The sequence below is a fragment of the Pelecanus crispus genome, chromosome 14 (genome assembly GCF_030463565.1).
Source record: "Pelecanus crispus isolate bPelCri1 chromosome 14, bPelCri1.pri, whole genome shotgun sequence".
In the NCBI taxonomy this organism is placed as follows: Eukaryota; Metazoa; Chordata; class Aves; order Pelecaniformes; family Pelecanidae; genus Pelecanus; species Pelecanus crispus.
Genome location: NC_134656.1, coordinates 8468491 through 8612669, shown reverse-complemented (window position 1 = coordinate 8612669; position 144179 = coordinate 8468491). Strand labels below are relative to the sequence as shown.

The window sequence follows — 144179 nt, the reverse complement described above, 5'->3', positions numbered from 1 at the left end:
CGCTGCGGGGGGGAGCTAGGGCACCGCGGGACCCCCGGGGCGGGGCGGGGCCGGCACGGCGCTGCCGGGAGCATGGGCCGCCCCCGCCGCCGGGCACAGCTCCCCGAGGGCCTCCGGGGTCCCCCGCCGCCGCGCTGCGGGCACTGGCCCAGCGGCCGCGGCCTCGCTCCGCAGAGCCGCCCCGGGGCCCAGCGCCCGGCCCGGCGCTCCCGGCCGCCCCTCACGGCCTGAGCGGGCCGCGGCGCTCACCCAGATTCCCGGGTTACCCCCCCAGCCAGGTTCCCGGGCTCCGCTCCCGCCTGTTTCTTGCGCTACTCAGGTTTCGGGGCCTACCCAGGCCCCGGCTCAACTCGGCTTCCGCCGCGCGGGCCCCGGAGCGCGCATACCCCGCTGGCGCGCAGCGGCACTTACACTGCACGGGGCCGGGGAAGGCCGGCGCCGCCCCCCCGCCGCCGCCGCCGCCGCCGGGGTTCATGGCGGCAGCGAGTCCCGCACGCCGCCTCCGCCACCTGCAAGGGGCTTATTACCGGCGGGGAACCGCTCCCCCCGCGCCTCTCGGCCGCCGGGCGGGGGCGGATATGGAGGAGCCGAGCATGCTCAGTGGCAGCGGCGAGGCTGCGGCTGCCCTCGCCTCCCGCCGGGCCGAGGGCTCCCGCCGCCGCCCCCCGCTTCGCCTTAGCACGGCCGAAGCCGCCCCTCGTCTGCCGCCCGCACCGGCCTCAGGGGCAGGCCCCACGCAGGAACATCCCTGAGAAGCCAAACCGCCGCTCTTAAACCCTGGGGCCGCCGACGCGGGGCCTGTGCGCTGGGCGGGAGGCGGAGGGCCCCGCGGATGGAGCCGCGGATGGAGCCGCGGCCGCGCTGCGGCGCTCAGGGCTCACGCGTGCTTGGGCCCTCGGGCCCCCACGGGCCTTGGCCCTGGCTTGGAGGTTCGTGCGCCCGGCAGTGCGCGCGGGGCTTGGCGACGAGGCCAGCGAACCCCCGGTGACGGGGTTAAGTCGGGGTAGCAGAAGCAGTGAAAACGAGCCTTGAGTTTTGGCCTGTTCTTCGGGGTCCTGTTGCTGGTCTTGATGCGCAGTGTTCATGGCTAGCACAGCGCTAATAACTGCTGGGAGCCGAACTGGCTGCTGGGCCTAATTGTCAGAGAACCACTCTGATGTCCCAGCTCTTTCTATCAATCTTAAGGACTTATCGCAGGCCGTTTGTCCTCCACAAGCCCTCAACCTTTCTTCAGTCATGCTTACCCCAGATCTTGAAAATCATTTCATTTGTAGTGCCAAATAGGAATCTGATACCACTGAAGTTGCTGGAAAGCCTCTCCGTTACCTGAGTGGGTTTCTGGATGTAGGCCTCAGCGGGCATTATAGGCAGTGTTCCTCCAGAGTTGGAGAAAACCCTTTCCTATAAGATGACACCCCTTTTTGGGGGGGGTGACGTGTTTTGTGCCAAGTGTGTTCAGTGCTTTGCAGCAACAAGCTGGCTCAGCAGTTTTGGAGTGCCAGCTCACCAATAGTTACGTTGCTTTGCCCTATATTAAAAATGCAGCTCTTCAGGAAATACCCACAGCATTATACGTACAGTGAGTAGAAAATGGAAATTTGGAAGTCAGATGGCCTTTACTTTGGGTAGATGCTTTTTGCTACTTGAATTTCACCAAGCTGTAAGACACAAAAAGCTCCATTTGCATGTGATCAGTAAAGACTCGGTGCTTGGCAGCTGAAGTCTCTGACAGGCACATTCCATCTATGCACGCTTTGCATCCGATTCAGGCTCCTGCTACCTTCAGACTTGTGTTAGGCACCGGAATTTCTTCTGTGCTCAGGGAGCGCACAGTACGGGGGGGACACTTACCTGGTGATACAGGGGTAAAGCGGCTGCAGAGTGAGCAGAATGGACTAACGTGGGTAACTGAAGATCATAGAATGTGGACGAACGCGAGTGGGAAAACAAACTATTAATTCTGCTTTCTCTTTGTGCGTTCAATTTTGTTGCTGAATGGTTTTATAGCTGTGTAGTTGTAACTGGATTCATTAATAAATGCAGCATAGTTTGTATATGCACTAAACATACCCAGAATTTCAAATGCCAATTGGTATTACAGTTGACGTTTTATTTTCCTGGGAAAGGGGTGTCCGCTTGACATTCCCATTGACCCATTTTGCCGAAACAATATAGCACAGACATGGGATTGTTAGGGGGCCAAGATAAGACACAAAAGGTGAGAATCCTAGTTCCGGCCTTTGAAACCTGCTAACTGTGTTTGATAGCTGGCTGCAAGGATCAAATTTACCTTGCTTCAAGACCTCAGGTATATTTAATCCAATTTTAGATTAAACATTTGATTAACACATTAAAATGCTAACAAAGAAGGAAACCAGATAAACTCCACACAATGTATATTGAATGTGGAACATTACTAGGAGTTTCAAAATTTATTCAGAATTCCCTCTCCCCCAAAATAAAAAAAATTAAGGAATTTACATTGATTCTCGAAACACAGATGGTTTTATGTTAGCATGGCTACACAGCCAGTACCTGTAAAGCATAGCACAGAAATAGGAATACAGTTAGTGCTGATGAGACTGTTTTGGGAATATATCCAAAAGAAATTAAATCTCAGAGTAAGAGTAATCAACTTGAATCTATTTTTCCACAGTATAGATAGAGCTGTAGGACTGAAGGCTGACTTTGAACTCATTTTGCTGTTTTTTCCAGAACACTATGACCCATTTCCAAAGCTGACAGAGCGTCTGCCTGTCTGTCTATCTACCAATTACAGTTGCAGTCACAGGTGTACTTTGGAGTACAGCATAACTTATTTTCACCGATTTCTCCCTCAGTTTAATGCCTTTTCATTAGAATACAAGCCTGCTTGACTTGATTAGAAAAGAATAGGCATTGTGTTTTGTTAAAAGTGAATTTTCACTTATCCAAGGACCTGTAATGACAGTTAGGCAGGCTGTGTGTTCCCTTTTGACTGCCAGAACAAATACAGCAGGGAAAGAGCATTGCAGCCGTAGTCACGGATGTGCTTGCTCTTTCAGACTGGGTGTCAGGGTAACAGTATTTAATTGATACAAGGATGGTCTGAGGTTGCACTACTGAGTCAGATATGAATGGCTTCGTGTCTGGTGCGTTACCAGCTCTTTTAGATACATCTGCTACATTATTCAGTTGGACATTATTAACGAGATGTATTAAATTAACTTACGGGAAAAGATTCAGAGCTAACTGTACTGCTGCAACTGGCATCTGAAAGAGGAATTCCCTCCACCCCTTCCATCATTCCTTCCAGCTTGCAAAAAGCGCTTGGTCAGTAGCAAACCAAACTGCTTAGTTCCCTGTGCTGGCAAGTGTTGAAGGCAATTGGAAGGAAAGTGCTTGGTCTTGGACGGCTCTTGCGTTGTTCTTCCCATCTCTGGTATTTCCCAGCATGCTGCAAGTACAGCTCGGCTGGGAATTTTCAGGCTTTTTTCACTGGGGGAAGAGGAGGTGGGGCCAGATGAATACTTTTCATAGCGACATATGAATTTTGATAATGTCCTTGCTGGGAAGAGTTTTTCAGGTGAAAAGAAGAACCTGCAGCTTGCAATGCAGGCACCTGTGGTTCAAGTCCTTGGCCTTTTCTATTTTAACGGAATATTAACTGTCAGATCACTCACTCTCTGGGTTTTGTTTTGCTGTTGTTTTACATATATGGTTAGAAGAAGAAGAAAAAACAGTCAATAGGCACTGACTTCAACATAATGCAGGGCTTGGAATATTTTAAAAAATGCCTCATGTCTATGGGATAACAGCCTCCTTCAGATCCACTGCTATTTACAACAACTCCTGACATATGGCACTTCCAAATATAATAATGTAAGGACCTGTCTTTAAAAACATTGGACTTACAGTCATGTCGCCTCTCTGCAGAAGACCTTGGTAGTGAAATGTTGTCAGAAGCACACGAGTATGTGCATAACGTGGCTTGCAGAGGTGCTGGTTATCCAGTGCACATTTACAGTGAAAGCTTTTTGAGGCTGGCACTGCTGGCTGCTTTGTGTTTCAACGGTACTTAGCCTGATACAGGCTTGATTCTGGCTTTGGTGTGAACATTGGAACATTGAAAACATCATTATTATCTTATTAATAACTAATAGCACTTACAGTTCAGGACTTCACTGAATGATGTTCTGACAGAGTTTTCGTTTTACTGGACAAGGATTGATGTCTGAGAGTATAACACCGTACCGAGCACTTGAGTCATCGAGCAGAGCTCTGCTGAGATCACACTTGACACTATTTCCAGACTTTAAGGCATAAATCAGTATGCATGTGTAATCTTCGTCACCCTTAACCTGCCTGAAATGAAAATACTGCAGTGCTTCAGGCTCCCTACAAGTGCAGTGCAAGCAAACAAGGCCCAGGAAAGACAAATGTCAATCATGAGAGAGAAAGAAAAAAGTCAGACAGAGGCATAAAGAAGTCAGGCCTCATCAGAGCCTCGGAGACAGGCGTTCCCAGGCGCTGTGTTGGACAGCTGTGGCCTCTGTGCTTTCCTGGAGACAGACATTTATGTACGACAAGAAATGTGCAGGCTTTTACCTTCATACAGAGCTTCCATCCACCCCCCGCCCTCTGAGATCACACAGGGGCGACATATCCTACCTTGCAAGCTCAGAGAAAAAAAAAAAAACAACCTAAATCTGTTGAAGTAGCGGGAAGAGTGTTATCAGCCGAGCTAGACAGAACAAACCCCGACATAGAGAAAGCCCTTTAGAATATTATACCATTTATTGTTTTGTTTGCCTTTCACAATGGGTGGAGGAGGATAGGTTTAAAAGAGAGGAAAAAAAAAAAAAAAGGGTAGAAACCAGAGGTATAAATGTATAAATAAACAGAACATACCAATAAGATGTGAAAAAACCCCAACAGTATCACAAGAAAAGAATATAAACTTGGTTATAAGCTTAGGTTCATTGAAGAGGGAAAGCTTATCTCTTGAAGGCCATGGTGCGAAAACATCACAAGTGAGATTGAAATGTGGCCTAGGGGACAGGCAAAAAAGAAATGTAAATTATAATTAAAAATTTCAGACGTTGAAGATGGAGACAAATGAATGGTGGTTTTAGAGAAAAAAACCAGCCAATTAAAATAACTTGAAGATTCAAAACCCAATCTTTAGCATTTCGTAATTATATTGATGGATAATGACATACACAGCAACATAAATGCACTGAGCTCAAATTAATTATGTTAAAATAATAGGTAATCTGTCTCCGTGCTGATAACATATAATTATGATGATGTTTTTCAAATGTTTCAAAATAATGTCATTTCAATTCATAATGCAAGGTAGGGATTTTGCTGGTTAATGTATTTGCTATTTATACAATATTTTCAATGTCATTGCTTTCCTCTACGATAAATAAAGTCTAAATAATCAGTTAGTACCTTAAAATATTTCTTACTGCTGTGAACTGTAAAATAACTCAATATGAAAATATTATTCACTGAAATAGCACATTGACAACTGTGATTAAACCTCAAATGAATACTGTAACAAAATAGAAATGTATTTTTATGGTGAGATGTCTAATTATTCATTGTCAGAAAGCAGACCTAAATCCACACAGGGGAAATTTTCAGGGTTTTATGGGGTTAACTGTGCAACTATGCTTCACTGTCTTTCACACAATGGAAAATACACAGTTATGATTAGAAAAGTTAGCTATATTGTTTCAAGATTGAATTAAGCTTCCCAGGGAATTTCTGATTATCTGCAGTTGCTTCTCAGCATAAATTGTCCGCTACCCGACGGCCGGCAGCCTCGGTTGGCGCGGTCTCCGTGCTCGGCTGCTGTGCACGCGGATGGCGGTGCGGCGGTGCGCGGGAACGAGTGACCAGCTGCATCGGTGGATGCGTACCTGAGCTCTCCATTCTTGTTACGGCCGTAGCTGGGTGCACAGGCAGGCTGCAGTGGCTTGGGGCTTTGTGCATGAAAATGCTGTTCCGATATCAGGCTCTGGTTATCCTTAAGAGAATGTTTTATGCCCCTTTTTCTCCTGAGAGTTGTGCGGACATCAGATTTTTGCTGAATCGGAGTATCCCTAAACTATTCTAAAATTGTTGGATTTTTTTTAAGCTCTGCAGTCTTTTTTTGTTGTTGTTTTTTAATCTGTTATCTGCAATTCACTTTTTTCTTCGCAAACCGTTTCTCTGCCTTACCTTCCCATCCTTCCTGCTCATCTTATCTCTTTGCATTTCTGTTTCAACTCTTCTTTTTTTTTCTAAATGCAAATTGGCTGCTATCATAATCTGAACAAACTTTTAAAACAAACTTACATTATTATGATGATGAATGTGTCACACCTGAAAATAAACTAGTTAATTTGTGGAATATATTTCAGCACATTTTGTATAAATATAAAAGTACAGTAAAACTCCACTGGGATAAACATGATAACAAATAAATGGTGGATCTGAGATTGTACAGCTCCAGTCTAATATTTAGTCATTTTTATTATTATATTTGGGTTAAAAATGGAAAGCAACACCAGCAGAGGGACTCCCTTGATACTCAGTGGAGTTTTGCCTGCTCCCTAGCAGGGCATAGAGGTAATTTTATTCTAGAAGCTTTTGAATGCTTTACAAGTAATAGAAACCAAGTGGGAAAAGCATATTCCATATTTTAGTTCTGACATTCTCATAGAAAAGAATATATAAAAAAAATTAAAGATTCAAAATACTTGCCTGTGATTCAGTACCTAAAGACTTTCTGGTGTTTTTCAGAATTCCCTTGAGACCTATAAATGCTTCTGAGCTAGAAGTACCCATTGTAGCTATAGTCACTTACGCCACTTTATCAAACTAACGAGCCATTGAGTGATGCTATTCCCAGGTTCAACTCTACCGGGGAGGGAAAGTAGAAAACAAAACTGAAATTTAGACAGAATGGAATTCCTAAGAGCCAGGACAACTAGAATTTATTAATTCATACACTCCAAAGCTTACCAAAAATAATCTTCTTCCTTCAGTTTTTCTCTATAAATCTTACCATCTTTCATGAAGTCTGTGCATATAGAAAGGACTGCAGAATTTCAGTACAAGCAATGCCTATCAATTTGCCACAAAACCACCTTTATCGGGTTTCCTCTTCACACAACCATGGTTTGTGCGAAGGTCCATAAAAGAGGAATGTTTTACTATCAGATGACAGTAAGAAGGACTTCTGCTTATATCTTAGTTTTTGGAGATCAAACCTCTCCAACTTTTGAATTAAAAGATTTCTTCAGCTGGATTAGCTGATGATAGATAAAAATAAAGAGAAAATTCCTTTTGTATAGTGTAATTATACATAATGTATTAAGTACCATGTCCTGGGCATTGGAGCTACAGCTCCTGATGACGGCAAGTTTTTCTTACAAGAAAAGTCCTATTCTGAGTTTAGTGGGATTATTCAAGTGAGCAAGAGTTGCGTTTCTTTTATGCTACTGTAGATTACATTTGATATCGTTAGAATGATAAACAAAGTATATGAGACACTTTCTTTGCGTGCAAATGTCAATTAACTTGCCCATTGCACAGAGAAGTATGACTCCAAATCTTCTTTGTCAGAAATAGCGTGCAAAGAACTCTGCATTTGAACTGTATAAACATACTGCTATTTTACAAAGCATCAGAGGATGTTCCAGCTAGAAAATTCTATCTACTGATCTCTAATTATCAAGGTATTTAGCTTGGTCAGTCCTGATGTAAAATAATAATAATAAAAAAAGTGTTTTGTTTTTGCACCACAACTTAATGTTGCTATTCTTGAAGTCTGTACTACCCACTGCACAAAAAATAATTAAATTATAATCCTTCTGAAAGAAAGCTTCAGCTTTGTGTTCATGTCACAAGATATTGGTACTTTATTTTTTCAGGCATTGAAAAGATCATGAAAAGGATAACAAACGTGAGGGGGTAACATCTTAAGATCCATTAGAATAACATCTGCATGCAAAAATCACAGCTAGGGAAATACTGTCTGAACTTCAACTGCTGCTCATTTTCATTTTACAATTAAATCTTTATCATGGTAATATTCCCCGTGGTCATATGTGTTTGCTTTCCAGGAATCCTGTAACAAATTCATTCATCTATTATCAGGCTTCATGAGTTCCAGAGAGTGTGGCAGCATATTCATTGAAAGCAAATTTTAAATTTGCATTGGAAACTTGAACTTGAGAATTAAATTTATTCCGTCAAGAATCAGAAACATGAGAGCATCTTCCTGAAGAAGGCAGAATATCAAACACATAAAACATATTTGCTCATAAAGAACTACAGAATAAAATGTAGCTCCACAAACTATTTTCTGAACATGTATAGTGGGGGGGGAAATCTTTTTATGATAAGCTCAGAAATAGAAAAAAAATGAAGTATCTATTGGATACAAAAAATTACTAACCCAGATCTGTTGAGTGACCCGCCTGAAACGTCTGACAGTAACGATAAAACTGTGATGAAAATGAACCTTTCCTAACTAGGATCTGCTTTTGAAGCAAATTGGCTCTCTGTTTCTGTTTTACTTTTCATGATTTAATATAAAACATACAGAAAAATAAAAGTAGAGCAATATATTCTAGGTTTTTCTTGGAAAATGGAATGTGAAACATTATCTACAGCATCTTACCTTCTCTCCCTTTCTCTTTTAGGACCAGCATAGCTCTTATGACTTGCTGCAAAATCTGTGTTTTCGAAAAAGCTTTTTGCATGGGTATTAGTGTCCAGAAGAGGGTGCTATTTGGTTGTATTTGTAATTTTCTTCTGTTTATACGGAACGACTGATACAATTGAGCATACTTTGAAATCTCCTTCCACACGTTATTTTATTTTAAGCTCATTAGTGTGAAATTCCATTTTAAATAGCATAGCCTAGCTCTGAAAACTTCAATGCCAGCATAAATTCTTGCTCAGCTATATTAAGCAGAACACCTAACAAGTTTAAATTCCAAAGGTCCTTTGTGCCTTTTGACTAGTTGCTGCCTGTATCTTATGATATAAAGGTAACTTCAGGTAGTAGAGTTGCTGTTCCCTGGGGTTTTCATAAAATTCGCATGAAAATGAGATGCGCATCTTGCAAGGGTATTTCTGTGAATGCTCACAAAGAAAAAAAATCTCTGAAAAACAAGCAAAGAAATAAAACCACCTTGCACACCAGACTTAGCAATTTTTCAATTTAAAATAACTTGGCTCTCATTATCTCATTAACAGTCTCCCCCTCCTTGGAGATGAATATGTTTACCTGCATTTTGCATGTCAGGGGAAACTGAGGCAAAGGGGACTTAGCAGTGGGAGCAAGGCTAGAGGCAAATGTCCTTCAGATCCAGCAGCCTGGAGAAGCTGTTGCCATGTTCAGGTCCTTGTCACTGCTCCCCACGCAGGGCATTCCCACCTTCACCACCTTACAGCAGGGCAGTCGTCGTCAATGCTCCCTGCTCTGTTTCGGTTAACACATTTGTGCAAATCGTCTTTGCTCACTCGGCTGATTTTGGGTGGAAGGGGTTGGGAAACACCCAGCCAGCTCCGCTGTGGGGCTCGGAGGCTGCGGCGAGGCCGTGCTGGCTGCTCCATGGTACTCTTTCTACTCACATGGCTGGTTCGAAGTGCACTGTGCTTACCCCCTCCCAGCAGCAGCTCTGATTTATAAGGCAGGACTGTCGGGCGCACCAGCTTATGCTGTCCTGTAGTAATTACTTAATAATGGGTCCTGCAGGAGATGAGAGTCCACCCTGGGCTTCCAGTACACACTTCCAGCCCCATTTTAATTGCTGGGGAAGGAGATAACTTACCTCCTTCAGGATCATGCCTGCTCATCCAGCTCATTCTCTACATACTCAAATGGGCATTCGATTCCAGGCAGGGTTTATCGGGTGCGATGGCTCAGCATAAAGCATAACGTACTTACGTCAGCCTCTGCCCAGGCTTGACTTTTACCCCAAATCATTCTTTTGACTCTACTGCTAAGAGAGTTGGAGAACTGCAGTGACCACTTCAAACTACGAGGCTGAACATCCTGAAAGAGCGGTGGCAGCTGAGTCAGAGCCGCAGGTGAAGCCGTCAGGCAGGGAGGAGCAGCACATGGGGTAGTCCTGAGGCTTAGGGACAGGGAGTGTTACCATCTATTTATGGAGGTTTGAGAGTTTGTATTGCCAAATCTTTCAGTCACAATGAAATTCAAAGGAACTTGATAGCTACAACTATTTGTTACCTAAAGCCCCTACTTTTTAAACATCTTCAAAGTTTGACTGTGGTTAGTAACAGTAAACAACTACTGTCCACCCTATAAAAAGTATTGTTTTCCTTGGCAAGTCTGGGGAGCAAGCTTAAATTTGTAATTGTTACTGAATTACGTTCAGCAAATTCTGTGAGCTACTTATTTATTGGTATCTAGCAGTGATTCATAAGCCACTCACACATATATTTAAGCATAAAAGAGTTGGTTGCCTTTTGCTTTCTGAGGGGGAAAAAAAAAGCTGCAAAATTTTCTAGCTGACATTCTTTGAAAATCAGCAAAAGTTCATGTGGAACATTTCAGAGAGAAGCGATCAAAATTTTCTAATATTTATGGGATGAACCAGCTTTGTGTGGGGTTCACATTAGTACTGTCTCCTGTTTATGTTCAACAAAACCTGAACTTGTACATGTTGTGGTGCCTTTGCTTCTCAGTTTATGCTGCAGCTGTTCTGTGCAGTAGGTAAAATGGAAGGTTTTAATTAAAACTGACATTGCTGCACCTTGTGCTGCTGGTGACAGTCCTGTTGAAAAGTATCGTGAGAAGTGTGGAAGCCCACTGTACAAGTCTGCCCTCCTGTTTGCATCCCAGCATTAATGCGCTTCTCAATCTGGCAAGTGAAAATGTCTCTTGACATTTTTTTTTTTTTTGATGGAAAATGACTTTTCTGACAAAAATCACTGTGCAAAGCATGCAAACAAATACTTTTTCATTGCTTATTTTGGCCAAAGACTAAAGGAAAAAAAGGTCATTCAGTGCTTTTGAAACTATCAGTAAACAAGGACATTCTCTAGCAGTTCCCAGTGAAATGTTTCCAGCTTTTCAAGGAAAAATAAAACAGGTTCACAGATTTAACTTTTCCGATTAAAAATCAATTTTTCACAGAAAACCATTCTGATTAGTTTTAATGAGAGGTAAGCAATCATAAATGACATCCTGTGCCTACAAATTATGCATTTGGGTTCAGAGCTGCCCTGCAGCCTCCATTTAACACCAGAAGGAGCTGGTTCACAGTCTTGTTCTGTACCACTTTGACATTTCAAGGATTCGCAGGAGCCACTTTACTGCAGGGCAATGCCCATTAACCCTGCCTAGCAGGGCACGTGAATTCTCAATTACATGATGTCGTGTGCCCTCTACCCATCCGCTTTTCCATTTAAAGCTTCACTTCTCTGTTATAAAGGAATTAAAAAATTTACAGGAAACCATTGCACGGTGTAACTGCGCACAGTCACCGCAGTGATTTTCTATCCTGTTATTGCGTCCGCAGCATTTGAGGCTTTGCTGTGCAAAAGGGAATCTGGGGAGGGACCCAGCAATCTTTAGCTGTAATACTGCCGCATATGGACTTCATTAGCCTATAATTTCCTAATGTATGTCAGAGATGAAGTTTAAATGATCCTAAATTGTGGGGAAGAAGGCATAGCTTAAAACTACATTTTCTCCCCAACTCATTTTGTGCACTCAGCCAATAAAAAAAAAATTTATTCCTGATTGCATTATTTCTAATTGTAAATATAATTATGAATGCATAAACTAAACCACTGAGGCATGCATTTAATTTTGAAACCTGAAGTCATATTTCTACCAACATATTATAGTGAAAAGTCAAATAGCAAAGGGTTTCCTACTGTTAAGAAATTGCTAAACTTCTGTATCTTCTGTTGTTCTGATAAAAATATTTTTTGTTTACTGCTGCTTAAAAGTGTACTCGAAAATTGACTGAATTCAGAGAAGAAAAACACAGCAACAATGATTTAATAAACATAAATTATTTGAAAATATTATGGGGAAGTCTGTAGTGATTGACTTTCTTTAGTGTCCCGTATTTGCCAAGAAGAGGGGGGATACTGGATGCAATGGCATGTGGACAAAGTCTAGCTGAAGGCAGGACACCAGACTGTGGCCTGAGCCAGTAGCAACATTTGTACATTTTTATACGTTCTTATGCTCTTCGTTGTACAGGCAGAAACAGAAAGACAATCCTAACCTGGAGGAGTTTACAGCCCCTGTAAGATCAAAATTCAGTGAACTGGCAGAGAAGAAAATGAATGAGATGACTAAAGAGAGATTTCACATTTGCTTTCACAATTCTGTTTTTTTTTTTTTTAAATTGAACATTCAACTGCCAAAAGTTCTCCAAATCCACTATTCTCCGCCCCCCCCCCCCCGCCCAAATCCCACCAGTTTGGAAACAGTGTTGTAATCCGGAAGGCACGTAAGGGAGCATGGAAATTCCTCAGACACTTGATCAATCCTTAACCTAAAGACATTGTTTAGTCTGCAGCTGCCACACCATGCTGTGGTGGTGGGAGCGCTGGAATGATATACATGATTCTTGCGTATTGTTCAGAGATCCCTCTGAATCTCTGGGATAAATAGCACAAGAGAAACCTCAGGGCGTTTTTTCATGTTGAATGGGAAGCCAAACAAAGCAGCTGCTCTTCGTAGATCAAGTGCATAACTGGTGAAAAGAGAAAAAAATATGAGGGCTGACCATCACCTATTATCACTTCATTACATGTTATTTATGTTACATGAGCATTTGGTGGCATTGAGCAGGATCCATGGCTTCACTGTACAAGGTGCTGAACAAATACAAGAGACAGTCTGTCTCCTAAAAACCTTGCAAAATAACTGTAAGATGGCAAACAACTAAGACCATATGGACATGTAAAGCAATAGTGGGAAGCAGGAATCGGCACAGCAGTTCAGCATGACATGAGTTTTGATCTGCTTGAGAGTTGAATGGATTCAGGCTACAGTTGATAAGCTTATCTTGAAGTAAGACAGAAGTTCAGCTGCTGAAATTCCTACCATTTCACTGTCATTATACAGCTGAAAGTGAAGAACTGTCAAATTACATGAATAATATCTATCCATATTTAATACAGTGAACTGTTGACAATTGCCTCTCATCCTTCCCTTCAGTGCGTGAGCCCCACGAAGCAGTTAGGAATGATCAGACTGAATATAGGCAAATCTGTGGCCACATAACCATGCTCCAGATAAGAAACTCGCTGTGTCTAAAATGGAGAAAAAGAGGAGATAGCAGCAAACACAAAAAACTAGAGAGATAATTCTTCCATTCTTCCTGGACCACAGCAAGGAAAAGTGTTGGAGATTGTGCTGACACTACTGGCGTTACAAATACTACGAGGCTAAGGATAATGCAGACTAGACTTTTTTTTCCCCTCCCCATTTAGAAACAATCACATTATATCTTCTTATAAGATATGAGAAAGATTGTTATCTCGCATAATGAAAACCAAATGACAGGCAGATAAACTTAGTAGCTGTTTATAAAGTCTTGTACGGTATTCTCAATGGTATACAGATAAGGAAATCACATAATTGAAATGGCTACAAACGGCATTAAAAAGGCATATAAGAAGAAAATAAGGAGATCAAATGCAGAAGGCAGACAAATTCTGGATTACTGATGGAGGTGTTCCTGTTAGGATTTCTCATGGGAGCTGAGCACCTCCTCCTCTAGGCACGTGTTGTCTGCACTCACAGCCCCACTGCCCTCCTTCAGTGACCCCCCATCGTCCTCACCCTTCTCGGAAGACTCGAGGCTTGACTACGTGGCTCCTGGAACAACCCCCAGCTTTGCTTTTTATTTTAAACTCTTTGCCCTTTAATGTCTTCAAGGGTATCTTTGCTTGAGCATCTTCAGAAAGAGTAAATGGAGTAAACGGAAGGCACTAGCTGCTGCTTACTGTTCTCTTCAGAAATTTGAAAAATTCACCTCCGTTCCTATCTAAATAAGCAGAAATGCATTTTCTTAACTTTCTCAAGTACAGAAATACCCGGGCAACATTTTTTAACTGTAGGTAGAACAACAGCATAAGAGTTTCTGCTTTGAGGCAGATTTAAACTGAAAATGCGTTGTTAATGTGAGATTGGATAGAGTTCTCAGACCTCACAGGCAAACACAAACCTAAGTCAGAGGACCTATGTTGTGTACGCCGGAGCAACAACTCAAAGGAGCTAGCATTCAGGTCAAAGTGGAAGTCCTTACACTGCAATAATCTTCTCTAATTAGAGAAGAAAAAAAGAATTCAGCTGGACAAATGAGCTAAAATCAGAAGAATCTTGAACAAACATCTCAAGCATTAATGATTTATGTAGAAAGAACAAGAAAATCATCAAAATAATTGAGCAATTGCAGACAAATACCACAATGCCTTGTATTGCCAAAAACTCATCATTGGAAATGTATACGTCTGATTTCCAGGTTTATTAATGAAACAAAAAGGCATCTACAATAGATAAATAATACATCATATGGAATTCACACAGTCTATTTATAATAGAGATCAGTGACACCTATCAACTCATATTAAATCACATCATGCATATTTTGCCTAGTCTGCACTTTGTCAATCTCTGCTTCCTATTTCATTGCTGTAGTGGCTACATTTAACAAAAAAGTAACGCACAGACCAGTTGAAAGAAGCCATTTCAAAAATGCCTGAAAGAACGTTTAAAAGAGCAGCAAAGATCAGCCATATTTATATGCTTTAATGGTAATAGTGCTGTATCACCTTTTACTTTTTACAGACATTTAACGAATGAGTTCTGATGTTACAGCTGTACAGCAGGTATTTACCTCACAGACTGGCAAATCACAATTAAGGTCATACAATGAATCAAGGTCACAGAGTGAGTCAGTGGCAGGTTTGGGCCTAGAACTGGGGTATCCAACCTTCTGAGCTGTAAAACTGAATTATCTTCCATCCCTGACCTGTGTCCTGGTGAAAAACATGGGGTGAAGTGGGTTCTTTGAAAAGAAGTTTATTTTTGAGTTCTTGCAAACATCACCATTAAAACATTCTTCAAAAACAGCATAAATAAGTTATTTTGCAGAAGAATTATTTACCATAAGAAGAGATGGAAATTTATAAATCAGTTCAGAGATCTGTAGGGAAAAAGTTATTAGTTACATCATCAGAAATGGGGTCTAAGGAAGCTGAAAAACCTGCATTTTGCATGCAGCTTTTAAAATATAATTAGTGATCTAACATAAATAGACGTCACTGGCTGTAGTAATGTCTGTGGCAAATAAATAACAGTCGAACACAATAAAACTCCCTGTAATGTACTCCGTTGTAATATTGATGGCAGCATATGGCAAACATCTGACAGCTGTTAAACAGATGTGGCAATTAGCAAACCTTATGGTCATGCTGTTAAGATTATTATGCAACACGTTCTCCAGTAAAATTAGATGACTTCCTACTTTCTGTAGCTTTACACATGTGGAGTGCTAGTCTAATGTCCCATTTAGGCAATATTGTTAGCTAATGTCTCCTAACCCATATTTTTTTAGTTGATGCCTCATAGAAGATTTAGACAAATCCAGAATTTAAACAAGAACAATATCAATTCAGCTGTGTAGCAGATACTTCAATTATAATAGCTAATGGACAAATTGAGAGATAAAAAGACTTTTCTATCATGTTGAAATTCAATGAACAGTTTTCAATTAGGCTCTGAGTATAAAAGGGAAAAAAGAAAGATACTTTTCCTTGATGTTAACATTGCGGGAAAAGATGAGAGTAACTTCGCTTTTTCATTATACAGAAGAGGTGCATATAATGATGCATATTTAAATTATAAATCAGGTCACTATCTGCCAAATGAAAGCAATATCAATTAGAGCTAAGGTGGATCAGGCTTTAAAACTCCTTATATTTAATGACAAAAGTATGACTGTTACCCTCACCCAGCCAACAAAGGGATAATTTAAGGCAGCAAGAAATCAAAGAGTGATGTCACAAAAATAAGCCCTCACAGCTTTTTGGATAGTATTATTATAATTAATAGACTTCCAATGACTTTTTTCTGCAGGTTATGGGCTTTCACAAAAGCATTTATTGCAGGCATAAAATATAAAACTCTAAAGAGTGGGTTTGACTAAGGTTGACTTGAGGGTCCTTAGCCTTTCTACTACAGTAATTCCTGTACAATAATAGTTTCATTTATAGGCTCAATTTATAACGTTGAATTTATGCCAGTTCATCTGATATCAATCATGATAATAGCATGATCTATTGTATGTCACTTGTGCTAATGCAAATTAAATATCATTACATTACAAAAAAGCCCGATGTTAAAATAACATTAAGTATGTAACTTTAACCAAAAAAATTAAGGATGAATTAGCAATTTGGGGTGAGCATATATACAGATAATAAATGTAACCCCATGCATATCTTATATATAAAATTATATATATGCTGAAAAAGGAAAAGCTAAGCAAAATATAAAATTGATTAAGGCTCGAGTAGCAAGATTAACACTGATTTTTCCCCCTCATTGTAGTTAAGGTCGAGTAGCAAGCAGTTTATTATCTTTCTTTTTAACCACTGTGGTTTTCAGCCTCTGTCTTTGACACATGAGTATTAAGAATCAGGTTTTAAAAAAACTTCAGATCTGCAAATATAGTCCTTTGAATACCCCCATGTCTTTATAAATTACATACTTACACACTTATCATTGTATATATGCATTTGGGGATAAAACTATCCAATTCACATGTCAATTGAAACTATTTATAAGTACAGCTAGATAATATAGTTCTGAGATGCACCCAAAGATTTTTTTGAAAATTGTAAAAAAATTGTTTTCTTCTTTTTGTTATTTTTGAGTGTCACTAAAGTCTGTCTGTGTTCATTCTTACTTGCAAAAGTAGCAGGACACCCTATCTATAAGTAAGATACTTTTCTATGCATAATTGCAGGAAATTTTCCCCATAAAATTTGAGAATATCTGAAATATTTGTGAAACCCTTCATGCTAAAAATTTTCTGCAGTATTAGGCAGAATAAGTGTTTATCAGCCGTGTCTCTGAGTGTTAGACATAATTTATACAGTTTAAAACACCTAGAGTGGATTGTTTGCATTTTCTTCTTGAAATGAGGAATGAGATCACTTTGCTTGAAAACGTTGTTTGCGAATTCTCCCGGCCTTGGAGGTTCTGCAGATCCTATTACATTTCTTGGTTATAGATTACATATGGGGATTTTTTTTTTAAAAGATACTTACAATGATAAAATACTGCCCATCCTATTATAGCAGGATCTGTGGTACTCTGTACTGGGGTTCCAGTAAAGCTCCTGCAGACGTTATTTTTATTACTCTGCGACGGTTGTACATACCTCCCTTTTATTATAATGACTGACCATTTTGCAATCATTAGTATGCCCACCTGTTTATTGACAGTTATTAAAACATCAAGAAATGCTACTGCTTTCCTTTACTGATAGGGAAATGAAGCACAGAGGGGCCCGAGTCACACAGAAGGCAACTGTGGAAAAGAAGAGCGACCACGAACCTCCCAAATCCCCACCGAACACAGCATTCCTCTCTTCTTTCTGGGAACCTTCATGGAAAAAAAAGCAAATCATTTTTCAAGTCATGGCTGCTCCAGTTAAGCTGAGATTGGCCCATGTTTTAGTGTGATACCTTTCTCTCCTTCCTGATACCTGGAAGGAAAGAAACGTGAAACAAAGTCCTTGCAATATGCTCTGCGGCACTTTATATTTGGGTTTGGCGTCTCTGGGCAATACTTTTCCTATTGACCAAGTTTTGCATAATTAACTGCACTCCTTATAGGTGTGTAGAAGAAACTCAGAAGATCAAACCTAGCGAGAGGCTTTGCACATCTTCTGTTACGCAACAGACTGCTCTCCAAAGGCATATTCATTATTTCACATTTTTCCTCCTTCAAATGGTGGCATTACTTGTTTCAGAAGCAGAACTGACACTCTTCACCCTTCATCGCTACAGATGTTAGAGGTATTCTTTAATGTTGGAAGCAAACACCAACCTCCTAATGGAGATCTTGGCAGCTAAGTGAAAGGAAAATAGATTGTTTTAAAATATATTTATAGGTCTTTTAACATATACATGCTCTGACAGTGATTTGCGAGTTTAAAAAGTCTGTTATTAAATTTGTTTTAAAATCTCTATGCAGTCTCACATGCTTCTGTTGTTACCTACTTTACATATTAAAATGCCGGGCTTTCAATTGCATTTGAACATACTTCAGCCTACTTTCATGTACATTTTGAAAATTTTATCCAAAGTTAAAATAAACTCAGTGCTTGTGCTGAATTTAATTCTTTGCCACAAGTTGAAGCCAAGTGTTTAACAGCTTTCAAAAAGGTCTTAGATGTTCATTTACATTTATATATGAGTAATTTTAAGTCTGTATGTCCATGACATAACAATTCTTCAGATGATAAGGCAACCGGTAAACGATAACACACATGTACTCTTGCACTTGGTCTGTACATCTGCTTAACTTCAAAGAAGCGAGCGAATCCCTGCTCACATCATGGAAGTTCAAACATGCGGAAATACCTTCCAGGTTAGGAATACACTTATGAAGAAACCTTTATTCCAGCTTCTGCCCGATGCAAGAAGCTTCATATTAGATAGTGATGGAATAAACCAGTTGCAAGATTTTTCTTGTGGTTTTCCCTCTAACATCAGGTACTGGCTGGTGTCAGGCACACGAAACTTGAACCACGCATCTGGTTCCAGATAGGAATTCTGCTGTGGTAACATACCGAAATGATACCTTAGAAAATGCAGAGCTTCTGAGGTAGCTTCACTTTCCAGAGGAGGCTGACACACCGAATCAAACCCTTCTGAATAAATCCTGTATTTTCCATGAATTATTCAATCTGCAAATAATTTATTAGGTGAATTTAACCCCCTTTTTCTGTTCATAGATTGCCCCTGAGCATTTTTTATTTTTCTTTTTGAAATTATTAACTGGGCATTTTTTGTGAACAATTTTTAGGACCAGATTCCCCACAATGCTAAACTGTTCAAATCTGCCTGCTGCTGCAGGTGAGGGGCCTCTGTACTGTTGTATAGGTGTGACAGGTCTGGGGTTTTGCCTGTTACTCGTACACCTCAAGAAAGCGTGAGGAGACATGGCAGAGCTTCATCATACCTAATTCTCTACCATGGAGGACCCTCTAATAACTCTAAACTTGCAAGATGATCCAGCAGCAGGGGCAGACATGAACCTGACTACTGTGACCCAGTAGATGGCTGGTTGAGTGCCTTCTCTTCACTGGAGGGGAGCACTGGGAATCCTGCCCTGAGTCTGCAAATCGATGCAAACAGCTCACTGAGGGTATTTGACTTGAAATATAAGCAGTAGGCATCCTTTGCAATAACCTCCTTGAAATGCTGCATTGCTGTAAATAAAAATGAGGGCTTATGGTATTGAAAATGCCACGAAACATGGCAATAGCCATCTGACAGTGCTCATTTTCTTATTTGACAAGAGGATCAGCAACACATCTTTAAGTATCTATAGAAAACTCAGAGGTAGCAGCAAATGAGTAACTGTCCAGAACTCTTAGGGAGGTCATAGATATGTATTTCCTCACGTTTCACATTTGGTTGGTAGAAGCAGCAAATGCACTCACAACTAATTCCATTCATTGGGAAATAAGAACAGAAAGACGATAGAATGGAAAAGAGCAGCATCAAAAGTGCCAGCACCAGGAAGAGATAAAACCAAATCAGTATTCAAATTACATGCATGTCTCAATTTTGCTTTGTATTTGTGTCACTATTTTGAAAAGCCCAAATTATGCTCATAAAAACTTAAGCTATCCATACATATGTATGAAAGTATTCAGCTTCAGCAGGGTTGATACAGACAAATCTGGTAGTAGGTTTCTTTTCAGGTTGTGAGAAGCAAATAATAATCAAGTGTAGTTGAGTTGTGTGAGATATTGGAGTCCTGGAACCACCTCCTTTGTCTTGTTCTTCTCCAAGAGACATGGAAGAGTATGAATGTATTTCGCTGTCCCATCCAGGGGCTCATTCCAGTTTTCAGTGAAGGTGGTGGCAAATTGTCATTGAATTCAATGCATGGGACTGAAGTCTTCGTTAATATCCCGCTACAATAATTCATGCTTGCCCACAGTGCATAACATATGTACCTCAGGAATTCGAAGATTGAATTGTTCATGTAGGATGGCTTTTAAGGATGAGAAATTGCGCACATGCTGCATTGTAACATTATAATGGATATTTTGTAAGGTATGACATAAACCCCATCTCACATTATCTAGTATGTCTGGGGTCTACGGAGTGCCTCTGGGTGCAGATTTCTCAGAGCCATGGCTTCCAGTTGTCATCTCATTTAGGATGGCTCACACTATCCTCCCATCTTCAGACTAGGACCTGAGTTGCGTTAACAGGGATTTAACAGATCTGAGTAGATCTGGCATGTTTAATGAGTGTAATTCTCTTTAAGGCTATCAAATTAGTAACCAGGGATTCAACACTGTCATACTTGCTTAGTTAAAAGGTATTTTAGAGAAATTACCTCTTAAAAACATTCTTCATATATGTATATATATGTTCATCTTACCTGATACATAATAGTCTTCCAAATAGAGATGCTTCTCACAGACCGGTTGAAGAGCCTCCTTCCATGCCAGAGTACAGGGACAGTCCACCCCTTGTTCTCCTCAGAAGCCTTTCTAACATTTCAGTGTTCTCTTCTCTAGATCTTCAATGTACAAAATAGTTGTATCACGTCATCTCTGAAGTATGTTATTCACTTCTATTTACCCCAGGCTTTTGTCAGCAGAGTGCATATCTAGAGAACACTATTTTATTATATGCTCATTTTTCAAATAGTTCTCATTTACGTATGATCATTGTGATTGTACTAGAGAGTCTTAAAATCCAGATCTACAATGACTTTCCCTTAGTGCGCAGGTAAAAATCTGTGCTCATAAATTGGTTACAAATCAGCTCTCGTAGCTTAATTTCATATCAGCACTACATCCCTCACAAAGACTAGTTAGAATTTCTTGGTATTTACTTTATCTTTATTATGTCTAGGACTTGAATCTTTTGCCTGATACAACTTCTGCTCAGTGAGTAACATTTTTATATATTTTTGTTTTATTTTAGTGTGTTAGTATGCAGGACATTGAGTGACAGATCAAGATCTCACCGAGCTGTACAAACACAGATCATACAGACAGTGCCTGCCCCAGAGAGCAGTATTTTAGAAAGGATTTTATAAAAATAGAATTAAAGTTTACCAAAAGGCCCAAAAAGGCAGCCCATTTATACACCTGCAGCAATTACATTTTGGCAGCGTACTCCTGAGATGTACGTACATTTGCAGAACTTCCTCGCTGTGGTGGAGAATGTGGATAATAAGGGACACATCTGCATTGTCTCCTCAAAACTGCTCACCTTTGAATATAAAGTGTGAGGATAATAAGACAATAATAATATTTAGCAATTCTGTGGCTCTTTACAACTTCCAAGGACTCTAAAACATTCACTGATTAGTCCTCGCAGCACCCCAGTGAGAAAGGCAAGTTACGTCTACCATGTACATCTTCCTGGCAAGGTGAGATTGTCCCCTGCAGTGTATCATCCAGCACTTTCTCCACAGTGGAATAGGTCTCACCTTGAAGAATGATGTGGGTTTTTTTTCTTTTTTATTAGGATATTCACCTTAAACTTCTCATTCCATAAAAATGGGAAAAGGTTATTCACATGGAAACATATTACAGGCAGCCTAAAATATAGGCTGAAATGTGCCTGTTTAAAGTATTTATGTCGATAAGAAAAAATGATGGGAGCATATGCTACAGAAAATAAAAAGTAAGAAACAAGTGCAGATTAAGATGACTAGAAATAATAATGTCAGTGATACCCATGTCACAAAAAACTAGAAGACTGATGATCTGTGTGACTGAGAGGAAGCAAGTGGGCGGTGAGAGCAGAAAAGGGCTGTCAACCATGAAGATGATGTTACAAGGACCCACGCTTTAGATTTTCAAAGCTGAGTAAAGAAGTAAGTTGCACAGTTCCAAATGAAATTAGTAGAATTTGCATGTATCTCAAGTCAAAATTGCATATGGGGAGAGATTTCACCTAAAGCGTAGTATGACATAGAGTATTCACAATGGACAGCATCAAGTAGAGATGACAGATGCTAAAGGCAACTGGTGAGCAAATATCCAAAGTAAGATGTCTTTGCTGTTTACTTTTCCCATTCAGACTGACCAAATGAATTCATAGAATCATAAAATCAGCTAATAGTTGAGGGTGTGAGTCTAGCCCCCTTAATCTGCTTTAAGAGAAACAAAAAAAAAGGAGATACTGGAGATGACTGACTCTCCCAGCTTGTCCATCTGCACTTCAACTCTGTTCTTAGAACATTGCCATTTTTAAAAAAGATTCAGTGATGTGGCTGATAGTAAACATGGATAAGTGGAGTTCATCTGCTTCTAATTTGAACCCTAGTGTGTCACATATTGTAAATGTTGAACAGATGATTATATGATTATACCTATGATTTTATTTGTCACTGCATCAGGTCTCCTCGGTCTCCTCTTCCTGCAAACACCTTAAGGGTCTTCTCCATGCCGTCTCTCATATGAAAGGCAAAGGATTCACAGCTTCTCACTCTTCTTTCTCTTTCCTTCAGAACATCCATTTCTATTGAAACTACTAAGAGAAGTTGCCCAGTGTTTGAAAGCCAGGGCAACGGTCAGTTTGAGAGCTTTCAATCTAGTTTATACAATTCAAGGAAAATTAGCAGAAATTTATAAAACCAGTAACAAGTTGATTAAATGAATACATTTGACTGCTTTCCCTAACTTTTATAACTGAATTGTCTTAGACTGCAGCCCCCAGTTTTGATTAGGGACTTATAATATAAATATTCAATAATAACAACCACAATAAAAATGTGTAACGTAGCTCCACCCCTTCCTTCAGGAAAATTTTATTTCACTGAATGATTGCAAAGTAGCCCCAATTTTAAGCACCTCTGCTTCAATCTTCAGTATATTTCTTAGGAAGATTAGAATATTCTCCCCCGTTCTGTGATGAATTAACTGTGTTTGGTCGTATTTTTTGAGGGGGGCAGGGGGAATTACCATATCACTGTATGCACAAGAGATCAAGTGTATGATTAAAAATATTTATAATACTGATGTGGAAAAGAATGATATGTTAAACAGATAAGCATATAATAATGCATGTCTTACCCATAAAATTTAATTTATCCCTTGGGCAGGGCATAAACTTTGCTCAAGAACAACATGTTTTCCATCTATAGATTGCAGAGCTAAACTGCTTAATTTTACAGCAAATTGATCACTGCTGTAATATTTCAGGAGCAAAATGATCCTCAACAGTCAGTTCAGTTTCAAAAGCCAAAATTTATAGTTCCGCTTCTGATTTAGTGATAAGGTTTTTTAACATATTGGGCATTTCATCACTTTCTATCGGGCGTCAGCGTTGAACCAACAAAGAAATATTTTTTGAAATCAACAACAACAACAACAATAAAAAAAGGAACATAAATAATATACATCCAACTGACAGAAGAGTTTAATATTCCCTTCAGACTGGTAGGAAATTACTCAGATTCCTGTCCTTGTAAACATGTGTCCTGGCCTGTACAGGAGATGTGCAGCACTGCCGCATGGGTGGAATCACGCAGACTCCAGAGCCCAACTGCCTTCCTGAGTGCTAGGGAAACTATTTCATTTCTTTTCCCAAGTGGCTAAACTTCATTTTACCCAATGCAAATAAAATTTAGTAGATCTAAAGTTATTTGACACTTTTGATATGTTTAAAATAAATGTAGAGAGATTTAATGATGTGAAAGTTCATGACTCAGTAAAGATTGCTCCCTAGCTGGGGTCTTAGGATAGACACCTATAAAATCAAATTATTATAATCACAGGAGTCATGAGAAAAAAGTAGGCCCTGCTGAGCTCTATTCACTGAGTTTTTGCATTCATTATACTCCTTCTAGTTATGAAACAAAGGGACGAGGTAGGCTGAAATCTCAAAAGGTTTTATCAAGTAATTCTTTGCAGCAGCGTTTTGTGATTACTACAGTGAATTTTTAGAAATCCGATTCGTATGCCAAGAGAAGAGGAAAAAGACAGGGCTTTCTTGTCACCTCAGTGCGGTAGTAAATGCACATTTTTGAACAATAAAACCCCAAAATTATGGACACTGGAAAAATAAAAGTAAATGCATGGATTATATTTGTTACGTTTATCAGAGAGCATTATTCAGCTACCTCTGGAGTAAGTTACTGAGAGAAATACCTAACTTAAAGACATCGTGCATTACGCAAAGGTCAAATTTTAAAAGGCTAACTCCCACTGACTTATGTTGTGTGTGATTTAGGAGAGAAATAGCTTTAAAAATCTTCCTTAAACATACATATATCCCCCATCCATTTTGATACCTAATCAGCAGTACTGTGTGGTTGTATTTGTTGAGTGGCACATATTTACACACAAGAGAACATGTATATGGCTGTTTTATAATCAAGAAGATTATTTCCCAAAGCTGCTATTGCCTTTATGTATATATTTGCACACTGACCTGGGACACACTGAATGGAGACACAGTAATTAGGTCATTTGCTTGGGCCTGATATTTCTTTGGAGGCTTAAAGGGTAAAATGTCTCTGTGCACAGTGCAGAGTGTGATGGTATATTTTTCATGTTTGTGCAATAATAAGAACAAGAGAAAGGAAAGGATCAAATGCCAACATTTTTTGTGAGGAAAACAATAATTATGGGTGCATATTTCACCTGCAATTATTTACAACTGGAGTTTAGATCAGGGAGATGTCTAAATCCTTGATGGAAGCTCACAGTCAGCAATGCAGACGCTTTGTCTGGCCACAGTCTGTTTGGCTCAATGGGATTATGCTGGGGAAGAAGATGCCAAGCACTCTGGCTCCCTTTAAAAACTGAGGCAGAAGATTTCAGCTACAGGCTGAACTGATTTAAATGCTCATTTCTCCTTCAGTCAGTACATCCATTAGTTGGCTGAGCATGTAAACCCTCCCCACATTTCTGCTAATAAGCACTTACACAGATAATTTAGAAACATGGGTCCATATCTTCAACTTGTGCAGTTTTACTGAGAATAGTGGATAAAAGGTGATTTATGTTAGCCAATGTTTCAAAAGCATTTTCTGAGGCTCAAAATTCAGCTTTGGAAATACATGCAAGATTTCTAATGGAAGAATGCACTAGAGGTTGTCAGTCGTCTTTTAATTACAGAGTTAAGTATAGGAAATCCTTTACCAATCAGTTGCAATTAAACAAGAACTGTCTGTGGACAATTTAGTGGATTTGTTTTACTTCGCATCATCTTTCTCATGTGGTTTTCACATAAAATCCCTTCTCCAGGTTTTAAGTTTTGCAATTGTGCTCAAAGACCCGATCAGCTCTCCTGGAACTAGGTGCTATAGAAATCCATAGCAAGACACAGCTCCAGCATGAGTAAAACCTGGGCTGCGTTCAAATGAACTCTGTGTCCACATGCTCTGAGTTGTCCATTTACAAGTCGCCTCACAAAAAAACATGAACACATTGGTGGTCATAAATCACGTACTGTAATTATGCTTGCCAATGGATGTCCAGCAAAATATTTTAATGAATGTTTGCACTCGTAATGACTGTGTCTGCACCCAAATCTCAAGGTGAAAATCAGGTGAAATTGCTGTGTATTGAGCCCAAAATTTGAAATACAAAATACATACGAAGTCCAGACTCCTATGAAAATGGGTTCACATTTGCTTAGTAGGTTCATGAACCTTAAGCAAACATTTCAGTGAACCAGATCACAGTTTTGAAAGTGCCATCTCAAACTTCATTTCCTATCGGAGACATTTTCTGTCTGTGTTGTAACGCAGTACAGGGTTAGCTCCTCTTCACCTTTTCCCTCTTTCATGCTTTTGCGCATTTCTTGGGTTCTTCCGTTCCCTCCCGCTGTATTTCAGACTGCGTGCTCTCCTTGCATGAAATGCTCTCTGTATCTCAGTTATTATTCCCTCTAAACTTTCTTTGTTACTTTCTCCGTCTCCTATTATTTCTCCTGTGTCATCAAAAACTGACTCCGTACAGTCTGCCAATTAGCCTTTGTCTGTCAGCACATTCATCAGCATCCTGAGGAGTGATGGGGAATGGCAGCGCATGGAAGTGCTATTTGATATGCGGCTGTGTGTCCTTGCACATAGATATACCATTACTGATAAAGTGGCAGGATGTGGCTTAGATTTCCTAGAGACAAAACTTTTGGTAAGAAGCAGATACAATTAGTAACAATTGAAATAGAATGAATTAAAAGAGAAGCTGTTTCAAAATGAACAGCTAAGTGCACAGAACTTTCCTGCATTTAAAAGAGACTGTTATGAATATGGACCTCCTATGTATGCAAAGTAAAAAAGCCTGACATAGATATTTCCAGGAAACAAAGAGTATTAATGGTGTAATCTGATATTACATACCTGCAAGTGAGTAATGCAAATAAAGCTGCTTCTGTACTTGTTACAGGGAAAATAATATGACTTTGGTATAAAACACGCATTGCATTCTTTTGTGGAAATATATAAGTATGCATTATTCAAAATTCAAATATTAATGATCACATAAATATTCTATGATCTTGGCTATTACTTTCAGAACAAACATTTTAATTTTAAGATGTCATATTTGTAAAAGCTGTATTTTGAGTAAGAAAGAGAGAAAGAGAGAGACAGACCCTTTTAAAGGTGTCTCAGTATCTTGCCATGGTATCTTTGCTTAGCAAATACATGGCACGTTTAAATTTCTTTTAGCTCTACAGTATTCACCTGCTTAAACATTTACAATGCTACTACTGAAAAAAAGTATAGGAAGAAATAAAAAGTGTGTGTTTGGATGAACTGTGGATGTCTGAAAGTGCATGCCAGTAGGTAGAATTAGATTTATGAGGCTGGGTTTATGTGTGTAAGCTTTAGAGCAAACTTCAAGGGTATGTATGACCAGAGCAGTGGGATTATAGGAGTAGCCTATAAAACTATATCCTCCTACCACTCTGTCTTTGCTAAGGGACATTTCCAAATTCATCAGAAAGGAAAGCAAAATAATAAATTACGAAATATTAAGCACAAATGAGACTTTTGACTTGTCTAGACAGTCTGGATCAGATTTTAAAAGGAAAGGTATAAGAAAATTTTATTCATGCCAAAAGTCAGCTTTTGTATATGCAAATGGATAGTTATTACAAATGTTGCAAGTGGATTTCCAGATATTATTTCAAAATCAGCCTGCCAGATCTGAATGAGCTAGATTTTCCAAGTACTCAACACACGCCCTTGCAGCCAGATTCCCAGCAGAGCTCAGCAATGGTGTCACAGTGGGGTGGGATCTATGAAGCACTTTGAAAAAGCTGGCTCTTACTTATTTAATTAAGTAGAAACAAAGTGCTTATGGAAATCTCAAGTTCATTGTAATAAGCATATAGAAACTGTCCCTAAGGTGTTTTGAAAATTTGCACATAAGTCTTACATCTATTAATATTTGTTGATCCTGATCAGTTCCCAAGGCTACCCAAGGAATGAGAGTGCCTTGCAGATTTTCATGGTGGGACCTTGAACCATTTGAAGGTCTGGAGCACCTGGTGAGGATGACTCCGTTGCTTTCGTGTGAAGCACATAAAGTCCTAACTGCACAAACTGGCATGGCAGAGAGAAAGACCAGCCTAGTATGTCTCCTGGAAGGTCTTTAATCATTCTCATTGTTCTTGGCTTCTGCTGCCGGAGCGTGTCGGGGGAATACAGGCTGCAGCTTCCTCACAAGCACAGGGGAGCGGGGGCACGCTCCCTGCCAGCGACCCAGTAGCTGCTGTGTGTTTCATCCTTGAGGTCCTGTGCCTGGTCCTGAGGAGCCAGTCAAAGTCCTGGGCATCGAGCTTGCATGGGCACCCCCCAGCCTTTTGAGCTCTCTCGATTGTGTGTAACACAGCACAAAGATCGTTAGCATGGAAGACACCAACACGTTGTCTTCTGCCCACTGTTTCATTTACTTGGTTGTAAAAATACAATCCGCAGTCTCACTTTATATTTAGAAATCGTTACGCTTCAAAAGCTTGTTTTATTATGGCTTTCTTGATCAGCATTCATTTGTTTGTACCCTTAGCATCACCACTTCCTCGTGGTAGGATACAGCGTGCTTTAAAAGCATTCTCTGGGAGGAAGAAGCCATTTCAAGCAGCTTAGTTGAGGCTCTGATTTTCAAAAGAGTTGGGATTTGGTTGGATGTATAAAAGAATATCTAATTAGTGCACATATCTGTCACAGTGATAAACAGGGATAGTTACAATCATTTGTATGCGCAGAAGCAAGAAGTCACTTCTAATACTGTTAAAAATATTGAAAAGTCGATCTCAGGAAGGTTTCCACAGGGGCCAGGGGGACTATTTAAGAAACAAGATGCCTGGAGTATTGGAATAAGATTTTATGGCAGCCTATGCATATAGATACCACTCACACTTTCGTGACCACAGCAGTTACAACAGGCTGAGTATAAACGGGGTGTTTGGCACACAGGTCTACCTTTGGCAGCACAGAGCTGGAACAAGCCCAGGAGCTGTGGGAGGCTCCTGCAGGTTCCCTGTGGGCTCCGTGTCTTCTCTTCACGTTCCTCCTGCCTCGCTCTTTTTGGGTAAAATGCAATCCCCTGCAAAATGGGGATAGACCCTGAGCTCCACAGGCCCCAAAACTATGTTTGCTTTGCCTTGGGTGAGCATCCAGGCTGCACCCAGGTAATGAATGACTATGACCGACGAAAATGGTGAACCTTTCAGTTCTTGCCTGATGTCATGGAGAAATAATTTTCCTCACTTCAGCATGCTTCTCTTTGCCACGTTGGTGTTAATTTTGAGGTTTTCACTTACTTGCTTATCGTTCTGTGCCTTCCTGTTTGTCCATGCAGAGAATGTGTGCCACATTTTATGTCAGTGGGCAAGTTTCTGTTTTTTCAGCTTGCTTTACATCGTTTACAAATTCTTGGCAGAAATCCATATCAGCCAGTGACTGGTTAGCAGAATTAAGAAATGCTTCTTGTATTTGCTCTACAGAGAAGTGCTGGTTAGTGTCCTCTATAAAATGAGCGACCAGCATACTGATAGCAGGAGCTTTTTATTGCTTAACACTGCCTGGGTAAAACCAGACTTCAAGCTTGCAGGAATAATTCTTCAGCCAGTGGGGCTGACTTCTTGTTCACGCTGTTAGCATCTGAAACTGCTGCTGACCAAATGGTGCTCAACAGGGTCACACCTCAAGGATGCAATTCATTTTCCTTATAATTACTGTTCTGTTCTCAGAGCCCAGACAGTCTCTTTAAAGACAGTTTATCCGCAGGTTCAATAAAACCACTCAAAACCACTGAAGAAACTTTGCACGACCACAGACAGGATGGGGGGAACTACAGCTCTCCTAGTGGGTCGCTTCCTATTAGCAGCTCTTTGGTGGACACAGCATTTAACACCAAATCTACTTGGCAGAGAAGGATGGTGAGAGAAGTACAGCGGTCACCAGATACTTTAACTGATTTACAAGCCTGAAGTTTGTATTAGGATTGCTGTAATTTGCTTTAGGTGCACAAACTGGCAGCTTGGTCTGCTCAACACTAGTCAGGGAAATTGAAAGTTCAAGAACATTTCTGACAGTATTTCAGCCCCAAATGACAGAAGCTTGCAGGGAGTGGCTGCTGCTGGGAGCTTTCACTCACATCCAAATCAGAAGCAAGAAATAAAGTCCTTCCACTTGTGAATCCCTCTCAAAATCAAAATCCTTCAGGGTGGGTTTTGGTCTGGTCACTTGAACCTGACTCACATATAAATTCAAAAGTATTTGAGACTGAATATCAGGTTTTGACCCTTCCAGTGTCTCCTCTAATTCTGACACTGCTGGCTTCTTCCAGACCTGATTTATGTGATACCTCGGTTTTCTCTGCAGCATGCGGCGTACAATTCTGGCTTACATTTTACCTTTGCATTTTCATCTCCTGTAATTCCTTCTGATACCTTTCACCACATGGTCTTCAGATAGGATTTGTATTTGCTCTTGGGCTGTTTCTACTGTCCTACATATGTCAGTAACTTTTGCAGAGTCAGACTATCTTCCCTGAAGAATTTTCTATTGTCATCACTTCTGAGCCCCACTACAGTTGCTGCCCCTGTTAATTCCCTTAAAAAGATACTCAGTTATGTGTCACCAGCAGGTCTGTATTGTACTGGCTATCCTCCATGAGCTGCTTATAGCTTCCTTTGGCACACAATGTGAAACATATTTTCTGGACATAAAAATCACGAGACTTCTTGGGTGATAGATCACATACATAAATACAGATATTAAAATCTTAATTTTTTATTATCTGGTTATTTGTGTACTTCTGTGGAGATACTCTGTTAAATATTGTAAACACCAAGCATTTGATATAATAGCTGCTATTTTCCTTACTCCTCAAAATAAGCACATGCATTGCATTCTTTATACATTTCTGCGTACCTGCTTTTTCAGCCTAGAATTGTAACACAGCACATTATAGAAGCGAGATTTTCATAGACACAAATGGGAATTAAGTGTCCAATTCAATTGACTTTTAATTGCAGTTGAACAACTACAAAACCTTTGAAGAACTCTGCTAGACTGAACCTCTTAATTTAGCCTGAACCTGTTTGTTGATGAAAATCCCAGTGCCTCGGCAGCAGTAGGGAAACATTTCCTTTTGCTCCAGTAGCCACATTATCATTCACAAAATGTCCAAGGAGTTTGGTCGTAGTAAAGTTCATATCTGGCTGAGAAGTAAACCTATTAGAATTTTTTACCTTATGGTCAAATAATATAGAAATGTTATTACAGTAAGCAGGAAAATCAAACACTTCTGTCTGTTTTAGCAAATAAGTTGTTGTATGTTTCATTCAAACATCATCTCCTATTACTAAAAATCCACCTGTTTTGTACTGGAAATAGACAATTTCTTACCTAAAGTCGGGATATTTTGAGTAAAAAAAATATTTTAAAGTTATTTCTTCAAATGATAGTTGCACACATTATACATACCTTAATAAAATCCAGTTGCTGATAATAAAATAATTATAGAAAGTTTTGTAACTTTTTCCAATTCTTTTTGATCTGTAATCTTCTTGATACATGTATAAAACTTTAATACATTAGAAAGGCGAACATCGAAACCAAAACTGTTACTGGTGAGGAGTCAAAAAAGGGAAGTATATTTTTCATGTTCTGATGATGAAAAGATGACCAGTGTTTTAGAGATTCTGGCTTAAGTCACAGAAGAGTTCCTAAAACAAGGATAAGGCAGAAACACATTTTTTCAACATTATCTCTCATTGTTCTCTCAAATCCTTCACATGTCACAGCATTATTTTAAGACAGCTTCGTGTTTACTTTCATTTCTATTAATGTGGTACCTGAAGTAGCGGTGCAGTGGTTGGTTATCAGGTGCTGTGTTCGGTTCCTGGAAAAAAGGCAGTCCTCCTTGGGTTGATAATATGTCTGGCATCTGCACATGTACATCAAATGCATATTTTACTTTCTTCCTTTGTATTCCACATATACTGCAGCAGATAAGACTAGACAGATGCACTTTCATTGACAAAGACTCACAGAATGCTTTGGGGTGGAAAGGATATTTGGTGATGGTATCTTGCATAGTTTGTCCCCTCTGCACCATGGCAGGATTGATTGCTTTATCACTAAATGATCCCTGATGGATGAGTATTGGGTCTAGGCATCAGTTAAAAGTGAGGATGATAATTCAGTTTTACTGATGCCACTGAAAGGGGAAGTTAATCTATTAAATTGTTTAGAAGTTTTACAATTTCCCATAAAGTGTTTAAAGCAGAGCTTCTCAACCTTTGTCACTGCATGACCTACTCTTTCTTCTTATCCTCCTTTTTATCCATGCATATAGCATGGAATTAACCTGGTGGCCTGCAATATAGCATTGAGGGAAGCAAGGTGATTTTTCCCCCTGTTAAGGACATAAAGGACCTCATATACAGATCAAAAGGAATGGGGAGATTTGTTATAAGAGTTACAAATTATCGGGGCTAGTAATCTGAGGTGGTTTGCGTCACATCTAATGTCTGGGCTTGGAAAGCACCTCTACCTATGGGATCATGGTCTTGGATCCTTGCCTGGATCAGGGTGTGCTCCCAGGTTTGCTCTCATCTGCCTGAGGTTCTTGCAAGAAGCCTTGTGCATGCCTGCACAGGCTTTAACACCCCTTGGGATGACAGTCCAGCCTGGCACGTGCAGGGGCACAGGGTACCATCCGCACCGGAGGCTGACTCCTCTGCACCTGGAAACATCTGTCCAAGTACTTTACAGCACTGACTGGCTGGCACGTGGGGTGACAGAGTCACACCAGCCCAGTCCAGTTGTCTTGTGACAGGGAGGAACAGAGTGAGAACTGGGCCTTTTGGAGACACAGTTTCTTCCCCAGGATGATGTTTCTCTGTGCCTCCTCGAAGGCAATGCTTGTGCGAAGCCACCCCAGCCCCAGAGTGATGAGGCACAGGGACAGATGCAAATGAGAGAAGATTAGAATAAAAGAAATTAATATTTGACACATACAAGTGTATGCACATAAATATAAATACATTTATATCTAAAATCAAATAGTTTTTCCCCAGAGTGAGTGAGCTGTGTTTGCTGCTTGGGTTGTGCCGTCACTTGTGAAGATGATTGTAGAGCCCCTCAAATTACAGTACAGCCTTTTACTCACGCTGGTGCCACCCATTTTCCCACTGTGCCTAATGTTGATTAGGAAGGTCTCTGAAAGCTCAGCAGAGGAAAAAGCTAGAGGACAGAATTATAATAATGGAGAAAGACAAAGATATGGAAGAATGGGAATGAATATTATCATTACATTTGGAAGATTTCTTGAGTTTTGAGGAGATTTCTGGTCAAAAGCAAAATAAACCTCAGAACCAACGGTAGGTAAGACACTCACCAGCAATGGAGATGCGAGTTCAAATGCCTCCATGTTGTTGGTTGCTTGTTCAAATTCATCCACTGTAGATTCTTCTTCCACAGAGAAAATAGAGAGAGAGAAAAATTAACTAGAAATCAGAATATTTGGAGTATTTTTTCCAGCACAGAAAGTATCAGACCTTTGCATTCTTTGTACCTGTTTTGGTTACATTGCGGTGAGAGGCAAGCACTGTCCATTCACTCATTCCGTCTCTCCTTTGTAAAGCTCACTGCGCTCTCTGGACTTTGCGAGAAGAAAGGAATAACTGTCAAACAGCCACTTTCTCAGGTTCAAAAAACAAAAAGATTTGTTTCTGATGTTGCCAGGTCAAGCGGAAATCTGGCACTGTTATTCCCCTCTCAGCAGGCTAAGAGGTGTGCTAATGGATCCAGGAGACCACAGTGCTAAGTTCGTTGCAAATAACACTCTGTCCATGAGCACGCACCGGTCAGATAGGTGGGAGGTAGGCATACTCCCTCATCACATTTATTTCAACAGCAGCCAGCAACTGTTACAATTCCCCTTTCCATCCTTGCACTGGCCAACACGCAGGTGAATAATTGTGAATAATTTGAAAAAAATCAGTGTTTGGGAATGTATTTCTGCCGTTTCCAGTGATGAAGACACAGAGGTATTGTGTCCTCCTCCTCCCCCAGACATGGACTTCCTTCTTAAGTGGAACCAGATAGCACCGGTCCATTCCTATGGGTACCACTAAAACTCATGCCTGTGCAGGTAAGTGTTGCCCTGGAGAATATCTTCCTAAACCTGAGCTTACTAAATTAATACAAGCAGGACACTCTTTTGGAAAGGCACTTTTGCTTTCTGAATTAGCATTTATTTGATCTCTTTATCAATACTTACCTGCAGATCATCAATGCACTGGGGAAAATGTGTGTGGGATCTTCAGAAACCGTTTTTAAGCAGCGATAACAAAATCAGAATGATGGTCACTATTCAGGGAGCAAACCTTCACTTCAGAGTAAACATACTGGAAAAATAAATATCTAAACTAAAATTGTCTGTTAGCTCAAAGCCTCAGTTCATTCTTTGCAGACGTCCAGATTACTGAATGGAAAAGAGGAGAAAGAATCAATAGAAATGACAATAAATAAATGTATGGAATAAGATATGGTTCAGATAAAGTAAAACTCTGACTGCAACTTTGCCTCAAGCTGAGCAGAACCTTTTTCAAGTTTCAGAAAAGTTTGAATGATTTTTTCTAGAAGTGAATAAAATTTCTGCTGTTTCTTTACTCCCTGATTCAAGTGGAGATGTTAAGCAATATGGTGAGTAAAATGTTGCAAGTAACAGAGAACACAAAAGGACATCAAAGGGTCAGGGAATGAGGGAAGAGTATGCGATTCACAAGATCTGTGTTCAGTTTGAAGCACTTTTCCTGAGCTGCTTAGAGACTGGGCAGAATAATTCATTACTGAAACCTTGATTTCCTTTTCAGCCCCTATTTATTTAGAATGTAAGAGAATCTGGCTGTAGAGACGGGTGCACTGAATCCCTTACTACTATTGTAACAAAACAACAATAATAATAATTGCTATTTTTTTGTCTCTCTATCACAATTCTAACTTTGCACTCTCAGGCTTAGAGGGTTATTTTCTTCTATATGTACAGTTCTACAATTATTCAGTAGACTTGCAGACTACGTGCCCAACCCATTCCTACATGCTCTGATACGTGCACACACTCAAATCAGATAAACAGTTATAAAATTCTGACTCAGCACACATTCAGATTTAGGAGTTTTAACTCAATCTGAACCCATAAACCTTTTGAATTTCCCCCTAGAATCAAAGGAAATGAAATGCTGACGCTATTCAGTATCTGTAGTTTTTGGCTGACAGACAGCTGCAAGGCACGGCGCTTGGTACTCGCACACTGAACACATTTTCATTCCCAAGCAAGCCAGCCCTTCAGTTCGGTGGCTTCATCGACTGTTACACAGAATCATAGAATCATCTTCCCCTCTGTGCTGATGGTGCTCTTGGACTGCGCTTGCTACCTCTATCCTGCTGTCGCGGTCTGAAAAACTGAATATACAATACCAAATTTTCATTTTTGCTCAGGCTATGAACATTTCTCTTGCAGGGAATACAAGGCACTCTGGGTCAACGCGTCTGCTGGCATCCTCGCAGGAGTCCCTGGGGAGCTCAGGTGTGTGCTCATGGCACACATGCCATTAGAGGGCAGTCAACACTGCTTCCAGTAGCCTCTCATATCATCTGTTTCCCTACCATGTTTAATAGGCTTTGTCTGGTTCAAGGCAAACCCCATTAGGCATGAAAAGGCAGAGCTATGTAAAGGAACTTGCACTGACAGCCTGTTAAATGAATAAGATTCTGCAGGATAGTGGGATTCAGCTGTTTTGGAAAAAAAAAACAACATACACACAGAGACACACATTTCACATTTTTTCTCTTTTTTGTCAGTATAAAAATAGGATCTCAGTTTGCTGAATGTATTCTTAGCTGCACTGTGCTATCATTCATTGCTAACATCGCAATTGCTGTTTTCTCTGTGTTGGCCCAACCACATGAAATAATACTCCCATGGCACTGTAAAACACATACTTTTTGCCATGTCTTCTGATACTTTGATTTCACAGAATTACACAAATACATCTTGTCCAAAAATACTCTTGGAGTTGCAGCCGTTAATCATGCAAGTGGTCAGTTATACCCCTAAGAGCTCACTTGCACATGCAGGAGGACTTCAGCCTCTTCCAGAGGTCTCGCTCAAGTCCTGTGCAGCCTTGCAGCTCAAGTCAAGGCCTTTGCACTCAGTCACAGGTAGTTTCACCCACGATCATCAGGCTTGCATGCTTAATATGAGATAGAAGTGTGAGAATGACAAAGTAAAAGCGTCTAGTTACAGATGTGTAGTCTAAATAATTTAAGCATCACATGCTAGTGATGTGAATGTAAGTGTGTTTGAGTCTGGCCACAACTCCAAATGATGGTGAGAGGCTTGAGAAAAAGGGTCCTTAAAGGATGCATTTCTGTTTCTACAGATCTTGTCACTGACACTGTACGCAGCTGGTGTAGTTAAGATTAGGACTGCAATTATTTTTTGCTGACTCTGTCAGTTTGAGCTTTTCTAGCAGAATTTCTCTAGAGGGCAGTAAGGATTCAAAGCTGCCTCAGTATAAATATATATATATTTTGTAGAAATGACAGATCATCTTTGCACAGCAGTAAAGGTTACAAGAGTGGGTGCACATGTTGCAGTGTAGGGTAGAACAGCTAAAAGCACATAAAGCATACTGTACACTCTTCTTCTCATAACATCACCCAGGCTGATATTTCATTGCACATTTGTATTCTAAATTACTTAAAGTATTCTGCTTTTAATCTTGATGAGAAAGGGCCTTTTTGTTAGGGAAGATTCAGTTCAGGTTAGTGGAGGGTATGGTAACAGGGAAACAAATTGGAAAAATAAGTCAAGGGTCCAAGTGGAAACCTTTGGTTAACACCCTGCGGGGCTGAAACTAGAATTGCTTCTGTGACTCCCACCTACTACTTCCAGAAAACTGGGGATACCGAAGCTAGACCTGGGTCCAAATAAAGTGTACATGGTCATTCTCTGGCTCCGACGTTATGTTTAACAATGGCAAATATAAGAATGCATATATAATGCCTGCTGGATTTTCACAAATTAGGTGGGCTTACTGGCAAGAAAGACATGAGGTAATACTGAGGGTATGAAACTTTTGGAGCTCTCTTGCACCATCCCAATCATCTTTGCACACCCTACTTGAAAGTGATGCAGCGAGGGCACCTAAGGAGATTAAATTCCCTTTAACACCTTATAAATCTCATATAGCACTTAGGAAAACAGTGTGTTATGAGTTCCACACAACTGCTCTTTCTAAGAGTTCATAGCCCTTTTTTCCTTCTCTTGTCTGTAACATCTAGTTTTGAAGCCTCCAGAAACAAAGCAGAATATATTAAGTTATGTGGGTCAGGTTCTTCTAGCTTTACTGTCAGTGGGTAGTACCGTAACCTCCCAGCACAAGCAACCTCAGCCAGGAGGGCGAGAGGTAAAAGTAGCAGGGTCTACGCATGTATGTTTTCAATCCTGTGGTGATTGTACTGCAGTAGTAGCTCTGTGTCGATATACTTAAGGCAGCCCTAGCTGCACGTATGGTCATTTGTGTGTTCAACACTGTCCTGATGAGATACAAGCTTCTGCGTCTTGTGTCTGGATGAGCTGAAATGCAGGAATAGAGTCTCTGCACCTGTTCCAACAAACTTATTCTTTAGACTCTCCCATTCTTTGCCATCTCTATTCCTGTGATTTTATGGTATTGTATTTTAAACATGGAAGGGCTCTGGAAGTATTTTATAAAGTTCTTCCAAGACAGACTAAAGCTTTCTACTACATCTGCTTGTGTCCAGCTGGCCACAATATAAAGTAAGAAGTGTGTATGATGCATGTAGAAGAAGTTCAGTTCTTGCCTTCATTGTACTTAATCCCACTGGGTTAGCAGAGCAGAAGATCCAGAGTAAGAATCTTGGATACAGTCAAGCAAGGTAAGGTTCTATCAGGACACACCAAAGACCATGCAGGAAGACAGGTGGCCAGAGAAGGTTATCAACAATTATATCACGGCCAATACTTGATAATAAGGTGCCCCTACTTAAATCAGAAATTGAAGCTGTTTATTGCCCTGGTGATACCATGAATAGTAAAAGATCTTTGTGTCATTCTATGATATCTTTACATAACATAATAGAGATTATCTCTATTTCAACGTAATAACCATTTACCACTAGTTTCAGGTAGGGCAGGTGTGGTTAAATTTGAGCCATGTAGTTTTCAGCCAGATGCAGGCAGGGTCACATTTCTGCAGGTGCTCCTTTTGTCCGTATAATGAGACATGAAGCTTGGAGGTACGAGAGGTATAATCAGACATAAAACTCTAAACCACCATTGTTTATGGTGCCTAAACAAAATAGTTGAACCCTAAAATTTGAGTTCACCTTGGTGTGCAGATTTGGAGAACCTAACTGAAAATGTGATTTACAACCCAGTAATTCAGGGGAGCCTGTGGATTTCTTATGTCTGTTAGAGCAACGAGGTCCAAATCCAGTTTGTTCAGGAGTTTGTAACAGCACTGCTTGCTAATTTTTTATTAATTTCCAAGGCACATGTAGAGACAAAGGCATGTGTTCATCCCTTCCTTTCTCACCTTTACTGTATTTTGATACGAACTCCCTCCTTCCAAGCAGCATCTCCAGACCTCTCAACTACTTCCATCTTAACTGCTTACCCAACTACCTGACTTCTTTTCATCTCTTTCGAGTCAGACCTCTCCAGGCACCATGTTGCTCCTGGTCCCTGAACGCTCAATGCACAGACTGCTCCTGAGCGGAGCTGCCGAAGGATCTTGAAGTCACTGGATTGCCGCTGTGTGCCCCAGGCAGGCTCTTAACCCACAGCTTAGGCAAGGGCTCTACAAAACAAACAGGGAGCTGCCTCTGCACATCACATCTGAGTGGTTCGCACACCAGCCGTAGTATGCTATCATGTTTTGAGAACTTCAGACGTTTATCATCATCAACATATGTGCGAGTGTTATGCCAAAAATTAAAGTCTGGGGCGAAAATATCAGTGGGGCACTTTAAATAAACAACCAAGACACAACTTTTCAAAACAGCTAGTTCAAACAGAAAATTGGAATGGTATGAACAATGTGAGAGTGGGCTAGATTTTATTGTAAGATTATGTTTTTAAGGAATACTAAATTTAAGATCTAAAGATGTTCATACTTGAATATATTTAAATAATTACTCTGTAAAATATTCATCCTACAATCTGTATTCTTGCTTTTCAGGTGTCTTAGCATCTAACAAATCTGTATTCCTGACCTTAAAAAGTATGTTTCTTGCCTGAAACAAATTTAAACAATAATGTAAGATGCCATAAAACTTGAAACCTCCTATGTCAAGTCAAGAGGAGATTCATTCAAGATAATTCCTTCCATATTTGCAAGAGAATTTGGAGTTTTTTAGCTCAGCTTCATCCAGAATTTTCACCTGAGACCTCTTACCTTTCCTCTCACTGGCCAAGTGCCCTCTTTTAGGCTGTAGTCCGGCAAGCACATTTTAGGTGTGGGTTGACAAACATATTTTAAGCAGCCCCCTGGCTCATTTCAGACTCAGTACTCTGACATTTTTGCTGGTGCGGTTTTTTGCACACCATTTATGGAACCATACTGAAGATTTGATCTCAAGTAAAACCAATCCAAGTTAATTCATCAATCTGTCACTGAGAGAAAAGGCACTAATGGAAAAGGTGCTTGATACTAGAAATGACATCAGGAATGGTTTCCTGACCCATGGACAGGTTTTGAAGTTAGAACTTTCCACTAGTCAACATTGAGATAGAATAGACACTCTTCTAGGATTTTAATGAAAAATGGGTCATAGCCTTGCGGTTTAGTTCTCACTAGGGCACCCAAAGCAACAGCTACACAATGGTGAAAAAAAGTCTGTCCCCTTTTCACCCAACACATTGCATGTGATGAAGATCGTCATTGTGACTTTACGTCAAAAGTACTCGGGGAGCTTTCACTCCTCTGTTAGGTTATTCGGTACAAGCAGTGAGGCTCATAAATCGGGTTAGAAGTACCCCTTTGAAAGAGGAATATCCACCTAAAATAGATCTATTTCAAAGGCAGTGGCCCAAGAGCAATTGCTGTTTGGGGTCCTCAATATAATTCAAACCACACTGTCTCCCAGAAAAAGCTTTTCGTTAAGGGGCTATGATTTTAAGAAGGCTTTATACCCCATATGTGCACTATGGATCATGGAACTAGGAAGCAGTAAAAGTTGAGTACAGCTAGTACACCAGGGACTGACAGCATTATGACTTTTATCAGTTGTGTGAGAAATAAGTCCAGTCTTAGTAAGACAGTTAAGCCAATATGACCATATTCCTATGCTACAGATTTATGGTACACAGTCCACCCTATAAAGCAATTGTTTAGAAACCAAGGGCTTGAAAACCCTTGTTCGGACAAGTAGTCCTTGTTCTCAAGTTCCATTGAACTTCCTTTGCTTCAGCCAGAGCAGTCCCCAAAAAAAGCACTAGACAAGTAAGCAGACTATGAGAGACCCAGGCCAACAAATATACAGCCTTTCATGTCCTAGGGTAGTCCAGCTTGCCTTGCAGAAGCATGTAAAACAATAAGCCAAACATTATGAATTTGTCTTTTGGAAGATACATGGACCAGCAGAGCAGACCTGGACCAGCTGATTCTTGGCTCCAGTGATGCCATCTTCTATTGCTCATGCCTCAGTTCCCCCACCTATATAACTGTATAGGTAAAGCTATTTTACAAAGCCCTTTTATAACTGTAAATGAAAACCATACAAATGCCAAACATTGTTGTAATGAAAAGTATTTTCCTGGGCTGTTCAGAATCAGTGGGAAATCCATACTGGACACTGCTCCTGGAATGCTATTTCAGTGGCACTTTTACAGCAAGAGTGCTTTCCTCCAAAAATATAAAGGCTTGAAAGGATAAGGTAGATCAAGTTTAGTGGTTCAGGATCAGTGAGTTACTCAATGTTACTGCAGTTAGAAGGAGGTGAAGGGAAGATGGGTGATTTCAGTAAGGTACCTACAGGGAGATGTGTGCCAGGATTCAAGCCTGGTGATTCACAAGCTGTTCGTCAGTAGCTGTTAAATATCTGCTTTTTGCCAACGCTCACTGTTTCAGTCTGCCAAAGATACTGGATAAACAGTTGCTGTAAAAAATTTATAGTTTCTCTGGGGAAAACAAAAGCTTTTTGTGGCACAATACAACATCATAAATTAAAACTTTTTAAATTAAGAAGTTACATCATGTTTTGATGTAATGTGATGTGGCAGGTCATGCTTTTAATTTTAATAAGCTTAAAAAAGAGAGAGATTGAGATTTGGGGATATAAATATTGTTTCTGAACTTATAACATCTCTTGTTGGAGGCTAGCGAAGCAGGTTCACCTCTGCCATCTGGGTTCAAGTCTTATTTCAGGCAAACAATTTGAAATGACTTCTGGAGGTATCAGTATCAGTTAATGAACCGAATTTCCACTCCACAGACCTTCCAGGAAATTGCCAAACAGCATTAGCATGTCTATAGTATTTGTCATACTTAGGTATTGCTGTGCTTTAAAAAGCACTGTCATATCCAGCTTACCTTTTTTGAAGTGTCCTGTAACTTTCAGGTATCTTCAATTTTAAAAATTCCAGTACGAGAGACCCAGGACTGTATTTCAGTGGTGCTTACAGTAAGTGCCCACTGATTTCAGGAGCAATTGCAGGACTCCAAGTGCATCTCTGAATACTCAGTCCTTAAAGAGACATCTCACTTTGGAATTCAGAATTGAAACCCATCATGTTAGCAGTCACTTGAAGATGCAGCTCTTTTTGGCATCGTAAGGTTATGACAGAGAGCAGAATTCATGTATCTTTAAACTGATGCGAGCTTTCAGCACATGTAAGATTAGGCCTGCAATTAGGTACAGAAATGTCTTCTACCTTATGAACAGTGGACCTGGGTCCTCCTTCCTTTTCCAGAAAAAAAAAAAAATTGTTTGTTTTTATGGATGAGCTAGCACAAAAGAGATATTAGCCTTGATTTTAGCCTTTGGTCACTGCCATAAGAAATGTAAAGGGTCGGGCATATCGCAGGACTACACAAAGGGGAAATAATCATCTATTCAGCATTTTACCTCCTGAGTTTTATTCATTTTTCTTTCAGCTCAGTCACTGAAAGATGTGATCTGAACCCTGTGTTTATTTAGTCATATCTGACACGGCTTTACTAGATGACCATTGCTCTCTTCTCACTTACTTGGTCTGATTTCACCAGATGTGGCTCCTGGAGGGGGATTGCCCTCATCACACGTTGGCTTTGGCTGCGGAGGGATCCTGGAGCTCTCGCTGCATCCCTTGGCAGAAACTTGGCACTTGCTGGAGGAGTCTTGCATAAGCCTTGGGAGAATGAAATAGGAAATGACTACTGTAACACAGCTGAGTAACGCGGTTCATTTCAAGCCGTTCAGACAACCACCTCACCCTCTGCTAAGCCCGAGGTAATTGGTTTGGGACTGTTTAGGGCACTTGCCTTTCATTCTCCTTTCTGATTTCTCTTTTCAGTCCTCTTATTTATTTTCCTAATAGTTCATTTTTCCATTCTAACTCTCATTTTTATATTTTTAATCATATTCAGAATACATGAAAAAGGGTGACCCATTGTTCTCATAAGTGACATCTAGTCTATGACTTGACTGACAGGAGGTACCATTAGAATAAGCATCCCTTCTCTGAGTGAGACTATCCATGTTAACATTTCTGTACTCTGGGCTATATATTTGATCTTACATAGCTGTAAATTATGAGTGACTCCGTCAAAGTCAGAGGCATTACTCCAGTGCTAACACGGTGTAGGTCAGCTCAGATTCATGCTTTCAGGATTTCAGATGTCTCACTAGGGTGCCTGTTGTATTGCTGGCCACTTCTGTCATTCGGTCGTGTATGTGGTTAGAGTGAGCTGGCAAAAGTACCCGAAACGTGAGCTTCTCACAAGAATCATTGCCTTGAATTTCTTGAAGATAGGGTTCACACTGGCATTTGAACTTGGCTATGGAGACAGAAGTGTACAGTACATTACTATATTGTAAGTCATATCAGGGCAATATTAAAACACAATAAAAGTTAAACAAAACATCTGAAATAATTTTCTCTGTGTACACAGAGTATGTCTCCTTGGGGTAAAACTGATCTTTCAATTCAGAGTTCACATGGAAGGTAAACTACTGGAGACAGAGAAAGTTCAACATAATCAGCCTGAAACAACAGGCCTAGATTAAACATTTCCAAAGTTAAACTGTAAGTAGGAAAAAGATTTTGCCTTCAGTTCCACAATTTTACACTCATGTTCTATGACTGGTTTCTGTACTGGTAATTTCTTTACATCAGAGAAAAGCCAGGAGTGTTATGGAGAAGGCTGAGCTGTTAGAAGAGGGCTCTGTGGGAAGGGAGGAGGAATGCATAGTTTTGGTTCGTGTGAGAAGGAATGTGCTCACTAGGAATAAAGTTTACAAAACTCATTTCAGGAGTTACAAAACCACAATGAGATCAAAACTTGCATGATCAGCCTAGCTGTTGGAAAACAGAGTAAGTAGCCGCAGAATTGGTACGTAGGGAAAGTGGGGAGGGTCAAAGGTGGGGGAAGTGCTTAAGTCTCTTTGTAACTGATAGAAAACAGAAAAAAGGTTTTTAAGAACTTCATACTTTCTATTCTCTTAGATAATGAGAACATAAAATGTCTGGTTCTCATCTTTTTTACACTTATGTAAAATTAGGATCAACTCAACAAGTTAATGGAGTTACATAGGTTTAAATCTGGCATAAGTGAGATAAGAAACAGGCCCATCAGTTCATTAAGGACTTCATTAACTGTGACTGGAATATCTTGCAGAGCCTGTGTTCCTGCAAATAAAAACATGCTTTTGAGGCCACAGGAAGGTATTCTGCATGCCCTAATGTGTATGCATACAACTAGCTGCCTATTTCAAAGTCAAAAGCTAGAGGGCTCTGTATAGTTGCATCTGGGAGTGGGTGAGTATGTATTCGTACAATCGTGGGACTTGTGCATGCAACAGGGGAGATGCACATGCAGGTGGGTCTAAGCTATCACCAGCAACAACTGAGCACAGAAAAATATGCATACGTCTGCATGCACACAAGACCTTCCACTTAATTAAACTTTGTCATGACTCCTTGGCTTGCAAAATTACCCCGTTTATGTTTATCTCACTTATATGTAAATTAAATATATAACTACATTCCACCATTCTGTGTTTTCTGCCGAGGGATATGGTTATGGTCTTATGATGCTACTCAACCCACTCTATACCAATTTTACTCAAACATCAAAACAAATGTATATTAAAAAAACCCATCCACAGGAAGAATCTGAATAGCAAAGGAACAAGCAGCTCCCTCAAAAACTTTATTCCCCTTCATGATTGATGGTTTCCATTACTTCAACTTTGCTGTTTGATCAAATGGTAAATCATGTAAATATACCATATATGAGTGTCAAAGCAGTTTTGAAGAACTGAAAATTTTTAAGTTATAGGTCAAGCAGCAATTTCCCAGAACAACCCCTAATGAAAGCAAAGATTTTCTTCCTTTTAAGCACACATCAGAGCAATATCTAATTTACTAGGGAGAAAATTCACTTTAGTGTAGAAGGACAATCCAGACGTATACACTACTTATGCCCTTGTTAAGTGAAAATTGGGATAAGTGGTACTAAGTGGGTGCATAGATCTTAAGCTTGTCCTCTTCAATGGGGTGAATTTTACCCTTAATAAGAAGTATAAGTAGAGCATCAGTGTTGTCTAGATTCTTCTGAGGACCATTAACACACAGCTGAGTTTCACCATAAAGATGTAGCAGAAAATGTAAATTAATTGAGAGCTGTTTCACTAGTTATATACTTCTCACTTATTGCTTCTCACTTGTAAACTGTGGACTCTATTATGTCTTGTCCAAATTATGCTGAAAAAAAGGTTTTGAATTAATTTCTATCAATTCTTCATGGGCTTTCCTTATGCATTTCTACTCAATTTCTGCTATTTGTTCTGCTGAAAATTTATCACATCACAAGGAAATCCTGCAGACACTTAATTTAGTCTTCATGTGACTTGCTACATTTGTCCTTGAAAAGGTCTGCTTCAACAGACTAGAATGCAAAGGAAGGCGAATGAAACTCAGATATGCATATTTAATACAGGCCCTCAAAACTAGATCTTCACAGCCACGGTTCCAGTAGTCAGGGAAGGACTGATGATCGCAACATTCAACCTAGGAAATATTCAAAATGTCCGAGATAGCACCAGAGGACAGCTTGGCTGGGTTTTTCAAGCTGTCCTTCCTTTAGACAGCACCACCAGACATGTAGAAGGCCCAGTTCTCTGATTCCTAAGGTATGTTGCAGGTAGTACTCAGACTGGTGTAACTCTCTTGAAATGAATTGGATTTCAGAGACGCAGCTCTGCAATGGAGAGTGGTGCCAGAAAATATGTAACATCAGCTATAGGTTGCCACACCTCCATCCTGGAAAGGAGAAATAAAAGGCCTTCAAAGACGGTTGCAGAGCAATTCTAACAAACATTGTCAAAACTGCGGACTGACTCTGCTCCTCTCAACTTGGTTGCATTTCTGGTTCCTAGAGATGGTCACTCCAACCTTTTCATTGCCAATCTCCATACCTCAGGGGGACAAGAAAGGAAAATAACTCTACCTATCCTGAGCAATCTCTTGAAAGAATTTCATTAGATGTTCACGAGTAGGTGGCTTGAATTGCTAATAAAGCTTGGAACATTCCCTTTTCCTGTTTTATTCTCTTTTATGTCCAGCTTGACCCCAAATCAATCTTATCTCTGGTTCAAAAAGCCTCTTTGTCCCAGGGAAATGTAAATGACACCTCTGTGTGAGAGTTACTGATTTTGGCTCATGGCCCTAATGTCGTTTCGTTGCTTTGTACATCAAAAGAACGTCCTCTGACACAGACATTGGTTTACCTTAGCTGGAGTGACTCATCATTTTCCCACAATTAAATTTTTGAGTTCTAATGCAAAGCAGACTTATCTGCTTTGACAGGACAGTACAGAATAAACAGAAAAGACTAAATTTGTATTGGCAGCTACCACTGCGCTGCAGTTATGAGTAATACAGCATAACTAGAAAGGACACCAAGAAATCAAAATAGATTCTAGTTGCTGGAGAACCAAAAAAGAATAAATATCTGTTGAATCCCAGTAACTGACTGTTTGGTATTGTATCAGGACACTGGATAGGAACAGCAGCAATAAATGTTTCTGGTCTTTCTGCCCGTTTACGTGTTTTTTTTCTCTTTTATTTTCTTTTTTCTTTCTTTCTTTTTTTTTTTTTTTTAATTAAAAAATGATATGCCACTGTGGGTAATTTCTATGTGTGCTGCATATATGAAGGGGAAAAAAATGTCCTTACAATTTGGATCACCATTCAAACACACCGATTCCTTCAAGCGTACGCCCTGCCTCACTCAGACCAGCACTTCCCATAGTCTTCCATCTGCACAGCTCTCCATTTTCCACTAACGAAGCGGAATGCTCGGATGCTGCTGGTGCGTGACCCACGTGCAGCTACACCAACAGAGAAGCTACGCAGTCCAGTGGGTCCAGGAGGCCTCCCTGAGAACCATCTATCCCTACAGTGGTTTAAATGAAAATTGAATTTGTTCTGGCTGCATCCTGAAGACAATTACATGGTGTCATAGATACTTTCTTGCCATGTGATGGGGGACATTGGCCACACCTGGAAGTGCTAGCAGAGGTGTGGTAAGAGGAGGGAAGTAAATCTGTACCCAAAAAGTTCACTGAGTTGTGGAAAGGAAATGATTCATGAGCTCAGCATCTTCAAAAAAAGTATCATCAGTAATCTTTTTCTAAGTGAGAAAATACTTGCACTGGGTTTAATTCCACCAAGCCTGTGGGCCCAGTGTTTCTAGCTGGCTGGATGGCAGTTGACCAGTCAATCAGAAACACTGGGCATGGGGACATACATAGAATTTTGGTTTATGCTCAGATCACATTGCTCCAAATTTATATATACAATTGCTATGTCCGCACACACAGATCAATAGACAGTAGGTACAAATGAACAGAAATGCTTGGCACATGCTTAAGCAAATTAGGACATGATTACATACAGTTAAAAATTTGGATTCTAAACCTTTGTACACTTCTGTTGTGATATTTTGTAATTGCTAATTGCAACAATGTCTGTGCAGGGTATGTAATTCAACATGACAAGTGTTTTTAGCAGCAGGTGAATAAGATCAGTTATTGAAACAGCAAAATTATTGCCAACATTGAGAAAATTAGATAAAAATCAAGGTTGAAAGAGCCTCATTCATATCAGATATAACACAAACTGGAGTAAACACAGAAAATTGTTAACTTTACATGTCAATAAATAATTTAAATAGTTTATAAGAGAATAGAATGGCTTAGCACAGTTTTGACTCTTCAGCATCATAAACAGAGTAGTAATACCATGCAGCTCCACTCATATATTTATATTTTGGACTACTCACCTATTGTATTGTATGTTTAAATTGGAAAGCTTTGAACATTAATATACCAGACACAAATTTCTTACTTAAAAAGCTCACTACCCAGTGCATAAGGAAGTGGTATCATGTGGTTACAAAAACAAACATGTGAAGTCTAATTTCACTGCTGGATTACATCTAGTCTAACTTTTGGTCCTTAATTAATGCTTGGCATCCTTTCTTCAAAACTAGTGCAAGCCCTCATCTTACACTCTCCAACATATAAGAAAAGTGATGTCTAGAGAAAGCCCCAAGCAACTTCAGTTGTACTGTGGGAATGCAAGTTTTAACCTTTATGTCTGCACTGGAAGCCTTGGAAACTTGGTCTGGTCGTTGTTATATGAAACAGATGAGATATGCCAATAATGTCCAGTGCCATCAGTATGCAAAGAATAGTTCTCTGGAGAAAGATGAATGGACGTGGCTCTGTGCCAGCATGTTTTTGGACTGCCATGAAGAGGTCTTCACTTTTAATTAATTTTGAAATACAAAGCATCAAGGACATGATATCCTTAATGAGAAGTACAGGACCATCTTCTATTTCTTTCGTCTTCCAACGTGAAATAATGGTTGCTGGATGTAATGCAAGAGCACCTCTGTGTGTACGTGTTTGCATGTAATATAACATAAAAGGATATAGATGTGACCAGGTCAGCACATGTCCTGCAAGAACTATGGTTTGAGATTTGCTTCACAGATCACTGTAAAGTGATGAGACAATTTTAGGCTTTCACAGGCCACATGCATTCTGGATCCAAGTCTATGATCAAAAAGTCGATGAGCAATGCAGACTCTCATTTTAGACTGCAAGTTCTGCCTTTCTTTGTGGCAACTTTACTATTAAAAGCAAGGGTATACTGACACATAAGCAAAAAGGATTAATGTAAGTGGTCTCTCTCTCTTACCTAAGTTTTACATAATGCTGGATACTTAAGACCTATTATCCTTTAGCCCTCCAAGACAGTGACTGTGTCAGTTTGCGCCTCATAAATAAATCCCTGATAAACTGACCATCGCCTTAGAACAGAAGGAGTTTTTAACAGATTATAGCCCTTTTGATCTGTTTGCCCCCTGTCATGCTGAAACACCTGTATAATTTTGGCTGGAGTCTGGAAGGAGTATTTCACAGCTCATAGCTCATGCGTTGTTTCTTAACCCCCTGCCCTGTTTACCAGAAGTAGTTTTATCTGGATTTTTTGGTGTTGACTCCCTGCTTATTTCCTAGCAATCAGTTAATAAATAAAACTCCCATGTACATATATATATGTACATGGAGAGTAACTATAGTCATACAGTAAACATTCATGCCCAAAGTCAGTCACATGCAGCATTCATAAATTAATGCCACGGTCCCATGTCCTTCACACTTTTGTTTTCATTTTAAGATTCTTTCTTAATAAGGAATAATGAACATCAACACCCAGTTATTCAGTAAACCAAAGCATATAAGCAATTAAATTAAATTAAATTAGCACAGCCAAGCAAACAAAGCAGTAATCATTCAAGTCCTCTATTTAGGCTGCAGCCATAATGATAGACTGAAGAATAACAATGCATTCCAGTAAAAACAATTAGTATTAATTTTTTTTAAAAAAAAAATCTTAAACACTAAGTAAATACTAATTTTTGCCACAAAAGATTCCTTTTAAATAGTCTTTCCCTCTCACTTCAAAATGTGACAAATCCCAGACAGAATTGGTCTTTTATAAGCTTCATGTTACTGGAGTATATTCGGCATTATCTTCTCCATACAGTTTTAGCTCATAACCTCCTGGGAGTCTCCACCACTTCCCTTGAATGTACTAAAACAAGGATTGGCCAGTCCAGAACAGTAAAGGATGAAGGCATTAGAGAATAGTCTTGGGTCAAGAATTATTATTGCTAGAGGCCTCCAAAATCTAGTTATGGGTTTCAGCAAACCCTGTAGGCTCTTATGATAATGCTTTTCTACAGTATTATTGTTATATGGCATTAAATCAGTCAGATTCATGAGCAACAAGAGGTCAATGTCTGATTGAAATTCATAAGGTCAAAAAGGAAACTAAAAATCAATTTATAAGATATGAAGATTTAGGTTCAAACTATATCCATGAGCAATAAAATTTCACATCCATAAATGTAAGAAATCAGTTATTAAACTTGAGGGGGAGAAGAAGACTTATTAAGTTTTACACACACATAAGGCAGCTAACACATAATTTTATCAGACATTACTGAAATCCTATGTGTAATATAAGAGATGATGGGCTAAAATGCTAAATGGTTTAGCACTAAATTATTAAGTGATGTATCCCTAAGGTATTAAAAAGATAAGAAATGAAGAGCAGGTGTCTCTCCCACCAACTCTTGATCACTAGTTTAAGTGCATATTGATAACAAATGCACTTTAGAGGCAAAATAGTATTAGTAATATTTTTGCTGTATGAAAGCCTCATGTCAGAATGACTAAAAGCTTCTATCTGACAAAGAAGGGTTCACATATATATATATATTAAAAAAAAAAAAAAAAATCACGTTAAGTGTTAGCTCCCTGTAGAACAGAAACAAAACTCCAATGTATTGGAGTTAGTTTGATACTTATACACAAGTAAATAATGTAGGTGGAATAACAACTATACCACATTCAGAATGAGAATTATAGCAAGCACTCTTACCTGTTCTGAAATGAAAATGCATTTTCATTAAAGTTACAGATTAATGGAGATTCATGTAAGCCAAAAAGTATAAAAATGTAATACTGCAGACAACTATGGTTATTGTAAGTCTAGCCAGTGCATTTCATGAGAACTCTTTTTTCCTTTGCTATTAATTTGCTAGTGATCCCACCTTTGCATTAGCTCTCTTGCTTTAAAGCAGGAAGCAAGCAGAGTGGTGGTGATGCCCTCTGCAATGTTAATAGCCCCTCCTGCATAAACGTTTGGGGTGGGGTGTGCGTATGCTTGCTGAGAGAGTGGTGCTGAAATATAAAATTGATATTTTTGCCTCTTGCTAGATCCCGCCCCCCTAAAAGCAAACAAAAAAAAGCCAAACACTGAACTTCGCTCTGCTTCGAAACCTTCCTCATTTTCCCTTGTTTCAAACGACTCGCTTCTCTTGCCTCCTTCCAGGCTGGGTCTCCACCAGTTGTGCCCACGCGTGCTGGCTCTGCCCTGGCGGGCTGAAGGCCGGCGGAGGCGGGATGGCCGGGTCGGAGGAGCAGAGCCGCTCTGCCCCGCGCTCCCGGCCACGCTCAGGACACCGTTTGCCCGCCGCAGAGAGACTCTGGCTCTCTGGCCCCGCTTACAATCTCCATCTGCCCTTGCAGGAGGAGGCAGAATGAAACACGACTGCTTATGAGTGAGGGACGTGCAGTGGGAGCTGCTAACCTCAGGAGTACCGTGTACCTTGGCTGCTCCCAAAATCCTATGGGAAAGTGGTTTTCAGTTATTCTCCTCTTTTCTTCTCCCATGACGACTTCTGCCGTCCGTATTCAGAAGGGCAGGGATGCAATTCATCCAAGCACTTTTGCAAAGATGCCTGTGTCTGAACTCTGAGGACTCCTTGGCAATCACCTTCTAGCCTTCAGCTGAACATTTATTTTACACCGGTGTTCAGATTTCTTCTTTTTCATATTCACTCATCACCATACCAGAAGCGGGTAGGATTGCCTCCTCTTATTCTTACTTTGATGGTGATTCAACTTGGCTTAGCTCCTTCTTCCTTATCTTTCTTTTGCTACCTGTTCTCCAGCTGCTCAAGTTTAGTCATTTGTCTGGTCATGGCTTTTGTCTTTTTTTCTAATATTAACTTTTGCATCTTTTTCATTCAACGCAGAACTCGCTACCTGCTGTGGTTTTATCAAGAACCTTTTTAGGGCCTGGGTTGCTGAAGCCAAGGTATTCTCAGAAAATATCTTTCATTTAAGAATAAAAGTAGGGTATTGCTTTGTAGCTCTCCATAAAAGAAAGTTTGACAATGTGAACTCTGCACACTGAAGACTCAGAAGGCAAATAAAAACAGCCTGTCGGTATTGTGTTAATAATAACGTTTGGGGTTAGGCCATGACATTTAGAGCTGGATATATTACAGCACCATTTGAGCTCCAGCTTTCATACACCTCCAACCTCTTCTCCTTTGAGCATCTCTCTTCAAAACATGCTTCTTCAATGACACTGAAGAATCTGATCATGTTTAATCTTGGGTAACTCAGTTAAGCTGATATCTAATCTTTCATTAATATCACATTCATTCTCTGCTGTTCAACTTCCACTTTTTACTGTCCAGATCTTTGATCCCTGTTAGTAAACCACAGATGGGACCTGCACAGGCTGATGGACCGTCACGTATAGCTGAGTGGACATGGGATAAAAACGGTGCACAGGGCTCATGCAGACCTTTGGCCAACCCTTGCTTGTGTCCAGCCAGGCTCATCTCTGATGAGGGCACAACCTCTTCTGGGCCAGGGCACCATTTGCATTTGTTTCCTAAAATGTCTTCAAAAGTCACGCACTGCTGTGAGCACCAGTATGATGATTTAAATGAGCTAAATAAAAATATTTTAATGTCAAAAAAATAGAGGAAGAAGAGGAATACCAACAGAGATTTAAGACAGATCACAAATCAAAGGGCATAGTATAATGTTTTGTGATGTTTAAGGGTAAAAAACATTATACAGAAAACATGTTTTATGCCTAAGTGAAAAGAAGCAGGCTACATTCCTTGAATTGAAACAGTTGAATTTCACAGCAAAATCTTTCTAAGGTGGCCATTTTGTCAAGGACTACAAAAGTTTCCAACAGAATGAAGTCTTTGCCTTCATTTCAATGGATTTCAAAGTAGGTGCAGATATAGGTCCCAAACAAATTCAGAATTCCTTTTTCTGAGTTTGATACTTTTTATATTTACATAGTAGTCCCACTGCAAGTATAATGTGAGTCAGACCAACAAATTTTGAATATAAGCTTTAGAATAAGGGGAATTAAAAATAGAAATGAACACTTCTATTTTTTTTCCCCTTGTAATATTTTGTTTTTCATTAGCCTTTTCAAGTTGGAGGCTAGCATTTAGATTTCCAAGCTTTGCTCTCTGGCTGGGAATGCTAATAATTACTTCTGAAAGATAAAATATGAAACTCTTGGATAATAACATGGCTGTAGGGATTTAATGAATCCCCGTGGGACTCCCCAAATTGCAAGAGCGGCCAGCATTACGTCACTTGATGGGGATACAAGATGTGTTCAGAATAATCATGTAAAATTAAGGCAAGTGATAATTTTCATGGTTTCCTCTTTATTTTTCTGTACATAAACAAACTGCCATTGCTTAGGATTTGCTAATGTAATAAGCAACCAAAAAAAAAAAATCAGGTTTTACAATGAAAAAGAACATTCTTATGCTTGTTTACAATGATTCTTTAGTAAAATTACCTAACAATATTATGATTGTTATATTAACAATATTTTAATATAGCAAAATTTAAATTATATTAAAAATTATAAATCATTATGTAAAATGATACATTCTATGGCTAACAGGATACCTAAACACTACTGTAAAAATGAAATAAGGATCTATTAATGCAATAAACCTACTTAATAAAAGTTGCTTTCATATTCAAAACCAAAATATTAAAGCATGCTCCATATCTGAAAGTCAAAAGTGAAAGAATAAATTAACTAAGGTTAAGAACCTTGTAGCAGCTGACTAACAAAGCTCTAGGGCATTATAAAATTTCATGCTCTTGTAATAAAAAGGATAAAGAATTGGCTAGAAGACCACTAAAAGTTAAAATAAATGAACATAAAGTAGATGAAAAAGCTTGACACGACTGAGACCACAAATGTGTAAAGACCAAAGACACAGTTTTAAGCCATTAGAGGACTGAATTAAATGCAAAATGAATCCTAGCAGTAAATTAATAGCAAATTACAAAGGTAAATGAGCTCTGTTTCATAGTTACAGAAAACTTTTTATATCATTTTTCTATAATTTTTTTTCCTGGTACTTGAAAACATAGAATTGTGATAAGTTAAACTCTGGCACATGCCCAAAGCAGAAACAATTCTTAATATTTCTGCAAATAGCAAAGTCACATTTTATAGAACAGACAGAAGCATGATCACACAAGACATTTTCCACTTAAAATAAGGTAGGAGCAATTACATAAAAAATTTGTTTTATATAGTTTATTAAAGAAAAGTTTTACCTCTAAGCTTAGTCCCACCTTGTTTTATGTACACCTTCAAAAGTGATGATGAAAAAAGATCAAATTTTTTTGACTTGTTTTGTTATTATTTCTTAATCAGTGGATAAGACTGAGAAGGGAAGACATTAAAAAGATAGAGGAATTGCGAGATGCTGAAGAGCATGTTATAATCTAAAGCAAAGAAACAATGTTTTCCTCACAAAATGCAAGGCAGCCAAAATCTGCAATGTTTGCAAGATCAAATATAGTCAAAACACGGAAGCAAACAAACCTCTGGTATCGATACACTTTCTTTGTTCACCAGCATGGGAATTGCCTGCCTCTCTGACCACTTTTGTATTTGGAAAACTTGTCAATGATGTGAAAATTGGCAAGCATTTGCCTACTGTCTGCACTGTGGCTGGTTATGAATCCAGCCTGGCTCCCAGGTTAAAAAAAAAACAAACCAAAAAGAAAACACTTTTTGACCTCATTTGGACAGCATCAGTGCTTTGAACCCCAAAATGCCCAAAGATGGTTTCATAGGTGAAGCTGGATCTCTTTGATCTGGTTACAGTGCCTAGAAATCTTCATGCTCTTTATTCCAGTGGAGTATTGCCTTTTGAAGGTAAGGTCCTATGCTGAAATAGGTTCTGGTTTGATCTTTGCAATCCAATGAGTTAAGAGTGCAATTAATCACTGCAGGTGTAATCCATCTGTCTGCAAATGTCTATTAAAAGACTTTCAGTGTAAACTGAGCCTCAGTTTATGTTTTGAAATGTTCCAAGTGACATAGGACCAAATTACCTCCACCATACTAAGCGACAGCCAGATGCAAGACACTGTTTATTGTCTTAAAAATACATTCTCCACCATGGTCTGCGAAATAAACTGCAAATGTTTGTCTAGAATGGTGAATATGCTAGTTTACACCAACAACATGAGTTATTTGAAATAAAGGATTTACGTGTGGTGTCTGCCTCTTTATGAGCATAAGTACAGAGGGCTTTTAAGGCTCTCACTAAAACTTCTGAACTTTGGTTTCAGCTGCTTATTTTGAGAAACTGTCTTCCTCCAACTTTTATTTTCTGGATTTTTGCTTTGGCCTTCAGAGCTCTTTGCAGGTATTTCACACCCACTGGATGCACCACAGTAAGGATGTTGGTGTTCAAGTCTTGGCACAACTCCAAGTTTCACCTCATTGTCATCTCCATAATAAAGGTTTTTTTTTGTTTTTGGAGAAAAATCCTAAAACCTTTAAAGAACAAAGTTGAAGCTTTCACAGTAAGAATGTTAGGTTTGCTGGAGACAAGAGCAGTGGTAGTTTAGGAGGCCTGGTCCTGTGGCACATAGCTGAAAGTAACGATTATTTAATCACTAATTTACCTACAGGGATGACAGCATGACAGTAAGACCCTCCTCAGTTTGCTTCATTACTTTTCTCCTTTATAGAGCTGTAGAATAGCTTTCTTGAGCGTATGAGAAGGCACATCCTTATGGGAAGGCTGGTTCAGCCATGTCTGTGGATGCTTTGCTGGACACCACGAGGAATACTAACGGAGTGGCATTTAGCTCTAAAACACAGTGATGCACTCTTGGGGAAGGATCCCCTCAGACATCTAGAAGTACAGGTCAAGAGTATGAATTCTTGTAGCCACCAGATGTAAAATGATGCAATCTGAGTGGGTTTTGTGACAACTACACAAATATACGAAAAAGGATCTAATTATTTTGCCAATTTTAGCCGGATTCATTTGGGTAGAAAAACTACAGTAACTTTTGGGTGGAAAACTTTAAAGCTTGATAAGTTTCAAAGGAGTAAATTAAACTCTTTTGAAACTAAGGAATCTAGTGGAAAAAGTTGAAGTTCAACAATGTTAGTGATAATGGACTCCTACACAGGCTTTCAAATTTTTTGCAAGAGTACCATCACTTCTATTCATTAACAAACTGTCCTGTTCCTTTTTCTAGACCAGAGCTAGCACATCAATCTGAGCATTTCTAATGAGATATAGGATAATACTGCATGGACCAGACTTGCTTGTCAGCCACTGCCTGATGGGTTTAAAGTAAGAAACAATCCTTCATTAATTAACCTTCACTTTCTATGTAGATTCACTCATTGAGATGCAGGTAATTAAACCAAGGTCATTTCAAGGACTGACAGAGGAAAAACAGCAGTGCAAAGGTGGTGTGGTTGTTTTGATAGAGGGCTTTCACTACAATTGTTTCAGTGCAATAGTTACACATACAAAGGTGGCCTTTTTGGAAAACAGAAAACCACCCTCTTTTTTAATTTGTCACCCCAAGGCTAAATAGGTTTGGGACTTAACTTTACAGACTTTGCATGGCTTTCAGGATAGATTAGGAAAAGAAAATATCAGTACACTCAAGAAAATTCAAGATGAAAAAGTAATAATATATGGAACAAGGGCAGGCATGAACTTATTGGGAGGGCTTGACAGAGACTGAAATATTCCTGCAAAAAAGACTCTCAATCTTGCGTCTCATTTTAAAGTAATATTCACCGACTAAAAGTGTACACTAGAAGTGCAGTTTGTCTTAGTGGTCAGATTCATTCCACTGACTTTTAACCCTTACAAATGCAATGATGCAAACCTATTGGGAGCTGTGCAATGCAAGCAGCTGCTCGCTCATTCACAGGTATAAGACTCCAATTATGAAACCGCTGTAGCTTGGGGATATAACAGTATTTTTTGCAGCTCCTCCAAATTAGCTCTTACACCAGTCCGAGACACGTGAAGTTCCAAACTTTGATCACTGTTGAGAGCAAAGTGAATATATTGAACCTGCAAATAGCCTTTAGCTCTTTCCAAGTGGTTCCCCTATAATTTGAGTGTTAGATTAAAGTTGTATGCTATAGATTTTAATAACTATCTTCCATTTGGTTTGCTGAGTACCACTTGCTGTGGATTATATGACCTACTCACCAGCATGTCCCATTATGAGCACTTAACCTTGAAAGTTGTAAAGACAGAACGTTTAATCTGTTAAACACAGTCAGAATCAGAAGGTTATATAATTACAGGTAATTTGGCTTAGCACTTCTAATACTTTCCAATTATTAAAATAAATTTTACTGAAAATTTTCTTCTCATGAAATGGAAAAGAAATAATAAGTATAGAAAAAAAAGACTATTGAAGAACACAAATATTCATTGAAATGTATACATAAATTTGTTTCAATTAAGGCCTTCAATAATCATCAGTATAGTAAACTTTTACAAGCGTGGATATGCAAAGAACAAAATTTAATGTTAACAGTTATGCAGGAATTCTAGGAGAAGATAAGAATGAATGAAATTCTTTTTCCACAAATATTTCTGATAGACATACATCTATTCATACAGACATTTATCCACACTCCAGTCATAGCTTGTATTTTGATATCTGAGTGCAGAACAGATATTAAAAAAACTGAAGAGCATTCAAAAAAATTACTGTCATCTTATGGGAATTCTGCAGCTAGGCAAACAGCAAATTATTTTCATTATGAAATTAAAAATAAATAAAATTAAAATCTTATCAAAACCAGGAAATCCTTCACTACAAAAAAAAAGACCAGATAACACATAACAGATAATAATCATGATGTTTAAAGTGCTGCTAGAAAGCATTCAGTTTTTATGGTGATGAGAGAAATACAGAATTCTATATAGATTACAAAAGATTTATTCATTCTAATTTTAAGATAATTGATGTTTCACTAAAAGAGATTTTTTTCTGTGCCATTTTACCATCCACAGGTGTTTCTGTGCCTTTAAAACAACTGACTTCAGTAAGTAAAGGATTCAGGTGTAATATTATTGTAAATCAGCCTAGAATCAGATTTAAGGAGATGATCAATCCTTGGAACTTGGTGTTTTATAATCTATAAATACTTGAGAAAAGTTTTACATAATACTTTTTAAATGGAGGTAGAGAGTGAGATCATAAGTTAGATACCAGAATCTGAGTGTCCGATAATCTCAGCCTAAATGTTAATTTTCCATAAGGAACCAACAACACGTACTGAAAATGATGAAGACGTCCTGTCGCTGGCGTAACGCCTGCCACTCTTGAACATGCTTGACACACAACACAGTTAAAGACAGTGGCATTAGATGTTGCCACAGGGATTTCCATTTTAGTCCTCAAAACCAAACCCTTAATTTGTAAATGAGTTTGGTAAGAAAAATACATGCAGTTACATTTCAGATACGCACACAGAGTTACTGGCATTCCAGCACACGACGGGCACCAACTCAGTTACACTTACTTGTATACACACGAGTATTACACAGTCCTGACATAGTCACGTGCCAATTAGATCTGCATTTGGCGTGGACATTTCACGTGAATTACAAGAACTGTAAAAATGAGCAATTAGAACTGCATTTCATTTGGAAATCTGAATTTTCAGCACCACCAACATTTTTCCCAGGAAGGCAACACTGTCAAAATGTTTTGTTTATGCAAAGCTCTAAAAGGAAAAAAATGCCAAACAAACTAAAAATATGAAGTCAGCTGAACCTGAATGGAGCTCCAATTACACCCATTTTTTTTTAAGCTTTTGCAAAAGTGTTTGAGCTTAATTAGGTTAAGCTATTTCAAAGCATGCCCAGTTGTAATTTGTTTATGATACAGAGTTGCTCTTTGATCATGAATGTTCATTTTTATAGAAACCCTGTTATCAGTCTCAGGATAAGAAATGAAATGAACAGTGTTTGTGCTAAGAAAATTTAGAAAAGTTTAAGAAGCTCAGAAAATAGCTGTCATTAATAAAAGAAAGACATGACTTAATTTAGCATCTGATGGCAGTAGGATAAGCACACTATTTTTTAGGAAAGAAAGGGAAACTAAAGCGTGTTCACTTATGCATCCTGCCTAAGATCTGGTAGCCTTTGGAGTGCCTTTAATAACCTGATATCTAGCTTGAGTTTGAACTTTGCCAGTTCTTGGGTAAAGCACCTATAATATCCACTCATAATTTGTAACCTTTGAAATCCTTCCATTCATTCTCATAGAAAAAGAGAACAAAGCACTCTCCACCCTTGAAATTGCTGTTTGATTCTGATATTTTTACGAGATTTTACCGGAAATGTGAAAAAAGTACAATATAGTGTAAGTGTCCCTAAGAAAATACTCCGGCTCTTAATTTTTAAAGAAAGTACCTTAGCTGTTGTTGGAATTGGGTAATAAGAACATATTCAGACCATCTTTATTTAAAAGCATGAATCTAGGTTAGAGGCTGTAGGCTGGCTTTTTCAGCTCTTTTTTTTTTGTTTGGTTGGTTGGGTTTTTTTGTTTAAATCTTTTACGTGGTAAGATGGGTGCATTAGCTACACAGTTTTCTAGCTGAAGATCATCCAAAATACATGAATACATCTTGGCCTTTGGGAAGGGCTGTATTCACAGAGCATTTAAATGAGTTTTTTCAGATATTGCATGAAGATATTTTTGCACTCATAGGGGAATAATGCAGATCTGTCTAAGGTTCCCTGTACCAGCAAAGCTATCTCTCTCTGGAACATGCTACAGAATGGATAAGAGCTTCATATGCAAAAATTGAGAGTTTTAAGACCATATTTTAAAACCGTGTTCAGCTTTTTTTTTTTAATGCAGGTGGTAACATGAGTTGCCTATATGCATCCTTGCACATCCAAGGATGCCATGATTGGTCATCTCTGTGTGATCTCACCTGATTTATGCACATATTAGACACTGATGCAAATTAAACATGCAATATTTGTACCCTTTTTAAAATGTAGGTCTTAATGACTCACCTTCCAAAACAAAATTAATGATGTTGAAGAGCAATATGCAAATATTTGCTCTTTGACAATGAAGTCTTCAAGAAGCAGCCAAGAATCCTGTATCATTAGTAAGGCCAATCAACTTATTCATAGTAAACAACTAAGTCAATGAGCTCAGTCTCTTCTCCTGTTCATAATTAACTTTGAATTACCTTCACATTTTTCAAATGTATTTAATATCCAACATTTATTTTGAGTTATGGCCAGATTTATGAAGGTATTTTGTCAACAGGAGCTGGACACATACACTGCACTTTTTCAAAACTTAAGCACCTCCTAAGTTTTGTCTGTATCTGGTCCTAATTTTTGGTCTTTATGGTGGGCAGAGATTTCTTTTGTTAATGGTGTTTGCAATTTTGGACACCGAGACAGGTTACTTACACTGAGTGGACTCAAATCACCTGGTATTATTTTTGCTGCAATTAGACTGCATTTTGTTACTATATCCATATTTAAAATCTGCTTTCCATAAATGTTATGCAACATTCCCTTAAAAATTGCTGTTTCAGTTAACATTTCTGCCCATAAATCAGTCACTGGAATATTCAGAGAAAGCAAATATGAAAGGGGTGTGAACACAGCTGAAGGCTATTCAATGTTTTATTCAAGGGAGTTTTCACGGAAAGTATTTTGAGGTATTTGCTTAGTTCTAATCATTACCATGGGACGCCCTGGAAATCCAATAGTAACAGCAGTGCCAAAACTTGAAAGCAATTAAGTATGTTTGAAGAAAGAAATTTTCATTTTATGTTTGTGTTGAAATTTTGGTGCAGGAAGGAGGCAGCCCAGCTGAGCCAAATTCCACAATTCTCTCAGCCTTCAGCGGTTTGGAAGGACATAGATCTAACCTAAGCTCTATGAGACCTTCTGTAACTACAGGGAGCTTTTGTTTTCTGTCAATGTTTTTGCCAGGAACTTGGCTATTGCTGAACTCCAAGCGGAGGCAGGCTGTTTACATTTCCTGTGAAATACTGCAGGCAACAAAAGTGTGTTGGGATAGAGGTTCTGGTGGAAAAGCATCAGGTTTTAGTTTTGTCTACATCCAGTAGAGCAGTATAGTGGAGCGACATCTGAGCTGGTGCTGAAGTAGCTCAAGTACCAAAACCAAAATAGCCAATAAATTTATCATGGACAAATTAGCCCAAGCAGTGTGTGCCATCCATTACAGGTCAGGCACCTTTTGGAGACACAGGTTTTGCAAGTTGCTGGTGACCTAAAAGGTACTGAACCTATGCAGCCCTTATTTTCCATTTTAATGGGAGTCAAGGAAGCTGATCAGATCACAGATGCACTCAATAATGTGATGAATGGCACCTTCAACAGGCTACTAAAAACTTTCCATGGTGCTAGGGCTTCACCATGCCTTCTTTTATTGTATATTAGCATCCAGAGATGCTGCATGCACTGAAATGTGAGAAGGATTTTCATGCTTGTAAGAGTTCAGCATCAAACTATAGCTGAGCATTAGCACTTCTCTTACTTTACATTCAAAGGGTTCTTTGTCTGGGCTGCATATTCAGAGCGATAACAACAATGAGAATTCATGGAAATTCAGTGCCCTCTTCCTCTCCCCTCTGATAAAGCACAAGATAATAAAGACATTGCATCTGAAACATATTTGGTCGAATTTTGGAAGGCCAAAATAAAAAGGCATTTCATAAATTAGGATGGATGGATGAACTCTCGTAGCATAAAAGGATGCCAAAGAACCATATAGGGGTTTTTTTTTTTCCCCTTCAGGTTTCAGCACTTAGCAGCTATTCAATTACTGTTTCAAGATAAAACACAAATGCAACAGCTACTTTACACTATACTTCATATTTTACTTTCTCATGAATATAGAATTGTATTGCTGATCACACAAGCATCACACATCTAAGTCCTAATATCCACAGCCTCAAAAAAATCCTCATGCCACAGAAAAGGATTCTTTTTTATTGTATTTCAATTGTCTGAATACTCAGAGAACTGTAGAATCTCCCGGCTTTCATTTAAAAAAAAACAGGAGGCAATTATATGCTATACATTTTGGGAGCTCATTTATGGGGTACAAGAAGATCTTGGCAGATTTTGGTAAATATGATCAGCTAAATTATGCAAGCCTAACTGAAACCCACAGATCCATGTATTCTTAGAGCCAATCAACATAGCAGACAAGCGACATTTGTTAACTGTTCTGACATCTTCCTTTGGCTTTGTAAGTCATGATTTATGTTTGCAATGTTCGTTACAAATATGAACCACAGTATTTGTTTCGTATTTTGTTCATGTTCTAGCATGCTTTGTTTGTTGGGATTGGTTGGCTCTGGCCATAGGTATTGAATTAAAAAAGCCTCCTAATCCTGGGAGTGCTCAGAGTCCTGTGATATAAGCAGTAACAAAAAACTCAGTGTTTGTCAAGTGCCTATCAGCCTTCGTTGTAGCTAGTCTCCTAACACAGCTGAAATTTCCATGACTATTAATAATGGTTGCTCAGTGGTGTCTGACGAAGCAGAAAACCATCCCACAAAAACAGCAAAACGACTACTGGCACCTTCATTGGCAGCTGGATTGGAATGGCTTCTGGAGACTGAAAAGCCTGGCTTGCTCCGAGGGGACTGCTCCAGACGAGGAGAGTAAGGGATGTCATCAATGGGGGCAGGGTTGTGCAAGAAATACTTGTACATCGCTGCCTGCATTGTGGCTGTTTTCTAAGGACACAGCTCAACTGCTCTAATAATTCTCCTATTTGCTTGCAATAGTGGTTCCAACAGAGTTTGAACATCTGGTCTTGGATGTGGCATGAAAAACACACCATTGTTTCCTTTAGGAATGGGACCTTGACCAGTTAATAATGCACTGTAAAGGGGGTGTTCATGAGACATGCCCTCCAGGCTCTATCCGGGTTATTATTTAAAAAAAAAACCCAATTGGATAACAAAGGATAACTGTCTCGCATAAATAACAGACAGTAGCATAGAACATGATACAAGAGCAGAAAATATGAAATCAACATAAAAGCTACATCATATTTCTCAATATACACTGTTTGGTCCCAATTCTGCCATCAGTTGCAGGGTACAATGACTTTACACATTGTAATTGAGGGCATAATTGAACCAATTTTCTATAATCTTCTATACATTCTGAAAACAAATCCTGAGCTACCCCAGAAATGCATTCACATTAAATGTCTCTAGGCTCCACTTTTATCATAGATCTTTTCATTCCAATGTTTAGTTTATAGCAGTGTCATTAGGAAATATTAGAAATGTTAACATTTTAATATAATGAGATATACGCAATTTTTTTTTTTCTTGCAATATCAACTTCCTTGAAGTTATGAAAACCTGAAATTTTGTAATAAACAAGCAAGGAAAAAAAAACCCAACCAAAAACAAATGAAAAGACAAAGGGTAGATCCAGATGCTCAGAACTGTTGAACTGGATAAACTTTGATACTTCTTGAGGTATGAGATTAGGAGCTAATCTCATACACATTGGTACAGGGAAGAAGGAAAGCATGTCTCTTTTTCTCATTCTAAATACTCATTTTAGATATTTAGATGCTGAAGTCAACAAGGTGCTTCAGCACATGCCTGAATCATGGCCCAGTCAGCTCACTTGGTGACATAAAATAATGTTCGATAATTTGCACAATGCTTGAAAGATAGCTAGTGATTTGTTATCTGTAAATCCAATGAACTTTTGACATATCATGTTGCCTGGGTGAGGCAAGACATCCATTCAGTTACTAATGGGGGAAAGTTGAGGCACAGTATGATTTGTTTTACTGATGTAAATGTCGCAGAGAGCTATATTTTGTGAATGGATGATAGATCTAATGAAAGCATTATCCCTTAGCCACAATGCTGAAGTATAATGAAGTGAAACATTTTGAGGTGTTTAGGTACTCAAAAACACAGGTAGAGGCTAATAAAAATCCTTTTAAGCAACTACTGGCACAGTTATACACTAATTTATTTAAATATTTAAAAATCTGGTTGGTCAACTAATTCTCTATGAAGATGGCAGAAACTGATCCTTTTTCCCTCCAACACTAAATAAAATAGTGTGTTCTGCGAATGCTGAATCACACAAGATGCAAGTAAGCAAAACTCTGGAAATTTTTTTAAAAGATTTTTTTTTAACCCTCCCAATGGGGAAAATTCGAATTGTGAAATTCTAACTTAATGTGGAAATCTGGCAATTTCAGTGAGGCATTAGTTGGGAAAGTTTTTTAGGTCAGCCTGGGATTTTGGATAAGGGAGGAATGAGTAACACCATCTCTGAGTAGCCAATGCCCTTGTGACTGTGGGATGTTAAGAGAGCAAACTCAGCCTTATATATCTTATTTAATCAAAGAATATATAACTTCATGAGAGCTGGCTTCAACTTGCAAGTAGAAATAAGCCACTTCTATTACTGGAAATTATTAGATACTCACATTACAGCAAAAGATACAAGTTTTTTGCCTTTCTGGATTCACGGCTGAAGAAAGAGAACAAAAGGAAGAAAAAACGTAAAGGAGAGAAACCGCAGAAAAAGCAAAAGCTCTACAATATTTGTAGGTAAATCCTCTTTTTACTTTTAATAAAATGCAAGCCTAATCTAAATTTGGCAACTCTTTTCCCTAGGGCAGGCTGTAACTGAGAGAAAACACTGGAATCAGAAGCTCTGAAGTCATCCAGGGGCTTGAAATACTGAGTGATGCGATACTTTGTCACTGGGGCACACAATGTTAGCTGAAGGGCTGAGCATGCAAGGCACATACGTTAGATAACATCATTCAGAGACTAACCAAGACTCCATGTGGCACAGGCTCATAAAAGGGAGCTGGGAATGGGCACACATCGACACTTCTAGCTGTAAGGCAACCTCAATTTTATACCCAGTCACTGGTATTCAGGAAAAATAACAGCAGCCTAGGCCAAGCTTGAGTGTAGCTACTACACTACATACACTTGAAGATAGCTAATATACTAATACAAACCCAAACTAGTGCGCAACTAAGCTGCATGGAAGCAGGTAGAATGGTTTCTTTTGTCGGCAGCACCTGCATCTACCAAAAGGGCACTAACATTAACTGTCATCATGGCCATACTGAGGATATGTAATCTAAATCATCTGGAAGAGGAGCATTACCTAATGAAGGGGTGGGAATCACTCCCCTTTGATCTGGTTTCAGGCAAATCTTCCAATAAATGTGAGAGCTGTCTCTGCATGCTTGCAGTCCAGCTCTCACAACCCCTTCTCTGAGAGCCGTTTCTGATGTACCTTACAAAGAGATGTTTACAAGACATCTGAATTGAAGGGCATCACGTTCCACTTCCAGAGTATGTGAACCCATGGTCCCACAGCCAAGGACATCTATCAATATTTGGAACCTCATCCCCTGCACATTTACACCCAGCTATCTGAGTAAGAGATGTATAAACAGCAAACGTTTTCAGAGATTCAAGAGAGGATATCTGGATGGTCTAAAGTCTGGTTTCTATCTTGACTCTAGAACTGGCATTGTTGAAAAAATCCTTCAGATGAGCCCAGTTGTCAAAAATCAAATAGAATTTGTAAAGTGCTTCAGGATCATTCTAGAGGAAAGGTGCTATAGAAATATAAGGTGGTATTATTATTATTATTACTATAATAAGACAAGCTCCCCATGTCCCTTGGCGATAATGCAGCTCACTGGTAGGGATAAACTATGGAGCCAACGTGAACCAGATTATTGCCTCATAAAATGGGACACCTGCCCTATTATCCCTTAAATAATAAGTACATAAAACAAATTTGACTGTAATAATAAAACATAATGGTGAAATATTTATGGCTAATTTTTCAATGCAGCATGCAAGGATTAAGCAATGCAATTTCTGTTGGCTTTTACAAGAGTTGCACTGTTAAATCCTCCCCATGAGGTTGAACAGAAACCGACCTGTAATGTGTCTGTAAGTCTGCATAGCGTATGATAAAATTAGATGGAGATTTTAAAATATGAGGAACAGATTCCACCCTTGCACTTAACTCCAATAAGCAGAAAGGTAAGATGTACTTCAAGTAATTGAGCCACGAACATGCTTATTGATAAGGAAAGCATTCTAGTCAGGACCATACTTTCATAAAGGTGCATGCAGATAATGCAGTTGTGCAGGTATTAACAAGTGAAACGGTTAATTAAGCCAACTTGCGAGCTTGCTTGCTGGGACTACATTCAATCACAGCAGTGACTAAAGAACCACAATTGAAACGTACAAATGCAAATTGGTCTTAGGTCTCAGTTTGCAGATAAACAGTACTGAGTCCTTAATATAAACAATACCGAGTCCTTAATATGACAAACTACTGAATAATATGAAGAATTATTTAAGGGATATCATCAGCTTGCATTTGTTACATCCCAGAATTTCTCACTTACCTCTCACCTTTTTTAAATTTTTGTAACTGAAAAAGCCACAGGGAGAAAAAGAATCCACATTTTCTGATTGTTCATTTGGCAGAACACTGCAGATAAACAGGTTTCATAATTTCCTTCATACAGTTATTTCCATATTCATTTCCCTACTCTTCTGTGGGTTGATTTCTGATACAGTAACAAACAGGAAAAAAAAAAAAAAAAAAAAAAAGAAGCGTATTTCAAAGTAAGAAAATTTGTTAAAGGCATCTGTGGCAGAAGAACCCCTAACCTGTGAGTACTTTCAATATACTTTAGATTTTAAGTTGTCAGGGTCACATTCTCAGTTTTTGAAAAGCACTCACATCTGGCTCCTGAGACAGAGCCTGATTTCATCTTTTATAGGCATGCTCTAATTAACCCAACTTAATTTTTGAGAGCAGTCCCAATGTCTAATAGCCATGATGCAATATTTAGTAGATTATGTTGCTTATTATTTCGTAAGACACCAGATAAAGAGAATATCTGAATTGCACCTTTCTTTAGCACTGTCTTCCAAATAATTGGATTATTTTGGTTTGCCTTTTTTTAAAGCAAGATAGGGTTATTTAAAGTCTGGCTCATTTGCTGGTTTCATATCGCTGGCACTTTTCCAAGCAAAAAGAACCACCTAATGTCTTCCATATATGTTCCTAGCCACTCGTGAGTGTAGCCTTGGGTATACAGGCAGCTGCACAGTCACAAATCCCCATAAAAGCACTCTTCCCATAGCCCTTTGCACGCATGCACACTTGCATGATTACCATCGCTGCCATCCTGCTACTGCAGTCGTTGCCTGCACCAGTTACGTGCATTTTGGCATGTGTATTTTCAAACACACAGCTCTAACGCAAAGTCAGCTTTATGCCGGCAGAGCTGATATAGATATACACGCGATGAGGATGTGTGCACGTGCGTGGAAATCTATTCATGCCTTTCTTTCTTGGTGCACTACCTCACTGCTTGAAGAGTTTCTGTGTTTTCTCTTTGTATCATTCTGGCTCCGAGTACTAAAAGCCACATCCTGTTATGTTTCGTTGCTAGGTGGAGAAATGTTATCATGGGCTTCAGCAATAATTTATCCATAGAGCTAGAGGAGCTGTCATGTACTTCTGACAGTGAGCTGCAGCACTTTATCAGCTTGCCTGTAAATCAACCGTGTGTGGGTGAAGATGCCAGCAATGTTTGATCTCTCTCAGACACTCTAATAATCTGCTTTTGTCTGATTGATTCCTTCACATCACCAAGCACACTGCAACCGAGAGTGGAGTGCCCTCTGTTTATCTCCGTTGGTCATCTGCTTGAGGGCAACAGGGCAGAAAATGCTGTTCTCGCTGAGATGTAAGAGTTTTTTGGAATTAGGGGCTTTACATCGTATCCTGGAGCAGGTTTAGTCCAGTAAATCAATGATAGCAGAATTGAATGCACCATAAATACCTCAAACCGTATCTCTTACAAGAATGTAAGAGTAATTCATAGAAACAGGAAAGGTAACTTTGCTGGAAAGAATTACAACCCCTACAAGCTCAAGACATGCAGGTCTTTTACGGCCTGTGTTTACATCTACCCTCTTGAACTTTGGGAAGAAATGCACTGCACACTGGCATTTGGTTCCAGGCAGTTCAGAGATAATATTGAGTCGAGCAGGACGCTGTCAGAATTGATCACTGCCTCTCAATCCAAACCCAACTTTTTCTAAATTTCTGTCAAATTCTGTTTCATGCAGGAGATGCCAATACACCATGGCGTGCTCTGCACCGCAGTAAAGTGGAGCACAACGCCTGGTGTTGTGCAATGCCTTTCTGCCAAAAATATACGTAAAAGGGTGCAATCTAATGAGCAGCTGAAGCCCCTCTAGGAGGAGGGAGAAGCGTATGCCCATTCCAATGGATAAACAGATCTGACTTTGTTTTGTTTTGTACATCGTACTGTTCCCCTAGTTGAAAATCAAGACCTTATTATCAGTCGGAGCCTGGCAGCAGCTCATTGTGTGGTGACCCGGGATCAGCGGCAGACTTGGATTCCTGACCTCTGTGAAAGCTGAGGTCGGAAGATATTGTGGATGTGATTGACTAAATCCCATCAGGGGAAGCATTTCGTTGTAGCATCCCCTCTCTGGGTCACAGTAGGGTGGCACAGGCAGCAGGATATTTGGGGAATGCACTAATTTCAACCAAGTACACTAAGGGGAAAGGATGGTGTTTCATAGCACCACTGAATGCTAAAAAAGGGTGAAAATTCACACTGCATAATGTATTTGTAATTGTGCTTAAGGCAATGAGAAGAGAGAAATTCATGAAACAAATCTGGCATACAGCGTAGACCTTTGCGGATGCTGAAGGAGCAGTTACATCTCCTCCAGATTTATTGCATTGAGTAGTAGTGCTTCAAGACAGAGTGGATCCACTGCGCCTTCCTTGGCCCATCACAGGGATTTCCCCAAACTATTATACAAATTGTTACGGAGACGAGTTTCATGGTGAGAAGGCAGTCCCTTACTGTTCCCCAGCTGGCTGACCACATAGGCAACACCTTTTATGTGCTGCAGAGGGGCCTGTACTGCTTCTCCACATTTAATAACCCTTGCAGTGAAAGCTAGACTTGCATTCACAAGAGAATTTTTTTCACTGCACACATCATAAAAGCAAGTAAAGTGATAAAAGCAAGGAGACCTAAAGTTACAGCATGTAGCAGGGCATATTCTCTTGTCTTTCACCAACAGGCATCATCAAATGGCATTTACTTTTACTGAGTATTACAAAACACACACTGTTGGCTTCCTCCAAGACCTTAAGCTGGCATCCTTTCAGCACTGCAATATTTAGAATACAATGTGCATATACAGACAGACTTATGTATACAGACAGATGTAACACCAGAGACCTCATGGCTCCTATACATACAATACATTAGAGTAACAGAGACAAGCTATGAGGCATTTAAATTCAGAACTGTATTCTTGTTTGGATACAGCTACTTGACCACTCATTTAAGCCACTCACCTGTTAGCGATAGATCTGAAATTCCCAAAGTTTGCTAGGAAACAGAGCCAGAACCCTACCAGCTGGCTTAAATCAGCAGGAAAACTCCACTGAAAGGCCCCAATTCTGACTTTACTTCAGTTGATTTAGCAATGGTGGATGTCCATGAAGTCTGTGTTCAGACTGGCTCTGGCACAAATAACTGAAGTCTAAATCCTCAGAGATCTTAAACATACTCATTCTAAAATGCTCTTCAGTGTTATATTGCAAATTATTTACAATAAGCCTACTATTATGTCTCAAATGCTACTCATTTCTACTATTGCAATGCTACTCTTTTCAAGGGCTGGCACTTTCCAAAGGAGATCTAAGAAATAAAAAAAAAAGAAACAGAAAATGAAAAAAAGGAAGACAAGAACTTGAAAAGAGGAAAACGGAGCATGTCTAAGAAAACTACACTTCCAATAACATCAAGTTATTCTCAAGGGAGATGTATAAGTAGAAGATATTACATGGCTGAACAGTAAATATCACATTTCTTTTTGCAAGCATGTTTCTGCATTTTATTACATCTTGACTGGCAGATCCATAAATTTTGAATATCCAGTCTAAGAAAGGATAGGCTTAGGATCTACAGGCTGTATTCTCCATAGGTCTAAATGGTCAGTGGCATTTTTCTTATTCCATACCAGATTGATGAATCAATGAACTATGCTCATATCCAGAAAATTTAATACGTATATTCATGAGCAAGTAAAAGAAATTAATAAATACTTACCTACATCTAGGAATTTAGTTCTAGAAAAATAATTAGTAATAGCTAATTTAGGTTAATAATTGCCCTGCAAGTTATTTGATTCCCAGGCTTAAGAGGTCCACACTGAAGTCCTCTCTAAAATAGATTTTCTGGGAAAATAGTTACAGAAAACATTCCAATGAGCAGCTGCAGATTTCCTGCTCTCGAGTACTCTCCATGTACTAACATTGCTGACTGCCTGTAGGCTCACAGGGGGGCAGAAGAGTGACCAAGGACCACTTCTGCACTTTAGCTTGGCAACACAAAGCATTCAGCCCCCTCTGCAGAAGGCTGTTGTATTTACAGTGCTGCGCAGCACCCCACTTCCATGCTGCATTGATGCACCCTGCTTCTGTCACCCTCTATAGTACACCATCCTTTTTGCTGTCTTTATAGCCCTGCTGTGAGGTCCACTGCTCCTTTGGGAAACATAAGGAATACTGAAAACTAATTGCCATCAATGCTTGTGTATATTCATGACACTAAATACCTCTAAGTGCTCTTCCCACCACCCAGTTTCCAAGCACTTTGAGGCATATACTTAGGGCTGTGTAAACAGATGCAGCCCCAGAAGCTACAGAAAGAAACTACTTGGGTAACTCTGGGTTATCTGACCTCCTTATAAAGTATTTTGCTGCTGCTGTCAGCCAGCAATATGTTATTTCCTGAAGTATAATCCCAGTAAGTAGTATTTCTGGATCATCTACCAAAGTGTTGGCCAATGTTGAGTGATTGATTGAGGTTATGACATGACTTTTACAGACAGCACTTTCAGGACTGGTACAAACACATGGGACTTGCTTGTTATTTTGTGGTAAAGAAAAACACTTGGAGATGGGAAGTGGAATTTCCGGCAGCTGGGAGACTTCAGTGATTTGACATTAGACTATTTTTGTTTGATGGTGGAAGACAGGTCTGATGAAACCTGACATAAAGTTTACAATTATAATTAATATCATCAGTGTGTTAAAGGGAAAAACCTCACTAACTCATTGGTGTAATCGTTGGAAGATATATTGACTATAGTTTTGTTTTGCCCCAACTACGTACCCTTGTGCTTAGAGGAACAGTTTTCTCTAGTACAAACTGCCAAGGTAAAACAACCTGACTGAATGCTGACTGCCTTTGAGAATATATTTATTTAGACCTGGCCAAACTGGATCTACCTTGCTGTCACATATTAAAATTGTAGTCAAGGGTTACGTGTAGCCAGGAACACAATCAAGATGACAAGTTTGGAGCAGGAAAGGAAACATCTTACTTTCCAAATACTGTTTGCAATAGAGTTATTTCATTCTTCAGGGGTAAGTTGGAGACCTGCATGTGAGCAGTATGTCTCAGCTGTAAATTCCAGCGTGAATAATTTCCCATGTATTGAGCCTAGTATTTTATATTGCTGATCTTAAAGTCCTTGTAAAGAAAGGATTCAGTTTTGAAGCCTAGATTGAGACTATTCTAGTAAAATCATATATCGGATAGGCACTTAAACATACTATAAAGTATATGGGGTGAACAAGACCCCTGAGAATGGGGCCAAAACCAGTACCACAATGGAAGAGCAGAAGCCGAAGTCTAGCCAATGAGGAAATAGTAAGGACATAGGTGAGTCTTAAATCCTGCCCTCAAGAATCATATTCTTGTCTTTTCCTGCGCTCTGTCTGCTGAGGATCCACTGTCCAAAACCATCTCCTGCCCTCTTTTGGTATAGAAGGGCTTAAGTTCTTCCTTTTAAAGCTGGGTAACAGCATCTATGCACACTCAGATTACAGAGTGGGAACACTCAGGTGGAGGTGGGGATCCAGGTTTAATTCCCTCCTGTTGGAAAGTGCCATTATGGCCAGATACAGTAACTGACTTAGAAAGAAAAGACAATTTTCATCTTAAGTTTCACTTGACTAAAAAAGGGGGAGATGGGGATGGAAAGTTGTGGACAAAGAAAGCATGTGCCTTCGTTTTTATCCTGATGATTATTGCCAAAGAATGATTCGACATTTCATAGTAGAGAGACACTCGTAAATCTGAAGCATTTTTTTCTGCACAGTAGCACAACTTCAGCAGGAAAACTGGAAATTGTCCTTATTCTGTGCAAAATAATCTAAAGTTTGAGTAGGAAGGACATACTTCTATGGTGGAAGCCTGGTGCATTTCAGTTCCCTGTGTCAAAGCTGCTCAGTTCAGGTCTGCTGCCTGCCAGGTGTACCAGATTTGCGTGGCAAGGTTTTAGTAACTGGGGGGCTACAGGGGTGGCTTCTGTGGGAAGCTGCTAGAAGCTTCCCCCATGTCCGATAAAGCCAATGCCAGCCAGCTCCAAGATGGACGTGCCGCTGGCCAAGGCCAAGCCCATCAGCGATGGTGGTAGTGCCTCTGGGATAATGTATTTAAGAAGCAGGAAAAAGCCCCACTGGGACACAAACTGCAGCCAGAGAGAGGAGTGAGAATACGCGAGAGGAACGGCCCTGCAGACCCCAGGTCAGTGCAGAAGGAGGGCAGGAGGTGCTCCAGGCACGGAGCAGAGATTCCCCTGCACCCCGGGTGCAGCCCATGGCGAGGCAGCTGTGCCCTGCACCCATGGAGGCCCCCGGGGAGCAGAGATCCCCCTGCACCCGGGGAGGAGCCCACGCCGGAGCAGGGGATGTGCCCCAAGGAGGCTGGGACCCCGGGGGAAGCCCACGCCGGAGCAGGGGATGTGCCCCAAGGAGGCTGGGACCCCGGGGGAAGCCCACGCCGGAGCAGGCTCCTGGCAGGAGCTGTGGCCCCGTGGGGAGAGGAGCCCAGGCTGGAGCAGGTTTGCTGGCAGGAATTGGGACCCCGCGGGGGACCCAGGCTGGAGCAGGCTGCTCCTGAGGGGCTGCACCCAGGGAAGGGACCCACGCTGGAGCAGTTGGTGAAGAGCTGCACCCGTGGGAAGGAGCCACGCTGGAGCAGTTCATGGAGGGCTGTCTGCTGTGGGAGGGACCCCACGCTGGAGCAGGGGAAGAGTGTGAGGAGCCCTCCCCTGAGGAGGAAGGAGCGGCAGAGATGACGTGCGATGAACTGACCACAACCCCCATTCCCCGTCCCCCTGTGCTGCTTGGGGGGAGGAGGGAGAGAAAATTGGGAGTGAAGTTGAGCCCAGGAAGAAGGGAGGGGTGGGGGGAAGGTGTTTTAAGATTTGGTTTTATTTCTCATTACCCTACACATGTTCTCACTCCTCTCTCCTGCTCAGTTTTGATTGGCAATAAATTAAACTGATTTTCCCCAAGTCAAGTCTGTTTTGCCTGTGATGGTAATCGCTGAGTGATCTCTCTCTGTCCTTATGTTGACCCACGAGCTTTTTTGTTGTATTTTCTCTCCCCTGTCCGGTTGAGAAGGGGAGTGATAGAGCGGCTTTGGTGGGCGCTTGGCATCCAGCCAGGGTCAACCCACCACAGCAGGCAAGTACTCTACGGATGCATTACTGTGTAGAAGATGGAGATCTTCCTGCCTCCTCCTATGTTTTAAAGGACAGCACATGCTACTGGTGCATTTTCTAAAGGAGAGCACGGTAGTATGAGATGCAAACATCTCCTGAAATGAGTCCCTCAAAGAGGGACACGCTTACCAGAGACCACCATCACGCTTAGCTGTAAGGTATTGGTCTGCTCATCCCTGTCAAAATGAGGTTTCTTCTGTATCATCCCAGAATCAGACCCAAACCACGGGGTTTGGGAAGAGACTGCAGGATATATGTGCTTGACAGAGCAGGAGATACCAGGATTTTTATGGATGAATTCCCTGTTTAACTGGACAAGGTCTACACGGTGCTGATTTTCAGGAGTGCAAAAATATTTACAACTGACATATCTCAGTAGATCAAAGGAAGCTGTTACTGCTTAGCATTTCTGGCCTGTAATCTGCATTAATGTCTATGCTCTTTCCAGATTTATCTTAAATGTTAATGAAAACACTGAATTTGCCCCAAAGCACCAGAAATTTGGAGAAGAAAGTGGGATGAAATTTTCCAGCAATATCACTGGATCTCTTAATACGTATATGAGACAGGCAGGTGGTGGGTTACAAACCATAATGAACTGACACTTTTTCTTCACAGAAGGTGTCACAAAGGTACACCAAAGTGCTGCAGCTGAACCTATTTTAGATTGTAAAAGTGCAAATGAACTGGCAAATCCTTACAGCTGGGTAGATGCTACAAAAAGTGGTTTTTTTTTAATATGCAAGCATAAAGATATTGTCACCCTTGCTTCTACCATTAGCAGGTCACCTATTTGAACACACCAGCCGAGGCTAAGCCACCCCAACAGGCAAGCCTGCAGCCCTGACCATGGTGGCCCACTGCCCTCTCCCTCCTTGCAAGCACTTGCTGTGGTACATGATGCATTGGTGCTGGTATCTAACAGACCAGCATGGTACTTGACCTGGTGAAAATATCAAATATTTGAGTACCTGTTTCTGAGCATAGATTTAAAAAAAGGAAAAAAAAAAAAATCTAATCAATATAGAAAACCTAATGAGAGGTATTCCACAAGCAGAAATTAACATCTAATGGCTCATTTCTTATTATCTGCTCAGCTCTCAACATGCTCCCGTAACAGAGAGGATATACCAGGATTCATCATGAGAGTCTGAGACCACACTGTAATGAAATGCAAGGCAGAAGCATAGCAGCTTTTACTGATTCTTGAGATCTAGGTGCGCAAAATAAGTCAGTGACAGACAAGGCATCAAGGACTGAGAAAAGAGAATTTCATTTCAGCAGGAGGTATTCTCAGTGAAAATGAAAGCTGTTCTTCTAGATGTGGTATTAGAGATACAGAGAAACTGTAAATTGAGTATTTCGATACCTATCCACCCCTAATTTTAAGCAGTTTTAAAAAATGAAATAAAGAAATACGAAGGAAGGCTCTTTTGTTGTATTCGGAACAATCAACCACCAGGGGACTGGATGGCTTAGGGAACTGTTAATGGGATACAGAGTATTTCAGGGTCACTGGTTCAACTCTAGCTCAGGTTAGTAGTAATTGGAAGTCATTATTACTTGATTGCTGTTCAGTAGTTTAAGTGACATGGGTTGGTGGTCTTAATGTAGCATCGAGTGAACACCTGTCTATACCACACACACACAAAAGGAGCCTCTATTGATGTCAATTTAGTACTTTTCATCAGGAATAAATTTAAAGATAAAACATAAAATAAATAAATCCAAATAATTTATAAACAATCCATGTCACATACTTCTTCAAATATGTCATCGGTACCTCAAAGTTGGCATTGGCCTGTAAGGCCCTAACGTGGGGTAGGCACTACCCATGAGGCTTTCTCTTCTCTTTGGTACCAGAGCCAACTGCACTTCAAATGTCTTATTATAAAACAAGGTTGGAACATAAAACAGTAATTAATGAATTAGATCTTACATTGGTCAATCCAGTCACAGATATGCTAACCTTTCAAGCACAGGGCAAAATTGCATTCATGGGCATAGAAAAGGATGAATGATTACACTATGATAATTTAGAGAAAAAGTGTTCTGCAATGTGTTTGGGATTTATGGTAATTCAGTAATAATAACAGACTTTGGGCTAAACTGCGTGCTTTGAATTTTGTTCATTATAGTATGACGAAAATCTTGGATAAAGATATGTAGTCCATAAAACTTAAATAATTTAATTGATTTTGAAATTCATTCAAGTCCCCCTGAAAAATCTCACTGTCTGTCTCTGGATTTTATGATTCTACTTTCATGAATCAAACTTACTCAAACTTTGAAATTATTCAGACTTTGAATGTGCTCAACCATATGTAAAGCCAAAATAGTTTCTCCCAAGTAATCACCATTACTCTCAATACTTAATTAGTATTAATTTATTTAATCTGAGTTATTGCTGAAGAAAATTATTAAAGTGATTTCTTCAGAATAGGATTCCAAATGGACAAAGTATTTCACATTATCTGCTGAAAATCCCTTCTAGTGGGTAATGTTTACTATTCCCTTCACATACAATTACTCCTCTCAATATTAATCAGACAATTTTTCAAAGGTGTAGTCATGAAATTGGACTGGCTCCACGCTTAATCCAATATATGTTTTTCAGTAAACATATATCTGAAGATATATGAGAGCGACATAGTTGTATGCTGGAGTCCAGCTATACAAACAGATATTTTCTTGATGGAGAACTCATTGCTATGCAAGCTATTTTTAGGTTTGTGCTTAACATGTTTTGGGTGAAAAAACAAACCAGAGGCAGACTATTTTCCTAAGTAATTCTATACTGTATGTGCCATGTTTGGGATATGTCAATGACTCAGGGATTTAAATAAAAACATAAGGCACCGTTTTACTGTTTCGTGCTGCATTACTTAGGTAAAAACATTTCTGCAAAGTCATACTAAGTAACACCAATCTACCACGGCAACAACTGTTGGTGAGAAAACTTCCTTAAGGGCACGGGAGTAAAGGGTTCATTCATGAGGAACTGAAAAATTAGAAACTCAGGGTGTCCAAGGGATAATATGCAATAACTCTGCTGAGACAATAACCTACATTTAAATCAAAAGTGGAATAAATTTTGAACTCACATTAACAGCATTTCTGTGTTCTGTAATATCTGATGCTTCTCGGTCTTACTCAGCTCAGGTAGGCTAGAAATTCATGAAGTTCCTTTTGGAGGATTTTCAGGTTAAATTTGTAGACTAAAGGGCCGAAACTAATCCACAGGGTGGTATTCACTAACACAAGTTTCTACCACGAATACATTTAAACCAGAGATTTGTACATATAAGCTTTTCACGAGCATCTGGTCTTCTGAATGTGTGTCTGAACAGACCCCAGCTCTGCGCCCCTTGAGACTACAGAAAAAAACCTGGTCTTGTGCAGCTCTTGTGCAGCCTGACACACACTGCAATAAGTAGAAGCGAAGCAGCTCAGAAAGAATATTTATCAGTTTGAAAATACAATAAAATCAAATTCTTTCTGCTTACTGATGTGCATATTCCTTTCCCAGCAGGGCAGTCCTAGGGGGACCTGTGGGATCATTCACATGATCAAGAGCTTGCAGGATCAGGTCCAAAACCACTCCACTTTTGAGATACGGCCTTATATCATGTAGACATTTTTATCAAAACGTATTTCCACTATTTATGTGTTTATAAATGCAGTGCATGCTTTTATAACTTACACTTAAGAATCAAGTAGCTGATGCAACTGTTTTTTTCCCCTCGCTCCTGCATTTTGAAATATTATTTTGCTCTTAATTTTCAGCCTCCTTCGCCTCCTCCTTTCTCTCTCTCCCCTTTTTTATTTTCGTTGGTGACCACAACTGTAGTTTCAGTAAATAAAGCTAGTGCTTGATAATGTGGAACGGCCAGGAGCTTAACTCTGCCCTTGGAGATCGCTTACATCAAACCAGCGATCAAAAAGTGGTGCAGATAAAATTTGTCATCAGGGATTTCCTACAAAAGAATTACAGTGGAGAAATAGCCTGATCGATACTATGGATTTTCACTGCAGGGGCTGATAGTCCAATTGCTGTGAAACACTCACACAGATAAAAGGGCATGGCTGCCACTTTGTTACAGACTGCTGACTCAGCGCAAAGCCTGTCAGGTATTTATAGGCCAAAGTGATACAGAATTATCACCTTGCAGTGCCCAGCTCTTGTTAGTTCTAAGATTGCCTCCCTTTATGGGATTGCTAAATGCAGGTGAATGGAAAAATGATGGCTAACAGCTGTCAAAATGCAACAGAATGAAGTACTTAAATCTTTTTTTATCCATTAAAAGGGTAACAACCAAACATATATCATAGTGCAGACGTTGTAATGATATTTGGGGCCAGTAAACTAGGGGTTATAAACAATGTACATCTGATCAAAATGGTAGGGAAAATACAAAAGGGAAAAAAGCAATAATAAAAATTCTTCTTGTTACTTTACAATATGTGGCTTGGCATTTACTTTGCTGCTTTTTGCAGGGACCTCCAGGCCCCTGATCAAGGCTGCTGAGACCAGCCTCCCAGCTCCATCAATACCGTGATAATTTTATACCCTGTACACTGCAGGGAAAAGTGCTCTAAGAAGTCATTGGGATGACTCCAGGAACTCTTCTTTGTTCTAAGCCAGTATTTTACACCCTCACTAAGATAAAATGCTGAGAGATATCTAATATTAACCAACAGCGTTAAGGGCTCATTGGCTTCAAGGACCGTTTCACACACAGACACTTACAGGACCAGACCATGATGAAGGCAGAAGAAATACACTCATCTTTTGGTCCAACAGGTAGCATAAAGCATCTCTGTCCTGGTGTACAGTCTGTGATTGACTGTTCTCAGCTGTGAGTTATTTCGCTGCTGGCACTAGCCGGAATGTGTTTCTTAGTGGTGGCAACAAAGGGGGCAGAGCACTACCTTTCCTTTTATCACTCTCTATAGTACAACATGTATTTATTTTTGGAGATCGTATACAATGAGAGATTGGTTTTGACTGCATAAGGATAATATTTGGAAGGTCATACAAAGAGCTGTAGAGCCTAGTAATATAAAAAGAGACAGGATGTTTGATTACGAGGATCTGCACAGACTTCGCCTTATCCATGGTCTCCTAGGTGTTTTTCACAGAGGAATTGGTGATGGACTCCATAAGGAGGTTTTTGTAGCTTAAACCCAGTTTGAGAACTAGTTCAAATATATTTTTTCATATACTTTCTTCACAGGGACAGAGCCAAGTTGGGCTTTAGTACCTATGATTTTTTTTATATTGTAACAGCACTTAGAAGCATACTTCAGGAGTCTGTTTGGCTAGATAATGAATAACTTCACAGTCCATCTCCCAGAAAACTTAACATCCAGTTAAATAATTTTTTTTCTAACATTGCCTTGCAAAATCATGACATCCTCAGCGTATCACCTACTCTTGTATCACCACATTCATCATTTTGAGAATATTTCTTTTACTTGAAAATTCACGACATGTCTTGGTGTGCAAGCAAACCGGTGTTTACCCTTTTAGCACTCTCAGAATATGGGTGGCTTTAAATATATGTAGGGAAGTGAACACCAGTTTCCAAAGGGAGAAAGGGGGAAAAAGAAGAGGCATTTGATTTTTACAACTTAGGCCCATCTGCAGTTATATAAAGTTTCATATATGACCAGAGCATAAGAGCCAAACTATATTTGTTATTTAAGAAAGATGAAACCAGAGCTCTACTATTCCAAAAACATGGCTAGAGGGGCATCTGATCTAACATAAACCCAGGGGAGTGACGTGGAGTAAAATAAACCAAGCTGGCTGGGCACCTGCATCCAGATTCATCTCACCTGGAAGATGTGCAGGCTAAGTTAGTCATCTAGACCCCCTTGATAGTTGATGGAAATAGATAGGTACATGCAAGAGGTGCGGAAGCCCTGGCCTGTACTTAGGACAGGTAAGGTGCAGTATAGCTAGATCTGTATCTCTTCTCATCCTATGCCTTGAGAGGGTACCTAAAAGGCCCTGTTAGCCGAGTCATCCTGGTTGCTTAGCAGAGGTTAATAGATCCATCATGAATAATGCTTTCAAGACCTCTTTTCTGTTGGCTTCTTTTTTTTCCATTAGTACTGGTTTTAAAACCATCTTAGGTGTTTTGGAGAAACACAGATAGGAGGATTAAAAAGCTGAAGTTTTTTAAATGTCTTGAGAAGGTCATGGCCAGGAGTAGCTGAAATTTAGAGGAGTTTATGTACCTAATGCTTTAGACTTCATTTAATAACAGAGCTTTAAACTAAAGGAAGAAATACTGCACAAAGACCGAGAACTATATTACTCAAAATAGCACAAAGAACCTGGACTTAGGTATTAATGGAAGAAGTTTTCAGCAAGTTTAACCATAATGGTTAACTGCAGAAGCTTTGGAGTAAAAATGCACAAACTTTAAATTAAAATATTAACATATAATGTAAAGTATTAATTTAAATAATAATTTCATTGCTTGTAAGAAATGTTGCAGGTTTCTAAATCAACGTCTTTCCTAACCAGGAGAGAAGCCGCACCTTTCTCCGTGCTCCATAGGGAAATTACCGTAGCATTTGTCTGAACTGCCTTGTGCTGGTAGAATCATAGCTGCTCTCATCGCAGCGTTGTTGGATGGAAGTTTACTGTCACTAGCAATAAGCAGTAGATAAAAGGAGGGAGGGGAGGGATAAGAAAACAAAGGGGAAAAATAGAAGCTAAAAACTTCACCAGAGGTGAAAAAAAAAGAGGGGGGGGGGGGAAGAAGATATACATAAACTAGTTGTTTTTGTCTTTCTAGTTGCTATGATGTGCACAAAGGAAATAGACTGAATAAAATCACATCTCAGGAACACCAACATAAATTCCCCCTTGCTTTGACAAGTACGTAATTTTGTGCAGTGATGCTCTTCACGTCTGGAGAGTTATGAGGCAATTTCATTCCCATCTGACAAATTTACAAAGAAACATTAGAGAGAAGGGATTAGAAAAGCGAGAAATCTTTATAGACTTTTTCCTCAGGCTGTATTTTCCTTCCATCTTTTGGCTCTTCCTTGAGGAATATGTATGAGTGACTCATTCTGTATGAACGCCATAACCGAAACACTTAGCAGATAAGCATAACATGAAATGTGCTTTAAATCAACTAATTGTATTTACATTATCTGGGAGGGCTGATCCTGATTGGCTAAAGTTTGTAAAAATTTGCTATTGTGCATTTTCAAGATAACAATTTAAAACTGGGCAAAAAAAAAAAAAAAGCTAAAATATTAGCTACATAACTTCGCAGCAAAGTCCATGTGAGAAAAATAATTTGCACTTGCAAAGCACTTCTCAGCTTAGAGCTCTGGTTGACCTTTTTGCCCTCATTATGGTCTCATGAAGACCAGTAATATTTTTTCATTTTACACATTGGGAAACTGAGGTAGATGAAATGATCTCCTAAATTCATGGAGAAAATAAGTATCGCCAGAGAACAGGACAGGGAGAGACTAGCTGGGCTGAGCTCACTCTTCTGCATTGCAAACAGCCTTTCCAACGACATCGAGCTCTGTAACTCCAGAGAACACCTACTCCATACAGGCCAGCGGGTACTTGCCAGCACATGTTGATATACTTTAAACTACTAAAAAAACCAAATGGAAGGATGAGATGAGGAGAGAGCAAGGTGTTGTTAATGCCTTGCCAACATCCAGGAAAGGCCAGGGAATTCCTTGGTTTTGTGGCTGCACCATTACAGCTTCTTTCTGCCAAAAAAAAAAGGGCTGGTTCAGCCTTCTCTTTGCTGGCAGTGGAAAATTCTGGCACAGATTATTCTAGAAATAAATGATAATAAGAAATTCTGTAAAGGCTCTGCTTTCTCCTGCAAGGTTCTAGAAAACAGACAGCCATGACTCGTTTTAGTTATACTGCTGAACAGACTTAAGCTGAGCTGATATATGGCTACTACAGGATATCAGTATTTTACATTCTATGAGTAATCAGTATCGTTTTTCTTTTCTTCTTTTTTTTTTCTTCATTTTTTAATATCAAAACGTTGGCACTGATTGTTCATTATTGGTATAACGTCAAGGAACTTCCACCACGGATAACTTGGGCCCTGCTAGTCCAGATCTTTTGTTCCTGTGCAGTTTTGCATGGGTCCCCTTTAAGGTCATTTCAAGTGCTGGATGATGGTACTTCCCTCCTCCTTTTATTAATGAAAATTATATGATGGTGCTCGGAAGTTCCAAAACGTATTCCTTTCTTGGCACAAAGATGAAATATAATAAAATGCAGATGCTTGCTGATACAGAGCACAGATGAAAATGTTTTATAACCACGACTTATGGAGAGAGGAAAGCACAGGGGACATGGTTCCTAGGGCCCTGGTCGAAAGCCCCAAAGCAATCACTGCGATATCTGTAATATGACAGAAGAAAGTCGGGGGAGGGGTATTTATTATCTTTTTCATGGGACCCAGGTGGACCTCCTGGCAGCCATGTTTATGACTCAGGATCCATTTTAAAATAGTGAACCATAATAAATGGAAACTCAGATGTGTAACTGTGCTGGATTTTAACATGTTTCAAGTTTTATTGTCTCTGTATTTGCAATCATTTTTGCACAGAGCATACCATTTCATAATAACTTTCAACTATGCTGCTTCACTCTTTGTATTTACTTCATCTGACATGTTCCCTTCCCCTCCTTGTGTTTTGACAACTACATGGACTGGATAAAAAGTTCTGTTATGAGAATTTTGTTCCACTTAAGAAGTCAAAGGAAGACTTGAAAACCATACCTCCTTTTCTAATCAATAGATAGATGATAAAGGAAGCATTTCCTATGCTTTCTTTAAAAAGAAAGTTTAATAATTTACTTGTCTGGACAAGATATTCTCTCTGTGTTTCACACAGACGTGGAAGCAGAAATGTTTGCTATACCCTGCTCTTGACACACAGTTTAGATATTCCTTTTCTCTAAGCCAAATAAACATTGGGCATATGTTCTTTAAACCTAGAAAGAATTATCAGAAGTTGTTATACAGTGGGACTGTCTCTTTGTTATTGACTAAACACATTGAAAATGGCCCCTAAAAATAATACCAAAAAAAGAGAGGTGGGTCCAAGCCAAGAAGCCTGCAATCTCATCTGCCTGTAACCTTCCAGGAGTTCAAAGACATTTGGGTAAAGGATTTTGGTTCCAGTCTGTTGTTGCTACTAGAGATGGAAACTGTAAGCTCAGCTCAAGAGCTAAACTTTATGTAGTTAAGCAATTGTTTAGATCACAGCTTATGTCTGGTTGTGCAGCCTGTTCAGATGTGGTCCCAAGAGCACGGCTGCTTATCTGAACATTTTCTTTGTGTAAGAGACAAAAATCTTGTGAGAAAAGACATTATTGCTAACATTTCTAATGTGCTCTCAGAAGATGACTGCAAATACAGATTAATTCAAAATATTTTGGCATTTTTGGCTTCGGCCCAATACAGAAATAATGAGTATATAAAAATACAAAAATGTAGCTAACACAAGTGACAAATTCAGGTGAGTTTAAGGTCATTATTTAGTCTAACCAAGTTGTTTCTGTTATAAGCAAGAAAAAATTTAACTGACTCACTCCCCTGAGCAACTACAGCACTTTCTCCAAAAGCCTGAGCAAGTCACCCCATTACACCTGGTCTTGGTTTGCAGCGGAATTGAGAGCACAAAGACATCGGCCAAAGGCATTCAGGATTTGGGGGAATTCAGTGATTGTCCTAAAGCTGGGTTTAAGAGAGCATAAAGCCGCACTTCCACCCTTCCCTTAGACACGGCATATGGTGTAGCCCTACACGTTCACTATTCTGAGCAGCGTATGGTCCTGTTATTCTGCAGATCATAATTTAACACTTCACACTGGAGAGCTCTCCACTCAATCCTACAAAATAACATGCTAAATCAGGAAAGTTCACACCATAGTTTGCATAACAAATAATTTCCACAACTTCAAGAAATTCCTCTGAAAACATTTAAATCTCCTTCTAAATATTTTAGGTAGAGTTATCAGAAAGTGCATCTCTGCAGAGAACATCTTTCTAAGTGCTGCTGTGCTTAACATGTTTGTAGAACTCCTGTGACCGCATGAGTTTAGTTGACTGATAGCTGGGTGCATACAAGATATCTTAAGTAGAAAATTAAATATATAACTAGCTTTTTCATGAGCATAAATGTATAGCTAACCTCTTTGAAAACTTAATACATACCTAGCTCTCTTTGCAAATGAGTAGATTGAAATGAAGAGGGAAAGTCTATTTAAAAATCACTTCTGAAAAAATTTAAGAAAAAAATTCTTTTTTTTTTTCTTTTCTGTATGTATAAGACATCTAAGCATAACCAATTTCATAGTAAAGGTAGTGGAAATAAAAAAAAAAATTGAATTATTTTGATCTTGATAATCCCAATTGTTTTGAAAGTAAATTATATTTGAAAGTCTCTCCAGAATGTACTTAAAAATTCATAGGAATGCCATTAAAATACAGCATTAATTAACATCCACTTCTATAAAGAGCTTCTAATATTGTGTAAACAAGCAAGAGTTGAAAAGCTTATTTTTAACTTGTATCTACATATGCAGCGTGATCATAGTGAGTTACAAAAATACCCAAATAGCACTGGGAAATGAATTTTCACAGTTTGTTTCTGGTTGAAGACACACCAAAGTACCTGTCTTTAATTTGAGTAGCTGTGAACAAAAGGTACTTGCCAGCTTGCTTAGCATTGTATTTATATGCTCATGTCAGTTCAGCCATGGGTGGAATACTGATGTGTCAATATTTGTTAGCCAAAATGATAATAAGTATCTGACTTGAAATAACTTAAAACAATCAGCAGCAATTGTGCAGCACTGTATCAGGTTAAATCTGACCATGCCATATTTTACCTCTTCAAAAATAAAGCCAATTTGATGGCATGCTAAATAGTCCGCGTTCAACATCGCAGAATTGCTGCAGGACTCAAATCTGAGGCGAGACGTGTTTAACCACCTGCCAGACTTCCACAGCCTCCGTTAACATCACTGACGAGTGAGGGAGAGCTCCTGTGGGGCTGTCTGGGGACAGACAACCTAGAGATGTACGTATCCAGCCTAGGCTTAAATTTAGAATGGAGGGCAACATTAAAAGCCCTCAAAACTCAGTTTTACTATTTGAGATCCTAATGGTTATGACTTATCTTTCAACCACCTGGGTGGTGGTTGAGTTCATCTTGATTTTACTTGTAACATCTTGCTTTCAGTACCTGAAATCTAACCCAAAATTTTGCAAAATAAATGTTATTTGTTCTAGTATCAAATTAATCTGGCATTGGAGGCAAAGTCTGTTGGTCTGTTGAAGGATTTAGGATAAACCAAAGAAACTTAGGATGATTTAGAGAAAGAAACTCATCTTGCTATATATATAATTTTTGAATTAACTATCTCTCATATTCCAGATTACTTCTGTAGGTTTACATTCCATGTGTGTGTAGAGCTTGGCCTGGCATCATATTAGACATGTAATCATTTTGTATATGGCACCAGGTTAAAATTATTGAAAGAAAACCAGAATTTACCCTATGACTGTTACAAATCACTCACAAGATTCTCTGCATTTCCATTCTATGCTAGAGAAAAAGCAGTAGTGGGGAGCTATTGTCCCCACTGGAACATGTCCAGGGAATGTCACTGAAACTTATTTTCCAAGATCCCTAAACCACTGAATGTTGTTTTTTTGGGTTCAGCTGAGTTCACACAGGCGCTCTGAATATGTAAGTCTCTAAAGCTCTATAAATACAAAGAGGGTCTTCCTAAATTTCCCTCCCTGCCCATATGTCACTATCACATCCTAAGTTACACCGAAGCAGAAAGGAATTGACTACTGAAGGCTCAAGGCCCACAGGCATCCATGACAGATCTTTAATCCAGAAGACCCACAAAGCATCTGCTCCACACCTGCTATAAACTCTGGGCTACAAAATACTTATCAATAACAAGCATCAATAAAGGACAGAAGGGCAAACTGTTAGGTACCACAAGGACAAAGCAGGAGAATTCAGGGCAGTTCACAATTCCTGAATCCTAAGCAGAGGACTTATTATGGGAAATCTTTACCCTTAAGACATATATTGTTTTAGAATTAAAAGCCTTTTTTTTTTTTTTTCTTCTCTTCTTTAAAGAGAGAAATCCTTGAACTGGTCATTTTTATCACTTTCTTGAAACAATTATTCATGCTCATATGCACCTATTATGGTGGTAATAGTAATAATGTGGTGGTTGTGATGCTCCAAAGATATGAGAAATATGCAGTTTGTAGGTGGAGGTAATATCTTTTATTAGATCAACTGATTAGACTGGAAAAAGACAGGCAAACTTTCAGAAAGACAAGCCCTTCTTCAGACTTTAAATGTAATAGACACCTTGAAGACACTATTATAAAATCTTGATATGATGCTTTAAAGCACTGCTCATTCCTAAGATCATCCAAGGACTCCTTCAGAAGCTGCAAGTCTTCAAAAGTGATCCAGGAAATGCTAAAGTGCTCTGTACTTTTCAAAGGCTAAAAAAAAATCTTTCCGTTGTGAAAGAACAATAGGAAGCGATTTTGCTGCTTTTTTTGGCTGAACACCTTCCAAGTTACATGTTTGGATGATTACCCTTCTCCATTTTAAAGGGTAGTGTTTACTGGGAGTTTACAAAGAAATAGCAGTCTGCTGAGAGCTAGGTTTGCTTTCATGAAATGCTCAAATAACTAGTTGTCGTAGTTTAACCCCAGCTGGCAACTCAGCCCCACACAGGCACTCGCTCCCTCACTCCCCCCCGGTGGGATGGGGGAAACAATCAGAAGAGTGAAACTGAGAAAACTTGTGGGTTGGGATAAAGACAGTTTAACAGGTAAAGCAAAAGCTGCGTGCACAAGCAAAGCAAAACAAGGAATTCATTCACCGCTTCCCACGGGCAGGCAGGTGCTCAGCCATCCCCAGGAAAGCAGGGCTCCATCACGCGTAACGGTGACTCGGGAAGACAAACGCCATCGCTCCCAACGTCCCCCCCTTCCCCCTTCTTCCCCCAGCTTCCCGTGCCGAGCGTGACGCCATACGGTGTGGAACGTCCCTTGGGTCAGCTGGGGTCAGCTGTCGCGGCTGTGTCCCCTCCCAGCTCCTTGTGCCCCCCAGCCTGCTCGCTGGTGGGGTGGGTGAGCAGCAGCAAAGGCCTTGGCTCTGGGTGAGCCCTGCTCGGCAGTGAGGAAAACATCCCTGTGTCATCAACACTGCTTCCAGCACAAATCCAGAACATAGCCCCACATGAGCTGCTATGAAGAAAATTAACTTCATCCCAGACAAAGCCAGCAAACTACTATCAAGAATTACTCAAATAATTAATGTCAGGAAGAATGGCTCAGAAGTACATTAGAAGTTCAACATCCACAAATGGTCCTAAGCGATATCTGAGTTGCAGCCCAGGAATTTAAAGGTGGAAATGAGAACACTTAGCATCTCTGATTTTGACCAAGCCTAGTCCCTACAGTAATAAAATTGCTCTCAATTCTGTGTGGTTGTTCTTGACAGAACAGCGCAGCAGTCCATTAGTGCTATCTTCCCCCATGTAGACTCCTGATGCTGAGAGAAGGGGTGGTAGAGAAGCCATTTGGCAGCACCATGTCACTGAAGAATATCTGTGTGTAGATAGAAACTCCCACTTGCTAGTTTAAATCAGCTTTCAGTCGCTGAAAGCTACGAAAGTATCACCAAAATAGCACAAAATATATTTACCCCAAGCTCATGTCCTAAAAATTTGTATGCCCACTAGGAATGCTAAATGAACTGAAACCTTGAACGTGCTGAGGACAGTATCATCAACAGACAAAATATTCTGACCTTGAAATTTATATTCTTCTCCATCTCTCTAATTTTTCTGCACCATATTTTTGTATTTCTAAACCAGGTTACAGTACGTGGCTGCCAGTTCAGACTCGTAGGTTTTTCACCAGTGATCTTCATGTGTAACCTCTGGACAAGTCACCTACTTTTCTCAGCCCCGAGTTTATCTCACCTAGTAGTAAGCACACTAACACTTGCTTACCTCATGGAGGAGTCACAAAGTTAGTTCACGTATACAGATCCAGAAATGGAAAATATAAAGGAAATGCAAAGTGATACCACATTCCTCATTTAAAATGAGTGGGTGACAAATTGCTCATCAGATTGTACAATTTGGGTTACTCTTACTTGCTTGCTAATTAACCAGTCTGACATTATGTTTCCTCCCTCTTGCATCCACCCTGCCTCTGAAATAATCAGGGTTCAATGACAGCATCACTTATCCCAGGACACATTCCAATAATTAAGGTTTGGAGGACATCTTGCAAACTCCATCATATACCAATACGATTTTCTCTCCCTCTACTGCTGCGTATCTGACATGTGACAAGACAAAGCCCTGCTCTCATATACATAACAGCAGGATGCTTTCCCACCTTTTAATGGCTGACTGAATTTCTTCCCCAGCAACTCTGACAGTATGAAAGTGCACTGTAAAAATGACTGTGTCTTGAAAAGTGAAACCTCACAGTCTCTGGACTTGGGGAACAAAAAAAAAAAAAAAAAAAAAAGCATGGTCTTATAAGCTGTATCTATTGCTAAATGCTCTTACATTGAAATTTTTAATGCACAATCCCATAAGCTAGGTTTTACTGCCTATACTCTTTTCCTCACCACTGTATTGCTTCATTTGATTTCCATGAATAAAAGCACATTTTGGCTTTGCGTAGGAAAGGAAGCATAGGTAGGGGCACGTCGTACTTGTTGAGGGAGGGGAGACAAGCCAGTAGGAATCCCTGCTACTTGATTGTTTTTTAAACCTTCAATATGCAAAAGCAACAACAAATTGAATGCTGGGCTTTCCACTGCTGTGTGCTCAGAGTATCTTCATTAGCGCTGACAGAACTATTCTGAATTTCCCTGCTAGTAACTGGCTACCTCTCCTCTGGTTTTGTTAGCTCTGATTTGATTCAGACTCACAAGCCAATTGGGTCAACCTGCCCCAGGTCTGTAGAGACCAAACTTGAGCACAAGCTGGTCATTCCTTCCTTGGATGCTTTCTCCCCTTCAGTTTACATCCTGAGAAAAGCCAGCTCATGAGCCAGCGAACAGTAGGAAGCATGAGCCCTTGTCTAAGCCAAAAGTCTAGACTTCGCAAGAGCAAAGTTTGATCCCATGAGTTTCGTATGAAATTATAAGACAAAAGAAAAGTACCACCTGGATTCTATCTGCATTGGAAACTTTAGAAAGGTAAATTACTTTACAAAACAGATTTAAATTTGCGATTTTAGCTAGTATTGTTAGTTTTCCTGAGAGTACCAATTTGAATGTGGCTACAAATACCCTTCTCTGTGAAGCTTAAATGTCCTGGTGATCAGCTGTCCTGAAAAACAGATGGGGAGACCATTTATTTTCTCTTGGTGCTTGATTCTGAAGCAGTATTTTCATCAGTATCAGAAACAACAGTGGAATTCTGGCTTTGATTCCATCAAAAGCATGTTTTACCATTGATTTCAATGCAGTCATGATTTTGCCCATAGTACAATTAAGTAAGACCCCCCTCCAAATTTTGGTGGATAACTTCAGTCTTAACAGTAAATTATCCAAGAATATTTCATATTTTCTCTTCTGGCTGGGGGGACTGATTTCTGAGCTTTTATTTCGGATTCTTATCCAATAAGCCTATATTGGTTCATAAAAATGTAGGGATTTTCTTTACCTGTCTCATCTGAATAAAAATCATCCCAATTGCAACTCCTAGAAAGAGTGTTTTCTGTACATCGGAGTGGGTAAAATACAACAGAGCAGACTAGCACAATACGTGGTTGTTTGCCACAGACAGGATCAAATATATCAAATTCAGACAATGTAATATATGTATATCACTAGGATTCAGTCAGTACGTGGCTTATGATTTCAAGAACAGAACCTGTTCAAGCTGCCAAGGCACCAAATGAAGAGAACTAAGTTAGCAGATTATTAATTTTGTAATCTACCAGGTATTCATGATGTATCTACAGTGGCAGATAACTATATTCTCAATTGTACTGCAGAAACATGCACAGTCACAGTCTTTGTCTTTAACTCATCTGCTTCTTTTCACAGCATCTAGTATTACAATATGTGGCATAATAAAATGAAATATTCATTTATTTTCTGCCAGGTAGGTATGAATTACATTATGATCACAGCTTTTACAGCTACACGTTCCTCACAACTGTGTAATGGTGGACATGAGTGCAAATGACCTTGCATCAAAACACGAGGCAGAGGACCTGGAAATGTCTGTGGAATTGAGAGAACTTTGTGAATGTTACATTGCAATGAGCCGTGTTTTACTCTGTACGCTGCCACTGCTTCCGACATTGTATTCCATAATCATACTGCAGAAATGAGGAAAGAGAATATTTCCTATAGACAGGAATTCATGGTGATGGACAGTTCTTCAGCTAGTATGAATCAACATACTTTAATTGACTTATGCAATATTACGCTCCTTCACACATTATTATACCTATATAGCCTCCACCAGACACTTCAAATAAATTTTACAAGGCAAGATACAAAAGATAATAAAAGACAATTTTGTGCCCCTAAGATATCCTAATGTAACTTAACGTGGTAGCTAGAAAATGGGAGTAGGAAGCAGGGTTATAGGAGCCTGAACAGACTTGCCCAAGGACACAGAGACAAGAGGAATTTATCCGAGGTCTAGGGGCATAGCCACTATTGCTGCTGCCCAGAGCACAGTGCTACTGTCTCGAGTCTGAAGCTAGAATTATTTCTTCTCCGCTATATTTCGCATCATCAGGTATTTGCTTTTTTTGGTCCAAAAAAAGTGCAACAAAACCTCTGTTTCATATATAACTTTCAAGGTCACTTGCATAAAATGTACAAAAAGCACATTTTTGTTGATGGAATGGCCTTTTGCTAATGAGGTAATTAGTGATATTACAGCAGAAAAAAAGGGGGGGATTTCTTTCTCCTTTTCTCCCTTTTTGCAAACCCAGTGAAGTGGCAAATTTTGTCGCATTTGCTGTATGTGCACAATATTTCAACCAGCTCTACAAAGTAATGTGTTTTTTGAGTAGCTACTGTATTTGCTGAAACTAAGTTATAATAATTTGATGACTAGGAACAAGATTAATTCAATGAACTACTATTCTTGTGACAATTGCAAAATATGGTAGGGGACAGAGTTAGTATGAATAGAAATGTTTAGGGCATCTTACTGCTTCATCAGTGAGAAGCCTGAGATGGAAAAATATCCGGCAAGGATATTAGGGGGACATATCTCTTGAGGTGCAGCAAGGTAATCAGTTAATTTCTTTATAAGAAAACCAGGAGCTGCAATGAAAACTATCATCAGAGGAAGCATGAATATATATACAATAGAAGAATAAAAAACAGTGAAAGATATAATTACATTAAATTATAGCAACTGCCATGTGAAAGTACCAATGAAAGTAACAAAAAGAATTGTCATTTCCTTTAGAAATTATGTTTGATAATATCGCAGAGTCTTCACATCTCCTCACACATGGAGATGTGCCAGTTATCCAACATCTAAGGGGAAAACAAAGAGCCCCATTCCAGCCTCAGTTACAGTACAATTGGGAACAGCACTTGCCTTGTCAGTTAAGATGTGACAATCAAAACTAGAGCTCCTGACTGAACAATCTTTGGAGAAGGGGATTTTTTTTTTTTTTTTTTAAAGAAAAGCTATAACATTTAGTACAAAGGAACATTGACCTATCTCTTGTTCTCTCACAATATAAATAATAGCCATCAATAATACTAGAAAGAGTTTTTATGAAATGTTTCACTGATTAACATTTTCATAGTGTAAGTATATGAGACCAAATTTAGAGCAAGTAAGCAATATGCACATATGTTATGTAAAGGCCTAATATTCACTGAAGATAAAGAAGTATTTTTCAACTACATGTACCAGAGCACTGGGATTTGGAGAGCTATAAATAGTTTGCTGAAGTTATGGAAGAAGAGAATTATAGCACAAAAAAATAACAAAAATTATCAAAAGTAAAGTTGGTAAGAGAATTTTCTGTTCTGAATCAGACTATAACCCAAGTCTTTCTCCTGCCACTCTTTTGGCACCTACTGGGATGTGGGATACCACGGTTCAAGATTCTCTACATTGTGGTTTTACAAAGACATTATGTATGAGATCATTCAGTTACTCCTTTTGGAATCGTTTTGTGCAAACAGAAGCACTTAACCAATGTATCCCACATTTCAGCTGGATGTATAACCATAGGGCTACAGAGCATCCCCCCAGCTCCATGGTTAGAGGTACCCACCCACACCACCATATCTGATGGATGGGTGATCACAGGATTTGTCCTGGATATGAGGAGGGGTATGTCTGCTGTGAATAAGATTTCAGATCTTCTGAAGTTAGCCTCTATCTTACTTTGCCCAGATGATATTGGACATAAAAAAAAAAAAAAAAAAAAAAGACAACCCAACCATTCTCAACAAACCCTGAAAGCATTACGTTCTTAGTAAAATGATGGTCTGGAGAAACTGGCATTGCCAGTTGGAAAGCATTCCAGCGTGAAATTCCAACCAAGTAGACAACTGACCCCTTTCAAATTTTATAACATCTTGCTCACTGTTGCACGTCATTTTACCCGTATATACTTTATTTGTGGCATCCCTGCAGAAGTTTTAATCAGTGAAGTCCTAGTACAAGTCTATTTTCTGAATAGAAACTATGCCTTGGAAAATGACGCACAAGTTTCCTTAGCTTAATGTCAACGCATGTAAAATAAGTAGTAAGTGGATAGAAAATGTTATCTTGTAATGTTAAACCCTCATGGCATGGGTGTATTGGCAACAGAAAGTGCAAAGCAATGAAAGATCAGGACCATGGAATCTGAAGTTCTCTCAATCAAGTGACTTAAATGTAACAAATTGAAGCTTGCAGAAGTCTGAATTGTAAAACTAATAGAGCTGTTAAACTGGCTTTCCTTAAAATTATGAATTGGTTGGCCCATTTCTTTTAATGGCAAACAGTGAATCCTGGTCGTCCATCAGTGGACGTGCTGTAAATCAGGTACCATGAGAGCAGAATAACACTGCAAAACAAAAATCTCCTGCCATAGACCTTGGGCCTTATTGTTAGACCTCACATGAAGCTGCATGGAAACAATGCAGATCCTTTTGTATTCAACAAAGCAAACCACACACAGATCCAAATGTTAAACCGGAGTAAACATCTGATCAGGAAATACCTAGCTGTCATGATACTTGCTAAAATGGGAACAGCGAGATCACATGTGGTATACTAAGCAGTTGCTCAGACTGTTATGCAGTTGGTTATACTTATAGAGAAACTGAAGTATTGGGTATTAAGTATTTTACAACATGAGGTCAAATTAGGGCTAGGATAAATTAATATAACTCAGTTGAAGTCAGAGGAATTGTCCCCATTAATTCATGACATGCTGCAGTGACTATGCACTAACAATGGGATGAAGGGAGATGCCCATTCTTGTTCTGCTAAAGAAATAACGGGCCCTCTAATTTACCGATTCAAAACCAGCTTACTCCATTTTAGAGAAGAACGCATTGGGTTGCACCTATCCACCAAATTTGAGAATATCTATTATTAATTTACTTTTAATATATTTTTATTATAATGGCTGATAGCAAAACTTAGGAAGAGTATATGGTCCCACACAAGCAGCTGTGAAAAGATCTCCTAGAATTCAGACAAACTGCATTGTTAATAGACTACTCTTAGTGAAGAGAGAAAACATGGTGTCAATCATGCATGCTGACAGGGTGCAATTAACCCAGCATCAAATTGTAGAGAGATGGATGGGACCAGATGGTCCTGTTATCCTAACAAAGGATTATACAGCAAGTGTCCTTTGGAAGAAAGAGCGTTTTTTAACATAGACCTTTGGAACAAAAAAGGATTACGTGAACTAAAGAGACATTACAGAAAACGGAAACTAGCAAACGATGTTTTAAATATGAATTCCAATAGTTAATTATGTGCTTTAAATACAAATACATGTTATTTTTTGATCCTAATGACGTCTACTGAAACTTACCCAAAAAGGTCTCTCAAGAGATCGACGTTGAACAGAATCACTGAAAACAAAGTCAGCAAGGAAGGATCGAAAATCATCATTCTTGTTGTTCCTGAAAAAATGATTTCATTTATTAACCTAAAACTGGCCAAACGCTGCTCCCCTAGTCTGCTGCATTTATGGGAAATACATACTCTGAAACCTAATTAGAGAGCAGGAACCGTATGGCACTGAACAGTACACCCTAAAAATGCTCACCCAGAGCATTGCAGTGACTAATGTTTGGGATTCTATGATTAGAACTAAAGCTCTCCCCCCTAATGAGATAGACGATTAAGCATGGGGAGGATATAACAAATTTGTGCAAAGAAATCAGGTCGAATAGGTATATAAGAGCATTTCTAACAAAGTAAAATCTCAGCTAAATAACAGAAACACATTACTTGAAAAACCCCCACTTAGCATTAGTGTCATGGGAAACGTGCATAGTAATGGTGAAATCCCAAAGCCTGTGCCACTCCCAGTATTACAACACGGGTCTTAAACCTTGGAGCCTCCTGCCATCTCTAGGGTCATATGATTTTCTTCTAAATATATAGATCTAACCACATCACAAGAAAATGTTACATTGCAAATTTCCAGGATAAGGAAAAGGCTGGAAACAAACACAGAATGCTACAGAAACTAGCACAGTACTGGTTATGTGTTAAAATACTAAATAATAGTAATAATGTTCAGATATGAAATTATATATTTGACTATATTGTCATAATTGTAATAATAGTTATGTTTACAATATTTTGAGGGAATTTCTGTATGCTTCCTAAGGAAGTTTTAAAGCTTTTTAGCCTAAAAAACACATACAAAGGGGACTTTCGAAGGATGTAAGATACAATCCATAATCACCTACTGAATCACTGAAAAAAATACTCTCCTCAGATTCCCTCACTAATTGAAGACTAAGTAACCTACGCCTTCAGTCAACAGTGCTATTATATCTTCTGTTCTTAAAATCAGAAAAACCCATGAGGCAGCCATGCAGTCATGCCTCAATTAACTAGCTACGTGACATAGATTTGTGCACCTATGGCTTAGCCAAGTACACTGTTATTTCTGCATGTCTAAGAAACACAGAGTGCATCGAAGATTAGAAACTGATTCCTTCATGCTTATTATGAGCACTCAGAAAAAAAGCAAAGCCTCCAGTCACTGTGCAAGACTCGAAGCTTATATGACCTAAACTATAGAATAGCTGGGGTTGGAATGGACCATACAGTAAATATTCTTAATATAGATATCTGGCTTCCTTATTTTCATGCCTGAGCACCATTCTCTTCCAGGTGCACACGAATACTCACTGAATTATTGATAAGATCCAGACTTTCTACTTTCCTTGGTCCAGGGCTGGCTACAACGTCTCCATCAAATTGGTTTCCACAAACAAACCCAACCCTGGTATATGACTGAATAATTTCTTAATGGAAAAATACCTGCTGTTAACAGAAACGTAATTTCTAATTGCAAAGAAGAAAAACAAAAAAGAAAACTTATCCCTGAAAAAGATTTCCACTTTGAGATCTCACTATGGTGCCTCATGAGAGTCATAGTTCGGAAGTATCATGGTAACACTTCCATGGATAACACTGCTTTCCAACTGGACATTTCTCATTTTGCAGTTAAGCTCCAGAATTTAAGTAATAGTTAGATGGGTAAATATATATACACACACACATGTATAAAAACCATCAGGACGCCCAACCCCACAAGGAGAACAGAAGCCTAACAGTTGCTCCTGTAAGTCAGTGCAGGTGCTTCTTCTATAAGAAATTTTCTGTGGGGGTGGGCTGGGAAAATCAAAAGACGTGTTCTCAGTTTACTAGAGTATAAGACAAATCGTGTCTCAGCAAGCTCACGCAAGATTCCTTTGTGAAAGGCGCTGTCTCTAATGTACCCTGCAGACCCTCGGCCACCTTGCAGTGACTCCATTTCCCTTTTTATCTGACCCGCTGCGAGGCGTGTCACACGTCGCGTTTGAATTTTTCTGGCAGAGGTGTGAAGAAGCTTCTATGGTATTTCCCTGGGTTTTCTTGGGTTATGACTCCTCCTTTTCTAAATTCCACAAGATCTAGATTTATGCCAGTGGGTCTAGAATTGGCTTCCTTTCCTTTCCTTTGCCTTTCACGGCATCATCTTGCACAAAGCCAAAGGAAATGTTTTGCAATGTAGATCAACGCAACCACAACTAAAAAAAAGTGACCTGCTTGATGCCTTTTCAAAATTATCCAGTCTGAAGAATATCAGCTCTCTTCCAACTAAGGAAATTATAAAAGATTTAATCAGCAGATAGAATATAGCCATAGAAAACGCACATCAGCATACCTTAACAAAAGTAAAATAAATCCTGAAAGTTTAATATCCCCCTTTCTTGGACCTAAATAGGCCCCTTTGGAAAACTATTTTATTGTTTCTCATTAAATTAGAATTGTGCTGAGATGCTACTATCTACCATTTCCTATTATTATTAATGTAAAAAAAAATAAAATCACTGCATATTCAGCATTTCCCCAGTTAAAACTAGACAGAAAGAAAATCTGAGTTGTGTTTTTTCTTAATTCATGCCAATTTAAAAACAGAAAGTTCTTTACTTTTTTTTCCCCAGTTTGCATCTGCATTTAAAGATAGCAATTTTTCTAATGATAATTAAGAACCTTTAATTTATTGGTTTATTACTTCTGTCCTACATTAACAGCTCTTACAGAAACAGCTCAGAGATACCACATATGTGAATGTGCTTAATTCCTCTCTCATTAACCTCAGAAACACATAGTAATTTCTAGCCAACTCAGACCACAAGTCACTGGATTTTCTTTGCTTTTCAAGTTGTTAGGAAAAGTAGCAGCTTACAGTACAATCATGTGTCCCAAGTCTGTTGCTCACCAAAATTTCAGCTTTCGTGACCCTCTTGCATTTAGCAATTGCTGTTTATAAAGAGGAGCTTGTCATGTATCATCATTTACATATTAGGGTATGTTCTATTAATGAAATGTTAATATTTCTGCGTAGTTTGCTCAAGGCAGAACGCTTGAATCAGGTTGGCATTTTTATCAAGAAAACAGAAAGCGACAGAGATATGCATATGGATAAGATGAAATTCTCCCAGTGTACACTGAATACTCTCCTTAATAATGCAATAGTAAGAATCAACGTTCCTAATTTGCCCAAAGACTCTTCTTTTCTTATTTGCTACCAAAACACAGTTGCTTAAATGTTTCAGACATTTTGGGGGTTTGCTTATTTAACATTCATTGAAGTGAGTATGAGTCAAGTCAGGGCACGAAAAGGAAGAGCTGGAGAAAGAGGAGAAAGGAATGGCTCTCTTGCCCAATGGATCAAGCTGGGAGCAGGGCAGGGACTGCAGTTCAGTTTATGCCCTTGGATTACTTCTACTTTCTGTTCAAGCAGGAACGTCCTAATTATTGTGCTTGAGGATCAGAATCAGGAGCGCTTGCTTTTGTTCTAGTCCTGGGACGCCGGGGAGGAATAGTGAGCTCTTGTAGGAACTGCTGTGGGTGGGGGACCCTCCTGTGACCTGAAGACTGTGGATTGAAATCTCAGCATCAGAGAATAAAAGAGCTCCAGTCTCATCTCTTGTAGGATGTCGTGGAGATAATCATGAGATTCAGTGATTCCTACCAAAGATTTAGTGTGCTCCCTCACAGCACAGAAGTGGTACGGCACAAAGCAGTAGATTTTCTGATAGCGAGCAGTGATAGCCTGTGAAGCAAAGCACACGGGGATGAACGTAAGGCTGGCATCAGAGTTCTCTTCCAGTTCAGTAAGTCCGAGTCTCCATTCCCCACTAGCTCCCAGACCCAAGATTTCACACTGCGAAAAGAGATGCAGTATTTCCACTTTGTGGAAGAACTTTCCAGAGCTCCTTTTCCAAGAAATAGCACAGCCCTCTGCAACGCTCCCGAGCTGGTGTACAAACTGCTCCGATCACTTAGAAGCAACAGTTCTGCTTCTGAACTCTGTATTCAGGTGGCCACAGCGACAATGTCATCATTTTATTTAAAAATCACAGCTTGGCAAAGTTCACTCAGGCTGATGAAGAAATAGGCAGCCACTCTTATTTTGACCATTAATTCTTATAAATTCCCTGCTCTATGCCATGGGGAGAGGGCTGCTCTGGCCTGGACTATGCTTGTCCCTGGCAGATATAAGCTTGTTATAGCTGCTATTTTCTGTCCTGGCAGAATCTGTCTTTGGGGATCCCATGGTCTCCTTGCAAAATTCGATGTCTCCTCCAGTCCATTATTTGGGAAAAAAAAAAACCTTAGAAGAGATGCATAACCTTTGCCACCCCCTTCTTTTTGGACTGGTAGAGAACTTTGGAGCATCTGCAGCTTAAAAGGTAATGGGGCTGATCACACAAGTTCATTAGTGCCTAATCCACAGTTTTCAATGGCTGTGTGCCACGGAGTTTCTGCTTCAGCGACCTCGACAGGCAGTGGTGTAGTCATATGGAGTTTTTAATAAATGTCAGAAAACCTGAAGTACTAACGCATCCCTAATGTTACTTTTTGGCATCGTTATCCACTAGAGATGAAAGAATGAAATTGAAATGTCTGTTTCCAGAAAAAAAGAAATCTCACCTGGGCTGAGTGTGAGGGAATGAATGGCTCAAGAAACCTGCATTAGGATTAGGTTCAATCCCTTCCAACCCACTTGCTCAAATCCAGCAGGGGTCAGTTGGAAATTATCACTATTTGACATCCACAAAGGCATATGTTTCGAAATAGGCTTTTTAGTTGCCTTTTGGGATGAGTTACCAGTGAAATTAGTTGTTGGCTTGACTGCATTAGTATTTATAATGTCGAGTGCTGACACTGCGCCCTGTGCGATAGGACATGGCCGAAGAGAGACTCTGCTTCCCTCAGCTTAAAGCACGAAGGGGCAGTACGGATCACAGAGACATTCAGGAGCGACTGATAACCCCATCTTTCATGCATTCGACAGGGAAGGAAATGTGTTGATCTGTATGACTGAAACAAGCTCGCCGGATATTTGGAAGGAAGCTATATGCTGCTGCCCCACCAGTATGTATTCTGTGCATAAGTCAGCAAAGTTTCAGCCTCAGGATGCAGCCAATATTCCACAATTTAGGTTGGTAGAAATACTTCAGTGACTAGCCTCAGAAAAATTAGAGTATGGAATAAATTATGCTTTAATTATCCTTTTTTATTCTAGTATAACTGGCTTGATTGTCTTTACTAAAAGTCAAATTACAAATGTGTAAGGAAAGCCCAAAATTTGACCCTGTATTATATGTCATGTATGTATTTACAAATACATTCTTAAATTATTATTTGTGTGATTTTAGTGGTAAGAAGGTTTTTTTATATATATATTTTAAAGACTATCTTAGCTGAAAGGTTTTGTTGTTTTTTTTTTTTTTTAAATGAAACTATATCTGTCATCTGACCAAATGAATGTGATAATTTTAAGGAAGGAAGTTTCTTTTTCTTTTTTTTACTATTCCGCTTCACTGAATAATTTGTATTAAGCTATGCTTTAAATCAGCGTTTTCTCAAATTGAAGAACAACTGATGCTAAAGTGTATGGTAGATTATAATACTTGTAATTTGCATAAAAATAAAAAAATCAGTTTATCACTAGTGTTCTTTCTAGCAAGGATTTCTAAAACCAGTGGCTAGGAAATATTGTTGGGTTTCAGACCACACTTCATCTAATTATACAAAAGCATATCCACAGAATTGCAAGGGTTCATGGAAGATATAATCAAATCACAACCATTCAGAATGAGAGATGCTCAATGTGGAACTGCTGATACAGCAATTTAATTACAGCAGTTTAGCAGCAAAAGAGTAAAGTTCTTTAATAGATGCCACAGGTTTAACATTTTTGAGTACAGAAAGGGATACAGAAATAAAAAAAAAAACAATAAAAGAACCAACACAACCACAAAAGCAGATGACTACTCATGTCAGGTCTGCAGGATGCAGGGTTTTTGGGTGGTTTTTTTTGTTTGCTTGTTTTTTACACTGTTATGTTAATATTTTCCTTGGAAAAAGATAATTTCCAACACAAAGCAAGCATTGAGTTTATTCAGACCAGTGAGACTAAAGGCAAACTAATAATTTCATTTTGGAAAATATTACTGATCATAAATATAGTTCTAGATATATTTGTGCGGTGACTTCTACATTTATTTATGTACAAGTCGAAAAAGTTTTATTCTCAGAATGACCAAGGCCATCATAAAGTTTCTTATAGATTCAAAAGAGTTTTTGCTGATTCTCATGGCTGAAATAGAACAGATTCTTTTTTTTCACCTTTGTAATTTTCTCCTTTTGTTGTAGAGTGTTAAAACAGTGCAACTGATTATGGTGACAATTAATCTAATACCTATTCTTTTAAGACTACATATGTGCTGCTGCACATTTCACAAGAGACTTTTATTGAAAATTTGGTCCCAAATCTTAAAAGTTGGCAAAGATGAACCACTGAGTTCTACCTAGAAACTATTTGGAAGTTACACTAATGTCAATATTTTTTATTTTAGTGCTGCCTTTTGTTATGGAAAGCATGGCAAAAAACTTTTTTCATTCCAGTATCCCTTTCCTTTTAAAAAGAAGTATTTAATTATTAAACATCATACCTTTTAAACAATAATGCTATTTCCCTTGTTAACTGTCAATTCTCTATGGACCAGAGCCCTCTTCGAAATCAGGTAGTCTACACATAAATTAAATACTAGGATTTATGGCTTTAGTATTATGTTCTCCTGAGCATCATTAAAACACGCATCAGTAGAAAAACCCTGTGTGCACTAAAGGACTGTGGAAACACAGAGGTCAAGCTCGCATGATGCAATGGACAGCAGTGCCTGCATCACCGGATTAACCCTGTGCAGGCTGATGTGCAGATGCGGGGGTTACTGACACCCTGACTTTGTGGCACTACGGTCTCTTGTCTGGAGAACCACGCAAGCATTGTTCTGTCCAAGCTCACTTGCGCTGCCTCTCAGCAGAGATTACCACCTTGGGCACAGGGCTAAGCAGGTTTGCAATACACAGTTTTTGGGCTAACTGGGTTATTTCTGCCTCAGCTATCTCTGTGCTTTGCTCCACTGCTAGAGACATCAGTGCCAAGAGTCCCGGGATTTCTAACATACGCAGTGCTGCAGATTCGGGTGCTTAACTGGGAACAGTTTAAAGAGATCTGATTTGGAGAAGAACAGTATTTAGCATTTTCAGAAAATCATATCCTCATAATAGGTCTCTAGGTGATTGTTCCAAACTGGGAACACTCACAATTGCTAATCCCTTTGGAAATTTGAGTCCACGGGGACTTGCACAGAAAACATGCAGCAGAACAGGCATTTGCATTCAAATATCCTCTGGGCTTAGGCTACCATTGTTTATACTGGGCCATCCCATATAATATTGGTGCCGAAATCAGAAAAGCAGAGAATGTGTGAGAGATGCACTAAGACAATTAGCATAAATATAACCAACAAGGAATGTTACAAGGAAATCTTTTTTTTTTTAACTTGTATTGGACTTTCTTTTCTTAAAACCAAAATTCCATTGGAACAGGTTAAGCCTTTTCCTCTCCCAGCAAAGTCGTACACTATTATTGCTATTTTACATGACAGATCAGTTAGATGGAACAATTCCCACATAAGATTTTGGAATGTTTATTTTGTTTCTCCCACTGTTTTTATCAGTCCTAAACTTAATGTTGCATTTACACAGGCTTCTTACATCAATGGCAAATAAATATCCTGTGACCAAAAATGTGTGTCGGCAGTACACTTCAAGACTTTTTTCCTTCTATTATTTTATGCTAAGCTCTATTAAATCCTGGATACGTCAGTTGGTCTCAGCTTACAGGTAGCGTAACCTTACTTAAGCTCAGACTTGTACACCACACATTTTAAACATTAACATGCGATATTAAATTCAAAAGTTTTGATGGTGCAAGTGGTTGTTCGCCAACTCCTACTTTCATGCAGATTGAAGACGGCACTGCCTGTGTTTATATGAGAGCAAAATTTGGTCCTCTAACATCTGATTTGTACAGCTAAAAAGAACAGCCAGAAAACAGAGAAACAGAAACTCCACAGATTGGGGTTAAAGTGGGTTCTGCGTTGAGTGTTGTCAATAGGTTCCTCGTTGCTAAGGAAACTATTTCCTTGGTAGCTGCATGTTTGCCACATCTTACTAAATTGGTGTCAATCTCAAGCAAAGAACAATGTGTTGTGGCATCACGAGAAATAAAAACCCAAATAGGCTTAAAGTTTATTAAATACTAATTAAAAAAAAAAAAACCCAAACCACGAACCCTGAAAACACTATACAATAGCTCACTGAAAAGCTCTGATTGTGTAAGTCATTAGCTGGCTGTATATGTAAAAGTATTTGTATAGTAAATAAAAATCTTTCATCTTCTAAAAATCTGAAAGGCACTTTTTCACAAGAATGTACTTTTTAGCTGTTGAAAATCTCAGGTGATGTGCTCATATGGCAGCCAGTTTTGTGCACAGGAATGGATGGGGTACTGTCATTATTTTTTTTCTTCCTATTGATGTAAACATTAAATGATGTTTTCACCATCTAATATTACATTATATGGCAATTTACAACCTCAGAGTGGGTAAAGCAGATTCTAAGCGCACTTATAGAAACCCAGAAGTATAAAAATACACTGCGCACTTTTTGTGCACAATTATCAAGAATGGTCTGTAAAGAAATGATCAAGTATACCAATTTGTGCATCCCATTGTACCTCCCTTCCCCTCTGCTTTTCAAGTACACATATACTAGCATTGCCAAGAATTTTCTTAGGCATTTTTTTTTTGAAGTGGGAGGTTCCAGATATGCCATGGTATTCAATATATACTGTTAACTGTGGTATCTATCTCCATATTAGACTATGAGCCAACCAAATCATGTCTATATTATTATTATATAAATTCAATGAACGCGGCTGAAGAATAATATCAATTTTATGAGATGAACCGCACTGAGGAATACCAATATCGTTTCTATAGCTACTCACAACCTTACTCCAGTTCTATAAAATCCAAAACCAAAAAACCTCACACTGTTTCAATATTTGTGCTTTTTCCCAAATGACCCAATGAGTCATTATTTTGTCCCACTCAGGCTGTTTTGTCCAGAGTCAACATACCCAGACTATGGCAAATTACTTTTTTTTGCAACATTTTTACAACCTTGTAATTCATATGAAAAGGAGGGGCAGCAAACATTTTTCTACACAGAATAATTGAAACCTGGAATAAGAAAACAACAAAAGAAAAGCACCATAAAACAGTGACTTCTCTACAAGTGAGATGTTGAAAGGGAACCAGTGCAAGGAAAATCCCATGAAATATGCCACGACCAAAGCCTTCCATTTTTCTGCTCCTTAGATAAGCTTTAATGCTAACATTAATTATTTGTATATCCCCAAGTTCAGAATTCTAAACGTGCCCAAACTGTATGGAAACAGACACTAGAGCAAAAAGCTCAAGAGAAAATTAATGCATTGAAAATAAACAGAAACTACATGGATATTTCTACTATATGGATCATTTAACTACCAATATAATTTGGTTTTTTAAAGCATTTTTTTCATACTGTTTAAGCCTCTTCTACATCACATCTGTAAACTCCAGAAAAAATATTTTTCCTCTTCAGAAAATGCCATAAGCATAAGATGTTGCAAGAATATAGGAAACAGAAGCAAAGGAACAGAAATTAAAGACAAGAAGCAATCCATGAGAAATTAGTTTGATTGACAGCAGTCCTATTTCACAATGCACTGCAGTTACCAAATCTGATGCAGCAGAATTAACGCACTCCTTACTACTTTTCTTGGAAAAAGCAAAACTTATTTTGCAAACACTGGCAAAGGTATGTAAAGTTAGGTCTCCTCAGTCTACCTGGTTTTTGCTAGCTTATGAGAGTTTCAATGGGTATTTTGTGGGTTTCATGAAGAACTGCAGAGAAAACCCTACTTAAGCTCCATAATCTTAGACTTCCCATAAGCAAACACATTCACTCAATTAATTGGACTATTGCAAGCTACATAGTGAAGTTAACCTCCATACCTTTGTGTAGGAATCAAGACAACATTGTCTAAGATGCTGCATATCACCAGGATCTACGAGATTCATCTTATGTAGCCGTTACTGGTAGAAATGACAATAAAGACTACAGTTCCCAGTTTTCAGAGAGTTTAAGAAAACAACAGTAGTAATGTATGTAAATATGGTCTGATCAACATTTGATCCCATTTCTGTTTGCACTAAGGTGAGAAAAGAAATCCAAGTAGGACAGGAAATTTAAAAAGAAACTATGCAGGATCAAAAAAAACCCCCATGTGTACATGTTTAATTGGATTGTGAAGGAGGAAGAAATGAGCAGAACCTGGCTGTGATTCTCAGTGCAGATGAGGTAAAGAGCACACAGCTGTTTCAACTTACACTTATCCAGACCAACTCTATTCAACAGGAACTCTCTGTATAGAATTAGAGGGAGGTTTGTTGGTGGAATGTAAAATCAGGGGCAGAGATGTGCTTTGCCATATGTGAACGGTTTCTCATAACACTTTTTGTGCAGGGGCAACAGGATGGATGTGGGACGTAACTGAGCTAGCACGACTGATGTTTCCTAAAACAACCCTTCTTCATGTAAGAGCACTTTTGACCTACAGGAACTGCTCTGGGAACACGGTCATGAGAAACAAGTTGGAATGAACTTCTGTATATAATTGACAGCATACTCAGTTCAGCAGAAAAACCGTAACAATTCATCTCTTGCTAACTTTGTCTTTTGGATCTTTCTTTTTTTTTCTAGGCATGTTTTAACATTTGAAATTACTGAAGCTGTCCTAGAAGCCACCACCTTTTCCTGCATTCTCAGGAAGAGGTCAGGTGCATTCCACCTAGTTAAGTACAACCCTGATTTATTAGTATGTGGGTTTAACAATGGTTACTTTGCATATTTGAATGCTGTTTGTGGCTGCATGAAGAATAGTGAAAATGTACTGTGCTTAAAGGCGGTGCGTTTTTCAAGTGCTTCTGTTTATTTCTTGTTGTTTTTGTGCATAGTGCCTTGCAAACTGATTTGCTCCACAGGAGCAAATATATCCTGGTCTCCCTTCTGCTAATTTAACAGTCAGCTACTTAACACTGGAGATCAGAAATACAATGAGATATGGGAAATAAAAAGTGTATCGGAGGGCTTTAATGGGGACATCAAGGTTAATGTCTGTCTACGCTCTTTCTTGAGAAACTGCAAGCAAGACAATTTATTGAATTGGACCCGAGTTTTATGTTTAATTATCTAAAGCATGGCTTCCTCAGCAGCGCAGGTCTCCATTGCCTGCCATCTAGAGAAGCAGCAGACAGTCGCTATGAAATCCATCAGCTGGGACCTGAACCAAAGGTTACACTATGAACAACAAAGTCAAGAATACCATGCAGAGGGCTGATATGATAGACCCTAACAAAAAGACTTCACACCAGGCTAACACTAATAGAAAACTTGCTAAATATTCATTAAGCCGCTCTGAAATAGCAATATTTTAGCTATCGCAAAAATCAAACTACACAGAAGACCAAATAATGAAAAATTATTTCTTGGCACAGGTTCCTCTGACACTTTATTTCCTTACAGCCTGGAACTACAGGGACACAAGATGTTTCCTGCAACTTCAAAATAAAAGCATTGCAGATAGCTGGTTGAACAAGTGGAATATCACACTGGCATTTTGGTATCATTGGCAGCCTTCCTTGATTATTGACGCCACTGCTCCTGTAACAGCCTGCAGAGCTGCAGCCAGCATCTCTAGTATTTGTCACTGTCACTTCACAAGTGCTCGGCATTGTTCAGGAAATTGTATGTGTAAAGCAAAACTGCCTGCGACCAACTTCGACAAGGGAACGGGGATGTGAAGGTGCTTGAAACTGAAACAGAGGTTTTATGTGTCCTATTATGTGCCCCAGCAAGAGCCATAAATAATTGTGACAAGGATTTTTTTTGTGTGTGTAACATGTGAAAGTCCTTGACTGTGCCTCCTGCTTCAGCTCCCCCCTCTCTCTCATGCACTACAGCTGCCAAGCTGCATGATGATAGATGGCACTATGCAGCAAATGACAGCCGGATAGATTTTTTAGTTTGTGCTTTAGAGAGAATCAGATATGCTGTATAAAGCAATAAAAAAAGCATACTCACAAGGTGGGTTAAAAATAGCTAGCACAGCAGTAGATGAGTTTGCTGTTTATCAAAAAGTTAAATCTTTACATGTAAAGTCCAGGTGATGTGTTAATTCTTTTAAATCTTAGCAAGTAGTAATCTTAAGCAGATGAAGCTTAGAATTTTTTTCCTCCATCTTTTAATGGAGAATACACTGAAAGCCTGGATATAAACTTTTCTGAATAAGGACAGCATACAAAAAGTGGAAACAGACTTGATCCTCATAATGAGATGAAGAAAGTCCTGAATCTGTACAAGGTATGTTTGAAAAGTTGGCTCTCAGATCAGATCTTGAAACATGAGCCCAGATTCCCTGTAAGCTTTGAGTCATCAGGCCACTGAAGTCAGAGTCTTTACCACAAAATTTGACCAAGATTATTTGTGAACTGATATAGCAAATTATTTTTATCCTTGATAGATCATGTCTGATGAAAAACACATATTCAGGTTTTTACTATATATTATGTTCTCTTATATGCTAAAATGTAGTAATTTTGTGGTGATAAAGCAGATAGCATTAATGAAAATGAGAATTCAGCTGTGTCAGAGCATTCTCAAAATATTTGTGGAATAAGCATTACAAAGACATAGGTAGCCATCGTGATTGCACAGAAAAGGTAGAAGAAAAAGGGCCTGCAAATGCTTCTGTTCTATACACTGGTAAAATCTGACACTTACATATACATAAGGCAGTAGCTTTTCCTCTTGCTTAATATTTTTCAGTAATTGAATGCGATGTTCTGAAGAACAGGACGTTCCCCTGAAACATACACTGTGCACATCTGAGATGTGCAAGCTTGGAAGTTGTTCTGTCCTTTCCAGTGGACGTTAACTTTACTTGTTTTCCTCTGTGCTTTCTATTGATCTAGATTCTGTGTAACAAATGGCCTGGTTTCCCAGCCACCTTGGAAATGTCATGCAGGAGTCAACAAAAATACTTAGTGTATGTTTTATAAAGAATTACAGCTGGCTCTGAATTACTCTGGCTTTCATCTCTGTAAACCCAGTCTGGTTGCTCTCCGTATCGATGGATGAGCAGAAGTACCAGGAAATGATTCAATGAGCCAGTGAGTTTCCCAGTTCACGGACATGACAGCCTGAGACATACTTATTCACTCTGCTTCTGTCTCCTCATACACTATACTTGAAGCTGCTATGTAATTTAAGAGTACTCAGTATATCAGATCTCAACTATTTTTCCCCCCTGATTTCTGATGAATCATGTTAGGAAAGCTGTGGTTTTAACGCTGGAGGATGTGACATAATGCAAAACAGCACAAGAAGTATATTAAAAAAATATGTCTGTCAGACTTTATATTGCTGGAAGGGGATAATTTGAATTATATGCCCATAATTCAAATTTGGGGATAATTCAACACCCAAACAGATACATTTCTAGCTGTACCCAGTCATCTGATATAATACTGGCTGTTGTTTATTACTTACTAGTAGGTTGTTATAGCATCACCTCCCCATGCTATGCTTAGGGGACAGTTTACATTTCCATAATAAAATCCATTTTCTATAGGTTTATAACTCAGTTTACATTTCACAAGGCTGCTGCCTAGCATATGAATTTCAGTTCAAGTCCTATTGGTTTGACCAAAAATAACTTTCAAAGCTGCTTATTTATTTAAAAATAATTAATCAGTGCAATGGAGAAGTTTTAAAGTATGTAATATTGTTTCCCAGCCCAAGAAGTTTTAGCAACTCCCAGCTATTCACTAGAAAAGACCTATTAAAGTCCTTTTTACAAGAACCTGATGGATTTAGGACCAAATGGAACTACTTAAATGAGCAGATGTTCCGACATTGCTATATTTAGAGATAAGTCAGAACAGTAATAAAGCGTAATGCTTTAAAACTGAAAGGGAGCAGTTCGTATATGCTGTGGCAGCAGTAATGCCTAGGCATACAGTTCAGGGTGCCTGGCATGCCTACCACCATGCCCCCACCATTTATACAGCGCCCAGGAGGGTCTCGTGGTGCTTTGTGGGTGCTAAATTCCACAAGGGATCAAATCACTGGAGGAACAAAGGTTCCCACTGACTTCAGTGGTGGTGTCTCCTTATCTCAGGCATGGAAAACCTGAAAAGTCTGGGGCAGAGATATACGTTTTTGTTTCAAGAATAAAACCTTAAACGCCTAACTGACAGTCACACAGAGAGGCAATGACGAACACTGCCCTCCCTCCCAGGCAGCTGTCTGATCTAACACATTCTTCCATCTACGCCCCTTGTATTTTCCACAGACTTCTAATTTCCACCACAATATTCTCCACTCTTACATTACAGTACCCTCACTGCACAATTAGAAGGGCACTTATTAACTTTTTATTTCCCTATCACTTTTCATTTTCTCAGGATTTCTGACCAAGGCAGGAACAAGGAGTGCTAACGAAAGCTGAAGGAATTGCCAGGGATCTGATTCACAGCATCTGATTTAATGCTTGCCCACCAGAAGCAATGAACTAAAGATTGAATGTATGTTCCTGCTCAGTGGAAGAACTTCTCCCAATTTCCCGAAGGTATCTTTCATTTGCTGAAACACCCTGAAATAACAAAATATTCTCAGCCGCATAAGCAGAAAATAACATAACTGTCTCTTCACACTGACACCCCTTCTACCTGTGCCCAAGAAGCTATTACAACACGAGCTGAAGTAGTTCTGTGTGTTAAAATGGGGAAACAAAAAGTCTAAGCTTTTCTACCACGGTGAGACGCATGGTCTAGTACACACGTGAGAAAATGTGAAAGTTGTATCTGATATCTGTTCACCAGACCATATAATCATGCTTGCTGTTTTTTCTGATTAGTTCTGGAAAAATAATTATTTATTTTAAATCCATTAGAGAATTTAATAGAAAACAGTCAGTATTGACAAATATATAGCCATCTCTTAAACACAGTCTCTATCTCTTGGGTGCAATGACAACTCTAACCTTTCCATATCCCTGGTTTTGCCCATTGCAAACGGCGTGTTGGCAGCATTGCCAAGCAGCTGGGAGGCTCCAAGGGTTATGCGAGTAGTCAAAATCTGCTGGAAGACAAAGGTAATGCAACTGTATTCCCAGTTCTGGGACATGCCTCTCCCAGATCCCCCCCAGCAGGAGGAAGGAGGGAGAGGGGTGCGGCGTGGCTCCTTCCCAGGCAAATTACGAAGCTTTACCGTCTCTGTTGTGCTCAACTGGAGCAAGGGTTATAAAGCAGGTTTGTGAGTTTGGATGCAGCTTTGGAATATCATGTTAAGCTAGTACTGGTGTTTTGATTATTATAGGGTGTGTGAGCTCAGCCTTCCTGACCAGGGTTCATTTTAAACAGCCATCGCAAATTTTGCACAGGTTGATACATGTGTCTCTAATCATCAGAGCCAAACTAGGGTTGCACCTCATAAACATTGTCTTTCTTGGAAGAAAATGTTTTCTTTCAGGTCAAACTGAATCACTGGGCGAGCAAGGAGGAGGAAAGGGGGAGTTTATTATGCACGTCTAGTCTGTCCAAGAAAAGACGGGATTAACAGCTAATTTCCTGCCATTATATTTCAGCCCCAAAGAAAGCTTTTTCAAAGAAATGACTTGCATCTCAAAATGACTTAACATCTGCAACGAACAAAGATGAGAAACTCACCAGGACACAGGCTGAATTCTAACTTCTTCGTAACTCTTTCTACTGCGGTAGTACGAAGTTGTAAATTGTTATAAAGAACAAAACAGAGCAAGCAGTGCCTGTACCTGAGGCCAGTGCCCTCTGCTAGGAGCGGACCCTTCAGGCTGCGTTGCTGATCCTGGAGGGTTACAGACATGCACTCTGCTGTCAGAGGTGCGAAGTTTGGAGCCAGGAGCTGCTCTGGTTCCACGAACCCATGTGAGTCAGATCTCTTGTGATCACATTTTAAATGGCTGTGGAAACTGCTGGTAATTTGAAAGGCATATTTAATGCTGGAAGTCAGCTGAAGGCATCAGACTGCCTAACCTTCTTACTAAAAAAATCACATTGTCCAGTTCTGGTACTCTGAGATCCCACCTTCAGACACATGGCTGTTGTCTGCCTGTGTATGTAATCCAAATGTGCAATTGTGCTCCTGGAAAGGAGGATGAAGCTATTTGAAAATCCATCCTCAAGCATCTCGGCCTCCTGTTTTCTTTCTGGAACAGACTATTCTGACTTCTTGAAGAGACGAAAGCAAGAAAAGAAGGTCTGTAAAATTTCCCCCTCCCACCTTAGCAATTTCCATTTTTCTTTTCATTCCCAGGGTTCAGAAAAAAAGGAAAGAGAAGAAAAAAACCCCAAACCAACCCAAACCCAACCCACAACTAGATGTAAGATTACCTGAAACTTTCTGGGGGCCTGGGCACAGTTTCTGCAGCGCCGTGCTTGTGCAGAGCATCGATGGCACCGCAGGGCTGACCCCAGCTGCCGGCAGGACCAGGCAGCAGAGGCCAGGCACAGCAAGCACCCGCTGCCCGTCCCCGTCCCACACAGAACAGCCCAGCACCGGCAGGCAATGATTTGGAGCGAGGGTACAACCCATTCCCCCCATGCAGAAGAGCACTGCAGGGGACCTGTGTGGGAGTCCTAAACTGTCCAATTACCTTAATAGGCACAGTCTCACCCTAAATTTATAAACCATTTCAAGATCTACAGATAAGCAGAAAACTGTACATAATGGCGAATGAAGAGTTATTGCTACGTCCACTGAGAGACCAAGCAATTTAAACCACCATGCCCATCTTGTAGGTTCTATCAGTTAAGCGAGCAGACGTGTATAGTGATAAATTACTGAGAGTCAGTAACACTGTAAAACTCACTGGAACAAATTCTCTGCTGGTGTAACTCTACTGAAGTCAAAGGAGCAATGTCAGGAAATTTGGTCTGTCAAATTAAAACAATATGGATTAACACAGCATTCTGGATGCGTTTCTACCTGCATCAATATTACCATTAAGTGTTGTGGAAATGTTGTGACTCCATTGGCAAATGAAGTGAAAGGGAATATTAGCTACTGAAAAGGAAACAACCTATGACTTGGCAGATAAAATAATTACACTTAAAAACTACACTGTGTTTAGCTGCTCTTTAGCCAGGTTAACGCAACAGAAATAGAAAATCACGTAGACTCTCACTGTACTTCTCTCAGCGTCAGGTTTATAAAATTGCATGTGTGTTTAGTAAGCTGTGTGTGTGGTTAATCACAGTCACTCTGCATACCCCAGTCTCCACATTGTATAGATGACGCTTTTCCACAGGGACAGGTTTTTCAAGTGACCGACCTTCTTAGTGAGCCCTATCTGATCCATAAAACTTTCACCCAAGAGTCTGCTCCCACTGCAGGTGAAGCTGGACTGGAAGGTTACCAGCCATTCCCATCCGGTGGATGGGACTGTGTGCACCAGTTTGCAGATATGAATTGGTCCTTTGTAAAAACATCTCTCTCAGCACCTCGCACACACCCTGGGCCAACTCACTCTGCAGTCAATGGAGCTGTGCCAGTCCACATCAGCAACACACGTGAGCCTCACCGTTTTGCCTCATGCTTCAGTAAGATAAATGAGTTTAATTCATCCTTTGTGTAAGCAGGGACAACTCCTAGAAATTAGACCGGAGTTGTATGCCTTGACTCAATCCCTAAATTCATTCCTCTAAACAAAAATCCATCTTAAAATCACTGTTCTTATGTCTGTCATTAGTAGGAGTAATCTGTGACATATATATTTTAAAAATTCCCCATCTAACAGCCTTCACCATAAAAGATCATTCAAAGCACTCAGTGATATTGGGTCACATTCTGATTGCAGCTCACCACTACCGATATGAAAAACAGAGTCTGTAAAGAATTTGTTTCACAAATTATGTTTGTTCAGAGCCACATAACAAAAGAAGTCAGAATCTAGATTAATTATCATGATTATACTCCAACTCAGAAGTCAGTCAGTCCTCAATAACAGATTTCTTTTCAAAGGCTTGCACAATTGCTTATGGGATTTTGCAGCTTGTGCACACAAACCTCCAAATATACACAAAGGCCAACAAATAAAATAAAATTAAAAAAACCCCAACAGGTTGCCAAAATTAGTGGAAAAGCAACACACTGAGAAATATGTATTTAACTCTTCCCCACATACACAAAGTTGCTAGGGAACGAGCAAGCGCCTTGCCAGTACAATTACATTTACAAAGAACTGACAAGGATTGACCTTTGCCTACTCCTTCCTGTCTGCCTTTTACCGGGCATGGAAAAGCCTGGTGGCTTGACAAACAGATTTGATGGGCACATTTCCAGACAGCGTGCTGTCTGGACAGGTGAGGTAGCCCTCTTCTGCGACTCTGCTAAGAACTAAAGAAGCTTTTAAGAGTGCCACAACTGTCGGTGTTTAGCTCTTCTAGTAAAAGGTGCTCTTCCTTTCACGAAACTTTTGTAATCTTTGGAAGTATGAAATTTGTTTAGCAGTTTAAAGCACAGCACTTCCAGCCAATGCCCAGTCAAGTAGTTCTGTCACTAACTACTAATGAAACTGCAGTAAGATTCCTGCCAAAAGAATTAAATAAAGGCTTGTATTTGCAAAAGTACATGTGAAAAATTTGCCAGTGCTTTTGCAAGTTGGACCTGTACATTTGTATAAAGTTGCAGGGGTTGTGCATGAACACTGCTGTACAGAGGTGATACCCCACCTTTCATAGAAAACCCTGAAAATATGTGTAAAAAAGCACGTGCATTATTTAGTATAAGCAGCTAAGAAATTCTGTGCCATTACTTGTATATTTTAATAATTGCAACTTTCAATGGTAGTGACATAAAAACAATTACTTTTTAAAATTCCTCTGTGTATATACATTTGAAACTACACAGCCATTAAAAACAGTCTGTCGAATTAAAGGTTGTGCAATTAATTAAGTGCAAATCCTGTAAAACTGGACCAAGGAGAAAATTCATCAAATGTGTGAAATATGACCTATCTTGTCCAAAAGACAAATATGTTTAAACAAAATATGAAAATTGATGACAAAATTACTGGTAGCAAAATGCACACAGAGCAAATATGAGACAGCTGTACTTTGATTCAGCATGGGAGGTTCACCCTTATAGAATTTGTGATTCATTACCTCCACTGTCTTGTAAAACTTTTCCTAGTTAATCTCTAAAGTACGGCCTTTGTATCTATGATAGTAAAAATTCTCAATAAAATCACATATAACTGTTTAGCAATGATTTACTGTCGCTTTCCAGAATCAGATTAAATCTATTATAAATTGGATGTGAGTATCCAGCAGCAAGCTTTCACTCTGACACCTGAAATCTTTGCTTTTTGTGGCTGCTTCTTCCAATCAACGTCCAGTCTTATTGGTGCGACCCACGTGGGGACAACCAGCCATGTGGGCACAAGCCGGGCTGCAGTGCTGCACGTGGGTCTGCCTCCGCTCTGTCCTGAAGTACAGCATGGGCACTAGGTTTTGCAAGGGAGACCAGGTGTCTTCTTAGCTTCTACATATTTGCTGCCAGGCAGGAACAGAGTCTTCTCAACTTTGACAGCCATGAAGCTGGATGCCTGGACCTTGTTTAAGCCACATGGGGTTCACGCTTCATAGACCAAGTATTGGTATACCTGGTCACCATGTTCTGGTTCACCCCTGTACACAGGAACCATATTTTGAAGGGTTTTACTGTCAAAAAAAAAAACCCCAAACCAAACACCAAAATGACACCTGTTCTGTTTTACCCACAGCAACCCATTGACCAGGAGAGCTATAGATTCTCTGCCTGACACAACTTGAAGGCACATTTTCAATATCTCAAGAAATTATTCTCGCAATAAGGCACCAGTTGTCTCCTGTTGCCAGCTTTGGGTACAAGTCTTCCCACATGAGTGTGAACAATTTATTGCTGATGGGTTGTGACTGGACACCATTGCAGTGGCATACTGGGGAATAGGATTTTCTCACTCATATTTAATTTAGTGTTTAATATTAATTAGATCAGACAAAAAGAGGACACAGAGAGTAAAGAAGTTGGTCATCTAAGAATATTAAGACATGAAATTCAAGGAATCCACAGAATGTTTATATTGCATAAAGTAGAAAACTTCACAAAAAATGTTTGGGGGAGACTGCAGCCAGAATGGACTCTACCATGGGGACAGGAACACCTAAAGGGTTCATGACTGTCATTTTTAAGCAGAGGGAAGTGTCTTCCTTCAGCAAACTGAGGAGTACACAGTTTGAGCTACCCTTCTCACTGCTTCATTTTCTACTTGCAACCTAATAAGACCCAGCTGTACCCAGAGAAAGTAGGGGCATGAGGCAGGGAATTCTGCCAGGCAGCAGGGACTCCAGATCTTCTTTGAGAAAATCACTCAAATGCACTTAAAATTAGCTTACTTATATTTACATACGTATACCATTTTCTTCCTGAAGGACATACGCAAACTCAATGAGTCTTGAAGAATGCACACTATCTGTCAGGAGCTATGACTTCAAGCAACTGTGCTTGTAAGGTGGGCACGTATAATGTTCACTAGACATATTGTATTACATGCGCTTGACATTATAAGCAGGTTTAAGACTTCACAAATCAAAATCAAATTGTAAAGTGGATGGTAGAGAGGAGGCGGACTGCAGGGAATGCTAGGAATACAGCCTGTTATTTTCATATTAAAATGTAATGGTGCCATTAAAGTTAAAACCACTGTTAAACTTGATTGAGTAAATTAGTTAATTAACCATAGCATCTAATGTATTCCTCCAAGGCATACCTCAGTTCCTTAAGATAGAGGCTTGATAGAGTTCCAGTTGTACATTATCCTAGCTGTGAATTTTAGTATGATTATGCTCTTGGAGTGGCTTAGTCTTTGTCAATGAAGAATGCAAGCTGTCTTTTGAATTTGACGTTGATTAAAAACTAGCAGGGGAAAATTGATATGTTTCCTTTTTTGCTTTTTTGCTTTTAAGAGACTTATCACATTTAATAAATTCTTCTTACTCTTTCCCTGCCCTTTCTCGGAAAATTTTATATTAAAACAAGTTAAAGGTGGGACATTTTGGTCATCTCTAGTTAAGACTGAGGAAGGAGGATTTGCCTCCATCCTGTCACAGCAGAACAGACTCTACAGTCATGCTATACCAAAACCACTGCCCAATAAAACTCTGATTTGATTACCATTAGCTTTATCCACACTGAGGCATTAGGAAGCCATACAACAGCTACCTGATGGTGGTGATCAGCTTGGTTCCCCGTATCGTCTACACGTGATTAGCAGAGAAACTCTACTCAGAAGGGACAAAAGTGCACACAAACAATTCGCTTATGTCAAAGGTAAAATAAACATATGCAAGACTGTTTAGAGCAAGGACCATCACTTATAACCCAGCTCAAATTATACAGCACTAAAGTCACATCTTAAAGTGCAGCTCCCCAATTCAGCATGTGGCAACCCTTCCAGGAAGGCAGCTTTCCTCTGTGGTCTCTTTTACATCAAGACAACTACATCTACCACTTAATAATGGTAAAATCAAAATAACTTTTTTTTTCCTAACAAACCTCTACACCTTCAGATTTCTAGTCACATTTATATGGTTAAAGGTCTAAGAAGCACTAATTTGTATTTAAAATAATTGTGCTGGTACAAAATTTAAACATGCAAAATCTGCAGATATGTTACATTAAAACACAAAAAAGTCTGGGTACACCCCTTATGAGACTAAGAGAGTTTCCCTTGGGACAACATAACCAATCACAATTTTTATTTCTTTCTTTGGCTTTTCTTCTTGACGGAAAAAAGGGTGAATGATGCTAACCATCAAGAATGCTGCAACCTAGTTGTTCTAAAGTAAGCAACAGTCAAGTTTGTTACCAAAGCTGAAGGTATCACTCTGTGCCAAATATGCCTTTCCACAGAAATTTCTTTTTGGCTGTATTGAAAATGTTGCTCACTATATCTGCAGTTGACATGCTTAAGATTCACTGTTACAATAAAAAGCTTAAATGCAAAAATCATTTTCAAATAAAAAACAGAGAAGAACAGTGTCTCAAGCAAAAAGATTGGAATAAAAGAACTGAAACAACATGCAAAAAGTATCATTCAGATTTTTTTAAAGAACTCAGAAAGGAAAGGTAACTAAGATTTTTCAAATATGACTTTTGAATTTAATAATGTAAATTTTACTCAAGCACCTTTTTGCAGGAAAAATGGCCACAAAGCTTGGATCATGGATTTTGCATCTACCTACCTAATTTACAAATACAGATTTTCTGACATAGAAATGCCACATGAACAAGAAGCTAGCTTATTTGGAAATCTGTGTTATATTAGGAAATAAAATATATCTTTATCAAGATAGCAGACTGTAAACTGAGTATGTTTTCTTTTAACTACTTCAAAGCAGTTGGCTGAGTTAACCTGTTGTCATAAGCATCCCTGTAACCCGTTCTTATTACATGCCCAGAAGAAATTTCATTTGTTTTTCAACACAAAATTTTAAGACTGTTTTTTTCATTTATAGAATTGCTCAAAGCTTTTTCATCAAAATACAATTTTCAGAAAAACAAATTGCATGGTAACACTTCTGCTCACATTTTTCCATGTTTCCAGTCTAGTCCATTTTAGTATCTCCAGTGCAGTGCCAAAGTAACACGACTACGCAACAAAGTGTTTTGCACACACCAAGAGCACTCTTTTTGTGGCAAGTATACTTACTTTGACCCACATAGCAGCACACAAATGACCAGCCAACTTATTTCATATCTGTTGAGTGTATAGGTGGCCATTTTCTAATTTTTTAAGCATAGCACTGCCACTGAGATACTTTCCCCAGTCTTCATTGCCTTGGGGAATGCTTGAATTTGAAAGCATTAGGACACAATCATAACAAGTCCCTTATGAAAATATAGCTAATTTGCTGCTTTAAACAAACATAACATTGATCTCTCAAGCTGCCTTGCTCTGTTTCACCTGATCTCTTTGTAGGTCTTCCACCTTTTTCTCTTCTGCCACACCCAATAGTGAAGCTTCCCTAAATGAGGTCTGCTTTCTTCTTTTTGCTAACAGATACTACATCTTGGAAAATCACTCTCCACATATGGATAACCTCAGCGCAAAGTGCAAATGTGACAGATTTCATCCTCTATCTCACAAAAGTCCAAGAGGTCATAAGCAATCTGAATGACAATTACTCAGATTTCCGTGTTTTCTACACCACAAACTGTCTCCATTTACTAAGCAGTGCCTAAGTAAGCATATGTTTCTTCTGTATCTTACATATGATGAATATGCTATTTTTTCATTTAATGTTTTTTTCGTTGCCTACTTGATAGAAACAAAGGATCTTCCTGAAGGTCAAGGTATTGATCTAATTCAACCCAAGGGGCTCATTCCCATCCAGTGACAGATGCAAGGTACTTGTGGGATAAAGTACTCATGGGAATAACCTATGAAAAGGACAGTGGGGTGGGTCTTCAAAGTATACTGCTAAAATTGCAGCATTAAGTTATTCCTCCTTTATCTCTCCTTCTTGAGCATAAAAATGAAACTGTAAAGAGAACATGCAAAGAACTTGGGTGTATGGGGTCTTAAAGTATGATACTTATGGCAGACCCCCAAATTAAAAAAGAAGCAAAAATACTTGACTGTTACCTGTGACATGGACTCTGTAGTTTTATTATTAAAAATTCTGACCCACTATCCAAATTCTGCCTAAAATTAGAAGCCATGTAATGACAGCATTTGGCTGAGCTGAGAGAGGAATTTGCTGAAGAGGAAATTCCCTCTTGAATAATTAACTCACTTTTCTTTCTGTTTTTCTCCTTTCCTCATCAGATTTCTAGATATAGAAGGAAGTAACATTCTCTTTCCACTGTTGATGAGATAATACTGATGATCTAAGTCATTTCTTGCTACTCTTATGTATTTAATAAGGCATCCAAGATCAGTGGTTAAAGTCAGCTAATTTTACCAAATTATAGCACGTAATTGATTTAGTGATAGGTAGGCATGACTCAACTTTTATTCAGATCTTTAACATAATCAAAGAATTATGAATTTATTCTGTCATTACCAAACATCAGTGTTACATTTTTAACTATTCAGTAATAAAAATTAATGCAATATCTGTGCTATTACTTGTATATTTATGCTCATGACCCTTTTCAGAAACATATTCCTAGATTTCTATTCCACAAGGTTTCACTGAGTAAGTATAAGGACTACATCAGCAACCAGGAAGGATATGACACAGATGGAGATGTGATCAGACAGGATGCACAGATATGTGCATTAAAAAAAAAGTTCAACAGATCCTAATAATGGTTTATCATTGATAAAATCAGTGTATATACAAGAACACAGATCATAGGCTAGTACTCCACCCTTACTTCTTTATAGACTTTCATCTCTGTGTCAATTGATAGTCTTCTCAATTTAGAAAATTTTAGTCCTCTGGTTGTGAGAAACTTTCTACTATCTTGCTTCTCTCAGTCACATCTTACTATAATTGCTCCCTCAGCACATCCGCTTTGTTGGACAATTTGGTTTCCCTGAGGGATCGTCTTTCTTGTTCCTCTTTCCCTCCCTGCATCTCCACTCTAGGCCAACATGTTCAGCCAGATACCTTCAAGCTAATAAGTCTAATGTTCTCATATGGTGGATGTGTCTGAGCTTTGCCTCTTTTTTTTTAATTATTTTTATTTTTTAACACAGACTCTGACAAATGTTCTGTTATCTCTTCTGGAGTAGTTTGTAACCAACTAGCTAAAACACAAACCTTTCATGTTCTTTCCAAAGTGATTTACTCCTCTTTCACCACTGGCAACTCTTCCTCTTTCTCAGCCTCAGAGCTTTGATATCTTTTTCTACTCCTTTCTGTCTCCTCCATACCAGCACTACCACAGTGCTAAACCCCACCTAGTAAACACTGCTGCTAACCACTGATGCTCTATTCTTCTTCTCACTGTTGTGGTGCTGAAGGTAGTTTAGTCTGGTGGTTGCAAGGATCATTGCAAAGCCAGTAGCCAGGAAAACTAGGTTAATCCATTAAAGTCTTCAGAGTTTACTATCTGAGAAATTCCATGCTCTCCAGCACCTCAGAGAATTGCTCACCATGCATTACACCATCTAATAGCATCCTGAGTAGGAAATATATATATCTGGCTCCATCTCTGAAACAGAGGTTTAGGAAAACACATAAACCTTCTTGTCTGCTGATTTTCTTGGGTTTTCCCTTGCGTTTAAAAGTATAGAGCACAACAGTCTTCATGCCAGCTTTGTGCCAGCACTCAGGACTGGGTGTAGACGTTTAGTTACACTATCTATATTAGAAGCCAGTTTTGTTATAGCGATACGTCAAAACTAACACTGCAGGGATATGAATTCCATAATAAAGAGTTAATCCTAAATAAGTTTCATAGTTTTAACAGGTATTTAGCAATAATTTGAAGAATTATTGTTTTCTTATTTAAATATCTACCACAGCTCTAAGTACCAGTTGACTCTGGCTCAGTGAAATGCAAATTTTGTAAAATCCAATCCATCAAGCAGAAATTTTACTACAAAAGTGTTTCCCAGAAATAATAGCTGTCAGCTAACAATTAATGCACCCAACATGCTTAAGTACTGCACTGAACTTTAATGAAAGGTTACCGAGTCTGTTAAATTGCTTCATACCTTGTAAGACTAAAGTTAAGCAAAAATTAACATCAGTATTCTGGGAAAAGAGCATGCAAACAAAATTCACCTTAATGATGGGGGAGTGTAATATTTTCACTGAATATTTTGAACTATGATTCCATTAGAACATCGTCAAAAAACTAATAATGTCACTCCATTTAATGTTCAGAGCAAACACATTTTGAGATTTCATCTGCAATAATTTTATAGCAGATGTGAACATATGTGTCTATTTAAAAAAACCATGCAGTTCTGCTCAAATAAAAGCACAGAGATACCTGGAATTGTGGTCTTCAGTATTTATGTTGTTACTGACCCTTGCATTCTGATAAAGGCTTATTTCACCAGCTGGAAAAGGTCATTTCAAAGCAAGGTATTGCAGCAAGAACCACAGCACACCATTTTGCTACATGTTTGATAATGTTTCTTGTACTGTTAGCACTCTGAATACTAGGCACTCTCCTTTGCTGAGTTCTTATAAACATTCCCACACTTTAAGTAATACTTGGCAGCTTTACTACTGTTGTCAGGAACTAAAAGGTGCAATAACCCCATACACAATACAAAAGATCAAACCATCAGATCATAACTCATTCCCAAAGGGCAGTCCAGTAAAAGTGATAAAGGAAACCACACTCCAAGGACTTCCTCAGGCCACTGCCCTGGATCATTAGGGCTACTGATACTGCTCATCTATTGCCAGCGGCACACAGCTAGCTCCTTCCCTGATTATCTTTCAGTCCTGGCTCTTTAGCTGCTCTCTGCTTAGTAGCCTCTCCAAACCATCCCTGCTCTTATCGGCAAGGGTAGAAGTTCCTACTTGAATGGACAGCTTTGACTATCACTATGCACCCGTATTGTCAAACTTTTAAATAGTAATATTTCAAAAGACAGTGCTGAATATGACTGCGTGGGCTGCTTACTATGGCTGCAAGGACCACAGTTTGGGAAGTACAGAACCAATCCTTTTCTCTTGTGCTCACTGAGGGTTTATAGAACTGTAGTAATGAATACACATGCATATTTATGTTAGAGATAATTTGAGGATCACAAGTCCAGACCTAGGCAAGCATTCACAATCTTATCCGGTCTGTCTGATGAACACACAGTGCTCACCTTTGCTACTTCACCAACTTAGCAGAATTGCAGTTAATCTTTGTTTGACATATGTAAGAAGAAATCAAGTACAGAATTAACTGAAAGAACAGAAGCTGCTCCTCAAACTACAGGCCAGATGAAGGCTTGGACAGACAAATGAACCTGAGAAGTAGAGGCATTCTGAATGCACATATGGAGAGATGAAAGCGCCGAATACCGTGGGAGGAAGCTCTGTGTGTGTACATGCATTGTGTGTAAAAGAGAAAAAGGTAGCAAGCGTTACACAAAGAGGAAATGTGTTCCTGTTTGAAGCCAAGTAGCCATACTTGCATGGTGTGAAGCCATTTTCCATCAGTACTTACTAGTTCTGTGCTATGGCTACACAGTTACCACTTGACTCAGAGAGGATTTGTATTTGTCCTTTGCCCAGGTAGGATGAGCTCATATCTGCATTACGAACATATTCTTCTTATTTGTAACCATAAACTAAGCAGTCCACTAAGTTTTTCTATTTTTATGAAGACATTTATCAAAGCATGTGTTCAACTGGAAAATATAATTTCCCCCTTACTTTACTCATGCTGAGGAGAGCATTAAGTGTTGGGCCCAGACTAGACTCTATAGGAAGGCTGCTGTCATGAGAGCGGGAAGACAAAAACATTCAGGAAAATGTCAATGCTTACAAATGGTTTAATGGAAATTTTCATCTCTTTCCCTATGTGTCTATCACTAGAACAATTAGTAGCCTCGAAAAACAAACAAAAGAAGAAAAAGAGAAAAATCAAAGACAGACCACATCAAGGAGACAGAGGAATCCATGATGCAGTCTGGCAGTGAAGTTTAGTACTACCCGTGCTGTGTCCCCTATGGATAAACAGAAGGCTTCATGTTCCAGAATGGTAAATTTAGCATCTTTCACACGCAGTAAATTCACTTAATTAAAAGTCTCTATTTCATGGTAACCATCAGAGCACTGTTTGTGTGTGTCCTTTCCCTGGTCTGCCCCACGTTATGGGCCCATGGAAGGTTGTCTTTAATGCAGATGTGCGATATATAAAATGCAACTGATACAGCAACCCTCCCCCACTTACATATTTTCTTGAGATTCTCTAGACTATATTCATGAAAAATGATTTACAAAATACAAATAGATTTTGGCATGAAGTAAGCTTAAATTGACTGCTTTCTATCAGGAATTAATATTAACCAGAGCTTGTCAGTTACTAAATATTTATTTTAGGAATACATACAGCCTCTGCTTTCATGTAGGTTAAGCTGTAATCTTTGGCTTGTCAGTTCCAGGATATAGCAGTGGATAAATCATGCACTCTTGAACTGATAGATGTCAGAGCCGTTGTATACAAATGGAGGGATATGTCAATGAACACCCTAGTTTAGGTTACATTTACTATAAACATTGACATTCCTTTGCAATGAGACCATTTGCTGGCTAAGCAGTCACAGCTTCACAGGATTTGATGCTTTTGTGCTCAATCAGGTTCTAATGATTTCAGATGTTTGCAATTAATGAACCATTAGATTAATTGGTTGAGTACGGAAAGACTGGTTTAAGAATTGGGTCAGAACCACAGACAAGCTATTACCTGAAGTGACAGCAATCACCAGAGGCAAAACAGTGAGAAATTGAATTAATGATTTTTCACTCTCTCTCTCACTTTTGGCAAAAATTAGCACTGCACCGGTGTTTAAACTGAGAGAATAATAGAAGCGTTAGGGGCAAGGGGTGAAAAAGAAACATTCTCATCGTTCCTCATCTTTCTAAATAGGGGAGCTCAATCTTCACCATGCAGACTCTGTTGAATACAAAGAAGTTACCATATTTCTTTTGGATCATCCAAATCCCCCCGAAAGCTTTCTTCCAAATTCAGTGTATAATATTAATTATGTACCACGTAGGGCACCTTAGTAAGATGATTAAGTGTACTTCAGAACCACTGAAATAAATAAGCCTAGCATCAATATATGATCATGTAGGCTTGGTAGAAACCCCAGGGTAGCCATCCTTTAGATAGTGTACATAAGGACGTTTACTCCCAGTAGATCGCCAGTGCTTAAATTCCGACAGTGTGACAAGTTATCACAATGAGGTGATGGCAGTTTAGCTGAATCTGTAATTTCAAAGAGTAAAATTAACCCTGGATGTACAATATAGTTTTTGGACCATTTCCTTTCCAGGAAAGGGTATATTCTAATGAGATTTTCTTCATGATGCAGTACTTCAGAACTCAAGTGTATACACGGTGGCTGTCCCTGCCTTGTGTGCACTTCATATGAGAGTATTAATACACTTTTAGAGAAAAGAGAACAGAATATAGCAATCCGAAGAACTAGCTCAAAGGAAGCAAGAACATGTTGCACATTAAAAATAACGGGGTGTGTTTTCTTAATTCTGTGTTACATGAATTCAGCATTACAGTTCATGGCTGGAATGCAAGCTGAATAGTAGGAGTGATCATTTTCCTTCTGTTCCACTGACTCTCCAAAGACTTGATCCATTTAAGTTACAGAAAGTATTTCTGTTATAGTCAGTGTGTTCAGCATATGGCTTTAAATTACCTTGAATAAGTTATGTATCCCTTTGTGGTGCAGTTTTATTCTTGGTGTAATGAAGCAGTCAATAGACACTTCCTGAGATAAAATAAACAAATTTTTAGCTTTGTTATTATTCCATAAGGAAATGCAATTATTCTGGATCTTCTTGTCCTTTTATTTCCCAAAATTCCAATTTTTTGAAAGTAAACAGAATTGTGCTGTGTGGTTTTTGATTTTTACGGGAAGTGACTTCGTTGCTGCTGAAGGAAAAAATAAATTCTGCGTTTAAGGCATTTTTAAAGTTAACTACGGATTTATATAAATTCCAAGTGTTCAACACAGATCTGCTTTTGAACATGAAAAGAAGCTCAGAACTTGCAATTTTTACAAATGAAACGTCCCACTGATTTTTAAATAATAGCTAGGATTTGTGCCATAACTTTAATGTCACATATTAACACCCATTTCCATCTTTTTGCCTGTGCCCTATTTAGGTGATTAAAGTTGGGTCTATAAAATTTTCACATCTTCCTACCTGAATTTAAAATCTAACATATTGTAAATAAATCTGGTAAAACAAGCAGACAAAAAGAGCTTTTTAAGGTTTCAGTGTCTCACAATAAAACAGAGCCCACTGAGTCAACGGGAAACCTTTCACTAACGTTAAAAGACTTTGAGACAACAGGAAAACAAATATACTGTATTTTCACATGTATAACCCAGGGGATCTCTAAATAAAGGATGCCTGCGATTCAGAATAGGTAGGCGTAGAACAAGGGCAACTTTATTCTGTAGTTCTCTATTGCCCAAGGGCTTTCCTGTACCTGATCCCAATAACTGCCCCACTTCTCTGAGATCCACACCCCACCCCACCCCCATCAGGAATCCTCCAGCAAAAACTTCAGAAATTGCTGAAATCACAGCTATTTTGGAAGAAAAGTGGGTAACAGTCAAGAATGTAATCAATGTGACAATACGGTAATCAACTTTAACAGCCCCCAAATAGTTATGAGATATTTAAGACCTGCAAAGCAACTCTTGCTTTCTACTGTTTTCTATTAATATATCATGTTTATGAGACAGACAAGGCCAAAAAGAGTCAATGAGACTCTCTCCCTTGACTTGAAGGTAGACTGGAAGAGTCATCTAGAACAAATGCACAAATAATCCTATTTACCTGAGTATTCCAAATTAATATCTGTCAGATTACTCAAGTATATAAGAGCTTGCAGAATGAGGATCACTTGACTGAATAAGAGCTTCTTACTTATATCTAAAGTATAACACACATTCATTTCAGCAGGGGGTGTGGGGGGGGTTGTTGGGAGGAGAGAAATGCAAAACATTCAGAGATAGAATCTTATCCCTTACATGAAGAACAAAGGATATAAATGTGAATCATTAAAAGGCAAAACCAAAACCAAAACCTCTAAAGGCACTGTAAATAAACCCCTGTAATTATGCATCACAAAAAAGTCAACTGCAAATGGTTCAGTAATCTCATTACCAAGCTTACTAATAATCATTGCAATATTCTCCCATCTCCCCTAAGATAATGAGCAGCACGGTGGATGTTGTAAAAATAAATAAATAAACATACAAGCCACAATTTCTCATCTAAATATTTAACAAAATGAATGGGCTTGCCTAAAGGTTTGAGATTGAACCCTAGTGTAGCAAATTTTTAATTTGCACTGTTTTCCTAGTTTTAAAGGGGGAGAAAGCTCAGCTCATCTGAGAATGGAGTTCAAACTAAACAACGCTTTCATGACAACCTAAAAATAAAGAAATAAAACATTTTTAAATATTTCAATACTACAAAATTAGCCTAAGTTAAAGGCAACAATTAGTAAACAACTTTGTCATATTTAGAACAGTATCTTTCCCATTAACATTTCTATAGTTCCCCAATTACATTATAAATCAAAAGTAATACAAACAGACAATGTAATAATGAGAACACATAGAGTGCATCAAAAATTAAGATACCAGCTTTTTCGTTACTCTTGGATCATTCTGTGAACTTGTCCTAGTTTACTATCTTGGCAGCAGGAGTACAGTCAGAGAAAGTGAATTTACACCTTAGTGCATAACTCCTAAAATTTGATCTGCAAATATTCTGAAAGGCTAACAACTTTTCTTCTAAAGTGGAGGGCGGGACATTTTGATTCCCCAAATGCTATCTTCTGCTGTAGAGAAGGAAGTAACAGGGAAATCAAGTCATGAAGGGATTAAATGGTGCACCTAGGCACTGCACTACCACCTCTTTTGTTAACCACCAAACCACTTTTCTATGTTTTCCTTTCACGTTCATGTTTCTCGCCTCCTGATATCTCCTCCTTCACTGTCAGTGTGTGACTCTCAGGTGACACTACTTCTGACTATGAAAAGGATCTTTCAAAAGTGGGTTGGAGTGACCCCAAAAATTCCAGATTTTCTCCTGCAGAGGGACAAGAAGGGAAACAAACTGTACCTCAGCACCGAGTCCTGTGGAGACACAAGGCAGGACCAGAAGAACTCATCACTTTGCTGCATCTCTGAATTTGATGGCTTGGCATCCCAACTCAGCTCACTGCAAATGCACTTGCTCAGTATCTCTCAGCTCAAGTCCTCTGCTTTTTTTGCTTATCTGCTACGTTTCTGTCATATCCATTTACTACACTGGTGTCCTTTGACAAGGAAGAATTTTAAAAAATGACTGGAAATGGTTATGGCAGTTATGAATGCAAGTGATACTACAAAAGAGGAAAGCAAATGACTTAGGAAACAGAGAAGCAGAACAGGGGAAGAATTAGAGGTCTTAGATAAAGGATAGGGATAAAAATATGTCTTCGTAGTTTTTAAAGCACATCAGCTCCATTAGAAACAGGCTTGCACACAAGATGAAAGCACAAGGGTGAGGATAGGGAAGCACAAGGGTGTTAAAATAAATGCAATTAACTATCAGTGTTTATCTTAATGCACGTACTTCTTAAAACATCATTGCTGCTAATACAGAGATGAATCGTACAGGGCAGAGGAGATTAAATTATGTATTGTTCCTTTAACACTTTCTTCAGTTAAATAACGTAATATTTTCAAGGTTACTGTTAAAATAACAGGGTTGTCCAGTGGAATTTATCCCCACTGGTGTTTGTGTACTGTATATATTTATACCACACGAGCAGCCCATAAATTCTCCTCATAAATGCTGTTATCTCCACTGCTAGCAGTTTCTCATTTTTATGGTAGTATAACTTTAAGGTGTGGTATACGTACCGTTACACCTCACTGCATACAGCTTCTGCTGCCCCATTAGGCTCTGACTCTGGGGGGTGCAGAGCTCCTTGTCCTCCCTGACGTCATTTGGCCCTCCTCTTGTCCCTGGCCACACCGCAATAAAACAGCCCTGTGAGCATGGCCACCATGCAATAAACTACTGCTTCCAACGCAGTCCACCCGCAGCCCCCCAGCTCAGTGAAGTTCCTGTCTAATCCCCGTCTGACCACCTTTTGACGTCCGATCTCCACACCTGATTAGGAGCTTCTCTTCCAGACCAAGAAAAAGAAAAAGAGGCTTCCAAGAAAAGCACATCATGATCCCACTCTTTTAGAGGTGGCCAACCTGAGTAACAGGAACACATTTTCCACAACAAAAAGATAAATACACAGAGATAGACATAGATTATAGAAAAGTTGTTCAAAAGGTCATGTGAATTGGCAATTGCTTAGGGTATAGGGCAAAGCTAAGATAACTTTATAGGAAGAAAAATGCCCATGCACACAGTTGTAGTAAACTGTGTATATCGTAGTGGTCTTATAGGTAATGAAAGCTGTCCCGGTTTCAGCTGGGATAGAGTTAATTTTCTTCCTAGTAGCTGGTATAGTGCTGTGTTTTGGATTTAGTATGAGAAGAATGTTGATAACACACTGATGTTTTAGTTGTTGCTAAGCAGTGCTTACAGTAAGTCAAGGACTTTTCAGCTTCTCATACTGCCCCGCCAGCGAGCAGGCTGGGGGGCACAAGGAGCTGGGAGGGGGCACAGCCACGACAGCTGACCCCAGCTGACCCAAGGGACGTCCCACACCCTATGGCGTCACGCTGAGCAAAAAACTGGGGGAGCTGGCCCGGGGGACGCAGCCGCTGCTCAGGAACTGGCTGGGCATTGGTCAGCGGGCGGTGAGCAATTGCATTGTGCATCACTTGTTTTGTATATTCTTTTATCATTATTATTATTTTCCCTTCCTTTTCTGTTCTATTAAATTGTCTTTATCTCAACCCACGGGTTTTACCTTTTTTCCGATCTTCTCCCCCATCCCAGCGTGGGGGAGTGAGCGAGCAGCTGCCTGCCGGGTGAAACCACGACAAAAGCCGATCTATGTATCAGTCTGTCAGTGCATACGCACACACGCGCAAAATGATTAGTATCGGTGGAACACTGAATTCGCTTGCTGCTCACATCCATCTGTCTTGAAGTTTGGTGCTGCTAACTCCAGACTTCTGAATCTGAACTCAAATGTTGTTTTCTCCAATTTTCTTTCCTTTTATGACCTTTTTCTGTTGCTACCTTGATTTATGGTCATTTGTGTGATTGCATTGCTTTGCTTTATGGCAGTTTATGTCATTCTGGTCTTGTCATAAATGACTACCATAAAGTGAGGTAAAATATCATAAAACATTAGTGAGTCACTGATATTCAAGGTTCTTGAGTACAAGCGCTGACAGGTAGCAACCACAGAAGAACTGTGCCATTCGAGGGATGTATCATTATGAATACATGTGTGTACTGGGATCTGGATGAACAAATGCCACTATGACTTCGGTTGTCAGTGGAAACAATTTAAAAGGGCAACACTGAGTTATTTTTATAAGTTTAAAAGTCTTATATTCCTACAGTGATTTCTTTTACAATAAAATGCTTGGGAAATGGAAGCTGATCTGTTCCCCTGTAAAATTTCTCATTGCATTTCATGTATACCTAAAAAGGCTGTTTAGGAGTTAGCCAGGACTGCTAATAACCTGTGTGTAGAAATGCAGGATGATCATTCTTGCTTGTTCGCCCATCTTTGCTCATCTCTGATTATTAGCACTGAGTTTTGTGCGATGCTTTGGTTTTGCTGCAGTTGCTGGAAGGTACACATCCTTGAGCTATTGTAGGCATGCTCAGAAATCCTAAACTGATTATTTTGATGTATCCTACTTAAAGAAAAACACATTTTATCCAATAACCTAAGCACTTATTCTTATTACCTTTTTAGCTAAGAGTATTCCAAAACATTTTATACTTTTTCTCAGTTAGAAAAATAAACCATTGCAGTTATATACTTTCCAAAATAAATATGAAAATAAAATACAAAAATCTTTTGCCACTGATCTTTGTATTATGAATCCTTTATGCATTAAGAATCAATAATCACTGTTTCCACTATAAATTCCTACTATCAGTTGCTGTTACTTTATAGGATAACTTAATTCTAGAATGAAAATGGGTATTTGCTGGATTTAAAACTAGGAATGCATTACTATTAAGAAATATGGAGATAACAGTTTGGAAATTTATATTTGTTATTTAAAAGTGAAAACATTGTTCAGATTTTTAAAATAGCTTTTTTTACTTTCTACTATTACTGCAAAAATAAAAGACCTATCATCTCAAAATCTATTTAGTCTATAGTGACATTCCATTATTTATTGGACTAGTTCTCTGGATACTTTGGGGGAGAAAATTATTTTTAATGCAAGATCTTTTTTTTTTTTCTTTCTGTGAAAGACTGCACTTGTACAGCATTTTCATTATGTATATTGTTGCACCTAACTTCCAACACTGAGAGCTTTACTGAGTTCACCCACAAAGGAAAATAATAAAAATAAAACCCAGATTTTCCCCAAATATGCCAGACTTGATTGTGTTTAATGCCAGACCTCTCCCATTTCGGAGGTGTGGAGTAGTTTCTTTGCTGCTTTTTAATGCAGTAACTTAAGATAGAACCACTCAATATCCTTGATACCCAGGGATCTGATTCCACTCTCCACCAATCTATTTTATTCCAGGCTTAATGGTCTTGGCCTTTTACAAACACATTCAGCTTAGATTCAGTGCTTCATTTCAATCCCTTTGTGCTGCCCAGGTAAGCAAGTCAATTTGACCGACTAAAAATCCCCTCTGGAAATGGAAGCCCACAGTGCTGCGGAGGCTACGCAGCGCTGCACAGCCCCCGTGCTAACCCACCACCGACCCATGGTACCTGGCGCTGCGCTGAATGCGCTGCGACCAAGAATGCTCTAGGTGCGTAGAGAAATAACGGAGACTAAATTCTGGCAGTCCCAGATGATGTAGGGTCTCTGCCAAATTCCCTCCACCTGCCACAATAACGCCATTTGGAGATATTCCTAATTTGTGTAAGTGGGAGGGGAACTAATACCTTCTGGTATTACACATCGGAAAAGCAGAAAAATGTATGTTTTCATGGGAGGGTGGGGGAAAAGTGGATAGGAAAATAAAGTGTCTTCAGCAGCCATACAGCTAGCGACTTGCAGGAATAAGAGATCAATCTGCTCTATTTTTAATAGGTAAGAAAAGGTAAATCTTATCGGAAGTATCCCACTGCAATCCTAAAGTTGGTAAATGAGAACAGAGTTAGAAAATAATATATAACCTACCAAGCAAATGACATGGGCACTTGTATATCACCTGAGATTACATACTGCTTTTGGAAGCATTTTTTTTTTTTCCGCCCTGCTATGTGACTTCCATGCTAGTCAATGCTGGAGATGTTGGGACACAAAAAAAAGCCACCCCCTCGGTGCAAACCAGCAGCCAAGGGGATGGTTTCAAACGACTTCCTACAGCTAATGCTCCCACAGGGAATTCTCTGAAAAAGGTGCTGTATCCAATTTCATCTCTGCTGGGTGGAGAGAGATCTTGCACAGTTATCTCAGTACTTGGGACAATTAATTTCATTGACACTAATGCTTATGAAACGGGGTTTGTGTCCTGTTCCCTCTGAATGCAAGGACAACGTTCCCGCTACCTTCAAGGATGACAGGATCAGGCTACCTGTCCTTAATACTTCAGAACTGCTTCTCTCAGCACTGGAGCTCCGTTACCTCCTCGGTGCCGAGCAGCGCCACGGAGGTTATTGTTCTGCATATAACAGAAAGCTGAAGCAAAATACCACCGCCAGCAAAACTGCAGAGGAAATTTATTTGTGTAGGTACGTTTTTGGCACTGACCCCACATATGAATACCTGGTAACGTCTGTGAAATAATCAATGTAATTTGGGCCTCTACGAGTTCGGGAATTACTGTTTCAGCATTGCATATAATCAACTTGTATCAGGTGATCTCCAAATTATACAGGACATCTAAGGCTGATGATCAGAATTTCAATTCAATGCTGCTACCTAAGGACAAGACGATCCTTTCTTCAGAGCAGTCAAAATGGAGGGGTGGCTTTGGCATAGGGTCCCCCCCCCCCCCTTTTTTTTTTTCTTTTGAGAAACACTGAAAATATTGCCTACTCTCTAAGCAACAAATGCATTCATCACTGCTGATTCCCAGGGGAATGTATGAACTAGTGTATCTGAGTTGCTTAAGAAGAAAAACAGTTTTTGCTGTTAGTACTGCAGGCTATTTGGGTTTTAAAGTAATGTAAAAAAGGGTCTTTCCAAAGCAGCACTCCCTGCACAACAGAGGCACTTTACCCATGTCTCTGTTTTGATAAGACAGATACCCAGGTTGTGTCCACTCATTCAACAGTTACAAAAACTGTTTCTGTTTCTATAACAATGGATATTCTCTGTCAAAAAGGCATTTTCTTAGAGAGCAAGAAAACTTCCACTTAAACTAGTGTTTGAAAACCAGCATGCAGCTTCCCTCCCCTCAACTCTCCCCAAAAGCTGACTGACTATTTGAAGTACAGTGTGTGAACTACTTTATTACTATCGTCTTCCGCTAAGCATCATCTGTGTTGCATTGATTTGCACATGAGAATATCTAAAATTTTCACCAGCAGTAATTGCTAATGAAAGGCAGTGGTTATTGCTTTCTCTTTTCTTTCTTTTTTTTTTTTCCCCCAGTTGGTTGGTTGTTTCTTTTCAAAATACTGAGGATATAAGATGAGCAGTTGGGCAGTCAAGATTTGTTGTTCGAATTACTGGAAATATGGAGCCCTTTGAACATACGCTCAATATTTTTGAAGAAATATTACTGAGATATTTTAGTTCAACTGACGGGCAGTCCTTCACCTCTGCTTTCTTATTTTTGCAAAGTTAAAGATCTCAATGGAATGAAGTTTTGGGAAAGGATGTTGTTAAGAAATTTAATTTTATGGAAAACATTCAATTTATGCACAAATTTGGAAAGGAAACATCAGATGTTAGAATTCCTATTGGAATAAAAATGGTAAGACTCACCAAAACTAAATTAATTTGAAACTTCTGGTTTAGAATTTTTAAAGACGATCACAATTTTTTTCTATTAAATCAGCTAAGAAGTAATAAAGTAGCTTTAACAGGGTGCTGAAATCCCTTGATATAAACTAAGTGCAAAGCGAGAAAAAGGGCTTTGCATGAAAAACAAAGAGCACCATCTTTACCTGTGCGGTGATCTAGATCTAGCATGAAAAGAATAAATTAGAAAAGTCTTCTGTTTCTTTGCCTTGTTGTAATATGAAAGAGAATGCACGCTCACCCAAGCACAAAGAAGTCATTGGTTTAGCATTATGAGGACACTGCATGATCTATTCCAAGCTTCATTACAATTATTGTGACTAAAGGCTGAGAAATTTAGCACAACTGAGACAAAGTGATAAATAATGCTTAAGTATATCTGCTTCTTGCATTAAGGAGACAGACTAAAGAGTTAATAATGCCTCTGATCATCTTTTAATAGCCTCTAGATGCTTTCACACAATAAATAGACCTGTTGTGAAAATACTTTGGAACACACAGCGAAATACTATGTGCATTGTGCCCTTTAAAATGCTTTAAATAGCACAATTATAGATTTAAAGATTGTAATTGATTTAAATTGGTGGTGGAATGTAAAATTTTATATGATGCATGAAACCTCTTAAGGCTTTAAAACTGTAATTATCTTTGTCAGTCTCATATTGCACCCCAAAGCTTTTCTTTTAATGATTTAGACATTATAGAAAATAAATGAAATGTTCATACGCATTGCAAAACAAAATGCAAAGACAAAAACCATACGGTGCTGTACCTTTAGGAAGAAGAACTAGTGTCAGGGCTTGGCTGAACTCTGAATTCCCAAGCCCCAGAAAACAGAGCAGTAAACAGTGAGTAAGTATGCCCTATATTAATGATGTTCGCAGTAGTTTAAGTGCATTGCTTCATACATACCAGTCTGAAACCTCAGCAGATACTGTCTCTGTACGACAAACCCTTGCTGCTTGTTTACATTAGAAAAGTGCAGTTGTGGGTATCCAAACCAGAGATAAGACTTTAGACAGGAATTTAGGGAAGCTTCTCAATGTCAGAGAAACTAATTAATTATTCACGTCTGTATTGGCAAAGAATACACAGCAGATTTCAAGCATCTATCACATTTATACATGAAACAGCCATCAGATATGTGAGACCTACAAAATATATCTTGTCCCTGCTTCCTTATGGCAACTCTGTCATGTAGTTGTTTATATTTGAGGTTGGAGTACTCTGCCTGCCACACACATCTGTCTCTCCTCTTTGAAAGGATTCCACAAAATTTCCAACGGTTTGAGTCCATCCAAAACTCAAAATTCAGCCACAGAAGAAAAGAAGTCCTGGTCAGAGGAAAACACAACACCAATTCCAAGACCCAAGAGCTAATGCACTACAGAGTAAAAACCAAACCCATGTTGTAGGGTTAACCACCGATTCTTGTGATATGAGAATTTGATACTATTTGAAGCCTCTAGACGCTACTTAATACCAAAACAAAACCAATGTATAAGTAGCTAGAAAGAAGAACATTAACTCAAGAAAGATTATTTCAGTTTATCTGACCCATATTTGGAAACTTAAATCAATTTAACACAGCACAGCTCCCTTCAGTAAATGAACAAGAAAAGAAATCTTCTCAAATCTGTTTATATTCCCGCAGATGTCAGTGCTGATACCATTGCACAAACAATGAAGTAAACAATTAAGAATTTCTTTTAACTTCCGCTGCTTTAGAAATCCAGTGAAGAAAAAAACCACAGTGAATCAATGAACTAAAAATGGATAGAGTCGCTAGGAAAAGACATTGTATTTTCAAGCTAAGATGATATTACCAACAATAGGTAGTTAAAAATGGAATTAACAACTAATAAAAGTGGTGAAGCATATCTTTTTAAAGAGCAATTTGAAAGGCTTTCCATTAAAAAAAACAACTTTAGTCACAAACCTCTAGGTAACGCAATGAATAGTAATATTTGTGGGCTTGTGGTGGCCAATTACCTTTGACTCCGTATTTATGAGTTCCCATTCCCAATGGGACAGGTACCAGAGTTTATTTTGGTGACGTGTGTTTCACAGAAAGTTATGCATCAAAGTAAACCCTTGATATATAATCTGACATTTTTCCCCAAATTGACAGAGGAAATGTGGCACATTTAACAGTCATTATGACCTCAGCGAAAGGACAGACAAGTTCAGGCTGTTGGGAAACAGCATCATTATAGCAGCAGAAAGATCAGCAATTAATACGAGGTGAGAATGATTTGCTACAGAAATAGTGTTTATGTCTTTGAATTTTTAAGGTATTAGAGGAAAACACTGATATTCTTATTCATAATATGTGGTTGGCACAAATAAGGTAATGTGTAATATTCCAAGAGCTTCTTAGAAGGTGTATGGAAAATAACATAGAAAGCTGTGTTTTCATGGAGCGGTGTTATGTTTGTGTTTTAATGGGAAGCAACCAGTAGCTGAGAAAGTGAAATTCTTCTGATCATTTGAGAGAAAAAGAAAATTAATGCCAATGACATTGACCAGATTGCAAAGTACATTTATTGATTATTTTAATTTTCTCTCTCAACACACATTTAAACTCCTGTTGGCTGAGGCTCCAAGGTAAGGTTTGCCTCCTTTTTTTTTTTTAAACAGCGCAATTGCAGAGTAAAAGGGAATGCTGTAAAAGATTACTGCTACAGTATAAAACTGAGATACTAAAGATGATGAGTGTGTGTGTGGGACAGTACAAGACAATAACAAATAGAACACAAGCATGTGCATACACATGAGCACGTGAAACAGTAGAAACAATCCTGTGTTTAGGGAAGAAGACTGGCAAGCAAGGAATGTAAATTAAAAAAAGAGAAAAACACTCCATTCTCACTGATTATATGCTCTAAACTTGAGAAAAGCTTGTGTTAAATTAAAAAAAAAAAAGTAATGAAAATACATGTTAGCGGAAACTTATGTAAAAGCTTAGGGGAGACCAATGAGATGGAAGAGGTGTGCTTCTCTGTTGATTCCGTTCACTAAATTACTATTGCCCTCATCTAACAGGAATCCTTGGTCTGTTTATGCACACAGTGAACTGATTTTTTTTTTTTTCCCCTTCCAGATAAAGATCATGAACAGTAAAGCTCTTATTCTGAACTGATTCTGGCACTTAAGCTGCTATAGCTAAAGCTAGAACAGAGACACGTAAGTACACGATATGCTACAGAGAACAAAGATATTCAAGTGAAGAAATTCCACCTGAGGGTCAACTTTTGTCTCATGTAAAATGTTGTGAATCTGAATTAATTTAAATCAGTGAAGTCAAGTTAACTTGCATCCTTACACAAACAGAATTTGGCCTGTAGGTATTATTTCTGCTTTGCCCCATATACCACAGAGGTACCCTATAGCCTTAGTTACTAAAGCTTAACAGCTGCATTGCCAGCTAGAAGGGTAGGTTTTAAAACCAATATACAGGGATGTGAATACAGACTATGACGTCTTCATTTTATAGATCGGGAAACAGAGATAAGAAGCAAATTTCGAGCAGTATCTAATAGACTTGACCAGTTGGGCGTTTCAGTCTCACAGTTTGCAATGCTGGACCTACTTTAGGTATGGCCAAGCACACACAAACCACACTGACCCCACGGGCTGAGGCTGTGGAAAGTCCAGAGCTTCGGAAAACCAGGTACCAAGGACAAAGTGGTTAAAAGCAAACCAGATTTGTAATAATAGGGAGTTCAACCTGAGTATGAAACGAGCAAGTCAAGCACAGCCTTTAACTGGTATGTCTAACAAGGTACCTGCTAGGAGGGGGGCGGGGTGTGGAAATAATTTTCAGCCTCTTTTGGATTTAAACATTTGGTCAAGGTTTTCAGAAAAAATCTCCTGCAGCAGTTGCCTGCTATTTTCTTCTACCCCCTACTGTCATCCTGTTCTGAGTGCTGCACATGATTTACCAGATCCTACCTGTCTAAATGATGAAAATGAGAAAGCTTTTACCAAGTATGTATATCATAGAAATGTAACTATTACATACATTGTACTGAATGTTTTTTATCTGGCTACATACAGTAAGACCATTAATATGAATGCTAAGTACAGGGGTCTGCTTAAAAATCCACAAAATGAATAACAAATCATAATACTGGCAAAGCAAAAAACACCCTTGTAAACCATTCTTTTTCAGAAGCCTTTGAAGATACTAGTGGGTATTTGATAGTTGATTTAAAGTCCAGCATGAAGAAGATCTATGGGGTTGTGGAATAATGGATTGTGGACAGTAAAGGAAACCCCACTTTTTAAAAGTAGCCTGAAAAATAAAATCTAGAAAATATATGGTAAGAAACTACCCTGTACTAGCTTGGTGGGTAAATAGGTAAAACCTGAAATGTCTTTTATTTTTCCTAAATAGTATATATGTGAAATCTTGGCTCATTAAAATGAATGGGAGTTTTACCATTTATTTAATCAAGGCCAGGACTTCATTCTGTAATTTAGGGTTGTCCTAGTGAAAGAACTTGGTAACCCAGCTGACTTCAAAGAAGAAATGTGATTTTATAGATTATAACTAATTTTAACTAAGTAAGTATTTTAGAGGAACATTTTGGAAGTATTTGCAATGTCTATCAGCTGCCACTGATGTCTGCAAAGAAGCTGAACTTCCTGTAATTTGCCTTCCAAGTTTTCTACCTTTTTTGTCAATTCATACATGGTCTGAAAGAAAACGCTAGTCAGCCCTTCTAATGACTGAAATTATCAAAGTTCCATATCGTCTGGACTCTGGAGCTGGAGGAAAAGGACTGGATCAAGCATAACAAAATGTCTTTTGAAAAGGTGGAAGTCTGGACAATAGAGCAAAAGATATTTTTTAAGAATCCTGCAAAGCATGACATAGATGCACCTCAGCATTCATTATCATAAAATTCACATTATCCCTAGGAAATAATGTTAATGCCGTCCTGCAGTATGGCAAAAGTTTATGCTTTCCAGGTAGGGAAAAGTGGCCTTATTACTTGTGTAAGAAAACAACATTTCAAGCAAAATTACCATACACTATCTCACTTTGTTTCCTAGCAGGATAATGGGCTACATTCTCATTCTAGATGAAGGATATACATGCAGTTAAAATTTAGAAGCAGCAAACAGAAATGTATTTGCAAATACCTTACCATAAGCCTTTACACACACAAAAACCCATATGTATTGTACATGTAAATAGAATATTTGCAAATGCCACTGTTTCAGATGTGTTATAGATGTATCTTCACTAGCACAACAAAAGGAGTTTAAAATTAGCCCTACACAGGGTTATCAGTTCGATATTTTTAAATTAGAATGCAGAATAAGATTTTATTTCTCAGTACTTAAACTACAGGGACCTTTATTGCACTGGCAATACAGTTAACACAGATAATACCAATTAGAATTAGGGTAAAAAAAGAAAACTGCTAAAGGGAGAAACTATCACAGGCTGTGTTATGGCCTGATGGGCTGGGACAGACTGACACTAGCAAAGGGTGACAGAAAATCTCTACCCGCTGTCCCTAAGAACCAACCAAGAGTTCTGCGCTCTTTTTTTTTTTTTTTTTAAAGACTATTTGAACATATTTGAGTGCTTGCTTTTGGATGCAGGTAATTTAAGCAGGTGCAGCACTGGCTAGTCTGTATGTCTTTTTGGTGGCTTATTTGGCATGAGAGTACTGTGATCAAACAATTCTCTAATAACATTTCCTAGCTTATTATATAAAACCTAGATTATTTTATTCAATCTATTGTTCAATCACCTAGCCACAGGCCAAATTTTCTCTTCAAAAGGGCTGGTAAAAGATGGCTTCTTGTTATGTCCCTTTTAAGAATCTGAATATTGGACAAAGAGACCAATTCTCAATTTAGCTATTTATTTGGCACATAACACCCAGCTCTCTTCTCTTTCTTTACCTGTCTGTTTTTCAGTCTACATAGGGAACATGAACTTCCCTAGATTGCAGACCCATGCACTTCATAGCTAGCACTCCTTACGAAACAGTATTTTGACTATATTTATCACTTCCTATGTTAAACTCCTCCAAGGAAGAAACAACTGGCTTAAAAGTTTGTGGCTTGCTCACTGTACACCACCAGTGACCCCAGCTCATCTATTACACGGCCATAAGAAGAATCAGACTCCAAACCCATTTGTCTGCTTTAATACTAGGTCTTTTAGGTTGCAAATGGAACAGATTTTTATTTAAACCCCCATCTAAGAGTGTCATTATCCACAAATCTGCTCATAAATGTTTTGGCAACTGACAAAAAAAATTAACTTCAGAAGAGGAAGCCATTAGGATGAAAACATTTCAAATCATGTCATTCATCAGATCTCTGCTCATCCAACAAAACTTGCTTTTGTTACAGGCAATTGTGGTGCTTAATCTCTGTACTTTTCAGCAACACATTTTTCTGATTAAAAACCCATAATCATACCGGCAGTAGTTAGAGATAGAAAAGACCTATTAGTTCACTAAGCCTAGCTCCCTTCCATAGCAAGATATAATCCCTGGCAGGAAGTATTTCAGATATTAAGTTGATCCAGAGCTTAGTTTTAGCCAAGGGACTGAATATGGAAATCTGTATGTAGGTGTCAACACTTCGAATTTAAAGAGCCAAAATGGCTGCTCTCTTTTTTTTTTCTCTTCATTTGTACAGTCTTCCCCCTTTTCTGACCTGCGTAATTCCAGACCACGCCACTGAAGTTCAGCAGTTCTACATTACACGGTGGAAAACGGTGTGGGAAACGATGCCAGGTCTGCGAGCAGGAGTGAGCGAGCAGTGTAACCCTAACGCTGCGCACAAGCCAACCTGCATCTACAGCCTCCGAGCGCGTCCCTCTGCCGCGGGTGCGGACGAGCCTGGGAGGACCGGGGCAGGGGTCCCTCCTGGGAGTGGGTTCTCCCAACCTGACTGCCCTCTCTCTTCCCCAGCGGGGCCAGAGAAGAGACTGCTGGAAGCCGTTGTGGACGACTGAAGGACGGCGAGATGCAGCATGCAGACGAGAGAGCAAAATGGCAGAGAGAACGGTGAGGAAGGGATCAAGTTCTTTCCAGCAGAACTACTGTGTGGTGATGCAGTGGGTGAGAGGCTTGTGGGCAGTGCTGTGCTGGAGTTTGAAGGTGACACTGATACTTTACACAGGTTCATTGTCAATCCTTGCCCCTCCCTCTCCCATGGTTTTTTAAAGGCATGGTTTGCTTTGATCTGTAGAGGATTCCTTTTCCTAGCCCTACCCTGCTCCATGCAAAACACCCCCCAACCCCACATAAATGCTATTAAGCACCCAGGTCGTGCCTTACTTTCTCTCTGTTCACTTCCTCTAATCATGTCACAGTTACAGACACAGCATCTGTCCCCTCTGCACAAACACAGGGCTACTGGAGAAGAGACAATAAAATACCCTGCTTCTACCAAAACATCAGCAGAAGCTCAGCTGAACCAGAGAAGGGGATGGAGATGAAATCTTCTTTTAATTACATTAAGAACTGAAAAATTAGAGGGAAAAATAAAGAAAATCCCTTTTGCTTGGAATCCTGATAGTCAAAGAAATTTATAAGGTGGCTATTCTTCTAGTCGCCTCCATCTCAGTAAATCCATCAGCAATGAAAGACTGTTCATGACCCCCACTGACCCTTTTTAATTTAGGCATCTCCATGTGGATATGCTCCTTTAAACATCTACAAGAGGTTCCTCTTCACCTTAACATTCTTATATAATGTTTCTGTACAATTAAGGAATTATGAAGGCCCACATGAATGTGTTATTGTTAAATTTATTGTCCACATATATCAATAGCACTCAAAAGATTTAGCCCTAAGTTTCATTCGAAATACATGACTGCTTTTGTGTAGCTAGTGCAAACATTTAAATCCTGTTCAAGATAATAATAATTTCATAAAAAAGCCAAACAAAAAACCCAAGGAAAAAGAAAAAAAACAAACTTTGAAGCCCACCTACAGCAAAAAAAATTTTTTTTTCTATTTTAAAGTTTCATTAGAGGATTATTACATAATAATATACATTCCTGCTAAGTGAAAGTTAGCTGTATTCATTTTAATAGATACAGTGCAAATAAAAAACTAGAACCCGACTCTTCCCCTCTGCCACCCACATCTTATTTCAAAGGTTACCTCCTCCAGCTCCTTTGTTTTCTGGATGGAAACACAAGACAAAGAATTCAGCCTAACAACTTCTTGCATACAGGTGGCCCCCTCACAGGACATCACTGAAGTCAATAAGCATTCCAAAAAGTGGGGGCATTTCCCCTGCATACTAATTTCCAGGATTAGAGGAAACAATCTGATTTGTCACCCTCTGAAATCAATAGAAAGACTCCCATTGACTTCAGTGTATGTTGGTTCAGATCTCAAATATTACAAGAGAAATACAAGGTAGTTTTATGAGCCCAAATGAATCATTCAGCCAAAAAATGTTTAAAATTCAGTGCTATGAAATTTATTACATTTTTAAATGATATAGTAAATAGGGAGCAGTTTTCTTTTAGGTTCTAAAAACTGTTTAAAGTACCTTATAATTTAATAATATAATTATTTGGAGAAAAAGATTATGTGATATTAATATAGCTACTTAGCTATATGTTTTTAATTTGGAAAATTGCAATCAGAAATGGAAAGATGGAAATTTAACAGCTATATTGAAGATGATCAGAAGAGTTCTTTCCATAAAGGTTAACAACAGATAATTACTATCTCAGGAAATCACTAAAATGACATGATTTTTCTGCTTTGTTTTCACCGAAGTTTTATGATGCTCCCCTTCTTGCCACTTAGCAATGAAACAAATGAGGTTAGATGGCAAAGATTATGAAAGAAATTAGCAATAATGAGTCCAGTAACTAAAAACATTAGTAGAGAAAATTGAGTTGACCTTACTTTTATAATTATTCATTTTCTTAATTGTTTTTTCTGGAATAATTGGAATGAAATTAAATAATACAAAGTACAACCCTCACATGTGATCATGTATTTGGCATAGATTAATAACCTTCCCAAATACACAATGCATTGCCCATTCTAGAGGTCACCTCCGGGCAAATACCTGTTCTGAGCTGTGACCTAGCCACAGATACTCTGCGACAGTGATCCTTTCTCTTCTAACCCTTCGCTTCAGGATTAATACACACTTGCTTCCCACCAGCCATCAAAGGCTTGTAAAGTTTAATATTTTATATGTGTAGTTGCCAATCAGGAGACAGGGAAGTGGATTTAAATGATAATCACTATAGTATCTTTCCAGTTCTGCAGCCAGCTCCAAAATAACACATTTCTTGGTCAATTCTTTTCAGCTACATCAATGGAGCACAGTGGAAGTCTACCAACTTCTCACAGCTGCTACCGAGTGTACTCCTTAGGCAAACATGGGGAGTGTTATCTTCTCCTTTGGGCAAATAATACATCTGTCCCACTGCAGCCTGTGGAAATACTGAAGGAGAGCAAGTGCTACCCTATACCCGCTGATGTTTGCAGAATCCATTCCTGTGTTATCAAGTGAAACAGTACGATTAGTTCAGTCAGCTAATAAAAGATAAAAACTGAATACTTCTCAAGTTCAGGGTTACAGCCCTTAATATTTATACAGCAGACAACTTTGACATCGCAAAGCTCAGTCTAAATGCTACGTGATATGCAATCCCTCTCACCTCGTGCACATTTCTTTTCAGAACTGCATTCCCCGAGATGAATATCAGACCACCCAGAATTTCATGGAACAAAATTTTATAATAAAGGGAACAAGGGCTCTTGTGAAATCAGCTAAAATCTTGCGGAGTATTAAAAAGCTGAAAGCAAAACTTATGGTAACCTTCCCTTCAGAACTGTGTGAATCTCTTCCTTCTCCCCTTTGTTCCTTAGCTTCATCCATCTATGAAATACAGTACCTAACAGATGACAAATATTAAGAAATTAAGGTCTGCCAATACTCGTATAAAGTAGAGAAGCATTATTATTATCATCACTCCCTTGTAAATGGGAACCCAGAGTACAGCAGCCGAATGGCGTACCCTCAGGTTACACACAAATCTATGACTGGGTGAGAAATCAAAACTAGAGCTCCCAGATCTGTCCTTTAGCTACAGGACAGCCCCAAACCAAGTCAGAGAGCTTTAAGGGCTTTTTCAAGTGAATGGATCAAACTTCGAGCCAACTTGGTTCAAATCTCAAGATGGTACCCAGGCTTGTGGAAGTTGCCTTGGGTGTGCATTTTTTTTCAGAGTTTTATTGGGAACTTCGGTGTTGATGCAGATTCAGCATCAACAAAGCAGATCCCAACACACTCTTGTGAATCAAATGCCAAACAGTTTCATACTGTTCTTGTTCCATGTTTAAGTTCAATTTAAAAACTAGTACTAACAGGTAAAATGATTGCTGCTGAGCCGAGATACATCCTGTGTTTAGTTTGATACATTACTTCACACTAAGTTTCAAATGGGGAGATGGGAATTGGTGGACTCCCTCTCCAATTATTAATTCTGCAGAAACACACAGAGCTCAGCAAAGGGACATAGTCCCAGGCTTGCCATAGACAAACAAACTTAACAGTTGAGAGGATATGAAGGTAAAAAGTGGCCTTCTGCGCACCCACTTTCCACTGCACTCCCAGGTTCTTTATTTCCTTTGTCAACAGACCTAAAAACTGATTTTTTTTTTTTTTTTTAAGCTAACCACGCAACATAAAGAACAACGCCTAGTTTACCCTGACACAAGTTGTAGCACAATTTGTATAAAATAATGAAACCAGCATCCCATTGCACAAACACGCCACTCAGCTGCAGCCAGCACAGAAGATCCTGGAATAATACCCCAAAGTAGCGCCCAGGTGCCCTTGAGCACGCTGCGTCTAGAGGCTCCAGCCAAGCTGCAGCACAGCAGCTTGTTACATGGTCCCCACGTGCTCCGTGGTGGGCACAGGCAAAGCAAGACCAGATTGCAATACATCAAAGCACTCTGCTCACTTTCTTTCTAACATCTAAAAGACCTGTCCGAGTTACTCATCCTAGGCCCACTGTAGAGACTAAAGAGACCTAGGTGCTTAAAAAGGAAAAGACACCTCCCCCTAAATGTTCATTTCAAGCCAGATACTGGAATTGCCCTGCTTATGCATTTACTTATGGGCAGCAGGTAACCTGGGGACAGTAACCTTTCCAGCCTGTATCCACAAAACAAAGACAAGACGCTCCCAATTCCTCAAATTAAAAAGACTAAAAAAAACCCCACAAACCACTCGGTTAAAAAAAAACCCAGACAAAATGGTTTTCATTTCTTAAATAAGGACTTAACTGTAAAACTGTATACATCTATATCCATGTATGTGATTCCAAGGGCAGTCCTTGATATTTCTGTGGTTATTCCCTATTATGCATTTATAATTACGCAGAAATTTAACAAATGTAAACCAGATTATTTAAACAAGGCATTACACGCTGCCTGCTGATAACAGACCAATAAAATCTCATTCAGAAATGTGTCATTAAAGCTGTATTTGTCCATTCCTATTTATTATAATAAAAAAGAAAAGGAAAAAAAAATACATTTGAGTCATATTTCCTGTGAGTTCATCACGCCCTGGCACATAACATTTGTGAATTTTATTCAATTCATTTAAAATGATTTCTAACACACAGGCAGCAAGTTAAGGACTGCAAGGAATTCAAATGATCACCAGGCATGCAAGATTTCTCAAGAGACAGCTTTCAAACCACAAAGTGAGGTATATTTTCCTTTAGGAATTGTACATAAAAAAAAATTAGACCTAATGACTACATATTTCTCAAAAGAAGACAGGCTTACTCATGTTGTGAAATCAATTGACTCACATACCCTTAAAAGGGCACATACTGTTCTCTGCAGAAATTCAATCTGAGATGGGCCAAACTACAGCAGTTCAACAAATTTCACTAGCTTTAAGACTAGCAGGACTAGAGTCAGGAGAACTGGTTTTTCCTGGCGTGGCTCAGACCCCCCTCTGACATATTTAGCATGCCCTCCCCTTCATTTTCACCCTCATACCAGCGTGCCATGCTGCTACTTTCCTTGCCCAGGACGGCGCAGACCCCTCAGAGCTGCTGCCCATCATCTTTGCACAAGTAAGCTGGAAGGAATGAGGAAGAGGAGAACCCGAGCATGCTCCTGCACAGCAGCCGCATCAGCAGACAGATGTACTGCACTGAAGAGTGCTTCCAAGGCTGAAACGGTTCTTAAGACCTACAGTAAAGCCTTCAGACTTTTAAAATAATATTTTCTGTCCATTTACCTTTGCTCAACACGACTTCCTAATTATCTCTCCTCCTCCATGCTATCTCCCCTGTGGTTTCTCATTCTAAATTTCATAGTTTTCCTCCCTTGCTGGCTGACTTTGCTTTCTACTGCTCCCATCAGCAGCTCCACCTATTTCTCTACCCCTCTTTATTCCATTCTTCCCTAAAGCACAAATCCAGGTCTCATAAATCCACTATCTCCGCTTCTTCTTCATATCTAAGGGAATTCATTTCCTTTAACCATTTCTTGTTCCCCTCTTACCCAATTCCACTCATGGATGCATCGGTCATTCCGCTTGCCATTATTCTTTAATGTTCTTTCTAGTCATAATTTCAGCGGTTCCCTCCTCCCCCCCAGCATTAAGTTTACAACTTTTAACACTCAGCTTAGTGTATAAGAAAATTGCTGTTATCTGGGGGCTGTAACAGGAGTTGAAGATAACAGATATCACTGGTTTTGTGCTCAGTAAATCAGAATTACCCTGCAAGCTTTATTACCTGGGGTCACAATTAACCTTTTATTAATCAGCCTTTATAAAGAACATACCTTTGTTTTCCAAATGAAGGAAAAGGCTTCACTCAGTCCCCAGATTTGATTTACAACCAGTAACACTGTGGACTCAACAAACAGAGATTGCTGACTACTGAGAACAATGAACTTGTTAGTTAACAGAATTAACAGTGCGTTGTTTAACTATAATGACAGCAATAAAACAGGAGATGTGAAGTTGATACAGTCACAACTGAATCGTAATGGATGAGATATTTACGGCAAAGCTGTTAAAACATTGAATAAAATATGGGAAGAGTAAAAGCAGATGT

The 144179-nt window shown here is 39.1% G+C and overlaps 1 protein-coding gene across 1 annotated transcript in view; it reads right to left on the bottom strand.

Moving 5' to 3' along the window:
- Positions 1-475, bottom strand: part of ZFP64 (ZFP64 zinc finger protein) — a 9632-nt gene extending 9157 nt beyond the window's left edge. Inside the window, exon 1 of the mRNA XM_075721411.1 lies at positions 412-475. Within this exon, the coding sequence (XP_075577526.1) occupies positions 412-475 (64 nt within the window). The remainder of the gene's footprint in view (positions 1-411) is intronic.
- Between the last annotated feature and the right edge of the window lie 143704 nt (positions 476-144179).